Below are 101,104 nucleotides of genomic sequence, written 5' to 3' on the forward strand. Positions count from 1 at the left end.
CCCCGGTGGGGTGTCCCATAGTTTGCCATGTCGACCGAACCCGGCGGCAGGGATTGTTGGAGGATGATACAACCCTCCATCAAACCGCGGGTTATTTGAGGGTTGTGTTCAGCAGGGGTTGAATATTCAAAACGGACTCTGGCACGCGCCCCAGCCCACCTTGCCTTTAAGCTATGGTGCGAACCGGCCCAGGGACAGAATGGCAGCCGCAGAGAATTGCCCCCGGGTTCAAATTGATAGTTCTTTGGTGGAGAACCATAGCAAGGGAAAGTACTTTTAAGTCCTGGGCTTGAGAGCTGTTTACAAGTCCACCATGTAACCCAGAAACCCAACCTGAATCAGGATGGGGCAGGAATAAGTGCCCTTATGTGAGTTTAATCAAACGTACGTCCCTCGTTCAATGAGTTTTACTCCCTAGAAGTGTGTTTAGGATCGCAGTCGTAGAATATCAATTTCTGTAGTGTTGTTCTTTGCTTTAAATACCACTGACTGGAAGCATTAAACAAACCAGTCTTGGGGGGCATTTCTCAGAGGCATCCCCCACACACAAACACATTTTTATTCCCTGCATGCGTGCACGTTGCAAGTGCAAATTTCTGTTATGCACTGAACACTTTTTAAAAATTCTTAAAATTAAAATATCAATACAGTAAGGCATCCAGATTCACATAGGGGGGCCCTAATGAAAGATATATCTGATGGCAGAAGGTCCTACAGGAGGAAACGAAAGGTCTATTTGAACCCCTCCGGGGTGATATCAGAGACTTAGGTTATGTAAGGAGCTACTCTGGCTTTAGAATCAGCTGGGGGGCATCTATGGGGATTGGCTGCAGAAGCTCTCCTGGCCCACATTCTAGTGGTGGGTGGAGCTAAAAATAACAGCATGTTTTAACTTGAAGCTCTTGATGCCAGTCAATAAAGCCTTAGGAAGGGTGTTTTAGAATATGTGTGTACTTGGCAAAAGCAGAGACCATGAAATGATTGGTGGATGGGGGAAAGGGGGCGTGGCCAGTTCTGGGGAAATCCTTGGAAGCAGTGGAGGCTGGTGGTTCCGGTGTCAGTGGGGCGGTGAACCCACTTCAGGTTTCAGTCAGAAGTCTAAAGAAGCTTTGCACTTTGGATAGCTCCTTGAGAGTTCTGATTGAAGTCCGGAGTGGATTTTCTGCCCCACTGTCACCGAGCCACCAGCCTCCACTGCTTGGAGGCTTATTGTGTGTGTGGGGTGGTGGTGGTGGTGTTCCGTCAGTAAGATCAGAAATCGTATGTGAACATCCCTGAAAGACATCTTGTCCCATGTCCACCATTGCCAGTTTTCAATTTTGGGCTAAAGCAGACTTGTTGCTGGGTGATGAGACGTCCAAAAGCCCAGCCAAGGCCCTATAGGGATTGAAATATTCTGGGTGCCGTGTGCGGGGATTCCCCAGGAAATACAGATATGCAATGAAGCGCTGCCATGTTCAAATTTCAAAATCCTCTGTTGTAGGACAGTGAGGTTTTACGTTTTTGTACCTGCAATGGAACCCTTTCTGTTCACAGATGTTCTGTCAAGGAATCCTTCTGTGTCTGGGTGAACTGTATGTATAACGTCATATATACAAGTTGCCTAGAGGCAAGGCGTCTACATCTGGTTGGCTCCCATTTTGAGAGGGGGGCTTCCAAATGTGCCTTCCAGTGGGCCTGGCTGTGGGATTTATCTGTTGGCAGCAACAGGAGGCCATTTTCATAGAATCATAGAATAGCAGAGTTGGAAGGGGCCTACAAGGCCATCGAGTCCAACCCCCTGCTCAATGCAGGAATCCACCCTAAAGCATCCCTGAGAGAGGGTTGTCCAGCTGCCTCTTGAAGGCCTCTAGTGTGGGAGAGCCCACAACCTCCTTAGGTAACTGATTCCATTGTTGTACTGCTCTAATAGTCAGGAAGTTTTTCCTGATGTCCAGCTGGAATCTGGTTTCCTTTAACTTGAGCCCGTTATTCCGTGTCCTGCACTCTGGGATGATCAAGAAGAGATCCTGGCCCTCCTCTGTGGGACAACCTTTTAAGAATAACAGAAGATGTAGCATGTTCCTCCTACATTCTGAGGGCTGTGTTCTTCCAGAAACCTTGCTGTGCAACGTGTGTCAGGGAAAACACAGGAACAAAGAATGTCAATTATGAACAGAGCCTTTGTACCAAAAGAACTCAAAGTGAAAACAAATCTTTCCACAGATGTCACGATACCCCCCCTCGCTCCCCGAGGTATTAATCTTCCCAGCGGGAAACAAAGATGTGGTTCCCACAATGCCCCCAACCTAGCATGGTTCTGGGGCATTGGTGGAAAATGACAACGCTAGAGGTAAAATGAGGGTAAAATGCTAGAGGACATTTTTTTCTGTTTGCAAAACAGTGAAGAGATGCCAAACTTGCATTACACGTCATTTGACCTTGTCTCTATTAAGCGTAATGATGCCCGAGAGGTATCAGCGTTCTGCGAGACCAGCTTCAGCTCTTTCCTGTATAGTGAAGTATTGCTTTGGACAAGTTTTATCTCTATTTAATAATCTACCTCAGAAAGATAAAATGAGAGCTTCAACTCACCCTGAGTCCTAGGTTTAGGGTGGTAATCTAAATCAGTGGTCTTCAACTGGTGGGTCGCAGATGGATCACGGCGAAGATGTTGCCACAATGTTGGGCAGTTGTGAAATTGTGTCCCATGTTGCAGGTTGGGGTTCTGAGGTGAGCCTTGACCATTTGAAGACCACTGACCTAAATAATAATAGACAGGAGATACTACAGGGCTAATTAGCACTTCAAGTTGCTGTCGTTGTTCTTAACTGCTTACTGGAGACAAACAAGGAAATCCTTGACATATCCGTTCTTTTCCCAAGCATGAGAAAGCTGTGTTTCATGAATCTCCTTGGAAAACCGGTTGTAAACTAGTTGCTTTCCACAAATTCTTAGTGCTGGGTGGAAAGGGAAGGATTAGAATTATGAACTAGCCAAGAATTGCTGAAAGACGCTTTTTGGACTACAGACCTAAAACTGGTGTGAGCTGTTTGCTAGGGATGTGCACGGACCCCCCCCCCCGATCCTCTTCGCGCCCGATCCACAAATTGCGGATTGGGCCCGCCCTGATCCGCCTCGGGTCCGCTCCGCTGCGGAGCTCCGGCTCCGCTGCTCCCCCGATCCTCTTCGCCTCCGCCTTAAGGGGAGGCGAAGCCCCCCGATCCGTTTCTGCTTCTCCGGTCTGAGGAGAAGCGGAGCACATCCCTACTGTTTGCATCACTAAAAATCAATGTCTGCTGTAGTGTCTCCCTCGCTAGGCTTTTTAAAGGGAAAGGCACAGTCCTCATGAAGCGGCAGCAAGTGGTTTTGGGATGTTAGTTTCTTAAAAGTATTTTCTAAGGAGCCTTAAACAGCCTCAAACTACACGTAGAGCACTTATGCTAAGTGCTACTATTTATGTAACGCCTCCCCTGCTCCCTTCCTGTAAAACCTTTCCCTGATCGAAATTAAAATAAAACAAAACCATGTTGTCAAATTCTATACAGTTGCGCTTGCTTTTGAGTGGGTTTGCTTTACAAGTTTTCAGTTCAAGGACCGCTCCGAATTCCTAAGCTAAGGAGTGTCCTAAATCAGCATTCAGCAAGGGGATTGTACAGGTACAAGAACTAACTAGAGTCGCTTCAATCTTTTGCCACATTTCCCACAAAGAAAGAGAATTTGGGCGCCAGAAGTGTACAAACTGTAGGCAGAGTGTTATGTATGACCGCTGTACATTCATCTTTTATTTGGTATATACAGTGGTGGCCAAAATTGTGGACGCTTTTTGAAATTTTCATGTTTTGCAACTTTGCAAACTTATAGAAAATGTTCTGTTTCACGAAATTCAAATGTTTATAGATCAACTGAAAGAGAATTTAATGCTGAATTTAATTCAAAAAAAACAGAATGCAAATATCTGCAGTACAAAAAAAAGTTATGCTTACTTTAGTCTAAAAACAAGCAGGTGTGATTGAGTGAAGAAGCGGATTAGAATTGCAAACCCTATTGGCCAATCACACGGCAGTCGCTGTGATACATCATGTTTCAAGTTGGGGCAAGTCAGTTTTGCTATTTGTTCTGTAACTGAAGCGCAATTGGAGATTGTGTGAATATTTGAAGTATTTCTCAAATTTAAAGTGTTCATACATACATCATAAATAGAGCTGATTGGACACCCAGGAAAAGAAGCAGGAGGGTTGTATTACGTGAATCAGGTCTTTCAATTGATATATATATAAACATTTGAATTTCATGAAACAGAACATTTGCTGTAAGCATGCAAAGTTGCAAAACACGAACATTTCAAAAAGTGTCCACAATTTTGGCCACCACTATATACTGTATGAGAAGATAATTCGGCTTGGTCTGCAAGCATAAAAATGAAGGAAAAGCCAAGAGGAAAAGTCGGCTATCACATAGGACAGCCTTCCTCAACCTGGGGCGCTCCAGATGTGTTAGACTACAACTCCCAGAATGCCCCAGCCACTGGCTGGGGCATTCTGGGAGTTGTAGTCTAACACATCTGGAGCGCCCCAGGTTGAGGAAGGCTGACATAGGAAGTGAAGGTGAAAGGAATGCAGACGTTGAAAAAGCTGGATTTCTCTGTGTGTCTACAAGGGTTGAAATAGGTGGCCTGTGAAACTGTAAAACATGAGTCTCTGTGTACTTCTCCGAACAGAAGCACTCTCCATACAGGAAATGGTTCTTTGCCACAATTAACGGCTACCATTTCTTTTAAAAAAGTAAAATGCAGACAGCAAAGAATATAATGCTTAAAAAGGTTTATTAAATGAGCCTGGAAACATCTACTGTATATAATACCGTTTCAGACATCATTACAATTGCCATACAAACTCCCAGCGTACGAAACCCTGCAAACGGTTTTGTCCCTTACAAGTGATTGTCTTTGGAGTTAAGAGTGTGGAAAGAAGCAAAGGAGACGTCACTTAGAAGGGGATGCCCCATACTCTGAGGTTTATTTTCCTTCCAGCCTGCAAGATGTCTGGAAGAAAATAGTTTCTGGAATTATCACTAGCTTATATATTTTTTAAAAAACACACACACAAAGAAGGTAACAGTGCAAATTGAAGGTCAGGGCAGTCCATCAGCGATTCAGCCAAAGAAGCAAGTATTGACTTCAAACCGTACAGTAATGTATGTGTGTTCCTAAAAGCCTTCTGCTTTAAGTCAAGTTTATGCTTTATAGAGTAAAGGTCTGAAACTGTAGTCAGCTGTTGGAGGGGAAGAACTTTTAAGAACGGACCTCCCAAGTTTGCAAATTCCAATCAGCTGCCCCGGGTTTGCTCCTTTGGCTAGTTAGTGGTCTGAGAAAGGATGAAGCCGAAACTTCCATTTCACCATACTGAGGTCTGGATTAATTTGTTGTTTATCAACAACTAGTTACACACATCGAAGACTGGGAGGGGTGGGTGGGTGGAAGGGACCACATGGGCCACTCAAAGTCATTGGGATGTCCCCACCACCACAGAGGGGACACCACTGCCCTAACTGGAACACCTCCCATCTTACATGCCATTGTATTGCTTTTGTCCAGTCCAACTCGCTCTGCAAACCCACGCCTTCCTAAAGGAAGGAGGGGTGCTATCTGATATTTCAGCACTTCCGTAGCGCCAGCTGCTAGTAAGACAAACATCTTGTCCTGCCAATATTTATTTTGACAGTAGCATCTCTCCTGACCATCTGAGCGAAAGCTCTCACTCGTTTTAGGGATGGATCAGGTGAACCTCGGAGGTACTGCACACAAATCAACGCAGTACAATCTGCCTTGCTGGCGGTGGCAGCATACCCGAACCCAATCTTGTTCTCTGGTTTGCTCGGAGTAAGCAGAACGATTCCCCTCCAAAATCGGGAAATGGCTCAAATTTAAATTAGACAGATCCCAAACTCCCATATCTGCTGACCATGTATATCTATTTCCCCTGCAGCAAAGCCAGGAGCTATAAGGAAACGATTTCCCAGTGAAACCTTTCTCTCTGCCATAATAGCAGGAAGGGGAGATTTCTATAGCAGGCTAAGCTGGTAGGTGGAAGGCATGGATTTCTTCCGTGGCTTAGAATTAAGATCACAGCCAGCGAACAACAAGGATCTCGTCTCTGAAGCAACTATTGCAGGGTTTATATTCCAAACAAAAAAGGGCGTCAAAGTTTGGCCACAACTCCAGTCACTTCTTACTTTCTCCGGTTGTGTGGAAGGTTGTCAGAAAGGGCCCAAAGCTAAGAATGAGCTGAGATTTCTCTGCAGAATTTTTTTTAAAAAAGATCAGTCCCAACACGGACCCCTGTGCAGTGTCTGCAATGTAAGAACATTATCATTTCTTCCATCAAAGAGTTATTATTGCTTTAATACATACCTAGGATGCCTCACCAACAGCACCTACCCGCAAAATTGCTCCCAGGGGGAGATTCCTACGTTTCAACAGTTTCCAGGAAGTTAAAAGAGTCGCTATGCTTAATGGGTAACAAATCTTGTTTGGGTGGATAGGAGGGAGTGTTATACAGCCGTAGCGTATTACTGAACCAAGGCAGAGCTGGCCCCCAAGGCCGGCTACAAAACCGGACGGCCCTGTTACAGTGATGTAAAGACTGGCAAAGAGCGAAGGCAAACGCTAACTGTCTTTGCAGGACGCCAATGAACTCCTAAGACAGTGGTGTGTGGGTGGGTGGGTGGGTGTGTCAGGCTTTTCCCATACTCCAGCCGACCGCTTCATCCGGTAGATCGTTTATGGGGAGAAAGAAAAATCTAACACACACACACCCCTAGTTTGTCCTAGACGAACGCTGGAAGTGTCAGCTGTGGCTACTTTGCTTGACAACCTCTTAAATATGGCCCGCGCTGCAAGGCGGGACTTGGGTTATGCCTTAGAGGCCCTCTGGGCTAGTGTGCCAGAGAGGTTCTAGCACAGCAGGGGAGGGGGGGGGTTGGAAAAGGAGAACCAAGACTCTCTTATGCAAAACAGCTCCGGCCGTCCTACCGCCAGGCTACGCTAGGCATCAGATTCAACGCATACACTGCAAAGTTACATAAGAGGAGGTGGGTAATGCAGAGGAGGAAAAGCAGCAGCTGGTGTTAGCTGGGCCTAGATGACGGTCTGAGAGCGCTGCCGGAGGCCTGGAGGAGGTGATGGATGGCCAAGGAGTGGATCATCCTGCTTCCAAAGACGCGGTCTCTCTTCTTTCCTGGAGTGCTCCTCATACCATTCCTGTACAGAAAGACACGGGTGATTATTATTATTATTTATTTATTTATTTATTTATATAGCACCATCAGTGCACATGGTGCTGTACAGAGTAAAACAGTAAATAGCAAGACCCTGCCGCAGAGGCTTACATTCTAATAAAATCATAGTAAAGCAATAAGGAGGGGAAGAGAATGCAAACAGGCACAGGGTAGGGTAAAACTAACAGTATAAAGTCAGAACAAGATCAAGTTTTAAAAGCTTTAGGAAAAAGAAAAGTTTTTAGCTGAGCTTTAAAAGCTGCGGTTGAACTTGTAGTTCTCAAATGTTCTGGAAGAGCGTTCCAGGCGGAAGGGGCAGCGGAAGAAAATGGACGAAGCCGAGCAAGGGAAGTAGAGACCCTTGGGCAGGCGAGAAGCATGGCATCAGAGGAGCGAAGAGCACGAGCGGGGCAATAGTGTGAGATGAGAGAGGAGAGATAGGAAGGAGCTAGACCGTGAAGAGCTTTGTAGGTCAACAGGAGAAGTTTATATTGGATTCTGAAGTGAATTGGAAGCCAATGAAGAGATTTCAGAAGTGGAGTGACATGGTCAGAGCGGCGAGCCAAGAAGACGATCTTAGCAGCAGAGTGGTGAACAGAAACCAACGGACTGATGTGAGAAGAAGGAAGGCCAGAGAGAAGAAGGTTGCGGTAGTCCATCCGAGAAATAACCAATGCATGAACAAGAGTCTTGGCAGAAGAGACACGGGTGATCCTTTCATTTCCTCACAGGCCACCATCAAAGCAACAACAACAACTACTGCAAAGATCCTTCCTCCCATGGAAGGGTAGCGGCAGCACGGACATCTGGTAGCCTTGGAATGGCCTTTCAAAGGAATAGAGCCAGGTGTTGCATCACAGCCGTGTTCCAATGGCACAACAAGCCGGAATGCCAAAGAACATAAGAAACGCTATGCTGGATCAAAGCAAGGGTCCATCTAGTCCAGCACGCTGTTCCCACAGTGGCCAAGCAGCTGCCCACGAGAAACCCACAAGCAGGACATGAGTACAACAGCACCCTCCTACCCATAATTCCCCAGCAACTGAAGTACAGCTTGGAAAAAAGGAGGCTAAGGGGAGACATGATAGAGGTGTACAAAATTGTGCATGGTACGGAGAAGGTGGACAGGGAGACCATTTTTTATCCCTCTCTCAAAATACTAGAACCCAATGGGGTCATCCCATGAAGCGGATTGGTGGGAGATTCAGGGGGTTGGATAAATTCTTGGAGGAGAAGGCAGCCAATGGTTACTAGGCCTGATGCTTCTGTGCTATCTCCAGTATTCAAGGCAGTAAGCCTGTGTGCACCAGTTGCTGGGGAACATGGGCGGGAGGCTGCTGTTGCACCACGTCCTGCTTGTGGGTCCCTGGTCGACCACTGTGTGAACAGTAGGGATGTGCTCCGCTTCTCCTCGAACCGGAGAAGCAGGAGCGGAGCGGGGGGCTTCGCCTACCCTTAAGGCGGAGGCGAAGAGGATTGGGGGGCCGGCGGAATGTTGCGGAGCGGATCGAGGTGAAGGCGGATCCTTCGCCTCGATCAGGAGCTCTGCCAAAAAGGTAAGTGGGGTTTACTTGGCCCTGCTGCGATGGCGGCAAGGCCCGGTAAACCCCCCTCCCTCCTCTCCCTTACCTGCGTCCGTCCGCGGTCCCTCGGCTTCTTCAATTGAGCCCGCGGCTCAACCAGGAAGTCTAGGCTGCACTTGCGGCCCAGACTTCCTGGTTGAGCCACGGGCTCAATTGAAGAAGCCGAGGGACCGCGGACGGACGCAGGTAAGGGAGAGGAGGGAGGGGGCCTTACCTGGCGCCACTCCCCTCCACTGCGGAGCTCCGCGGCGAAGAGGAGCGGACTATGGGCGGAGCGGCGCAGAGCGGAGCGGGCCGATCCGAAATTTTTGGATCGGCCCGCGGGGCGGATTGGGGGGTCCGTGCACACCCCTAGTGAACAGAGTGCTGGACTAGATGGACCCTCGGTCTGCTCCAGCAAGGCACTTTTTATGTTCTTACATAGGCATACTGCCTCTGATACTGGTGGAGGCACATAGCCATCAGGGCTAGTAGCCCTTGATAGCCTCCTCCTCCAGGAATTGATCCAACCCCCTTTAAAAGCCATCCAAATGGGCGGCCATCACTACATCTTGTGGTAGTGAGTTCCATAATTTAACTACATGCTGCGTGAAGAAGTCTTTCCTTTTCATTTTGCTCCTTTGCTCCCGCTGCAAGCTGGAGAGGCTTTTGTCAGCGGTTTGGACATTGTCATGTGTGTCCTGAGATCAGCCAGAGTCATACGTTCTCCTTTGTTCCTGGTCCGCCCATGACAACAAACCAACCACAGACGGAAGGTCCGCAGAATTATTGGGGACTGTTCGCACAACACGGTCACCCGCCCTCCCAGGTTGACACAGCCTACCTGTATCTCTTCCTCGTACATCTTCATACTTAAATCGCTTTTGGTCCTTGATCTCCGCCCCAGGAACAGCATCGATGTTTGCTAAGGCAAGAGAAGACAGACGGTAAGAGGAAGGAAAAAAGTCAACCACCTCTGACTGATGCAAGAGGTGAGGAAGAAGTCATGCCCAGGCTGTTAAGAACGTCAGAACACAAGAAGAGCCCTGAGGCTGGATCGGACCGAGGGTCCATCTAGTCCAGCACTCTGTTCACCCAGTGGCCAACCAGCCATCGGCCAGGGATGAACAAGCAGGACACGGTGCAACAGCACCCTCCCACCCATGTTCCCCATTGAAGATTAAGCACTAATGGACGTTGGCTGCAAAGACAACACACACACACACTGCTACAGTTATCCATGCTCTGATAACCTCTCGTTTGGATTACTGCAATGCATTATACGTGGGGCTGCCTTTGAAAACGGTCCGGAAGCTTCAGCTGGTACAAAACAGGGCAGCACGGTTACTAACAGGGACTGGCCGGCGAGATCACATTACGCCAGTCCTTTTACAACTTCATTGGCTGCCAGTCCAGGTCCGGGCCCGATTCAAAGTGCTGGTATTGACATTTAAAGCCCTAAACGGTTTGGGGCCAGGTTATTTGAAGGAAGGAATGCCTCCTCCCATATGTACCTTCCTGGATCTTAAGATCATCTACAGAGGCCCCACTCCGTGAGCCCCTGCCAAAGGAAGTGAGGCAGGTGGCTACTAGGAGGAGGGCTTTCTCTGCTGTGGCACCCCGGCTGTGGAATGAGCTCCCCAGAGAGGTCCGCCTGGCGCCTACACTGTACTTCTTTCATCACCAGCTGAAGACCTTTTTATTCTCTCAGTATTTTAACACTTAATTTTTAACAAATTTAAATTTTACTGTTTTAACTCTGTATTTTAATTTTATATCAATTTTGCTGCGTGGTTTTTATCCTGGTTGTGCTTTTTATACTGTATTTTGTATTTGTGCTTTTAATCTGTTGGTTGTTTTATTGTGGTTTTAATTCTTGTGAACCGCCCAGAGAGCTTCAGCTATTGGGCGGTATAAAAATGTAATAAATAAATAAATAAATAAATATTTCTTGTGTCAAGCTAGTGCTGAACTAGGGTGGCCATGTGTCTTCCTTTACAGAGAAGAGTCCTCTATTTGAAGAGCTGTGCAGGTCAAGTCTGGATAAATGAACTTTTGTTTTAACCATAAGAACATCAGAAGTGCCCTGATGCTGGATCAGACCAAGGGTCCATCTAGTCCAGCACTCCGTTCACCCAATGGCCAACCAGCCATCGGACAGGGACTAACAAAGCAGGATGTGGTGCAACAGGAGAACACAAGGACCCCGGGACCTGCCTAAGGGCGTTTCAACAGATGGGCTGGCTTTAGTTTTCTGGGCAGCTGCCACTTCTGACTACCAGAACCTGCAGACCAAATGGGTTCATCTCTACGTGATTGCTTTCCTATGCCAGCGTGTACATGGGTGGAAACACTGTACACTGTTATATGTGAACATTATACACCCCTCACATGCACACATTTATCCTGTCCCTAAGCAGCAATCATGGGAAATTGCCGCCAGTCTCGGCTCCCCAGACTGGCGATTTTATCCTTTCCTACGCTGTGCAGGAAAAAGGTGATACGTGAAGCAAGTATCATCCTCAAGGATGAGCCGTCACACAGGGATAACCTTTGACGTTCACAGAAACGGTTCCGCGTATTGTCTTGTAGGGGAATCCAAAAGGGGAAGGGGTGAACAGGAGGGAGAAGGCAGCAGTTACATGGAAAAGTGCGAGCACAAGATGCTACAGCCTCCGTCCCCCGTTCCTCACCCGGTGACGATCCATCTGGGAAACGACCTTGAGCAGCTGGCCGGCAGCCGAAGCACTGCAGTTCCTCCCGTACAGCTCTGCTACGGCCGTAATTTCTTCCTTGGAGACGTCCCTCTCGAATACAATGCCACTGTCTTCTGTAGAGGGGAAAGGCAAGGACGAGGCTTGCTACTGAACAGTGGTAAGGGAAAGAAAGTGCCGAGGGGCTCAGATCCGATACATTTCACACACACATGGAGTTGGGCTCTACAAAGGAGGAGCTAGGTCTGCCTGGCCTACCCAACAGGCAAAAGAAGGATTCATAGAATCATAGAATAGTAGAGTTGGAAGGGGCCTATAAAGCCATCAAGTCCAACCCCCTGCTCCATGCAGGAATCCACCCTAAAGCATCCCTGACAGATGGTTGTCCCGCTGCCTCTTGAAGGCCTCTAGGGTGGGAGAACCCACCACCTCCCTAGGTCATTGTCGCACTGCTCTAACAGGAAGTTTTTTCTGATGTCCAGCCGGAATCTGGCTTCCTGTAACTTGAGCCCATTATTCCGTGTCCTGCACTCTGGGATGATTGAGAAGAGATCCTGGCTCTCCTCTGTGGGACAACCTTTCAAGTCCTTGAAGAGTGCTATCATGTCTCCCTTCAGCCTTCTCTTCTCCAGGCTAAACATGCCAGTTCTTTTAGTCTCTCCTCATACGCCTTTCTTTCCAGACCCCTGATCCTCCTCCTTTCCCTCCTCTGAACATGCTCCAGCAGGACTGGGTTAAGAACATCAGAAGTGCCCTGCTGGATCACACCAAGGGTCCATCTAGAGAGCTTCGGCTGTGGGGCGGTATATAAATGTAATTAAATAAATAAATAAAATAAATCTAGTCCAGTTCTCTGTTCACCCAGTGGCCAACCAGCCATCAGCCAGGGATGAACAAGCAGGACATGGTACAATAGCACACTCCCACCGATGTTCCAAAGCACCTGGTTCACACAGCCTTACTGCCTCTGATACTGGAGGTAGCACATAACCATCAGAGCTAGTAGCCCTTGATAGCCTTCTCCTCCAGGAATTGATCCAACCCATTTTTAAAGCCATCCAAATTGCTGGCCATCACTACATCTTGTGGTAGTGAATTCCATAATTTAACTATGTGCTGTGTGAAGAAGTCCTTCCTTTAAATTGTCCTGAATCTCCCACCCATCAGCTTCATGGGATGACCCCGGGTTCTAGTATATTGAGAGAGGGAGAAAAATGTCTCCCTGTCCACATTCTCCATACCATACATAATTTTGTACACCTCTATCATGTCTCCCTTGAGCCTCCTTTTTCCCAAACAATCCCAGTTGATGTAACCTTCCCTTGTAGGGGAGATGTTCCAGCCCCTTAATCGTTTTAGTTGCTGCTTTCTGCACTTTTTCCAGCTCTATAGTATCCTTTTTTAGGTGTGGTGACCAGAACCGTACACAGTACTCTAAGTGTGGTCGCACCCTAGATTTGTATAAGGGCAGTACGATACTGGCCACATGGGATCAGAAAGACACACTATGCAGCAAGTTGCAAACATGACTCACGGACCTTCCGAATCTCGGTTCTTTCGGGTGTAGTTCATGCGGAACACAAACGCCTCCAATATAAAGGCTACAATTATTGTCATCACCACCTGGGAAGGAAGGAAGAATTTTTATTTTTTTAAAGGGTAAGTGGACATTTATTTATTTATTTTGGTTCTATACCCACCAATAGCCGAAGGTCTTCGGGCAGTACACAAAAATTAAAACCATCAAGTACAACTTGGAAGTCACAATATAAAACCACAATGCAAAAGTACAACCGGAGTAAAACAAAACAGCAATGCAGAGATTTTACAGATTTAAAATCGGATTTAAAACAGCAGAGTTAAAAGACTAGAATGCTAAAATGCTGAGAAAATAAAAAGGTCTTCATCTGGTGTCAAAAGGAGGCGCCAGGTGAACCTCTCTGGGGAGCTCATTCCACAGCCAAGGTGCCACAGCAGAGAAGGCCCTCCTCCTAGTAGCCACCTGCCTTACTTCCTTTGGCAGGGGCTCACGGAGAAAGACCCCTGAAGATTATCTTAGGGTCCAGGCAGGTACATATGAGAGGAAGTGTTCCTTCAGATAACCTGGCCCCAAGCCATTTAGGGCTTTGAATGTTAATACCAGCACTTTGAATTGGGCCCAGACATGGAGTGGCAGCCAGTGCAACTGGAAAAGGACTAGCATAATGTGGATTTATTGGCCAGTCCTCGTTAACAATCTTACTGGCTGGTTTTGGACCAGCTGAAGTTTCCAGACTGTTTTCAAAGGCAGCCCCTCATGTATAACGCATTGCAGTAATCCAAACAAGAGGTTATCAGAGCATGGAGAACTGTAGCTAGGCTATCTCTGTCCAGATAAAGGCGCAGTTGGTATATCAGCCTAAGCTGATAAAAGGTGCTCTTTGCCACTGAGTTCACCTGTGCCTCAAGTGACAGTTCTGGATCCAAGAGCAGCCCCCAAACTGTGAACCCGATCCTTTAGGGGGAGTGCAACCCCATCCAGAACAGGCTGCCCATCACCTCGCCGGACAGACAAATCACCCACTAGCAATCCCTCTGTCTTGTCTGGATTGAATCCCCGTTTCTTGGCCCTCATCCAGTCCACATAGAAAAACAGCTCAGCCTAATAACTGGGTGTCCTCCAGATGTGTTGAACTACAACTCACATCATCCCCAGACAGCATGGCATCTCTGCAAGGCCATGGAAAGGTTAGGAAAGCAGCGGTATTTTAGCACTTTACTCAAACTGACTTTTCGTGGCCAGAGATTGGGTAAAACAAGGGTTTAAGGCATTTGTGGGTTTATGGATTCATTAAAGCTTTCCCCATCCTGGTGTCTCCCAAATGTGCTGGATTACAACTCCCATCATTCCTGGAATTTCAGCCCAGCATATCTGAAGGACAACAGGTTGGGGAATGCTGAATAAGTGTGTTTCCCTTTCGAAGCTCTTAAATATTTCAAATATAAAGAGAGAAAGGGACAGAAGAGCAAACCGAAAATGACGGAATTAGAAGTGTCCGGATGGGCGCAACGGCGGAGTTCATCAAGCTGAGTTGCAGAATGCTTCCGTTCTCTCCTGCCTAAACTCGCACACGCACACAAAGCACTCACGGAACTGCTTTACAAAATATCCAGGTTGGAGACTCCACATACCATCGTCACAATATAGAAAATCATGAAGTACAGGCGGCTCCAGTGAGAGGTCTCTGATGTCACCCCTTCCTGAGAAAGCAAGGAAAAGGGTTGGGGGCATGCAAAATGAATGAACAAACCAACCAAAAAGCTCAAGAAAAAAGACTTCTATAAATGTATTATTTTTGTTGTTGTTGTTATTGTTATTGCATTTCTAGCCTGCTTTTTTTTTCCTTCAAGGCCACAGGGAATACTGGCCACAGGGAAAGAGAAAACCATATATTTTATTTTATTTATTTATGTTTGTTGTTTATTCGTTCAGTCGCTTCCGACTCTTTGTGACTTCATGGACCAGCCCACGCCAGAGCTTTCTGTCGGCCGTCGCCACCCATAGCTCCCCCAAGATCAAGTCCGTCACCTCCAGAATATCATCCCTCCATCTTGCCCTTGGTCAGCCCCTCTTCCTTTTGCCTTCCTCTTTCCCTAGCATCAGCATCTTCTCCAGGGTATCCTGTCTTCTCATGATGTGGCCAAAGTACTTCAGTTTTGCCTTTATTTATTTATATTATGGCATATATATCCCGCATTTTTTCCTCCAAGGAACCCAAGGCAGCATACATAATCCTCCTCCTTTCCATTTTATCCTCACAACAACCCTGTGAGGTAGGTTGGGCTGAGAGTCTGGGACTGGCCCAAAGTCACCCAGTGAGTTTCCATAAAAGAGTCGGGACTAGAACCCGGATCTCCCGACTCCCAGTCCAACACTTTAGCCACTACACCACACGGGCTTGACAAGGGACGATACAGAGTTCAAGGTTAAATCTAGCATCTATTTGCCTGCTTCCAGAACAAGCCCTTCATTCATCCTCATTTTACTCTATGGGGCTGTTCACACAACATGTTAACCCACACTCAGTGACCGGGTGTGGCTTGTTGCTGAACTGTGGCTTATTTATCACAAAAATTAAAAACATTCAAAGTATAAAACAACAGTATAAAACCATCATATAAAATACAATATAAAAGCTCAACCAAATAAAAACAGCAGCAATGCAAAATTACAACTTTAAAACATCAAGTTAAAATTTATTTATAGACTGTTAAAATGCTGGGAGAATAAAAAGGTCTTCACCTGGTGTCTAAAGGCATATAATGTAGGTGCCAAGCGAACCTCCTTAGGGAGCTCATTCCACAGCCGGGGTGCCACAGCAGAGAAGGCCCTCCTCCTGGTAGCCACCTGCCTCACTTCCTTTGGCAGGAGCTCACGGAGAAGGACCTCTGAGGATGCCCTTAGGGTCCAGGCAGGTACATACGGGAGGAGGCGTTCCTTCAGATAGCATGGCCCCAAGCCGTTTAGGGCTTTAAATGTTAATACCAGCACTTTGAATCGGGCCGGGACCTGGACTGGCAGCCAATGAAGTTGTAAAAGGACTGGCGTAATGTGGTCTTATTTCTTAAACTGTGGGTTAGCGTGTTGTCTGAACCCAGGACAATTTCTGCAGGGTGGCTTGTTAACCATGCAGTGTGCATGGTTAAGAAGCCGCCCTGTGGTTCGAACAAGACTTGCCTGCTGCCCACTTTAGTATCTTTTAGGCAACAGGTTAAGACATTTTTATTCTCTAAGGGCATGATCCTACACAATACACACACTTTTGGAAGCCATTTTCCCAACTGGGTACATCTTTATAAAGTTTTTTTTTTTACCAACATGCACATTTTTGATTGCATATTTACCTAATATACACATTTTTGTACCATTTTTTAAAGATTCGAAAGCATGAAACGAATTTCTCCCTAAGACCCTTAAAGCGCAATCCTATACATATTCAAACAGAAAGAAATCCTTCAAATCACAGCATTCCTACAACTACCAGCATGCCCTAGCCAGCCATGGCTTGTTGGAGCATATTGGGAATTGTAGGACCTTTTTCTGTCTAAACATGCATAGAATTGCACCTTTAGGCATTTTGATGGTTCGTACTTTAAAATACCTTTGGGAGATTTGCTATCTTTTTTTTTAAAAAAAACACCCTCGAATTGCTGTTTTAATTGTGCTAATTATTGCACTGCGCTAATGGTGCTGTTTTACCTTTAATTAGTTTTTTGCTACGCATTTTTTATTGTTTTGTTTTAAATTACATTGTGAACTGCCCAGGGATAAATAATATCAAAGCCGGTACAAGAAATACTTGAAATAAATAACGAAATAAATAGAGGAAAGTTGTTTTATCCATCATGTCCTGCTAGCCTTTGGGTTCACTCGGTTCAACCGTTCAAAGTCCACCCTTCGCTAAATGGACCCTTTCTTAACAATATCAGTTAGCGATGTTGCTAAAAAGAGGTGGTTCAACTCAATGAGAAGTATGGCTGATCAGCACTTAATGAAAGCCCGTGTGGTGTAGTGGTTAAAGTGTTGGACTGGGAGTCAGGAGATCCGGGTTCTAGTCCCCACTCGGCCGTGGAAACCCACTGGGTGACTGGTCCGGTCACAGACTCTCAGCCCAACCCACCTCACAGGGTTGTTGTTGTGAGGATAACATGGAGAGGAGGAGGATTATGTACACCACCTTGGGTTCCTTGGAGGAAAAAAACCAATATAAATGCAATAATTAACAAATAAACAAATTTCCAAAACTTTTTATCTATTATTGATTTTTTAAAAAATATTTATTTATTTATTTATTATTGCATTTATATCCCACCTTTTTTTCCTCCAAGGAATCCAAGGCAACGTACATAATCCTCCTCCTCTTCTCCATTTTATCCTCACAACAACAACCCTGTGAGGTAGGTTGGGCTTGTTGGATCCTGGAATGGATCCTGGTTATGTTTTCCATTGATTTGTTAATTGCTGAGGATCTGGAGGAACAGAAGACTCAGCAGAAACTTAAAGGTCAACTCTACACCTGGACATTGAGTGTCATAATTGAATAATTGTTTAACTGATTGTCTTCAATTAAGGGTTGCAGGGAGTTGCATCATTGTACAGGTTGCCTATAAAAGTAAATGTATTTTCAAGTGCATGTATAACTTCTAACTTCCATGTCCCTCATGTGAGCTGTATTGACTGACCATTTGTAAGCATTTGTATCTGTATTGCCATAACTAAATTATATTTATTTGCCAGTAAAAAGGTTTATTTTAACCTATACAAATCTCTGTCTTAATTCACGTCTTTGCTGACTTGGCTGAGAACCGCTGTAAACTCTGCTAGTTTCTGTAAGGGCCCAGACAGAAACTTAACACAAAAGGTTATGTGCCAGAAGCCCAGTCTGTACAATAACTAAACAGCTTATAAAGCCATAACTCAACAGGGCTGAGAGTCTGTGACTGGCTCAGAGTCACCCAGTGGGTTTCCATGGCCGAGTGGGGACTAGAACCTGGATCTCCCGACTCCCAGTCCAGCACTTTAGCCACTACGCCACACGGGCTCTCATCTAATTATATTTTTATCCCATCCTTCCTGCAAGACGTTCAGGGCAGTGGGCACAGCTCTACTGCCCACCCACCATTTAATCCTCACAACAACCCCAGAGAGCTTCATGCTCAAATGCGGATCCGAACCCAAGGGCAGTATCCAACAGCACCATTTTGGAAACTCAAATAGCGCTAGCAGAACCCCTCCAAATCTTTCCGTTGCGCAACGAGTTGCATTACAGGGGTCCTCAACGGGTCATGTAAGCATATCGCACAGCCAGTTGGGTACCACCACGTGCAACCACGCTCCCGCAAACTTAACTTCAGTTGGGCTCTCCTCTCGCGCATAGGTTGGAACCTAGTTTCCTCTAGCACAACGTCATTTACGCTAATGGAATGCTACAGTTGGGTACTGCCGCGTGTCTCCTTGGCTTTATAATCCAACACTCTTACTGCCCTAACCACGTGGGATCTGTTGGCTTTCATCTCCAGATGCTTGGCATACGCTTGGCAATGCCGAGGAACTGAAAGGTACTGAAACAGTGGGCAGTGCGGATGTAGACATCAGGGAGTCACACACATTATTACGGAGGACAACTCTCAGGAGGGACCAACCCAACCCACTCCAGGTGCTACTCACCATGATGATGTACCAGTCATTGACAACTGTCAGCTCAAACAGGGTAACTAGATAAAGAAAAACGGGGGGTGAAGGGGAGGAGAGAGAAAACGTTTTAATTGTCATTGTCAAAAACTTCCTGACTGTTAGAGCAGTACGACAATGGAATCAGTTACCTAGGGAGGTTGTGGGCTCTGCCACACTAAAGGCCTTCAAGTGGCAGCTGGACAACCTTCTGTCAGGGATGCTTTAGGGTGGATTCCTGCATTGAGCAGGGGGTTGGACTCGATGGCCTTGTAGGCCCCTTCCAACTCTGCTATTCTATGATTGTTAAGAAAGTTAAGAGCCATCTTGGATCAGACCAAGGGTCCATCTAATCTGGCGCTCTGTTCACGCAGAGGCCAACCAGCTGCCCACGAGAACCAGCCGAGTGCAATAGGAGGCAGCAGAAAAGGGCACTGCGAGTGTATGCACAGGGCACTGTGCATACGGTGTTGAATCTGTTCCGTCTGTGTTTCACAGATTGGCTTGCCAGAGGAGAATGGTAAACTTAACTCTCTCTCTTTCTCTCTGAATTTAAGACAGCTTTAAAGACTAGCCTTTTCTGGCAGGCCGACCCAGTTGAATGTGAAACCAAGAATTGTTAAGATGCGTTGATGTGTTGTACTAATGTTGTTCCCCGCCTCGATCCAAAGAGAGAGGCGGGTAAGAAATAAATAAATAAATAAATTATTATTATTAGTAGTAGTAGTAGTAGTAGTATCTGACATGTGTTTTCCTTAACCAGGTGACTCCGCTAACCACGTTGTGGTCTGCTTCACTAACCCTGTTCTGTAGCAGGGTTAGTAGTACCAACTTTGACTTAAGGTATCTTATGAGATGCAACTGTGGTTAAAGAGTGGCCTAAATAGCATAAATCGTGCAACTTCCGGCTCTCTTAGCACAAGGGCTGATGGGATACAGGACGGAGCCTTCAGAGGACTCAGGCGCTCATCTAACTGAGTCCTCAGGGTTAACAATGTCGTGAGCGAGCGTACGGCTTGCGATTAGTGCTAACCACAGAGAAGCATGGTTAAGCTAACCACAGGGCCCTCCATGTTTCTGAATGGGCCCAATCTCTATCTCAACCCTAGTTTCTTGCATAGATCCGTGCACCACGTTCCCAACAGGAATGCTTGACCCACAGAGGTCACCCTTACACCCTGGTGCCCCCGCAGCGGTCCCTGCGGGGCTCTTCTTACCGAAACTGTTCAAAACGTTGTCAAAGTTGTTGAGATAGTAGTAGCCTTCTTCCATCACCGTCCGGTTCCCGGCCGTGCGGTTCACCCAGCGATAGGCATCCGCCACTGTGCTGGCGCTGCAAGGAAAAGCAGGAACAAAATGGCTGACTGTCGCTTGAAAAAACAACAATTACCAGCACATTGCGGGATGGTGCAAGGCACCTTGGGAAGCAGGGAAAAGGAAATTGCCCAGGGATTGTTTCCATGTCTCAGAAGCTCGAAGGGTGTCATGCTGTGTCCTGGAGGCCAAAGAGTCAGGTCAAGCCAGTTGCTTCAAAGAGCTGTGTTATCGTCATCAGGAGTTAAAACATTTCCATTCCACCCTTTCTCCAAAGAGCTCGGGGCGGAGTATACGGTTCTTCCCTGCCCTGCCTTTCGCCCCACCACAACCCTGTGAGGTCAGGTAGACTGAGACACTGTGGAATTGTTGTAGATCACAAGCTGAATATGAGCCAACAGTGTGACGTGGCTGCAAAAAAAGCGAATGCTATTTTGGGCTGCATTGATAAAAACATAGCTTCTAATTCATGCAAGGTACTGGTTCCCCTCTATTCAGCCCTGGTTAGGCCTCATCTTGAGTATTGCATCCAGTTCTGGGCTCCACAATTCAAGAAGGACGCAGACAAACTGGAGCGTGTTCAGAGGAGGGCAGCCAGGATGATCAGGGGTCTGGAAACAAAGCCCTATGAAGAGAGACTGAAAGAACTGGGCATGTTTAGCCTGGAGAAGAGAAGATTGAGGGGAGATATGATAGCACTCTTCAAATACTTGAAAGGTCATCACACAGAGGAGGGCCAGGATCTCTTCTCATTCAGCACAGAGTGCAGGACATGGAATAATGGGCTCAAGTTACAGGAAGCCGGATTCCGGGTGGACATCAGGAAAAACTTCTTGACTGTTAGAGCAAGTATGACAATGGAACCAGTTACCTAGGGAGGTTGTGGCCTCTCCCACCCTAGAGGCCAAGAGGCAGCTGGACAACCATCTGTCAGGGATGCTTTAAGGTGGGTTCCTGCATTGAGCAGGGGTTGGACTCGATGGCCTTATAGGCCCCTTCCAACTCTACTATTCTATGATTCTATGAGTAGCCCAAGATCTCCCAGGGAGCTTCATGGCTGAGAGCGGAGATTTGAACTCAGGCCTGTCCTAGACCCAGGGGTGAGTGGGCTGCGGCAGATGGGAGCAGGAAGCCCCACATCTAGAGGGCTACAGTTTGCCCACCTTCGCTCTAACCACTACACCACACTGAATTATTCCTGTGTTCAACTGGCCTGCCGCTCAGACAACACACTAACCCATGGCACAACATGGCACCCTTTATAGCTTCCAGGTAATTTAGGAAATTGTGGTCATGTGACCGGGACGCCCAAAGCGAGGGAAAGGTGGCTTCTTCCCCCTTAACATCCAGATCTACTCCTGGTTACCCCAAGTTTTGTTCATTTCAGTGAGAAGTGTTTATCACTTTCTTCATATCACTTCGTTGCCTTTAAGGAAGATGCTGAAGATGGTGTCGTTCTATTTGGATTCCAACTGTTCGGGACAGGGAAGAGTCATTTTCCCGCTGCTGGTATTGAACAAGTGGGAGTCCGGAATCCTTGGTGATCTACTGCAAGCCACCCAGAGATTCACAAGTGGATCTACACATACCTTCTGCCCAGCCCTGTGCCAGATGGAAGGTCAGTGCCAGATACTTACTTGCAACAGTTTGGGTAGAGTTTTCCCGAGAAGAACTCCATGCCAATGATGGCAAAACAGTAATAGAAGATGAGCAGCGTTAAGCCTAGGCTGGAGAAAAGAAAGCCATGGATCAGCAAAACCAAATCACGGCTTTTGTATTACGAAATTTATGGTACACTATGGGAATTCACTCCATTTCTTGCTAGCACCAGGACACCCCAAGATGTAGCGATGGCCACCAATTTGGGTGGCTCTCAAAGGGGGTTAGACAAATGCCTGGAGTTCAGACAACACGCTAAGCCATGGTTAGGCCGCTAACCCATTTGCAGCAAATGATTAGTGAATGTGTTTAAACCGTGGTTATGCAGCCACCATGGTTAGGAATGGTTCACATGACACGCGAAGCCATAATGTTCAGCTCAAAAGGCTTAAACACCCCGGCTGAGCGTGTCGCCTGAACAGGGTCCAAGTAAAAATGATTGCATTGAGCCTTTGACTGGGTTTAGCTGTTCATCTTGGCTCTTCCTCTGTTTATAGAGCCTGCTGTTGTGTTTTTAACTGCTGCACCCTGTTAATTTTATTCTTCCAATTTGTCTTTGACCACCCTGATCAGCCTCCTACACAAACTGCGATAAAAGCGAGGTGTATTTAAGTAAATAAAAATACATTTGAAAATGGCATCCGCCATTTTCTGAAAGCAATCTGACTTCAAACACACTCAAGAGCAAATAGGGGGACTTTGAAATTTTTAACCTGGCTCAGATCCGGCTCTGGGTTTTGGAGGGGTCTTGAGCACGCCATCCTCAATAAGACACCTTCCCTCAGTGAGTCTACCTGCTATTGCTCCTTAACTTTCTCATCATTGCTACCACTTCCTTGCTTGACAGGCAAAGAGGCAGGAATTTCCCTTCATTCTCAGTACCTGGCCATCCTGGGAAACAGCTCAAACATGGTATCTAAGACATTCCGGTAACGTTTCTTCAACTTAAACAGCCTGCAACAAGAGAGAGAGAAAAACATTTATAGTTCTGCCTCCGTGGCTGGGTCACTTAAGACGCGAACCCACCCAGCAAAGGTTGTTGTTTTAACTGTGGGTTATTGTGTTGTCTGAATGCAGGACATTTTCCACAGGATGGGTTATCACGTTTTCTGAATGCAGTGCGTTTTCCGCATGGTGGCTCGCTAACCATGCACGGGGCCGGTGCTACCATAGAGGCCACTCAGGTGGCTGCCTAGAGTGCCAAGCTAAGAGGGGCGCCGGGCACAGCGCAGCACTCATGCGTGTTGGCTGTGAGCCGGCCGGGCCCGAGGATTCAGCTGGGCCTGGGCGGGCGAGATGGCGCCCCACGCCCGCCCAGCCAAAGCAAAGCCAGGGTGGGGCGGCTCAACGTTCGGACTTCCGGAATGCACCCGGAAGAAAAAGAGAGAGAGAGAGAGAGAGAGAGAGAGAGAGAGAGAGAGAGAGAGAGAGAGAGAGAGAATGAGAATGTCTGGGTGCATGGGGTCTTTGAGTGAATGCATGTGTTCATGCAATGTGTTTGTTTGGAGTGAGTGATGCTGAGTGCGTGTGTGCGCACGTGTGTGAGTTGTGGGGTATGATTTGGAGGTGATATTCCTACTAAATAATGCATTTTAGACCCATAGGCGTTCCTTTCCAATTTGTTTGCTATAATTGGCATGACGTATTTCTTGCACTTTAAAATAAATTTAGCAGTTTCACGTTTTGTGCTTATTTTTTCCAGGAAACATATGTTCTTAAAAATCAAAGTTGGCAAATTTTTTTTTGGGGGGGGGATGTTAGTGAAAGTAGCTCACCTTGCCTAGGGCGCAAAATAGTCTGGCACCAGCCCTGACCGTGCAGTGTGTATTATTAACCCACCCTGAACAACCCAACAATAAGCCATGGGTTCTCAAGATGGCTTGTTTGAGGGGGGAAAACTCACTGTATGGGGTAACAAGCCACCCTGCATCAAAAAATTAAAAAAAAACACAAATCTATTTTAAATTTGTATTTTTGCATTGCTGCTGTTTTTATCTTGGTTGTGTTTTTGTATTGTATTTTATATTATGGTTTTATACTATTGTTTTGTTTTGAATTGTCTTAAATTTGTAAAACGCCCAGAGAGGTTGGGCGGTATAGAAATGCAATAAATAAAATAAATTAATAATAATAATAATAATAATAATAATAATAATCATCATGCTGCATTCAGACAACACAATAACCCATCCTGCTGAAAATACGTTTGAGTTCAGACAACACGATAACCCATGATGGGTTAGCTTGTTGTGTGAACCTGGCCTCTTTGGGTACTCAAGGTGGCTTGTTTGAGGAAAAATAAACCCACACTGCAGGGTTAATAACCCGCACTGAGTTCAGACAACATGTTAACCCATCCTGAGGAAAACATGCTGCGTTAAGAAAACACAATTACCCATGGTGGGTTAGTATGTTGTGTGAACTTGTTTTTATGTTTGTGTGTGAAGTGGCTAAAGTGTTGGACTGGGAGTCGGGAGATCCGGGTTCTAGTCCCCACTCGGCCATGGAAACCCACTGGGTGACTCTGGGCCAGTCACTGACTCTCAGCCCAACCCACCTCACAGGGTTGTTGTTTTGAGGATAAAGTGGAGAGAAGAAGGAGGATTATGTACGCCGCCTTGGGTTCCTTGGAGGAGAAAAGGCGGGATATAAATGCAATAAAATAAATAAATAAATAAATGTTTTTTTAAAATAGTAGTAATAATAATAATAATAATAATAATAATAATAATAATAATGATGATGATGATGATGATGTATTTTTAAGGTTTTAATCTTTGTAAACTGTCCAGAGAGCTTCACCCATTGGGTGGTACAGTATTGTAATAAATGAATGACTTGTAAAAAGCCACAATGGGAAAAAGCACTCAGAGCAGGGAACTAAAGGAGGCGTCCAACTAACTCAACGTAAAAGCAGCAGCCAAGATATCAGCAGAGGTCTTTCCCAACTCTGCAACCTCAGATCCTTTAACTAAGGAGTGAGCCACTGTGGGAGGTCTGGAGGCCATTTTTGCTCTCCCCCCACCACCACCCGATCGCACTCCATGGGTGCCAGAGAAAAAAAATTGGCATCCGTAGTGCTATCAAGCTTGCAAATGAGCTAAAGCCGACTCTTTGGGTGCTCTGTAGTGCGATGGGACCATAGCTCAGTGTAATACAGCACCTGCTTTCCCTGCAGAAGGTCCCAGATTTGAACCCCGGCTTCTCCAGGTAGGGAGAGGAAAGAATCCTGCCGGACGCTGCTGCCAGCCCGTGTCGACAATACTGGCCTAGATGGACCAATGCTCTGACTCAGTATAAGGCAGCTTCCTGGGTTCCTAAAAGGCTGAAATTTAGCCTGCAAAAGAGCTAAATTTAAACTTTTGGCGCTCCATAGCGCTACAGACGTCACTTCCCCTTGAATTCAGTGACGCAGCATGATTTGCAGCCGGGTTGAGGGTGGGCCATGCGTGCTGCCCACCCGCGCTTTAGCTGATTTTTTTATAAAAAGCAATATATGAATATGACTAAGAAATAATAAATAAACTGGAGGTGTCAGGGGTTGGGCCTGGGGCCTTCTTCATGCAATGTAGGGACTGTGTCACAAGTGTTCTCAGCTTTCTCCTACCCTCAGCCTGGCCTCTCCGTCCATGAGCCAAGTCCTTCATCCCACTTCAGGAGGAAGGAATCCATCCGGCTCCCCTTCGCCATTCTCTCTCCGTGTTCGACCGTCGACTCACCTGAGTAACTGCAGGGGCCGCAGAACGACGATGAAGTAGAACGGCTCCATGTCGAAAGCCAGGGCCAGGAGACCCAAGAACGCAAACAGGGTGACCGAAAAATCAAAGCTGGAAAGATCAAAGCCAGAACATAAGAACATAAGAAGAGCCCTGCTGGATCAGTCCAAGGGTCCATCCAGTCCGGCATTCTGTTCACACAGGGGCCCACCAGCTGTCGACCAGGGACCAATAAAGCAGGACATGGTGCAACAGCACCCTCCAACCCATGTTCCCCAGCAACTAGTGCACACAGGCTTACTGCCTCTGATACTGGAGGTAGCACATAGCCATCAGGGCTAGTAGCCAATGATAGCCTCCTCCCGGAACTTATCCAACCCCCTTTTAAAGCCATCCAATTGGTGGCCGTCACTACATCTTGTGGTAGTGAGTTCCATAATTTTACTATTTGCTGTGTGAAGAAGTCCTTCCTTTTTTTTTTGTCCTGGATCTCCCACCAATCAGCTTCATGGGATGACCCCGCTGGGTCCTAGTATTTTGAGAGAGGGAGAAAAATGTCTCCCTACCCACATTCCCCACACTGTGCATCATTTTGTACACCTCTGTGCTGTTTCCCCTTAGCCTCCTTTTTTCCAAGCTAAACAATCCCAGTTGTTGTAACCACAACTGGTGAGGCTTCATCCCCCCTGAGCCCCCTTTGCAATGACACACTTACAGGTTCCAACCAGAGGACAGGTACTCTATAGGCCCCAATCCAGTGATCTTCAGTAGTACCTCAACCCCATAGACTGTAGACACAAGAGGACAGAATGTCAAAAAAGTATTTCAACCTGAAAATCAGATATCGCTTTTGGGATTAAGGGTAGTGTCTAATGTAAAGTAGACCCATTGAAATGAATGGGACGTAGCTTAGTCATGACTAACCTAAGTCCCATTCATTTCAATGGGTCTACTCTAGGTAGGACTAATATTAGATGCTACCCTAAGGCTGCAGTCCTATACACCAGCGGTGGGCCACTGCTGTTTTGACCTACAATTCCCACCATCCCGAAGAGCTGAACCACGGTCTACAAAAGCTTGTGCGATAGTAACTGTTAATATTTCAGGTGCTCCAAAACATGTTCATGGTTTTGCTGCAACAGACGGAGGGAGCAGTCCTGTGGCCACTGGAACCTAGCTAGACAACCATATTGCTTGGGACCGCAATACCTGATGGGATGCCTCTCCCGACATGAACCTACCCGTACACTGCGCTCAACATCTAAGGTCCTCCTCCAAGTGCCTACTCCGAGGGAAGCTTGGAGGATGGCAACAAGGGAGAGGGCCTTTTCAGTGGTGGCCCCCCAATTATGGAATGATCTCCCTGATGAGGCTCGCCTGGCACCAACACTGTTATCTTTCGGCGCCAGATCAAGACTTTTCTCTTCCCCCAGGCATTTAACAGCATTTAACAACGCGAAGTTTGTTTTTTAACGGCCCCCAGAACTGTTGTTTTTAAAATGCATACTGTTGTTTTTATACTGTTGTTTTTATGTTTCTGATGGTTTTTAAATTTTGTATACTTTTTAATGTTTGCTGTTTTTAACTTTTGTGAACCGCCCAGAGAGCTTCGGCTGTGGGGCGGTATATAAATGTAATAAATAAACAATAGAAATGCTTTACGTGCTTCTCTTTGGGCAAATTCATCATCAACAACAGAAAAACCAAACAACTTTGCCCAGGGGGACTCGGATTAGTCCCCCTCAAAATCATAGGCCCATGCCAACTGCCAATTCAGCTTGATAAAATGTGAACGTTAGAGAAGGCAAAACCGAGTCTTACTTGTAAGGAAGACAATGTAACTCCAAGGGACATCCCGGGAGAAGATTCCATCTGAAAAAGCAGAAAGCGCACAATCTCAACAAGGGAATTGTAGCCATGTAGGAGGGAGGGACAGTGGGATTAGGAGGAAGAAGTGAATTCCATACCTCTCAGCATGAAGGTTTCCACCAGGATCCAGAGGCCGTTCACTGCCACCAGAGTATCTAGATAACACAACGAAAACATCAAGGTATCTTTCAGATATAGCACCGAGCAGTCAAAAGGTCACCCAAACGCATGAACTCAGTGAAGACGTTGCTCTTTCAGTACTTCAAACGGGAACCCAGAATGATTGATTTAAATTGCCCCCAACACTAAATAAGGTTGTATCGAATACTGCACTTTTATCATTCCAATATAAAATAGATCGACTTCAATTTCTACTAAAAAGGTTTTTTGCTGACCGTTCCTCTCCAGCTCTGGTCATATTCATTCATTTCGTCGCTGAGGCTATATCCCAAATCCTAGTGCACCATTCATTCATTCATTCATTGTTGGAGGATTAACTCCTTTCCCCCTACGTTTTATTGCCATACGGGTGCTGCCATTAAATAAATTATCATTTCTACATCATCAATTGGAATTGTATCTTTAACAGATCGAAATAAAAATATCAATTAATTTTTAAAAGTATTTTAACCCCGCTCTTGAACTGAAAAGGGCCAGCTGAATAATAATAATAATAATAATAATAATAATAATAATAATAATAATAATAATAATAATAGAAGTGGTGTCTTCAGCCTGGATAGTATATATGCTCCTTTTTCCCCCTTGTGTCAAGCTTACTAGAACAAATGCTAGGAGAATGTAGGGGTAGAAACCTATGCCCACTGAATCCTCTTTGGGTTTATCATCAATGCCAGCATATTACAGTCGCTTTCCCCAACCTGGTGTCCTCCAGACATGTTGGGGAACAACTCCCTTGGAGTCCTGCACATCGGGAGCTCTACAGGCTAAACTGCAATCCAGCAGCAGTCTCCAGCCCCTGTCCCCGTGGACAGCCTCTGTCCCTTCAGGCTTACAATCCAAGAGACACAACACACAAGGAAAAGGGGAGGGGAGGGAAGAGGAAAATAAGCAAAACCAGGCACCCGTTCTTAAAAGATTTACTACTGAAGCCCTTCTTTTACTGACACTGTACCTGATTGTACTACTTTTGGAGAGTTCCTGCCCAACAGGACATATCCAGATTCTGTTGGTCTCAACTTAAGATGGAGACCGCACACACACTATCTAGGCTGAAGACCCATCGTCGTCGTCATCATCATCATCATCATCATCATCATCACATTTATATCCTGTCTTTTTTCCTCTTAAAAGGAACCCAAGCTGGCTTACATGCTCCTCCTTCTCTCCACTTTATCCTCACAACAGCCCTACGAGGTAGGTCAGGCTGAGAGTCACTGACTGGCCCAAAGCCACCCAGTGAACTTCATGGCCAAGAGGGGACTAGAACCCAGATCGCCCGAGTCCCAGTCCAATGCTCTAACCACTACACCACGCTGGCTCTCATATCATCAGGGGGCAAAGAGCCAAGTTCCCTTCTGCGACACACATCACAGGCCCTCGTTCATGGCTAACAATGCGTAGAACCTGGTCCATCGCATTAGCGCTGCAGATAGCACACAAATCAAGTCATGCCCTCTTGTGGATTCCCAAAGACCAGGTCCAGAGCTTTCAATGTCTTGTAGAATGCCCCTTCACGGGCACCAAATGAGCTGAAGGAGGAGAGCAGCTAAACAGGCAGAGTTAAAAGAATGTGACACTTACACATGGTGTACTGGAAGGCTCGGGAATTCACCAGTATGTTAATGCCTGTTGGAAGGAGGAACGTGGAAGAAAAGCAGTGTTAAGAGCTTGACGATCTGAAGGGAGGGCCTTCCTTCCCACTGTTCTGGCAACGTTCCATAAAGGCACAGGGCTTCTTTGGAAAACCAGTCTGTAGCACCGTCTACTTTAGAGCACTTCCGAGCTATTCTCTAGTTTCAAATCAAGTGAGTGTTAAAAAAAAAACTGAACCCTTATTCTTAAGGAGAGGATTAATGCTTGGGGCTGTGACGGCAATGCCTGCAAGTGCATTTTCACACTGGGATGTCACAGAGAAGACTAAATGGCGGCTGAGAACTAGGGATGTCCCATCATTGGGAAATCAATATTTTATTTTATTTTGGTTTCGGCTCGATGGGAGTTCCGCGGCATGTACGGCCGGCTTTACGTCAGTGAGCTGAGCTGCAGGCTCTTCCACGAACTCTGAAGACTTTTTTTCTGCTTGCGGGGGAAGGTTTGCAATGTGTGCAAATTACGGTCGAATTTGCGCACACGGTGTTTGAATTTGCACAAATTATGGGCAAATTGGGCTGCAAATTGGGGGAATTCGGCTGTCGCTTGCACAAACCGCTCGGAGATTTGTACGAATTGCAGAACCTTAAAAGATGCGCAAAATTTCCAGAAAATCTGTGAACTGGCTGGACTAGCTACAGGGTGAGAGTTGGGTGCCACAGTAGAAACCAATAAGAAGTCGGGGGGGGGAGGGAAATTTATTGAAACCACCCCCCAATAGATTTCTCCGACATCCCTACCGGAAACACACATGCAGGAGTACTTTCATCACTGAAATACAAACGGCGTATGACCACAATTAAGAAAGATCGAAGTATGAACTCCGTCTGTTTAAAAAGCTTCACCCTATTTTCAGGTTGGCCCCAGATCTGTTCGTATTCGGGTCTGGCTCAAAACGGGGCTTCAGCCTACTCTTTGCCCGTCCCCCTTCCCCAAGCAAAAAGGACTTACAGCGGCTTTAAAAGTAGATTGGAAAAATGTATGGCGGATAAGGCTACCAACAGCTACTAGTCATGATGGCTATATGCTACCTCTAGGATCAGAGGCAGGATACTGGGGAACATGAATTGGAGGGCTCTATATTCTGCAAAAGCTCACGCCAGAATAAACGTGTTAGCCTTTGAGGTGCCACAAGACTCTTCCTTGTTTCTTCAACATGTGATCTCCCCAAATAAATACTTGTCTTGTATGTGTGAGAATGTGGGGTCACTCTTTGACCTAATCTACAGGATATTGCACTTGAAAGTGTTACGAAAGCGGCATATAAACGGCAGGAGCCACACGACTGCTTTATAGTGGTATTGAAGTGCACTGACCACTGTTGGGGTCCATTGACACAGACCATATTTCATACCACTGTATCCTGCTTGGTAAGGCTCCTGTCTTTTATATACTGCTTTGATACTGCTTTCATAGTGAAATATCCTGCTTGGTGTAGATGAGGCCTTTCACAAAAAGCCAACGCAAAGGCCTCTGATCGCACTCAATCACAGCCCAGAACCCTACCTTTAAAAATAAGGAATGCTGTCCGTGGAAGATCATCAAACCAATGTTCACGGTTTCTTTTCGCCTGGAAACGGAACAGGATACAAAGCAGTGTCAATTTCAGCAGTGTCAATTTCTGCAGTGTCAATTTCAGCAGTGTCAATTTCTGCAGTGTCAATTTCAGCAGTGTCAATTTCTGCAGTGTCAATTTCAGCAGTGTCAATTTCAACGGGAGCAAACATGGCATTTCACAAGATGCCCCTTCCAAGAGACCCTTCTGTTCCCCAATCCCAAGCAATTCTTTAGCTGTGCCCTCATCCACCTCCTTCCAGTCTGCCACCCCACAGACCGCCTACATTTATTTATTTATTGTTACATTTACTTTTTTTCCTCTTGGCATACATAACACTTCTCTTCCTCTCCATTTTATCATCACAACAACACCCCTGTGAGGTAGCTTGGGTTGAGAGGCTGTGCCTGTGAGCTTCCATGGCCGAGTGGGGACTAGAACCTGGATCTCCCGACTCCCAGTCCAACAGTCTAACCGCTACACTACGCTGGCTCTCAAGAGATCATAGCAAACAAGCAAGGAACCATAACGAACAAACACGCAAAACGTACCTTCCAATTTAAGCCAACAACTTCATAGAAACCGTACATATCCTTTAGACTGAAAGAGAAAAGTGTCCTTCGTAAAGAGGTGGGTTTTCCTTTAGGGCATCAGCTCACGCGAAATCACACATTTCACTACATTCTCCAATTCAAAGACAGGCCAGAGCTCTCGGATGAAGCAGGCTTAAGTTCTTGTCAAGGCTTTGCCAATGGCAAGTCCTCCACCCTCACCCCAGAACTGAAAGCTTCTGATGTATAGAGCAAGAGTGGGCAATTTTGGAAGATCTAGCCCCCCCCCCCCCACTTCCCACAGGGGGAGGTGTGACCCATACCCCCCACCCCACCCGCCCATACACCCAGTGCTGAAAAAATAAAATAAAGGTTTTTTTGGGGGGGGGCACAGAATGGCATTCAAATTATTATTATTATTATTATTATTATTATTATTATTATTATTATTATTATTATTATTTACTTTTATATACCACCCCATAGCCAAAGCTCTCTGGGCGGTTTACAAAGGAGCTATGGAACACCGAAAGGCTCAGAGTAAGTGTGTTTGCTATGGAGCTGCCATGTAAAAATGTACCTATATATTATTTTTTTCAATGGGGGAGGGGTGGCAGTGGAGGCTGCATATCGCCCACCCTGGCGTAGAGGCGCAGGGCATCTGAATGCACATTTTGCACGGTTTAAACCCCGGGTGCAAAAGGTGCGTCCCTTGGGCTGCAGGTGCCCTCACACATCCCCACATTCTGGCGGCACCCCCAGAAAAAAAGGGGGGAGAATGCCGTCGGTGCTGACTCTATAGTGCTGGCCACGGAAGCCTAATTCCTAGAGCGTCCCTGAAAGATCCTAGGAAGCCCCTGCAGTTCCCCAGGAAGAAGAAAAAGTTCCTCACCTGACTAAAGGCGTATTGCTTTGATTCAGTGCTTTGAAAGTAAGGTAGCGGTCCCTGGCATTCATCCGAGGTTTATAAAACCGCATCAGGCCATCAAACTGCTTGAAGGGGATTCCGGAGGGTCTCTAGAAACAAGGAACACGTTTCCACCTGCAGTGCCTTACCTTAGTCTAAGCCTGACCTGGCTGGATTGCGGATAACGCTCGGTAAACCCTTTTCACCGTTCGCCACCCATCGAAGTTAGATTAGTGTACTGAGTTGTAGCTGGAGTTCGGAAGGTGCTAAGGAAGACCTGACCGAAGAGAGGCAATCTCCAAGCAACTCTGGAGTTGAAATGACTCTCTGGAGTATGGTGGATGTTGCCAACTCTTAGATGTGGAACGTTCAACTTAAAAACCTTATGGGTATCATAAGAACATCAGAAGAGCCCTGCTGGATCAGACCAAGGATCCATTTAGTCCAGGGTTTTTTAAAAGCAAATTTTCCAACTGCACAAATGCCCTGTCACACACACACACACACACACACGCCCCAGCCAAACACATTACTTCTCTTTCACGACTGGACAGATTATCACCAACACTAGTAGCACCTTAAGCTTAAAGACAGATTGACAGGGCCATACGGATACCCAGGAAGGACGACAGACCAAGAGAAGGACACCACTGGTGGTCACCTGCAGCCCCCAATTGAAACCGCTGCAACAGATCATCAGTGAACTCCAACCCATCATCAGCACAGACACTTCTCTCTCACAAGCCTTGGGAGGCAGGCCGGTCCTGGCCTACAGACAACCTCCCGACCCGAAGCAGATGCTCACCAGCAATAGTACACAGGACAGAGACACAGACAGAGGGACCAGACCATGCATCAAGGGCTCTTTCACCTGCATCCTTATATAATCTGTGTTACATGCCATCCCTGACTTTGAATATTGTTTGTTAAATTCTTAATAAACACATGCACATAACACGTGTCTTATTTTTTTCACCACTTTTTCCAACTGCACTTTTTTTTTTCAAATTGCACATTTTGTGTCCAACTGCACACTAAAAAAAAACAACTGATCTAGTCCAGCACTCTGTTCACACAGTGGCCAACCAGCTGCCTGTGAGAAATAAACAAGCAGGACACGAGTGCAAAAGCACCCTCCTGCCCATCTTCCCCAGCAGCTAGTGTACACAGGCATACTGCCTCTGATACTGGAGGTAACCTATAGCCACCAGGACTAGTAGCCGTTGATAGCCTTCTCCTCCAGAAATTTGTCCAACCCTCTTTTAAAGCCATCCAAATTGGGGGCTATCACTATATCTTGTGGAAGTGAGTTCCACAGTTTAACTACGCACTGTGTGAAGAAGTATGCATCTCTATCCAAAGGGATACAAAATGGCCTGTGATAACCTCCAGGTTGGATTACTGTAACCGATTAGATGTGGGGCTGCCCTTGGAAAATGTTTGGAAGCTTCAACTTGCACAGAATTCGGCAGATAGAAGGCTCACCGGTTCACCTAGAAAGATGGCCACACCTTCCGCATGGACACGTGCCCCGTGCCACATACCTGTTTGCTGACCAGCAGGCGGTAGGCATGCTGTATAGCTGTGCGCTTGTGAAGCAGCAGCGACCTGAACTTCATCTTTTCAATATCGTTGAAAGTATCAAACACAACAGCAAGTAGCTAAACAAAGAAGAGAACAGTCTGGTTAGCATCTTCCACTTAAAAAAAGCAGAGGGAGGTGAGCATCCAAAGCAGGTACACCAAGAAAAGAATCAAAAATCATGGAATAGTAGAGTTGGAAGGGGCCTACAAGGCCATCAAGTCCAACCCCCTGCTCAATGCAGGTATCCACCCTAAAGCATCCCCGACAGAGGGTTGTCCAGCTGCCTCTTGAATGTCTCCAGTGTGAGAGAGCCCACAACCTCCCTAGGTAACTAGTTCCACTGTCGTACTGCTCTAACAGTCAGGATGTTTTTCCTGATGGCCAGCCAGAATTTAGCTTTCTGTGTTCTGCACTGTGGGATTACCAAGACGAGATCCTGGCTCTCCTATGTGTGACAAACTTTCAAGTATTTGAGGAGTGCTATCACAGACCACCTACAATCAAATGAAGGGTCATAGAATCATAGAATAGTAGAGTTGGAAGGGGCCTATAAGGCCATCGAGTTCAACGCCCTGCTCAGTGCAGGAAACCACATCAAAGCATCCCTGACAGATGGTTGTCCAGCTGCCTCTTTAATGCCTCTAGGGTGGGAGAGCCCACCACCTCCCTAGATCATGGGTTCCACTGTCATACTGCTCTAACAGTCAGGAAGTTTTTCCTGATGTCCAGCCGGAATCTGGCTTCCTGTAACTTCAGCCCATTGTTCCGTGTCCTGCATTCTGGGATGATTGAGAAGAGATCCTGGCCCTCCTCTGTGTGACAACCTTTCAAGTACTCAAAGAGTGCTATCATGTCTCCCCTCAGCCTTCTCTTCTCCAGGCTAAACATGCCCAGTTCTTTCAGTCTCAACTCACAGGGCTTTGTTCTCAAGTTCTCAGGATGCAAGAATAAATGTATTAACAAGAAGCCCAAAGCATTCTGGCCTGTCCCTTGTTTCGAGGCCTTCTGGCCTTCTGGCCTTGCTTTGGCTGGTTGTATCTTCCTAAGCCAGATTCAAGGTACTGGTTTTAACCTATAAAGACTTACATGGCTCAGGACCACAATACCTGATGGAATGCTTCTCCAAACCTAAACATACCCAGACACTACGATCAACATCTAGATCCTCCCTCCAAATTCTACCTCCAAGGGAGGCTCAGAGAGTGGAGATAAGAGAGAGGGCCTTTTCAGTGGTGGCCCCTCATTCCAACTCTTGGAATGAGTTCCCCACAGAGGCCTGCCTGGCACCAACCTTGTCATCCTTTCAGTGCCAGGTCAAGACTGCCCTCCACTCCCAGGCATTTGATGGCATTTGATGGGGTCATCTATACGGGTCTAGTATTTTACTGAAACCGTTTTTAGCTGTCTAAACTGTTTTAAATTTTGGATATTTAATTTTTTTATGCTGCACTTTTAATGCTGGATATTATTGCCTTATGAATTGTTGTAAACCACGCAGAGAGCTTCAGCTACTGGGCATAATAGAAATGATTATGATAATCAACATCATCTTATTATTTATTTATTATTTATTTATTACATTTTTATACCGCCCAACAGCCGAAGCTCTCTGGGCGGTTCACAAAAATTAAAACCATCATAAAACAACCAACAGGTTAAAAGCACAAATACAAAATACAGTATAAAAAGCACAACCAGGATAAAACCACGCAGCAAAATTGATATAAGATTAAAATATAGAGTTAAAACAGTAAAATTTAAATTTAAGTTAAAATTAAGTGTTAAAATTAAGTATCATCATACTTAAAACATGCTCAATAGTCAGGAAATTTCTGAATCAGAAAAGACAGCATGACTTGGCAAAGCCTGTGATGTCCGTCTAGAAAAACCGCTATGAGAAAGAATAATAATAATAATAATAATAATAATAATAATAATAATGGGGGTAGAGAAAGCCTGCAGAGTTTCTCACAACAAAAGGATTGTCTCCTGTCTTAGAGAGTTATCGCATTTCCCTACTGTCGTTCCCCCCCCCCTTGACTTCTGTCCCACAATACTTCCTCTTTCCTCACATGGGGAAGGAAGAGGAAGTAAACAATGACCACGTGACCCATTCAGCGGGCATTTTTATCCCGCTGCTTCTCCTGCACACAGCAGGAAATGGTGGCACATTTCACTTCAACCCAAAAGAGTCTTATTTTCTGGATCTTTTCTTGTCGCAGAAAAAAGGCCAGAAGGAGCGGGAGACGGACGGCGGCGTCAGAAGGGCCCACGAACATCCGTAAGAGGCCAGTAACGAACGTTGCTATAAAATGTCTGATAATGCTCTTATTCTACTGGCAGCTTACCACAAGACACTGACCAGCAGCGCAGATGGCCACTCGAATTTGGCCACCGGAATGCAGCACACAAGAAAAGTCATTGAAGACCAGCTCTGAAATCACACCTGTTCTAAAGGGAGTCCTCCGATCCGAGATGTAGCAGGTTCAGAGAAGGGTTGGCTGGCCAGCCTCAGCTGAAATCCTTTCTATTAAACTTGCCCTTTGGCAAGTTTACACTGGTAGCACACTGGTAGAGCTCACGCTTTGCAAGCAAAAGCTCCCAGTTCAATCCGTGGCATTTCCATCTAGGACTGGGAAAGACCCTTGTCTGAACTAGGGATGTCCGGGGCTGGGAAACCCACCCCTTTTCGGGCTTGCCAAATTTCCACGGCGCCCCAACTCGGCTTGCGTTCGCACATTTTCATCCGGAAATCCGGAAACTGTTTCAGGTTGCTGACGTTGTTTTTTTTAAATTTGCGTGAATCGCCATTGCGGCCGTGCGCAATTTGCGGAGAGTGTCACAAGAACGACCGCTACGGGAAGCTCACGTTGGGCATTCCAGCATTCTTCCAAGGTGGCGAGCAGAAAAGCATTGAAATGAGAAGTTGATGGTTGCAGCCGGGTGACTTACCAAATTCATAATGAAGTACAGCTCAATGGAAAGGTACACGATAAAAAAGACGCAGGACCAGGAACTCCGGGAGTAAGAGGGCATCATCACATCTGGGAAGCTATACCCCAAGAGAGAGAGAAACCCAATTTATCAGCACTAGTCACGGTACGCATCTTCTCTGACAAGGTAGATCAATAGCGCGGGAGTTTCGTGGCATAAAACCAAAGCTGTATCTTTCCACGCACTGTAAGAGATCCTTTGAGAACTGGCCCTAATCTTAAGCCTTCATTAGGCCCTAAATAGTCATAGATCAATTTATTCACCGACTGGGTTCGCACAACACGCTGACCCACATTCAGTTGTTGTTGAACTGGGGCTTAGTGTGTCGTCTGAACCCAGGATATTTTCCACGGGGCAGCCTGTTAACCATGCAGAGTGGCTTATTTTAATCAAACAAACCACGTTGAGAATCCATGGTTTGTTGCTGGGTTGTTCAGCCACACTGCATGCCCTACGGATGTTTAGACAGCATGGCTGGCTGAGGAATGCTGGAAGTTGTAGGACTTCTGTCCATCTAAACATACATAGGATTGTGCCCTTAAACATTTCAGAGTCTTGTGTCCTCACACCATCCTTTGGGCCTCCATGTTAGCGACAACTCCAAATACTTTGTGTGATTTTATCTGGACGCCACCCTAAGATCCTAGTGATATAGGGCGGGATACACATGCTTTAATAAATGAATAAAATACATAAATATTTGTGGTCCTCCAGATGCTTTGACCCATGACTGCCACCAGCCCTAAGCGGTATAGCTAAAAGTGAGGGATCATGGGAATTGAAAACCAAAATATCTGTAGGGCCACAATTTGCCCACTCATGCTCTAGACTATTTTAGAAATCTGAGTGCTTCAGTAAGGGCGCAATCCTATCGGGATTCCCTTCAGCCTCCAAACTTGGAGGCTGATGGGCTTCCTATGCAGAGCGGGAAGAGCACAGAGCTGAGCTGATCTTCGCCTCCATGCTCCTCCAACTCTGCCTTTTTGCTAGACTGGCTTTTTTAGCCCGTCTAGCCGGGCCTCTGACCTCGGATCAAGGAATCCAAACTATCCTTTGCCCTACCCCAGAAACTGTCTAGGGGCTACAGGATTGCTCTCCCCGGCGTTCTAAAATCCCTATATCATGTTCTTGTTTAAATTTACACCCTGGCAGGCTCCGAACGCCTTATGCCACTGAGGCTGCAGTCCAAACCATATTTTAGTTACCGTATTTCTTCGATTGTAAGATGCACACTAATTTCAGTACCACCAACAGAAAAAAAAAACTAAGACACACCCACGATTTTTAGAGATGTTTATATGGGAAAAAAAGTGCGTCTTAGAATCGAAGTATTTATATTCATGTGCATATGCCGTTTCCCTACCAAGCAAAAGGGCTCTACAGCAGCACCGAAAACAAAGCCCTGTTCATTAGAGAGTAATCCCCGCTGAGCAGCATGGGATTTACTTTGGAGCAAAGGCGTTTAGGCAGGGCCGGTGCCAGGCTTTTTTGCGCCCTAGGCAAGGTGAGCTGCTTTCACACACACCCCACCGTATCCCCCCCACCCCAGGTAGGCGGAGACAGGTTACCTGTCCCTCGCCTGAAGTCCTCCTGGCTGAAGTCCTCCTGTCCGTTCGCCGCCCCCCCCCCCCAACGTCCTGGCTTGTCTTTGGCTGGGAGCCCCCAGCTGAAACCAAGCCGGGAAGCTGGGGGAGGGCAATCAGACAGCTCCACATTCTGACTTTCGGCACGTGCCGGAAGTCAGAACGTGGAGCCGTTCCTTCCCCCCACCCCGCATCCCGGCTTGGGTTTGGCTGGGAGCCCCCAGCTGAAGCCAAGCTGGGAAGCTGGGGTAGGGCGGTTAGACGGCTCCATGTTCTGACGTCCGGCACGCGCCAGATGTCAGAACGTGGAGCCGCCCATCCCCACCCCCCAGTGTCCCAGGTTGGCTTTGGCTGCTGGGCGGGCGCCAAGCTGAAGCCAAGCCAGGGACGCTGGGGAGCAGGGCGGAAGGCTGGGAGGGCGACTTCCGGGGGCACTTACCTTGGCGCTCTAGGCGGCTGCCTAACTGGCTTCTATGGAAGCGCCAGCCCTGGGTTTAGGATAGGCCTGGCGGTTTAAAAAGTAATATCTAGTGTTTCTCAAGCTCGACAGGGAAGGGGGCATCTTACTTTGCAGTAGTCAGAAGAACGAAGAGATTCACAAGGCTGTTCTCTAAGGTGTTGAAATACTGCAGAAGAAAAACACTGGTGAGAAATGGGGGCTTTTGCCCATTGTCACACACAACTCTCCCCATTGCCCCAGTTCATAAAGATCACATCGCTTTAAACGGCTCGCTTTCTTCCCAGGCACGGATGGCGAGGGGAAGGGCCCTGAAAACTATTGACGAAGGAGGAGGCAAACTCCAGAGCTCAAAGGAAGAAAGAAAACGCGTTTCGGAGAAGACGTCTCCTCCAGGAGCTACAAAACAAGCAATTAAATTAACCATAAGAGTAGTATCATATAGACAACACCCTCATTCTTTTAAACAAAGTTTTCGGGGCTTTTCTACACAATACTACATTTTCCTTAAAAAAAAAACTTTTCTTAAAAAACTTTAAAAGTAAATACCCACTTCTAATATAATATACATTGTTCCCATACTACCCTTATGGTTAAAATTAATTGTTTTTTTATAGCTCCTGAAGAAGGAGACTTTGGGCTCATCTACACCAAGCAGGATATCCCACTATGAAAGCGGTATATCAAAGGCAGGAGCCGCAAGACTGCTTTATAGCGGTATTGAAGTGCACCGACAACTGTTGGGGCCCCTGACACGTACAACATACCGCTTTCATACTGCTTTCAGAGTGGAATATCCTGCTTGGTGTAGATGTGTCATGGGTTGTCAGTGCACTTCAGTACCGCCCTAAAGCAGTCGTGTAGACCCTGCAATGCACTTCAATACCGCCCTAAAGCAGTCGTGTAGACCTTGCAGTGCACTTCAATACCGCCCTAAAGCAGTCGTTTAGACCCTGCAGTGCACTTCAATACCGCCCTAAAGCAGTCGTTTAGACCCTGCAGTGCACTTCAATACCGCCCTAAAGCAGTCGTGTAGACCCTGCAGTGCACTTCAATACCGCCCTAAAGCAGTCGTGTAGACCCTGCAGTGCACTTCAATACCGCCCTAAAGCAGTCGTTTAGACCCTGCAGTGCACTTCAATACCGCCCTAAAGCAGTCGTGTAGACCCTGCAGCGCACTTCAATATCGCGATAAAGCAGTCGTGTAGACCCTGCAGTGCACTTCAATATCGCCCTAAAGCAGTCGTGTAGACCCTGCAGTGCACTTCAATACCGCCCTAAAGCAGTCGTGTAGACCCTGCAGTGCACTTCAATACCACCCTAAAGCAGTCGTGTAGACCCTGCAGTGCACTTCAATACCGCCCTAAAGCACTAGTGTAGACCCTGCAGTGCACTTCAATACCGCCCTAAAGCAGTCGTGTAGACCCTGCAGTGCACTTCAATACCGCCATAAAGCAGTTGTGTGGCTCCTGCCTTTTATATACTGCTTTCATAGTGGAATATCCTGCTTGGTGTAGGTGAGCCCTTCTTCTCCGAAACGCGTAGAGCACAATAAATTTTCTTCCTTCCTTTCAGCACCGGCGTTGGCCTCCTCCTTTATCATTGCTTACTTCCCAGTCTTGCAGATGCCTAGGAAGGCTGCACTTACAACCATACCCACTGGTCAAGGGTTTGGGGGGGTATTTTTTGGAGTTAGACAAACTGCAGGAAAGCCCCCTTGAGATATGCAAAATCAGCAGCTGGGATCTCAGCATCCGTCCCCTGATCAGAAGACCCTGCGGCAGCAAAAGCTGCTGCCACCGCCAGTCCTGTCCAGCCACAGGTGGAAGCAGGAAACCCGGGATTGCAGGAGCCTTGCCCTTGCTCTCCCCCGCCCCCCTTGCTGGGCCAGCCAGCCAAGACTCAGAGGCAGTAGCCACCTGAGAAGCGGCCCAAACAATGCCCCGCAAAGAATCCCCACCGTGGAAGAGTCTGAGAATGTACGGTTTACTTACAGGGTCAGATTTGTTAGGAGAGAACAAATAAAAACCTAAAGAAATGAGGGTGGGGGGAAGAGGGAGAGGAAAAAGAAGAAGAAGCAACAAAATGATAAAAGGGCACAAAGGCAGAGCGTTGCTTTATATCGTTGTACAATTCTATCTGCACGCCGCCCTGAGATCCTAGAGATATAAATGTTTCAATAAATAAATAAATGGTACATACCAAGGATAGCAAAGATGACCATGAAGAAAAGCAGCAGGAGAAGAATGTCAATGAAGGGAGGAAGAGATTGGAAGATCTGTCGCAAGTTTCTGAAAGAAACACTGAATTAGTACTCTGGAGCATGTTCAGAGGAGGGCGACGAGGATGATCAGGAGTCTGGAAACAAAGCCCTATGAAGAGAGACTGAAAGAACTGGGCATTTTTAGCCTGGAGAAGAGAAGACTCAGGGGAGACATGATAGCACTCATTCAAGTACTTGAAAGGTTGTCACACAGAGGAGGGCCAGGATCTCCTCTCCATCATCCCAGAGGGCAGGACACGGAATAACGGGCTCTAGTTAAAGGAAGCCAGATTCCAGTTGGACATCAGGAAAAACTTCATGGCTGTTAGAGCAGTACGACAATGGAACCAGTTACCTAGGGAAGTGGTGGGCTCTCCCACCCTAGAGGCCTTCAAGAGGCAGCTGGACAACCATCTGTCAGGGATGCTTTAGGGTGGATTCTTGCATTGAGCAGGGGGTTGGACTCGATGGCTTTGTAGGCTCCTTCCAACTCTGCTATTCTATGATTCTATGAATTGGGCCTGTTTAGCCTGGAGAAGAGAAGGCTGAGGGGAGACAGGATAGCACTCTTCAAGTACTTGAAAGGTTGTCACACAGAGGAAGGCCAGGATCTCTTCTCGAACATCCCAGAGGGCAGGACACAGACTAATGGACTCAAGTTAAAGGAAGCCAGATTCCGGCTGGACATCAGGAAAAACTTCCTGGCTGTTAGAGCGGTACGACAATGGAACCAGTTACCTAGGGAGGTTGTGGGCTCTCCTACACTAGAGGCCTTCAAGAGGCAGCTGGACAGCCATCTGTCAGGGATGCTTGAAGGTGGATTCCTGCATTGAGCAGGGGGTCGGACTCAATGGCCTTAGAGGACCCTTCCAACTCTACTATTCTATGAACTTTTAACTCTTGTATTTCTCTCCATGCCTTAAGATCAAGTGAGGGGGTGAGGGGAGGTTGTAATAAAGGTGTTGTGGCAAGAAGGGCTAAAGACATCTTGGCAGAGTTGTTTATCTGGCTAGCTCATCACCCTCCTTTAGGACATTAGGGGTGGGATACCTGTTCTCCGCAGGAGGGCTTTTCCACTGCCAGAGTTAACTTAGCTTTTTCCCCCCAGACAGGTAGCTGTGTTAATCTGTTGCAGCAAAAACAACTAAGAGGCTTGCATACCTTAAAAATCTAACACATTTATTCTGGAATAGGATTTTGTGGACACAAAGCATCCGATGTAGAGGACGGCGCTCACAAAACCTTATGCCAGAATCAATGTGTTAGTTGTTGTTGTTTTAAGCCACCTCTAGACTCTGTATTGTTTGTGATCTTTTGCTTTTGCTTTGGAAACAGCGATTTCAGACGGTTTTCCGACTATGCCATTATTTGCGTTTTATGGGTGTTAGCGATCATTTTAAAGGTCTTGATGGGACCTTGGTTTGGGGTCTCTGCTCTTGTTTTTAAATTGAAAGTCACTTTAACAGCACTGTTGAGAAGTTGGGAACCCATTTAAACAAACCGATATTATAATCCCTTCTGTCTATAATTCAACATTAGAAAGAGATTTTTTTTTTTAAAAAAAAGAAAGCCCTAAAGAAAAAAAGAATGGTAAACAGGATTATGTATCAGAATCGTCCATCTTGCCCTATTGTAGGCTGATTCGACTTCCTATCATTCTAGTGAGGAAGCCTCCTTTTCCCAAAATGAGGTAAATACCCCGTAAAGGCTGGCACACCAATGCTACTCCTATTGCTCCATTTGCAATTGATATCGACACACGTTATGACAAGCCATTGGTCTTGCTCCTTCCTATCTCTCCTCTCTCATCTCACACTATCGCCCCGCTCGTGCTCTTCGCTCCTCTGATGCCATGTTTCTCGCCTGCCTAAGGGCCTCTACTTCCCTTGCTCAGCTTCGTCCATTTTCTTCTGCTGCCCCTTACGCCTGGAACGCTCTTCCAGAACATTTGCGAACTACAAGTTCAATCGCAGCTTTTAAAGCTCAACTAAAAACTTTTCTTTTTCCTAAAGCTTTTAAAACCTGATGTTGTGCGGACTTTATACTGTTAGTTTTACCCTACCCTGTGCCTGTTGGCATTCTCTTCCCCTCCTTATTGTTTTACTATGATTTTATTAGATTGTAAGCCTATGCGGCAGGGCCTTGCTATTTACTGTTTTACTCTGTACAGCACCATATACATTTATGGTGCTATATAAATAAATAAATAATAATAATAAAAATAATAATGTCATGGAAGAGTCGGTAAGCTGCCTGCAGCCTGACCCACAACTTCTGCTTTTACACAACCCACAATCAGTTCTTTCAAAGGTTATGGAGTGTGACATCCAAACCTGGACCACTGGGTTGTTTGGGGGCCAAACAACCCAGGAGTTGACCCTACGACAAACCACGGGTTAATTGCTGGGGTTTTTAGTGCCCTTAGTTGCTCTGAGCATTCTCCACCAGCCTCAGCTTCTTCTGAGTTCTAGCTTTCCTGATACTGCCCTACAAGTCTAGGGTACTCATTTGTATTCCCAAGAGACTGTGAGGAACACCCACACCCACTATTCCTCTATGTACTTCAGTTCTCAAATTAGGCCAATCCGCGTGCCAAGTTATCTTACAGAGTAAACATTCGGCCTGCGAGAGAAAACAAACATTAGGTTTAGCACCATTCTGCGCAGAAGAGCAACTGGGACAGAAGATCTGTGGTTGCAAACGTGAAGGCCACACAGAACGTCACGAAGACCAACCTTCGGATGGCTCCACAGTAGCGGCAGTCGACCAGGAAGATACATCGCAAGGCCCTGGTGATCCGGACATGAGACGTCTGGCGCACCAAGACAACTATCGCCTCTACAAACTGTAGTAACAGCACACAGGTCTGCAAGGAAAGATGGCGGAGAACAGGCAGATTAGCACTATCGCTTGGCCTCTTCATAAGAACATCAGAAGAGCCCTGATGATGGATCAGACCAAGGGTCCATCTAGTCCAACTCTGTTCACACAGTGGCCAACTTTTGAGAACTACAAGTTCAACCGCAGCTTTTAAAGCTCAGCTAAAAACTTTTCTTTTTCCTAAAGCTTTTAAAACTTGATTTTGTTCTGACTTTATACTGTTAGTTTTACCCTACCCAGTGCCTGTTTACCCTACCCTGTGCCTGTTTACCCTACCCTGTGCCTGTTTGCTTTCTCTTCCCCTCCTTATTGTTTTATTATGATTTTATTAGAATGTAAGCCTATGCGGCAGGGTCTTGCTATTTACTGTTTTACTCTGTACAGCACCATGTACATTGATGGTGCTACATAAATTAATAATAATAATAATAATAATAATAATAATAATAATAACCAGGAACCCACAAGCAGGACACAGTGCAACAGCACCCTCCCACCCATGTTCCCCAGCAACTGGTATATATATAGGCTTACTGCCTCTGACACTGGAGAACATCAGACCAGCAACACAAAAGCTGTACCAATATTATATCTTAGCTTTTAAAGATGTTTGGGAAAGGGAAAACAATCTTGCGAGGTCAAAAAAACAGGGTTGCCCAAACAGTTGGACATAACAGAATGCAGAGCGCTATCGTGTTTCTCAAAACCTCCTGCCTTCTTGGGAAGCAATAACGAGGCCTGCTAAGTAATCCACAAAGCTTTATTCAAGTAATAAACATCTCTTCCCACCTGAAGAGAGTCTAATCTCTAGGAACTTTCCCCCTAGGCAAAACTATGCAAACTGAGCGAGACAATTGTCCTTTCAAGAAGAGTGGAAAGCCCTTTGCCAAGACGTGTTAACTTCAGAGAGACTAGTTCTGAGGCAGCTTCTGACGGGACGCCAGCCAGGCTGACTTTCTCTCGCCTTCCTTTAGCTCCGCACATTTCGGTCTGCGGCGTACTCTAGGATCGGCCTACCTCTCTGTGCTCTCCCCCTCAGAAGAATATTGGCTTCCCACTGACTGTGTATTGTTTGCCCTTGACAAGATAAGCTCTGGAGAGGGTTCACTCCCAGCTGAGGAAGAGCCCATGAGAGCTTTCTCTCCCACTGGTACAGACTGGCCTGTTTCTGGCACCGACTCCTCTACTTCACAGTCTGATTCTGATTGATCACCTGAAACACCTTCTTCCAACTCAGGGGGAGCAGGGCTAGATATGACACATACATACAATAATGTGATGCTTTTTGGAATTGCGCTATTCATGCACAGAAATTGGTGTTCAACACATTTTCAGCATCCCAGCATTTCTGTGTTAACTTTAGGGGGTGTGAGTGGGGAAATCAAGTTTTTCTTCTGCATGGATGAGAGACTTGAGTTGAAAGTTTATCAGCAATGCCCAGTGACTGCCTTTATTATTTTATGTATTATTTTATGTATTATGTTTCTAATATCACCCATGAGCCAAACCTCTCTGGATGGTTTAGGGAACAAAACTTAAAGCCATAAATTACAACAACATAGGAAATCATAATACAAAAATCTTAAGTTTAAAATAGAATGAAACCAAAATAAAGGGCAAAATAGAGGCCGGGATAAAAGCCAGCAGCAGTGCAAAGATCTTAAAAAAGAAAAGAAAAAAGTCTCCGAATCTTGAAGTTTTATCCCTTGAAGGAGCCCAAGGTATTTTGGACCTGTATAATATATATGGGCCTTCTCAGAGGCTAAACCAAAAGCAGAAAGAGACAAGAACACATAAATACACATTTTAGGTTAAAACGTTTAGAATAAAACAGTGGTTCATGTAAACTGCTGCATATCAGCCGGATTCGTCTTGGAGTCCTATCTTTTCCAGAAATTTCTGCATGCATTTTTAAAAATACTGTGTATTTTAAACAGCGTCTGTTTAATAAACGTTTGTCCAAATTGATACGGCTGTGCACGGACACACACACCCCAAACCACTTTGTGGCCCGATCTGCAACTTTTGGATCGGGCTGATCCGCTTCAGGCCAATCCACCATTCCCCCGCTCCGCTTCACGAAGCGAGATCCAGAGGGGCGGATCGACATTTTGCCCCCCCCCTTTCCTACTTACTTGCCTCTGCGGCGGATGGTGGAGGCAGGTAAGTGGGGAAGGGGGGACAAAATGAGAGCCATATAAGCCCCCCTCCCCCCTTACCTGGCTCCGCTTCCATCGCCACACGGACTGCGGAGGCAGGTAAGTCCCCTCCCCCCCATTTACCTGTTCCGTTGCCAGCTTCAACTGACACCGGGGGCTCAAACCAGAAGACCAGGCCGCGGCCTGGTCTTCCGGTTTGAGCCCACGGCATCAGTTGAAGCCAGCCCCCCCCCCCCCACTTACCTGCGTCCAAAGCTCCGGATCGAGGCGAACCGCTTCGCCTCGATCCGCAGCTCCCCTGACCCGATCCGCCTCTGCCGTTAGCAGAGGCGGATCGGGTCACTCTGCTCAGGATTTGCCTATCCGAGCGGAGCAGAGCACAGCCCTACAAATCGACTAATTGTTGGAAGTGTTTACACAGCTAATGTTTTTTCTCTTCCTATGTTCTGGAAATGTCCAATAGTTGTCGCCTTTCGAGAGGAAATTATCAGACACATAAATTTTGTATTGGAAAGCTCTTTAATATTTTCGGCTGTACACGTCATCTTAAACTACGTTCCAGCTTCTCGGAAAATAACACACAGTCAATGTAAATGGATTTTTCGCGCCCTTTTGACCACCAAAAGAATTATTCTACAACATTGGAAAGATAACACCAAACTCCCTATAATGCAATGGATCGAAGACTTAACAACATTAGCAACATTTGAAAGAGTGGCAGACAGGCGTCATTTGAGAATTGACTTCCACTCAGACATTTGATCTGCCTTTACAGACGTTCATGTGTAATATATGCTCCTTTCCTTTTTGTTCTTTTTCATTTAGAAATTGTCATATTTGAAACAGAGGCTTTTGGAGTATGTAGTTGTACATGTCTAATTTTTATTATTTCATTTTTTTATTTTTTTTTATTTTATGGTTTTTATTTTGGTTAAAAATTCACAATAAAAATTGATTAAAATACTGTGTAAGTAGACACAGGCATTATTGCAGTGCGATTATTGTAATGATTTTTAACTTCAATGTTTTATTCTAAATGTATATTTATGTGTTCCTGTCCGTTTTTGCTTTTGATATATAATACAGGGCCAAAACGTGTAGGGCCACTTAAGAACATCAGAAGAGCCCTGCTGGATCAGACCAAGGGTCCTTCTAGTCCAGCACTCTGTTCACACAGTGGCCAGTCAGCCATCGGCCAGGGATGAACAAACAGGACATGGTGCAACAGCACCCTCCCACCCATGTTCCCCAGCAACTGGTGCACACAGGCTTATTGACTCGAATACTGGAGATAGCACACAACCATCAGGGCTAGTAGCCACTGAGAGCCTTTGCTTCCAGGAATTTATCCAACCCCCTTTTAAAGCCATCTAGATTGGTGGCCATCACCACATCCTGTGGTACTGAGTCCCATAACTTCAAGGAATAAAACTGTTTTAAAACTGTTTAGTCCATTAATATCCTGCTTATTTTCCTCTTGCAAGGAACCCAAAGTGGATTACCTTCCTATCCCACCTTTCTCCCAAGGAACCATATCTATCTATCTATCTATCTTCTCCTCTCCATTTTACCCTCACAACAACCCTATGAGGTAGGTTAGGCTGAAAGTCAGTGACTAGCCCAAAGTCCTCCAGGAAGCTTCATGGCCGAGTGGGGGACTAGACCCCGGATCTTCCAAGTCCTAATCCAATGCTCTAACCACTACACCACACTGGCTATATATTTGCCAACATCCTGGACATTGTCTCTTCATTCCATTGGATTATTTGGATGTTCCCCAGTTCTGTCCGACTCCAAATACTGAAAAACCCGTTAAAACCATTTTTTTTAAAAAAAAAAGGACTAAAAAGCCTACTAAATAAATGAATAACAACAATAATAATAAACTCTTCACCTGGTGCTCAAAAGATCACCACCTAGGCGCCAGGTTAGACGCTCTGAGGAAGGTATGCAGGCACTCTCCACCCCCGTGGTCTACAAATTCAGCAAGCGTTGCTCCCCGGGGGTTGCAAGATGAAGAGACACAGGCTGCATACGATTTCCAACAGTCAACGCTTTAGTGCATGGCTGTTCCCAGCAGAGAGTAACGAAATTTAACAAAATATACGGAACTATGTAAGTCAGCTTAAATGGCATAATTTATGCAGGTTGTGCAGGTTTCTCCCTTTTTTGGCACAGATTTTTGAGTCCTATGCAGCGCAAAGGTATACGTCCTCCTCTACTAGTCTTTTAGGAGTAAACAGGGCATTGTTTCCACCCCGCCTCTGTCAAAGTACTGGTTGGAAGGGACCATGGAAAAACGTGCGCCTGCCTTGGCAAACTTGCTTTGGGAATAATCACAGCCGGAAACAGCAATTGTAGAAACTATCTAGAACTATCTAACAAATTAACACACTTGGGTCAATGAAGTAAACGTAAAGATGCCGCTTTCTCACACTCATGTCAAATGGATTAATTGCACACGTTGACGAAGAGGCTCATAACGGTTGAGAAACCCATGACAGCAAAATGTAACCTTCACATACATAGAATCATAGAATCATAGAATAGCAGAGTTGGAAGGGGCCTACAAGGCCATCGAGTCCAACCCCCTGCTCAATGCAGGAATCCACCCTAAAGCATCCCTGACAGATGGTGGTCCATCTGTACTATCCAAGAAGAGCCTTGCTGGATGAGACCAAGGGTCCATCTAGTCCAGCGGCTGCCCGGCTGCCCACAAGAAACCAACCAGCAGGACGTGAATGTAACAGCACCCTTCCACCCATGTTGCCCAGCAACTAGTGTACATAGGCGTACTGCCTCTGATAACCGAGACAGCATAGAGCCATCAGGGCTAGCAGCCCTTGATAGTCTTCTCCTCCAGGAATTTGCCCAACCCCCTTTCAAGCCATCCAAATTGGTGGCCATCACTACGTCTTGTGGTAGTGAGTTCCATAATTTAACTACGCGCTGTGGGAAGGACGTCCTTTTATCTGTCCTGAATCTCCCACCAATCTGCTTCATGGGATGACCCCATTGGGTTCTAGTATGATGAGAGAGGGAGAAAAATGTCCCCCTGTCCCCATTTCCCATACAATGCATGATTTTCTACACCTCTATCATGTCTCCCCTCACTTGCCTTTTTTGCACTGATGGAAAAATCAAGCAACAGCTCGTACCTGTTGATAGACCTGTGAGAGCAAAATGTAACCTCTTCATGTGCAGTGGCGGTATGCCGCTGAATATCACCTGCTGAGGCTGGGAGGCTTCACTGAAGGTAGAGAGGGCAGTTTCCTCCATGTCCTACACGTGGACTTCCCGAAAAAATCTGACAGGCAACTGTGGAAAACAGGATGCTGGGCGAGATGGTCCCTGCATCCGATCCAGCTGGTGATCTGCTCACATTTCTACCCTTCAAGAAAAGCCTTCCCAGCAATTCACTTCCAAAAATGCCTTCAGCCTACCTCGGCATCCGTTCTACTAAACCATCTACACATTTGCCTCTGCGTACTTGTGGACGGGAAACAATGGATTATCGCCCGTTACGTATGGTACTGTGCTATCCATTTTACTGACCGTTGGGGACTTTATAACAGGCATACAATGACGTTTTCTCCATTGAAGAGGTTTGGGGGGAACCATGCTTAAACAAGACAGCCTGATCTGCAGCAGCTGCCTAGAAGATAAGGTGCGTAAACAGATTTGAACCTTCGGTTTTACCTTGCCGAGATGATCACCTGATATAGAAACGGTGAGATCATCTGGATTGTTAAAATACATCCCCCAACCCAGAACGACACAGCGTTTTGAGGAATTCAGTGGTTACTGAGCGTGCACATTCCTTTTTGGACTTTGGGGGCAGAGGGAGAGTCCTTCAGTTTTCCCCCTAAAGGTTTCTAATACTTCTGCAAGCCTTAGGCCGTTTCTACACCAGCCAGAAAATGCGGGATGATCACGGCCGAGTCCCTGTGCGTCCAAATGACCCACAGGGACTCCCGGGGGCATGGGTGGGGGGAGGGAACGAGCACAGGTTTCCCCAGGGATAAATAATCCCTGGGAAAATCCAATTCTTCCCATGGTCTCGGGATCGTCCCGGGACCGCGGGAGGTGTGGTCACCCGTCCTGACTTCTTCCCTCCTCCCTGCAAGTAGCGGAAAGCAGTAGAGGGAAGGAGATGGGCCAGGAGGAATAGGGGGTGGGGGGGAGAGGGGTCGGGGCTTCCCCCCTTATTTTTCACTGGAGCACGAGTGCACTCTAGCTCCTGTCACTTTCTAAAGAACAGCCACATCCACTCGCACGACGTCCCTCCTCCCAGCCCTGACATCACGCTGGCCATGTGGACACGGGGGACAATCCCGGAAAGAGGTAAGTCTGGGATCACACACACACACCCTCACTCTACACCAGGCTAGTGTAGAAATGGCCTTGAACATGCCAAGACCTCCCTCTTCCTTCTCAGGGGCCCATTTTGGTGACAATCATGTTGGCACTCACCAGTTGAGCTTACTGTGAGAAAGAGTCATTAAATAGCAACAAGATATAAGGATGTCACTGTAGACAGCGTTCAGACAAAGGACCAAACCACGGTTTGGTGTTACATGAACAATCCTTGAAGAACTTCAGACTTATCCACTGCCCTCCCACCAATGCCGCCATGCAATGCAGCTACGGAGTGAAACGCAATCAAAGACTTCTGATCCTTGTTTACAGCAAACCATAATTTAACTCTCTCTCTCTCTCCGAGTTTAAGACAGCTATAAAGACTAGCCTCTTCTGGCAGGCCTACCCAGATGAATTTTACACCAAGAATTTTAAGATGTCTTGATTGTTAGCTTGATAATTTATTTATTATTTTATTTATATCCCACCTTTTTTCCTCCAAGGAACCCAAGGCGGCGTACATAATCCTCCTCCTCTCCATTTTATCCTCACAACAACAACCCTGTGAGGTAGGTTGGGCTGTGACTAGCCCAAAGTCACCCAGTGGGTTTTCATGGCTGAGTGGGGACTAGAACCCGGATCTCCTGACTCCCAGTCCAACACTTTTAGCCACATATTGTATTGTTGTAATAATGTTGTTCCCCGCCTCAATCCAAAGGGAGAGGTGGGTAAGAAATATTACTATTATTATTATTATTATTATTATTATTATTATTATTATTATTATTATTTGCCAGTCCAAACTTGGATGAAATCCCAATTGTGTCTGAATGGGTCTGTTTATCATTAACAGGAAATGATAAAACAATGACGCCAGGGAGAAAAGAATACAAGGTGGCATCTTCGGGCCTTACTAGACCTGGCCGGATAAGCCGGCATGGAGGCGGAGCGCCGGCGCACTAAGTTTAGCGCGCGCCGCCCCGCCTCCTAGACGGCCAACGCGCAGGGACAACGGAAGCCCTGCAGCGTCGGCCATTTTTTTTTTGTTGTTAAAGGGGCCATGTGCGCCCCGAAGACTCCGGACAAGGTACGTGTTTTTTTTTACTTAAGCCCCCCCATCCGCCCTCCCGTGTGTCGCCCTCCGCCCCCTCGCCCTCCCGTGTGTCGCCATCCCGTGTGTCGCCCTCCGCCCCCCTCTCCTGCCGGTCCGGCCTTCCCCCCCACACCTCCCCGGCCCGATGGGCAAAGTGCTCGTAACACTGTGCCCAGTCCGTGGCTTTTCCCAGCTACTCGCGAGCGAGTAGCCGCAAAAAGCCACGGACCTTCCTAGACGTTCCGCAGCCCGGGCCTCAGGCCGGGGCTGCGGAAAAGGCGCACCATAAGCGACTTCGCTTATGGCGCGCTAAGGCAGGCTTCAGTGCACCTTGACCCCGGATTCCCCTGTGCGTCATCTGGATGCACAGCAGGGAAACCGGGTCTCAAAGCGTGCTAAGGCCTCGTCTAGCAAGGCCCTTCTTGAAAATAAACTGCAAAAAGTAAGGTTTCAGTGGTTTGGGGGAGTAGAAAGGCACAACAGCAAAAGGGGATCAGAGATAAGGCTACACCGGAGACTGATAACTAATCACAAGCAGCCTTCTGTTCTAAGGAGTAACCCACAAACATGGGTAGGATTAGAAAGAATGGCAGGTGCAAACAGCGAATTCCGATAAGCCAAGTTTGAAGCCAAGAATACAACGGAAGATGGAAAAAGGCAAAAAGCATCTCTCACCAATGCTGCAACTCCAGAAACTACACAACACATAGTAGTACAGGGCACCGCCCTTAGTGCACCCACTGAACTCAACAGAATTGGGTTCAGAGTAAAGAAAGAATGCTTAAGATTGCTGCTTCTTCATGTTTGAACCTCTGTTGGAGGAGCCCTTCTCTGCATCCCACCAACGCAATACATACGCTATGTTGGGACAAAGGACAGGGCTTTCTCTGTGGTGGCCCCCCGACTGTGGAATGCCCTCCCCTTGGAGGCCCGACTGGCACCAACACTGATTTCATTTCGACGCCAAGTAAAAACATGGCTTTTTAACAAAGCCTTTAATGGTTAAATTCACTAAGACGGCACATTGTTTTAACTTGTTTTAACTGTATTTCTGGGCTCAAAGATTACTGCAGACGCTGACTGCAGCCAGGAAATCAGAAGACGTTTACTTCTTGGGAGGAGAGCAATGACAAATCTTGATAAAATAGTTAAGAGCAGAGACACCACACTGACAACAAAGGTCCGCATAGTTAAAGCAATGGTATTCCCCGTAGTAACCTATGGCTGCGAGAGCTGGACCATAAGGAAAGCTGAGCGAAGGAAGATAGATGCTTTTGAACTGTGGTGTTGGAGGAAAATTCTGAGAGTGCCTTGGACTGCAAGAAGATCCAACCAGTCCATACTCCAGGAAATAAAGCCAGACTGCTCACTTGAGGGAATGGTATTAAAGGCAAAACTGAAGTACTTTGGCCACATAATGAGAAGACAGGATACCCTGGAGAAGAGGCTGATGCTAGGGAAAGTGGAAGGCAAAAGGAAGAGGGGCCGACCAAGGGCAAGATGGATGGATGATATTCTGGAGGTGACAGACTTGACCTTGGGGGAGCTAGGGGTGGCGACAATCGACAGAAAGCTCTGGCGTGGGCTGGTCCATGAAGTCACGAAGAGTCGGAAACGACTGAACGAATAAACAACAAAAACTGCTTTTTAATTATATATTGTTTTAACTTCGTTCACGGTTTAATTTGTTTTTAACTGAGCATATTTATTGTTTTATACTGTATGCTTTTATCTGTACACCGCTCTGAGATCTTAATGATATAGGGCGGGATATAAATGTTTTAAATAAATAAATAATAAAGACCTTCTTAAACAACTGTATACAGCAGCAAAGTTGTGTATAGTGTGTAATTGGAGGTCTCCAAAGCAACCAACAAAAGAGGCTGATAAAGATTTGGGAGACTATATAAACTGACTGGTCAAGTGCAGCAAGCAAGGAATCCTCGCTTTAAGAATGATACCGTGGCACTGTGGTTTCCGTTTATTTCCTGTATTGGAGCTCTTCCAACCAAATACGGTTGCTATATTTCCCCCCTGACTAATAACACATCTACACACAAAACAACATACACTCACACATGGTCCTTTTATACGTTGCATAAACTGTATTTTTGCTGGGGCTGTTCACACAACCCGCTAACCCACACTCCGGGTTATTGTCTTAACCCAGCCACTTTGAGAAGCCGTGGTCTGTCGTTGGGTTGTTCAGGGTGGTTAACGAGCCGTGCTGCATGGTTAACGAGCCACCCTGGCTGCGTTCAGACAACACGATAACCCGCCCTGCAGAAAACGTGCTGCGTTCAGACAACACGGCAAGCCATGGTTCAACAAACAACCCATGGTTCAAAATAACCTGCACTCAACCACTGAGTGTGGGTTAGCATGTTGTGTGAACAGCCTCACTGTTTCATGAAGTACCGAACTCCTACTTAGGCCGTTTTACTGTAGATGTTGCATAAATATATTGGTTATAATTATAATTACTAAATTCTTTTGTTTCCTTCATCATCTTAATTTATTAGTATGTACTTTTTTTTGTTAAAACAAAAGGCAAAAAGGAGAAGAGCGTCTCCTTGTTCAAATCAATGGACCCTCATTGTGACAAAGAAAACTAAAGATAAGAATACGATTGATATAGACTTTTGTATGAGTACATTTGCTGTTGTTAATATTGAGAAATATTTTGAATCAGAATCATTTGCAAGTTTCATGTTAACTATTATTAATGATTCATGCTCACTATTATTAATTTGTTTACATCCTTTATTCTTCTACAGGAACTGATTTTTTTCTGATACGTTGGTCCTTGGCTCTTTGAGAACTTGTACTTCTAGCTGTTACAGATATTTGTTGGTTGTGCATATATCTATTTTTTTAAAAATACATTATTATTATTTATTCAATTCATATCCCACCTCTACACAAAATACCCTAGGTGACATACAAAGTTAAAAACTATTTAAACAAGATTAAACAGTCAATAAAAGGATACAGCATAAAAACGATATGTAACAGCCAGCAACAAGATTCTAAAACAGGAAGGCCTGTCGGAGTCTCTGTCCACCACTCTGCCGCTAAGATCATCTTCTTGGCTCGCCGCTCTGACCATGTCACTCCACTTTTGAAATCTCTTCATTGGCTTCCAATTCACTCCAGAATCCAATATAAACTTCTCCTGTTGACCTTCAAAGCTTTTAACGGCCTAGCTCCTGCCTATCTCTCCTCTCTCATCTCACACTATTGCCCCGCTCGTGCTCTTCGCTCCTCTGATGCCATGCTTCTCGCCTGCCCAAGGACCTCTACTTCCCTTACTCGGCTTCGTCCTTTTTCTTCTGCTGCCCCTTACGCCTGGAACGCTCTTCCAGAACACTTGAGAACTACAAACTCAATCACAGCTTTTAAAACTCAGCTAAAAACTTTTCTGTTCCCTATAGCTTTTAAATATTGAGTTTGTTCTGACTCTATACTGTTTAGCTTCACCCTACCCAGTGCCTGTTTACACTTCCCTGTGCCTGTTTGCATTCTCTTTCCCTCCTTATTGTTTTCTACAACTTTATTAGATTGTAAGCCTATGCGGCAGGGTCTTGCTATTTACTGTGTAATCTGTACAGCACCATGTACATTGATGGTGCTATATAAATAAATAATAATAATAATAATAATAATAATAATAATAATAATAATAATAATATTCTCCATTTGAGTTTTACTTCGTCACATTGAGAGTCCATCGATTCGTCGGGTGCTGCTTCTTTTCATTGGCTTGATTTTGTTAACTCTATTTCTAAATAAAATAAAATGTCATTTAAGAAAGAACGGAAAAAGGAACGCCATGACAGTCTGATTCTTTCGCTGCTACAACAGCAGATCAAGCAAGCAAGAGTGTTACCAGCAGTTCACCTTGACCATGGTCCTTTTATGGCGAATGTAGGTCTGGAAGCCCAACCATCTCATTTTCATAGAGAGCTCAAATACCACGACCGTCAGGGCAAGCAGCTCCAGCGTCGCGTGGATCTGTACATAAGAACATAAGAAGAGCCCTGCTGGATCAGACCAAGGGTCCATCTAGTCCAGCACTCTGTTCACACAGTGGCCAACCAGCCATCGGCCAGGGATGAACAAGCAGGACATGGTGCAACAGCACCCTCCCACCCAGGTTCCCCAGCAACTGGTGCACACAGGCATACTGCCTCGAATACTGGAGATAGCACACAACCATCAGGGCTAGTAGCCCTTGATAGCCTTCTCCTCCAGGAATGGATCCAACCCCCTTTTAAAGCCATCCAGATGGGTGGCCATCACTACGTCTTGTGGTAGTGAGTTCCATAATTTAACTATACGCTGTGTGAAGAAGTCCTTCCTTTATTGATCCTGGGTCTCCCACCAATCGGTTTCATGGGATGACCCATGTAATCGGACACACATGCCGCAGGATTATCAGTTCAACACCAGCTTTTCTCCCTGCCACCAATTCAGTTCATAAAAATGTTGTGCTTAAATAAGAATCCAGGACTCCGTTGAGGCCTGCTCTTTGCTCCCTCACGCACCAGCACTGGAAAACATGTATAATGTAGTACACAACATTTGTCGTATACTACAACATAGGATACTACATAGTACACTACAGTCAGCATCTAAGGCCCTTCTCAAAGTCCCTCCTCCGAGGGAGGCTCAGAAGGCGGCAACAAGGGAGAGGGCCTTCTCTGTGATGGCCCCCCACAATTTTGGAATGATCTCCCTGACGATTGTTATTTTTTTGGCACCAGGTCTCTTTCCTCAGGCACTTGGCAGCATATGATGAGAAAGAATGCGGTTCACTGAGACATCAAAAACATGTTATGAATACTAGTCAATTACGACTGTCTCCATTACTGGTCCTGTTCAGACAACACGCTAAACCATGCTGCTTAACCACAAAATGGTTAATGGAATGCATTTTGTGTTTAAGCAGCATGGTTCCGCGTGGTGTCTGAACAGGGCCAATGTCTATTAGCTTGCAATTTACCCTTTATGACTCAATTGTAGCTTCACCCAGTGAATAATACTGCTTCATAAGTCATAGAATCATAGAATAGTAGAGCTGGAAGGGGCCTATAAGGCCATCATGTCCAACCCCCTGCTGAATGCAGGAATCCACCTTAAAGCAGCCCTGACAGATGGTTGTCCAGCTGCCTCTTGAAGATCAGTCAAACTTTTGCTGGTAATTTGGCCATCTTGGTCAGACCCACGGCAAATAGTGCTTTATACATGGGACTCTTGTAGAGTCCATAATGGCAAGATCTTTAAGTTCTCCCAACCCACAAGGGCACCGTGTCACACGAAGATCACTCCGGCGTCCATGGTTTGAAGATTGGGAGAGCAACTGTATTGATCCGGTATCTCCTCATGTAGACCTATTTCGATGTTCTGCCCCACCCGCTAGGGCCCTCCTCCATCCTCCATCCACCATGACCCCAAGGTACATACATAGATGCCCAGGCGGAGCATGGGTACCGCAGGTGCCTCACAGAGGGAGAGCAGTAGAAGCAACAGGGCTGTGGTCAACTCCATCAGGTAGAAGAGATGGTTGTGTACAAAGAGGTAAGCAGCCAGCGCTTTGGCGTCCTTGGGGTGCGTGAAGAATTTATCATTGTTTTCTCCTTCCTATTTTGGGATTTTAGAACACACACAATACAAAACCAAACATATAGCTATGCTGTAGACAGGTGATCTAATAAAGTACACATGAAATTACGAGCGGTTCCATTACTCCTCCTGTTGAAAAGTAATGAGAGAGTTTACCTTAGGCAGGAGAAAATGAGCCGTTTCCAACGCATCAATAATAATAAAAAAAGAGGCAGGACCAAAATTGGGGCCTGAAGGATCCTTCCACCAAAAGGGATCAAGCAAAAAGTTATTTGCATAGTCCTGCCTCCAGAGCAAAGTGGGAGGAGCAACGCACTCCTGAGTAATTTCCACCATTGGATCCACAGCCAAATTTCTATAAACAACCTCTTAAAATAAGCATCGTTTGAAATTTTGAAGTGGTGAATATCTTCTTTAGCTTATGCAATTATATACTGACTTTGTTTACCCAACATGCTAACTCACACCCGGTGGTTGAGTATGGGCTGTTGTTGAACAGTGGGTTAAGTGTGCTGTCTGAACCCAGGACGTTTTCCGCAGTGTGGCTTATTTTTCTTGAACGAGCCACCTTGAGAAACCATGGTTTGCTGTTGGGTTGTTCAGGGTGATTAACAAGCCACCTTGTGTCCCGGGTTGGGACAACCCGCTAACCCCTCCGTTCAACAAACTAGCCACGGTTCACCAACTCACACTCAACCACTGAGTGTGGGTTAGTGTGTTGTGTGAACAGCCTCATTATTAACATCTCCTAGTTACAAATGAAGCACGACTGAAAAGTTTTCCTTGCAGGAACAAACGGCAGAAGCAGCTAAAGGAAAACAGCAGATTTGCTTAGGACGGCTAGAAGTGAGCACGCATGCCTGGGACTTAACGTGATTTCGTTCCCCAGGTTTTCCCCTATTGTTTTACATCCCCCCTTCTTTTCTCTTCCAGGATTCTTCTATAATGGCAATACAAAGGCCCACCTGGAGGTAGATTGCTGCCTCTTGATAGTTCATTTCCCAATTGTGTCTTCCACAGCTCCGTCGCGGATAGCAGTCCCCCGCAGCCGGGCTGGGCATGTCGGTGACCACTTCATAGCTGCCTCCATCTGCGTTGAAAGGAAAGAGTGAGAGAAAAGTCCCCATTTATTATCATCCCCTTCTACACAAATTAAGCCTTAGGTTGCTTCCAGACGAGAGGCTTTTGCCGGGCATTCGGCCTGCCTTGTTCACGGAATCCTATCAAGGGTCCAGACGTCATCGTCTTCAACTTGTAACCATCCCGTTGCTTCCTCCGCCTTTTTTTGTTTCCACAACAAAAATCCATGAAGAAAAGATGGAAGAGCTCCGGAACGTCCTTTGACTGTCAAAGCACCCAAGGTAGGAATGAGGAAGGACCCAGAAATGAGGAGGAATCCAGAAACGACACAAAGAAATAAATTCAGCTATTTCAGTTGCATTTTGTCCTGATCTCCAGAGAAATATTATCACTTCTTTGGTGTTAAAGCCAAGGCAGGTTTTTCTGGTTTAATGTACAATTTGGGACCAGAAATTAGCAAACACACAAATGTGTTGGCTTTCAGCTTATTTTACGACTGTGAAGTAAGATTTGGGAAATATGCCGGCAGAGCCTGCAGAAGTCTCAAAAACTCAAAAAAGCTACAATGAGGACTTATACAGATTATGTCTACAGCCAAGCTATGTACATCCCACTAGGAATTTGAAGTCAATTACATTAAATGTATTTCTCTGCGTGCTAGATTTGTGGCCAGCTGCCAGGAGCACTTCAAGACCACATGCCAGTTTGGGAACAGCAGCAAAGAGGGTGCTTCCATTTGTCTGGCTCCTGGCATTTCAGAACCATTTGCTAAACTTTATAGAAATCAAATTGAATACAATAGGGCCCAAAATTAAGAAAGAGTGACTACTACTGGTAGTAGTGTTGTTGTAGTAGTTACTGTTACCGTTACTATTCATTGTAAACAGCAGACACGTTAAATGCACTCATATATTTAACATGATGTGTGGTTGGGCCTGAAAATACCTCGCACTGAAAAAACAGGCAACTCGGACGAAAGAGACAAAAACAGAGGCAGTAATCCCATATATACCAGTTGCTGGGGAATATGGGTGAGAGGGTGCTATTGCACCCATGTCCTGCTTTGTTGGTCCCTACTCAACAGCTGGTTGGCCACGGTGTGAACAGAGTGCTGGACTAGTGAGGTACTGGTTCCTCTCTATTCGGCCCTAGTTAGGCCTCATCTAGAGTATTGCGTCCAGTTCTGGGCTCCACAATTCAAGAAGGACGCAGACAAGCTGGAGCGTGTTCAGAGGAGGGCAACCAGGATGATCAGGGGTTTGGAAACAAAGCCCTATGAAGAGAGACTGAAAGAACTGGGCATGTTTAGCCTGGAGAAGAGAAGATTGAGGGGAGACATGATAGCGCTCTTCAAATACCTAAAAGGTTGTCACACAGAGGAGGACCAGGATCTCTTATCGATCCTCCCAGAGTGCAGGACACGGAATAACGGGCTCAAGTTAAAGGAAGCTAGGGTGACCATATGAAAAGGAGGACAAGGCTCCTGTATCTTTAACAGTTGTATTGAAAAGGGAAGTTCAGCAGGTGTCATTTGTATATATGGAGAACCTGGTGAAATTTCCTCTTCATTACACCAGTTAAAGCTGCAGGTGCTATACTAGAGTGACCAGAAGGCAGGGTACCTGCAGCTTTAACTGGTGTGATGAAGAGGAAATTTCACCAGGTTCCCCATATATACAAATGACACCAGCAGAAATTCCCTTTTCTATGCAACTGTTAAAGATACAGGAGCCCTGTCCTCCTTTTCATATGGTCACCCTAAGGAAGCCAGATTCCAGCTGGACATCAGGAAAAACTTCCTGACTGTTAGAGCAGTACAACAATGGAATCAGTTACTTAGGGAGGTTGTGGGCTCTCCCACACTAGAGGCCTTCAAGAGGCAGCTGGACAACCATCTGTCAGGGATGCTTTAGGGTGGATTCCTGCATTGAGCAGGGGGTTGGACTCGATGGCCTTGTAGGCCCCTTCCAACTCTGCTATTCTATGATTCTATGACTAGATGGACCCTTGGTCTGATCCAGCAGGGCTCTTCTGATATTCTTAATGTACTGACTTTATCTCATACTGGATAAGAGTATTGCGTCCAGTTCTGGGCTCCACAATTCAAGAAGGACGCAGACAAGCTGGAGCATGTTCAGAAGAGGGCAACCAGGAGGATCAGGGGTCTGGAAACAAAGCCCTATGAAGAGAGACTGAAAGAACTGGGCATGTTTAGCCTGGAGAAGAGAAGATTGAGGGGAGACATGATAGCACTCTTCAAATACCTAAAAGGTTGTCACACAGAGGAGGACCAGGATCTCTTATCGATCCTCCCAGAGTGCAGGACACGGAATAACGGGCTCAAGTTAAAGGAAGCTAGGGTGACCATATGAAAAGGAGGACAAGGCTCCTGTATCTTTAACAGTTGTATTGAAAAGGGAAGTTCAGCAGGTGTCATTTGTATATATGGAGAACCTGGTGAAATTTCCTCTTCATTACACCAGTTAAAGCTGCAGGTGCTATACTAGAGTGACCAGAAGGCAGGGTACCTGCAGCTTTAACTGGTGTGATGAAGAGGAAATTTCACCAGGTTCCCCATATATACAAATGACACCAGCAGAAATTCCCTTTTCTATGCAACTGTTAAAGATACAGGAGCCCTGTCCTCCTTTTCATATGGTCACCCTAAGGAAGCCAGATTCCAGCTGGACATCAGGAAAAACTTCCTGACTGTTAGAGCAGTACAACAATGGAATCAGTTACTTAGGGAGGTTGTGGGCTCTTCCACACTAGAGGCCTTCAAGAGGCAGCTGGACAACCATCTGTCAGGGATGCTTTAGGGTGGATTCCTGCATTGAGCAGGGGGTTGGACTCGATGGCCTTGTAGGCCCCTTCCAACTCTGCTATTCTATGATTCTATGACTAGATGGACCCTTGGTCTGATCCAGCAGGGCTCTTCTGATATTCTTAATGTACTGACTTTATCTCATACTGGATAAGAGTATTGCGTCCAGTTCTGGGCTCCACAATTCAAGAAGGACGCAGACAAGCTGGAGCATGTTCAGAAGAGGGCAACCAGGAGGATCAGGGGTCTGGAAACAAAGCCCTATGAAGAGAGACTGAAAGAACTGGGCATGTTTAGCCTGGAGAAGAGAAGATTGAGGGGAGACATGATAGCACTCTTCAAATACCTAAAAGGTTGTCACACAGAGGAGGACCAGGATCTCTTATCGATCCTCCCAGAGTGCAGGACACGGAATAACGGGCTCAAGTTAAAGGAAGCTAGGGTGACCATATGAAAAGGAGGACAAGGCTCCTGTATCTTTAACAGTTGTATTGAAAAGGGAAGTTCAGCAGGTGTCATTTGTATATATGGAGAACCTGGTGAAATTTCCTCTTCATTACACCAGTTAAAGCTGCAGGTGCTATACTAGAGTGACCAGAAGGCAGGGTACCTGCAGCTTTAACTGGTGTGATGAAGAGGAAATTTCACCAGGTTCCCCATATATACAAATGACACCAGCAGAAATTCCCTTTTCTATGCAACTGTTAAAGATACAGGAGCCCTGTCCTCCTTTTCATATGGTCACCCTAAGGAAGCCAGATTCCAGCTGGACATCAGGAAAAACTTCCTGACTGTTAGAGCAGTACAACAATGGAATCAGTTACTTAGGGAGGTTGTGGGCTCTCCCACACTAGAGGCCTTCAAGAGGCAGCTGGACAACCATCTGTCAGGGATGCTTTAGGGTGGATTCCTGCATTGAGCAGGGGGTTGGACTCGATGGCCTTGTAGGCCCCTTCCAACTCTGCTATTCTATGATTCTATGACTAGATGGACCCTTGGTCTGATCCAGCAGGGCTCTTCTGATATTCTTAATTCTCCTTCATTCAGGCAGTGGGCCTGTTCAGACGACACTCAAACCATGATTAGGCCGCTAACTCTTTTGCAGCAAATGGTTAGCCACCGTGTTTAAACTGTGGTTATGTAGCCACCACGGTTAGGAATGGTTCACATGACATGCTAAGCTATAATGTTTCTCTCAAAATGCTTAACCACTGTGGCTTTGAGCGTCGTCTGAACAGGGTGAAAGAAGTTAAATGCAAGGTATTTGAAGAGAAGGAAGGTTTATTATTTATTTATTTATTTATTTATTTATTACACTTATATACCGCCCCCATAGCCAGGGCTCTCTGGGAGGTTTACAGAAATTCTGAAATTAAGATAAAAATGAATATACAAAATTTAAAATTCTAAAACACAGAACATATACACATATGTTCTTAGTCATTTCAGAATTGTAGCCACACATTTATTTAGTTAGTTCGCATCTCTAGACAAATGTGTAGCTGCAGCTATATTCTCTCTTATATTCTTAGCAGAGAGGGAATACTTTTTCAGACTGTCACTTTTAGACTGCATCCTTGCGCTTGAAGACTGCATCCTAAAAAATTAATCTCCTCCTCTTCCTAATGCACCACTGAGAGTCCGGACCTCCTTGGTGTCCCCTTTAAAGTCACCTTTTTTAAGGGAACGCCGCAGTCCCGGAGAAACAGCCGTGGGGGGGCGGGGTCTGACCAACAGAAAGTTAAACCCTCTGCAAGAGAGCTTGCAAAGTTTGCAGTACACGGGAAGAAGCGGCAAAGAGGATGTTCCGTCGCACAGATGGTAACGCTGCCTTCACGCCAGCGTGACTGATCCCAAGGGTCCCATCCACGCCAGCTGTCTCGCTTACACAAGGCCCGTGGAATGATAGTTCAGGGACGCCAGCATTTCCATTCGTCGGAGGCTCAAAGCTGTTTTGGCAAGCCTTTAAAATGGGAACACCACCCGTATGCTGTCATAAAGAGAAGAGTTGCTGGAGCCAATGTTTACTAACTTATCATATTCAGCTGGCTAACAGGCCGGATCAACCCGTGCCTTTTGAGATGCAAGGAAATGTTCGGCACGCCGTTCGCAATTGAGATCTCGGCGCTGGAGGTGCAATAAAAGCCAGTCCGCATGACAGAGCCGGAAGACAGGATAGAGAACAAGAAACGTTGGCGGAGGACAGAGACAAATTATCACGCCGCCAGGGATTACATCAGGAATGAATCCCAGCGCAGACGTCTCCAGCCATCTAAGAGTCATTTGTTCAGGAATTCTAGCCACCTCATTGCGCTTTGTTGTCTTCTACGTTTTATTAATGGATCCAGACCTCTGTTTGTTTAGCCTCAACCTCCACAGCTCCCTCAGAGTCCAACCTAGACGCCCACCCAAATCTCACGCACATCTCAGGTCCCAGGCATTCGACAGATACGAATGGGACATTTTGTCCATTGTTTTATCAGGTCACGCCACCTTATTGTACCTGTTTTTAGCTGTCTTAAAAAGTCCTACAACTCCCATCATTCCCGCTCCAGCAAGTATAGTTTGGGAATGCTGGGACATGTAAGACTTCTTTCTGTCTAAACATGCGGAGGCTTGAGTCCTTAATTTGTTTAAAATTTTGTATGTAAAAGATTTTACATTACATCTTTATTATTATCTGGTATTTGTAGGTTTATTTATTTATTTACTCATTACATTTACAGCCCACTTTTTTTTCCTCCAAGGAACCCAAGGCAGCGTACATAATCCTCCTCCTCTCCATTTTATCCTCACAACAACAACCCTGTGAGGTAGGTTGGGCTGAGCGTCTGTGACCAGCCCAAAGTCACCCAGTGGGTTTTCATGGCCGACTGGGAATTAGAATCCGGATCTCCCAATGCTCTAACCACTATACCACACTATCTCTATGATTGTAATTGTTGTGAACTGCCCAGACAGCTTTGGCAATTGGGCACTGTAAAAAGAAAATGAATGAATTCACGTCCGCAGACTAATCTTCAGCAAACTTCTGTTTAGCTGCTGAGTGGGACTTTTAGCTAATCTCCCTTCCACTTGAACCCGGTATAGATGTCTACATTATTCATTTTGCCTTTTGTTTCATTATTTGCTTAACATGTGCAGTAGTGTTTATAATATACTTCCATTCTAGAATTGATCTAGCCAAGAGAAATTACTGTGTATATATTTTTATTCTTGTATTTGCAATAGAATTTCCGTTTCCATGTGTGTGTGTGTGCGCGCGCGCGCGTGCGCACACACTTCATTGACCTGGTTCACATGTTATTGTAGTAAATCTTGGGTTAATTAACCCACGATTCTTCGCAGTGCACACCGGGTGCGTTCTGCAGCCATTTTGGATATTCAACCTGCGATCGGGCTGATCCATGGCTACTATGTGACATCCAAACCCAGACACTATAGATTAATCATGGATTAAACAAGCCATGGTTAACCTACAATTAGTAGCTAGATTAACTGTGGGTTGTTTAACCCACGATTGACATAAAGGGCCTATTCAGACAACTCGCTAAGGCATGGTTAGGCCGCTAAGCCTTTAGCTGCAAATGGTTAGTGAGCGTCTTTAAACCGTGGTTATGTAGCCACCATAGTTAAGAATGGTTCACACAACACTCTAAATCCGGGTTCACATTACACGCTAAGCCATAACATTAAAAAAAAAATAACCACTGAGGCTTAGCAGTTGTCTGACCAGGGTCATAGCATCGAGGTTAAGATGTCACATAGCAACACAGTCAAATATGCAAAATGGCCATGGATGTGTTTTGGCAAATCGTGGCTTAATTTACCCACGATTTGCTGTCACTTGTGGCAAGATGTGGTACTATCAAAGCTCGAATATCCCTTAGAAAGGTGTATTCCTGAATGTGTGAAAGCTTGAACATGTGTCTAGAGAGTATAATCACTGACAATTAATGGGCAGTGGCTCTCCAAGGTCCAGCCAGAAGTCATTCCCATGACCTGCAACTTTATACTTTTATCTGGAGATCCCGGGGATTGAATTTGGGGCATTTGGCATGGAAAGTTTACGCTGTTATCTCCAAGCTATGGACAATTCCCTGACAAAAAGAAGAATCATTATAAAAGCAAACCCAAGCATACAGAGGAATGCATATCTGAAACAAATGAATGAGAGTACTGAGTTGCCAGAATTTGGCAGCCAAGGTAAATAAAAATTCTTCAAACCCGTGCAGAAATCAATGCCAAGGTGGGGGAGGGAAAAAAATTCCTGCCTTCCATATGCTGCTAATTAAAGTGTACCAGAGTCGAGCTTCTACTCTCTCCACCCAATAGTAAAAGGGACAGCCCAGGCCGGTCTATCAAAGAGATCACATTGCCGCCTCCAGCGTGGTGGAGACGGGAGTCTTTGGAACAAAGAGCTCGCATGAGTCTACAGCGTCAGACGCTCCAGAAAACCCGCCGTCCGGCTGGGCAGAACTATGACAGAGAGAAACATTCGAAGACATTTCTGTTCTCTATGCAGAAACCATTATTCATATAGTCCATCAAATGCTGCAACTTTAGGGATTGCAAATTGCAAGTGCATATCCTTCCTTTGGCATAGTTACAAAGACATTATTCCCTCCCAGTATATTCTCTTTCCTCACTGGCAACCTATTATTATTATTATTAATTATTATTATTATTATTTATTGCATTTCTATACCGCCCCATAGCCGAAGCTCTCTGGGCGGTTCACATAAGATAAAACACTTAAAAACAATATGCAAAGATTAAAAACCACAAAAACAAGCAAAATACACATACATTGAAAACCACTATAACTATTTTATTATTACCGTATTTCTTCAATTCTAAGGCGCACTTTTTTCCCCATATAAACATCTCTAAAAACAGGGTGCGTCTTAGAATCGCGGGTGTGTCTTAGGGTATTTTTTTCCTGTTGGTGGTACTGAAATTAGTGCGCGTCTTACAATCGATGGCGTCGCACAATTGAAGAAATACGGTATTACAAATGTAGTCGTAGTAGTAGTAATAGACTGCAAGAGGTTTGTGGGGAAATCTGCAAAATGTTTGTACCTTGCAGACTCTGGATCATTGTAAAAGAAGTTGTTGTTGATCTCCCTGTAGACTTTCACAGAATTCGAACTTTGGTATGATGGATTAATTTCTTGCACTCTGAAATTCGGGGGTATTGTGTGCATATATGGGGCCACAAAATGTAGTTGTCACTCTTTAAATGAAATTTTGAGCATATTCTATTGAGAGATGGGATGCAGATTATATCTTGTAGTTCTGTTTTAAAGATTTAAGAGCCCTCCAGATAGGGTTGCCAACTTTTTTACTAGCTCCTGCTGTGCTTTAACAGCAGCTTGGTCTGCAGACATGGTTTAAATTCTCGTGGAGCAACCCACTCAATATTCTACACCCTCATCTTTGGAAAGACACTCCCTGGTGATTCAGCTCACGAATTGACTTCATAGGTTTATGAAGCGAGATTCTACCGTTCCAAAACCGATGCACGCTACAAAACACAACCACACACAATCGCATCTTTACACATCAGTATAATGCCATGGTTTCACACCTTCATATATCACGTTCGGTTTGATCTACTAGTTCTAAATCAATGACGATTTCTCATGAACTCATCTCTCACACTTGAACATAAAGAAGCAAATTCGCTGGACTCTGCCATCTTGCATAACTTTCACGCTGGTAGAACAGCATCCTATTATTAGCAGTTTCAGAGACGCCAATTACCAACGCCCTTTGGCTTCTTAGGAATCATGGATGCCAACAACACTGAAAAGAACCTTCTACCGCCTTCCTCAAATTTTAAGAAACTACATTGAAAAGCATCCAAGAGAATTGGAGAGGCTCGGAGTGTGGCAACGAGGGACAGGGCCTTTTCGGTGGTGGCCCCCAGACTGTGGAATGATATCCCTGACGAGGCTCGCCTGGCGCCAACGCTGCTATCTTTCCGGCGCCAGGTTAAGACTTTCCTCTTTGCCCAGGCATAGGGCGGCACATCTTAATCACCCACATGTTTAGTTTTTTAACGATTTTTAATGCTTTATGTGTGTATGTTCTGTGTTTTAGAATTTTAAATTTTGTATACTCATTTTTATCTTAATTTCAGAATTTCTGTAAACTGCCCAGAGAGCCCTGGCTATGGGAGCAGTATATAAGTGCAATAAATAAATAAATCCACCTTCTTGCTGAGAGCCCTAGAGTTGATAGTTGTTTTGGTTTTGCTTCTGGTCATTGCACTCATTGGACTCTACTTGTGCAACCATTTTATTCTATACCCCCTGGCCATCACAAGTAGGATATATGGGTTTTGTAGATTGTCAGGTGCCTTTCATTCTGTCATCCAGCCATGGATGAAAATTTCTCCAATTTCCCAAATTTGTGCAAATTCGCAGCTGCGCAAAATTATAGTTGCGCAAAACCACAAATCCCCCCCAAAAGCACATTTTCATGCTGTAGCCTAGAGGGAAAATGCACATTTTCATCTAGTGTGGTTTTTGTTTATTTGAAGTATAACAATGTACATTATGTTTTTAATCAATATTTTATGTATTTTATACTCGTTGTTCCCTGCCTCGATCAGGATGGAGAGGCAGGTAAGAAATATTATTATTATTATTATTATTATTATTATTATTATTATTATTATTCTACAACAAAACTTGCGTAAAATTCAACAAGCAGGGGAAACAGTTTGCAAGTGCGATGAATTTGAGCAAGATGGGAGAAGCCAGTCCACTATGGAATCTGTGGGGCGGAGTCTTACAAATCTGAACTCATTTAATTCCATTGGGGATTTCTCCAACATCCTTATAATCACAAGTAACGGAAGCTCCCGTTGCTGCTAAGAATCGATTTCTTGATGAGAACGCACAATCCTGCTTTATACCAGACCAGATTTTACCAATATTAGAATCATAGAATCATAGAATGGAAGGGGCCTACAAAGCCATCGAGTCCAACCCCCTGTTCAATCCACCCTAAAGCATCCCTGACAGATGGTTGTCCAGCTGCCTCTTGAATGCCTCTAGTGTGGGAGAGCCCACAACCTCCCTAGGTAACTGATTTCATTGTCGTACTGCTCTAACAGTCAGAGTCATTTTTCCTGATGTCCAGCCAGAGTCATGTGAGCCCGTTATTCCATGTCCAGAATCTGGCTTCCTGTCACTTGAACCCGTTATCCGTGTCCTGCACTCTGGGAGGATCGAGAAGAGATCCTGTCCCTCCTCTGTGTGACAACCTTTTAAGTATTTGAAGAGTGCTATCATGTCTCCCCTCAATCTTCTCTTCTCCAGGCCATCTAGCCTGGCAATAGGGTGGCCATAGGGCCATTTCATTCCACTTTTTACCTTGAACCATATCACCTGGTATAGTGCTTTACTACACCACGAGCATTACACCGGAACTACGAAGACCCTTTCAGTTTGAGGACTGAATTCTATTTCAGAGAAACTCTCGTGGCTGCATCCCAGTGGTGGGCGGGACTAAAGGTAGAGCCCAAAAAAGGCACCATACAGGTTAACTCTCTTAATGCCAGTAACGAAACCTTACGAGAAGTATTACAATGTTTTAGAATGGGAAATAAACTGCACCAACACCAGGAAAAGACTAAATGATGGGTGGTCCAGTAAAAGACCATGGCCACCTTGAGGAACCTCAGAGGAAAGGATCGGGGGGGCAGGAGGGCCAAATTTAGCCCCAGGGCCCGAGGTTTTGCACCCTTGCACTGCACAAGTGGGTGTAGATAAAACTCCTGACAATAAAAAAAAATGGAAGATGCATAATGCCAATCAATATCACGCTACTAAGCTTCAGTGACCTTCTATGAACTTCAATTTATGGTTTCTCCAACAACATCTCATTATTTAAATAACTGGCTTTCTTCTACATACCCTTGGAGGTACAAAAATGTTTCCCCAAAATTTCTCAAGCTCTGAACTCTATTTCTGTCCTTTTCTATCCCCGTTTCAGAATAAAATCTCTGCGGGAGTGTTCAGACAAGGGTTTTATCGTGCCACCATTCACAGGATTTAACCGAGGGGGTGTATGGGTGTGGATTCAGGCAACGACATCTTCCATTCATAACGCTCCCATGTTTGCCCACCATTTCTTCCATCTTTTTTCTTAATGCAGAAAATCCATTAAGGAGAAAAAGGTGGAATCGGGAGAAGTAGGAGCCTTCAATCTAAAAGCATCCAGTTCCCATTTAGCTGCCTGCGATGGGATGTTTGACCAGACAGATTGTGGTTTTCATCCAACCGACAAAATTCAATATCAAGTTTTTCTTCAGGCCTTCACCCATAATAGGAACACAAGGAGAGCCATGTTGAATCAGACCAAGAGTCCATCTAGTCCAGGATTCTGTTTATACAGTGGCCAACCAGCTGTCAACAGGAAACCCACAAGCAGGACACAAGTTCAACAGCACCCTCCCACCCATGTTCCCCAGCAACTCAAGTATAAAGGCTTACTGTCTCTGATACTGGAGGTAGCATAGAACCATCAGGACTAACAGCCCTTGATAGCCTTCTCCTCCTGGAAGTAGCCTAACCCCTTTTAACCCCATCCAGATCAGTGACCATCACTACATCTTGTGGTAGCAAATCCCATAGTTCAACTCTGCCCTGGGTGAAGAAGTCCTTCCTTTGATCTGTCCTGAATCTCCCACCATTCAGCTTCAAGGGATGACTCCATTGGGTTCTAGTATTATAGGACAGGAAGAAAATGTCTCCCTATCCACCTTCTCCACACCAGGCATAATTTCGTATGCCTCTATCATGTCTTCCCCTCACTCCTCCCTCCCGAATCGCTCACCAATCAGCTTCTGTCCTGAATCTCCCACCAATCAGATGATGCCATAGGTTTCTAGTGTCATGAGAGAGGGAGAAAAATGTCTCCCTCTCCACTTTCTCTACACCATGCTTTCAGAATGCCATACTTCCGCAATTTCCTTTCCTCTATTTAGTTGGAAATAGGTGGCACCTTTTCCCCTTTCCTGGTTTGCACTGAGGGATGGCAGCGCAGTTTCTACGCCTGCTATCGTTAAACTCTTCTCTTACGGGAACAGGTGGTTATGGGGCTATAAACCGTTTTTAAAGCACTAGGAGACATTCAAAGCACAGCTTTGAAACGACAACGGCTCCGTCTGCGTCTGGTCGTTCTCCGCAGCCGTCTCGGAACGCCCGACGCGCAAAGCGGAACAACCGTTGGAAACAAACGGCGATTAGATTTTCATGGCCTCCCAGGGAACGCAGCCGTTTGGCAAGGTTTTATTATTATTACTATTATTTCTGCTTTTTTGTAGATTTCCGGGGCATTTTATATAAAATACTCTGGAAAAAAACGGGCCCGCTGGGTTCAGTTGTCTTTGGCAGTCTGGCGTCTGCGAGAAACTCCTCTCAAAAGATTCCTCCTGCTGCCACCAGCCCCCCTGCTTCGAAATCTCATTTTGCCCATCCCAGTTCTATAAGCAGCACTGTATAAAACTAAACAGAAACATCTGCGCAGTGGTTAGAGCAACGGCTGATTGCATTTCACCACCACCACCCCTTTCAGCGCCTGAGGGGTTCCAAGCTCAAACTCTCTCAGAGCCGAGCTTATGAGCCAGAACACTCCATTTCTGTGCTTTTTACCGGGGTCAGATGTTGAATTAGTTTGGGAGGCCTTGGTACATGTGTGTGTGTGCGTGACGGATTCGGCTAAAACAAGCTGATAGTCTCAGTGCAAGCTCATCCTAAGGGTACCATTTGGAATTTAGCCATGCTGGTCCCTGGGACCTCTCAGTCTCCAATAATAACAATAATAATTTATTTCTTACCCACCTCTCCGATTGGATCAAGATGGGTAACAACAGCAAGCATAAAATACTGATTAAAAACATAGCATACACTGTTTAAAAACACCCTAAAAGCATACTAAAAGTATCCTAAAATTCCACTGGGTAGGCCTGCCGGAAGAGATCAGTCTTGATAGCGTTCTTGAATGCTAAAAGATTGTCAAGCTGACGAGTCTCCTCCGGCAGGCTATTCACAGTCTGGGAGCAGCAGAAGAGAAGGTCCTCTGGGTAACAGTTGTCAGCCTAGTTTTGGCTGACGGGAGTAAATTCTTCCCAGAAGACCTGAGTGTGCGGGGTGGATTGTACAAGGGAAGGCGATGACACAGGTAACCTGGACCCAAACCATGCAGGGCTTTAAAGGTAATAACCAACACTTTATACTTCACCCGGAAACTAATTGGCAGCCAGCAAAGAGATTTTAAGACTGATGTAATGTGATCACTCCTAGATGTACCAGTGACCAACCTGGCCGCCAAATTTTGAACTAGTTGAAGTTTCCGGACTAGGCACAAAGGTAGCCCTATGTAGAGCGCATTGCAGAAGTTGAGCCTTGAAGTTACCAGCACGTGCACTACCGTCTTTAGGTCTTCTAACTCTAGGAAGGGGCGTTGACATTGATTGGGTTCGGACAACACGATAACCAACGGTGGATTAAATAATCAGCGATGGGTCGAATGGTCAACAGCGACAAGGAATTCCGTGTGGAAACTCCCCCCACGATGGCTTCAGTGTGACAAGCACATCATCAGAGGTCTTTCCCTGGGTTCCCACATCACCATCACAAGCAGACAGCTCCTAGCGTGCTTCCACACAATGCTTTTATTGTGCGACCGCACTGTTTCAATTATGGAATCTTACAGTAGGTCCAGACATCGTCATAAGAACATAGGAAGTGCCCTGCTGGATCAGACCAAGGGTCCATCTAGTCCAGCACTCTGTTCACACAGTGGCCAACCAGCCATCAGCCAGGACATGGTGCAACACAGCACCCTCCCACCCATGTTCCCCAGCAACTAGTGCACACAGGCTTACTGCCTTGAATACTGGAGATAGCACAAAACCATCAGGGCTAGTAGCCCTGGATAGCCTTCTCCTCCAGGAATGGATCCAACCCCCTTTTAAAGCCATCCAAATTGGTGGCCATCACCACATCTTGTGGCAGTGAGTTCCATAATTTAACTATGCGCTGAGTGAAGAAGTCCTTCCTCTTATTTGTCCTGGATTATCCCACCCCCTTTCCAAGCCATCCAAACTAGAGGCCATCACTACATCTTGTGGCTGCGAATTCCATCGTTTAACTCCACGCCGTGTGAAGATCTGTCCTGATCTTCTGAGAATGTTTCTAATGAAATAATTTCTCTCTTCTGCTCCTGTCATCATGTCACACACTTCTTAAGCCCTGAACACAGAGTTTCTCACAACATTATGTTCAGCCGAGCAGCTACTAAAATGACACCATCCAAAAATAACTAGTACGCCTGCACTACTGGGAAATAAAAGAAAGCTCTCTCACTCTGATTGTACCACCACGTGCTGGGGTGAAAATGTACACAAAGGGTGTATGTGTCATTTCAAACAGTGAAGGCTGAAGATCAAGGCACAACTTTGCCAAGACCATCCTAAAGCAAAATTTTTACAAGTGCTTTCTCCCTTAGCCCCAGATATTTAAAGCTGTGCACAGGAATTATTATTATTAGAATCATAAAATAGTAGAGTTGGAAGGGGGCTATAAGGCCATCGAGTCCAACCCCCTGCTCAATGCAGGAATCCACCCTAAAGCATCCCTGACAGATGGCTGTCCAGCTGCCTCTTGAAGGTCTCTAGTGTGGGAGAGCCCACAGCCTCCCTAGGTCATTGGTTCCATTGTCGTACCGCTCTAGCAGTCAGGAAGTTTTTCCTGATGTCCAGCTGGAATCTGGCTTCCTGTAACTTCAGCCCGTTATTCCATGTCCTGCACTCTGGGATGATCAAGAAGAGATCCTGGCCCTTCTCTGTTATTATTAATAGTAGTATTTTGGGGTTGAGGTAGACATTCACAGAAGAATCCTTCGATGCTGGTTCCTCTAACTCAGTGGTTCCCAAAGTGGGCGGTACTACCCCCTTGGGGGCGGTGGGATTGCATAGGGGGGCGTTAAGAGGCAAGGGGGCAGCGGGGGGGGCGTTCGAGGTGGTCTTTTCTGAGAAGCACCTCTCCAGAAGGTCTTAAAACCCAGGGACATTTTTATGGGAGAAGGTAGTTTAGTCCCAAGCCATATAGGGGAAGAATCCACACATGTATTAATACAGTTTAAGAAGAGTCCTTTTAATGGCGAATTGTAATGTTTCAAAAGCACCAAAATGTTAATGAAGAGACATACCCTGCTTGGTGTGCCCCGCCACGCCGGCTGCAAAACAGAGGCGTTCGCTCTCTTTTTCCTCCCTCCCTCGGCAAGCCTGCGGCGGTTGCTTCAGATTTTGAATAAATATTCAATTAATTGTTACTGTTTTGAATTTTATTGTTACTATCTTCCTTAGTGGGTCATTGAAAACCGCTATTCTGAATAATGATTTTTATAGGGTAGGGTAGGGGGCACTGGGCATGAGTTTGTGGAACCAAGGGGGCGGTGACCTGAAAAAGTTTGGGAACCACTGCTCTAACTGAAGTGGTTCTAACCTAGGAAGCAGAAATGCTCCAGCAAGCCAGCCAAGTTGCATTCCACAGGCCATCACATTTAGTGCTGTGCTGAAAATTTCTCCTATGGAAATTTCGACCATTCTCAATCAATGTCATAGAAAAGAAATTGCTTTTGAAATTGCAATAAATAAATAAATAAAATTCAAAGGAGAAGAAATTTCGGAGAAATTCCCATGGCTTCAATGTAGAGTTCTTGTGCTTAGTTTACTTATGAGATGGCTCGGGAGTGTGTGTGAGTGTCCTGTCTTTCAACCTACAGTCACCTCTCTGGTGGCCTGCAGCCACCTTGGCTTCCCGCACTTCCTGCCCCAGGGAAGACATCATGAGGTAATCCCTCCCATGGGCCTTTTCAGATCAGGAAGTGCAGGCAGACTGGGAGGCAGTAAAGCAATAGAGAGATGTGTAATAGAAAGAAAAATATAGGCCGTGCCCTCAGCTACCTCACAGTGATTAGTTAAGGTCAAAAGCCAGTGTGGTGTAGTGGCTAAGGTGTTGGACTGGGAGTTGGGAGATCCGAGTTCTAGTCCCCACTCAGACATGGAAACCCACTGGGTGACTTTGGGCTAGTCACAGACTCTCAGCCCAACTGAGCTTTTAAAGCTCAGCTAAAAACTTTTCTTTTTCCTAAAGCTTTTAAAACTTGATTTTGTTCTGACTTTATACTGTTAGTTTTACCCTACCCAGTGCCTGTTTACCCTACCCTGGGCCTGTTTGCATTCTCTTCCCCTCCTTATTGTTTTATTATGATTTTATTAGAATGTAAGCCTATGCGGCAGGGTCTTGCTATTTACTGTTTTACTCTGTACAGCACCATGTACATTGATGGTGCTATATAAATAATAATAATAATAATAATAATAATAATAATAATAATAACAACCCACCTCACAGGGTTGTTGTTGTGAGGATAACATGGAGAGGAGGAGGATTATGTACGCCACCTTGGGTTCCTTGGAGGAAAAAAGGTGGGATATAAATAAAATAAATAAATAGAAATAAAAACACTACAAAAACACATTCAAAATAAATTATAAGTTGCCCTGAGAATGAGGCAGAAAAATAGAAGCCTGTTTCATGGGGAAAGAAAACTTTCAGGTCCAGAGATTTTTCTTTTCTTACCTCCTAGAAATAAAAGGACACTTTTCAGAATTCTTCGCCATTATTTTTTGTGGTGGCTGCATTCTCTCTCCTGATGGAGAATGAAAAATGGGGACCAGTCTGTTTACACAGTTGATGCTGTTGCCAATAGCATTGGCAGTGAAAACAAAACCCAAAAAACCTTAAGGGGGGGGGGGAGAGAAAGGAGCTGTTCTACAACCCTTGCCAATGGTGAGAAATTGTTGGGAGAATTTCTCCTCTTCCTGGAGAAATTCGGTGAAATTGTCCCCCCCCCCCCAATTTCTCTACCCACAAATAGGGTGGAGAATTTTTAGAGGCCACTTGTACACAGGTCTAGCTGCATTACCCATCAAAAAGTATGCCAACAATACCTTCCGTAGCCTGGGAAGGCTTACAGGTAACCTCCGATTCTAATTAACTTAAAATAAATCGACATCTCTCTAATGCATATAACAGACAACGCAACAGAGCCAAAGCACTCCCATTGATTCTTGCTGTGACGACCTCAGCTCGGCGGAAATCATTTCATTATGCTACATTGTGTGGCGTCTTGCCCACCAGCAAGTGAAACTTGAGGTCCGGAGAAGTCTTAGAGCTTGCAGAAACCCCCTTGCCGAAAGCACAGACCACCCACATGGGAATCCCGACAAGCAGAGCAGATGCTTGCCGGGAGCAGACAGCACAATAGAACGGAAGGGATTCGAATGCCCATTCCCATCAACGTCGCATGACGCAACTCGCTTAGTAGTACTCCAGTCTGTGAAACACACAGGGTACAATCTTCTGCAGGGGGGTGGGGGAGTACTACAACTCCCAGCATACCCCAGCCAGCATAACCAGGATTGTTCAGCTTGGAAAAAAGGTGGGTAAGGGGAGACACGACAGAGGTGTACCAAATGATGCACGGTGTGGAGAAAGTGGATACGGAGACATTTTTCTCCCGCTCTCATAATAATTCTAGAACCCAATGGGGTTCATCTGATTGGTGAAAGATTCAGGAGTGAGCAACTCGTGGGCCGATAGGTATTGAGGCCTACAATTCCCGTGATCCTTGGCCATGCTGTCTAGGGCTGGCTGGGTTGTTGAGCTGGTTCACAAGCCACCCAAAACCCACGGGCTGTTTTATGGTTGCGGGTGGTTTGTCAAGCACCCAACCAACCAATCCACCCTCGCCAGGTTCACACATAACGGCAAGCAATGGTGCATCCCCACCGTGGCTTGAATATTCAAAATGGCGGCCGCCACTGCGACAAGGAATTCCGTGTGGAAACTCCCCCCACGATGGCTTCAGTGTGACAAGCACATCATCAGAGGTCTTTCCCTGGGTTCCCACATCACCATCACAAGCAGACGGCTCCTAGCGTGCTTCCACACGATGCTTTTATTGTGCGACCGTACTGCTTCAATTATGGAATTGAAGTAGGTCCAGACATCATAGGTCCAGACATACGTAGGTCCAGTAAGTCCAGACATCGTCATAAGAACATAGGAAGTGCCCTGCTGGATCAGACCAAGGGTCCATCTAGTCCAGCACTCTGTTCACACAGTGGCCAACCAGCCATCAGCCAGGACATGGTGCAACACAGCACCCTCCCACCCATGTTCCCCAGCAACTAGTGCACACAGGCTTACTGCCTTGAATACTGGAGATAGCACACAACCATCAGGGCTAGTAGCCCTTGATAGCCTTCTCCTCCAGGAATGGATCCAACCCCCTTTTAAAGCCATCCAGATGGGTGGCCATCACCACATCTTGTGGCAGTGAGTTCCATAATTTAACTATGCGCTGTGTGAAGAAGTCCTTCCTCTTATTTGTCCTGGATTTGTCCTCTTCAACGTGTAAGTCTCCCATGCTTTCCCACTGCCTCTTCCATCTTTTTCCTTACCGGGGAAAAATCTATTTAAGACAGAATTGCTGCACAATGCCTTTGGACAATCAGGACTCAGAGCCCTCCATCCGGAAGCAACCCTAATCTGGGAAGTTTTAGAGACCAAGCCAAGCCCATAACACTACAGTTCCATATTACGACTTCACTGTCATTCTGCAGTTTCACCTGTCTTGCGTTGTTGTTTTCAACAGCACTTTCCTCTTTGGATGTTTCTACTCTTGCTTTCAAGGCAGGATAGAATGTTTTAAAATAAACAAATAATAATACAAAATAATTAAAAAAAATAATAACACTTATTCACTCAGACTGTAATTAAGGGTGAATATCCTATGCATGTTTAGACAGGAAAAAATGTCTTACAGCTACCAGAATACCAGGAATTATACCATCCACAGCCTTTATTATTAATCTTTATTGACTAATTGCTTGATGCTGGCTGGGGCATGTGGGGAGTTGTAAGACTTTTTTCCTGTTTAAACACCCCTAAGATTGTGCCTTACATTAATCACGCTCCTTGTATTGCTTTTCTTGCCATTCTTTCTGAAGTTGTGCTTTTCAAAATATTGCCTTTTAAAGGTGATTTTAAGATTGATGCCTGAACCACTTCGGGATATATATTTTTATGACATTAGCAGTATATAAATATTGTGAATAATTAAATACGTGTGTGTGTGGCATCCACAAATCACGCTTGCCACGGAAGGCCCCTGAATTTTTTATTTTATGTATTTATTGCATTTTTAACATCCCGCAATCGCCATTAAAATGAGGGCTGCAATTGCACCCTGAGTTTTAAATTATTTAATTTTAGCCCTAATGGTATTTAATGTTTTATTTGCCAAATTTTCTATGGTAAGGATTTTTTTGACTTTCCTCGAACACTGATTATTTATTGTCTGGTTTGTTTGTTTTTGTTTCATGTTCAGTTAATTGTTTTAAATTGCAATGGCCTATGGCTTAGTGCAAATACATTTTTTTGATATTTGATTGATAAACTGCCCAGAGAGCTTCGGCTATTGGGAGGTATAGAAATGGAATAAATAAATAAATAAATACCACCTTTTTTCCTGCAAGGAACCCATAGAATCATAGAATAGCAGAGTTGGAAGGGGCCTACAAGGCCATCGAGTCCAACCCCCTGCTCAAAGCAGGAATCCACCCTAAAGCATCCCTGACAGAGGGTTGTTCAGCTGCCTCTTGAATGCCTCTAGTAATCCTCCTCCTCTCCATTTTTATCCTCACAACAACAACCCTGTGAGGTAGGCTGGGCTGAGAGTTTGTAACTGGGCTAGGGTGACCATATGAAAAGGAGGACAGAGCTCCTGTATCTTTAACAGTTGTATAGAAAAGGGAATTTCAGCAAGTGTCATTTGAATGCATGTAACACCTGGTGAAATTTTGTCTTCATTATAACAGTTAAAGCTGCAGGAGTCCTGCCCTCTTGACCGATACAAAAGAGAGGAGGGCACCTGCAGCTTTAACTATTGTGATGAAGAGGGAATTTCACCAGATACTGTATGCATACAAATTACACCTGCTGAAAATCCCATTTCTCTACAACTGTTAAAGATACAGGAGCCCTGTCCTCCTTTTCATATGGTCACCTTAGACTGGGCCAGAGTCACCCAGTGGGTTTCCATGGCTGAGTGGGGACTAGAACCCGGATCTCCCAAATCCTAATCCAACACTTTAGCCACTGCACCACACTGGAATACAGGGCAAAAGCAGCAGAATTCCAGGAGGGGCTGGAAAGAGAGGAGTGGGGAGAGGAGGGGAAAGGAAGGGAAGGGAAGGGGAGAGAGAAGTTGAACTTACTTTCACAGGGTTGCCCCTCCAGCTCGGAGCCCTGGCTCCTGCCCTCCTCCAAAGTAAGAATGAGGGGCACATCGTCCTCATCCGGATTTACAGCCATGCTGCTGCTGCTGCCCCCCCACTCTGCTGCTCTGGCCCACGCACCCCTTTTAAATGCAAGTTGTGGTCGTCGACGCTCGGTCAAAGATCAGGCAGCGCTTCCAGACTGGGCAGCTTGCCGGGGAAAAGCTCCCCCATCCTCGCTGGACTCGGCCCCGCATGGAGTCCCAAGCCCGGAGAGGTCTGGAGAGAAGGCAGGGGGCGTTTTTTGGGAGGGGGGCCGCGCGCGCTTCGGTGGCGAGGAAGGCTGTGCGCCCCGCCGGCCGCCACTCCTGCGCCCGAGCTCGCCCAACTCGGGCCGGCGTCTGCCTCTGACCTCAGCAGCCCTTCCGACTTAGGCTGATGATGATCCCAGGAGGAGAGGGAGGCGGGGAAGAGGGAAACCAGCAGGGGAGAGGGAGGGAGGGAGAGGAGAGGAGAGGAGAGCGCGGGGGAAGCCAGCCCCGAGGGGTGGGTCCCCGGCCCGGGACCAGCGCCCGGCTGCCCCCTCCTCCAGCCGGGGGCTTGGAGTCCATCGCTGCTGCAAAGCCCGCTGGTTTGCAAGGGAGGGATGGGCTCCTTGCAAAGACATCTTGCAATTACAGTTGATCTCCCCCCATACCCCACGTATGTATAAGAGGGAGGGGGCCCGTTTGCAGGCACTGGGGGGGATCTTGATTTTGCACACACAGCCCCGATTTCCCCCTCTTTTAAGGTTTCTGAATCTGGCCATTCTCATCAGACCACCTATGATTGCTTGAATTTTCCTCCTATGTTCTGTTCAAGATCTAATGTTAACCCATGTCCCATCCTTGCTCTGATCTTACTCCCTTTTACCCTTGATTTTTATGGATTAAAATGTTTTACTAATGATATGTTTTACATGCCTAGGTTATCTTATTGACCTTTTGCTTGAAATAACTGGACCTTTCTTTTTCTGGGCTATTGACTGTAAATAAAGGATTGATTGATTGATTGATTGAAGGAGTATAAAGGGTGGGGGAGAGTGGGGTGTTCAGCCTTTGCAGTGACTTTGGGATCTTGATTTTGCACCTCCCAACTTCCCCTCCCCTCGACCAGTATTTTATTTTATTTATTGGGTTTATATTACCGCCCCAGAGCCGAAGCACGCTGGGCAGGTTGCAAAGATTAAAAGACTGGACATTAAAAATCAATAGACCATGAAAATCTCTTCCCGCTTATGCATGGGCACACTCCATCCATGGCCATCCTTTACACCCCAAGCAATTATCCTTATCAGGGAGCCAAGTCCCACTCAACTCAGTGGGGCTTCCTTCTGAGTAGACCGGCCTAGGATTGCCCTAAACCCACTTCCCTACAAATTCCACACACACACACACACACCTTTGAACTCAGTGGGACATACCTCTGAGTAGAGGGGCGCAGGATTGTGCTGCGAATAAAAGAAAGTGCCTCTGAGCATGCACAGAGTGCCTTCTGCCCTCACCGCAACAATTGCATCATCTTCACGTGTACACACACACACCAGCCGATTAGGTAACAGGTTAGCTAAACGGAATGATACGCAAGCCTGAACCCCAGCACCTCTCAGTTCTGAATTTAAGCTTCCCTCTTTGTCTGAACACAGCTTGAATGGAGGGGAGGGGGTTGGATTTTTAAAACATATATAGTGGGTCAACCTGGACCCGCGCACAATGACCCTGTTGCCTTCTTGGTGAAGACCAGAGAGGTTTGTGGCAAGGACAGGCAAAGAGAGCAGCAGGGTAGGCATTTACAACACACACACCACTTCGCAAACAGTAACAGTAGGAGCGCTTTTCCTGGAATTCTTTCTGCCGTAAGAAATGTGTCAGTCTTTAAAGTTGAAATCCCATACAAGTTTAGACAGGGAAGAAGGGCCTAGCTGACTGGGGCATGTTGGGAGTCCTAGGCCTTCCCCCCCCCCCCCCGCCCTCGTAAACATGTATCGGAGTGTGCCTTTAATCACCTGAAAGTAAGCTTCACTGTACACAGTGCGCCTTACTTTTGAGTAAGCCAGCATACTTGACATACAGGGCTGAAATTGGTTCCCAGTTCCTCATTTGCACGTAACTTTGAAGCAGGGCTAGGGTGACCATATGAAAAGGAGGACAGGGCTCCTGTATCTTTAACAGTTGTATTGAAAAGGAAATTTAGCAGGTGTCATTTGTATATATGGGGAACCTGGGGAAATTTCCTCTTCATCACAACAGTTAAAGCTGCAGCTGCTCTGCCTTCTTTTAAATCTGGTCACTCTGGTATAGCTCCTGCACCTTTAACTGTTGTGATGAAGGAATTTCATCACGTTCTACATATATAGAAATGACACCTGCTGAAATTCCCTTTTCTATGCAACTGTTAAAGATACAGGAGCTTTGTCCTCCTTTTCATATGGTCACCCTAAGCAGGGCTCAATAATTAAACTTCACAAGGATCAAAAGTTTATGCGCCCATGCACCTCAAACTCAGTTTAGGATGACCCCATACTGTGATCAGGAGACTCCCCTTCAAAATAAACGAGAATTCGCTCCAGTTGAAATGGTAATTTTTGCACAACACTCATTGATGACTCCATAGATGAGAACTGCAAATGAGCCTCAACCCCAGAATTGCAAATGAGCATCAACCCCACAATAAATTTTGGGTCACCATCACCCCAAATGATATACCCACATATCCAGGAGAGTGTCCTCCACGCAATGGCAGAGAACCCCATCCAGCCCAAAGCTTTCTGTATGTGCAGAGCACTGACAAGCATGCTGCACAATGCCAATAATAGCCAAAATACATGGAAAAGAATAAATTGTATTGTGGGGCTCTGGTCCTTACAAGAAGGTCTGGGTCATCCCAAATCCTATACCCACCAATCGCAAAGAGTGTCCGTTGCCTGATGGCATTGAATCCCATTCATGCCAAACGTTCCTGTATCAGCCTGGGACAACTTCAGATGAGGAACTTCAAACAAGGAACTGTGAAGTGGTAACCAACCTCAGCATCCCTTTTTCGGAGCTGGGATTGTTATTTTTGAGTTCTACTGACAGTGCAACCCTCAGCATCGTGATATGGGCATTTTGTGGGACTTTCTTCTTACTGTAAGTGTAGCTGGGATTGCTGCTCTTTTCTTTACATTATTTCCCCCCTCCTACAGTACATTGGGAAATAGAATAGAAAGTGTAGTTTCTTGTTTAAAATAAATAAATAAATACAAATACTTAAAAAGTTTCAGGAGCAGATCAGTTCTAGGCTTGTTTGCTCAGATATAAGTCCCATTGTGCTCAGTAGGCAAAAATAGGCTTGGGCAGATTTGAGTTCAATCTTAAATATGTTTATACAGAAAAGGAAAAAAAGGCCTACATGCTGGCTGAGGGCGTGCTGGGAATTATAGGACCTCTTTCTGTCTTAACATGCATAGGATGGCATTGTAAGTGGGCATAGGATTGCAGCCTGACATTACCATCTTTGTTCAGAAAAGGCCTGCTCATACAATGAGCCGTACAATATTCTCAGGTAAGTGTGTGAAAGACTGAAGCCCTATGTCCCGCTTAGCATAAAGGTAAATTGATTGCCTAAGGAGTAAATCCATTGCAGTGGGAAAGTGGCAAAAGCACAATAAGTCTGCATTTTCCAAAGGGGATCCCTATTCGTCTGTTGCAGTGAAATTAACGAACACTGCAGTTTTACATACTCAGAACTAAGTCCCATTGAGTTCACATAAGTGACTGTGGGTTTGCTGCCTAAATGTTCCATGGCACAAATTTATTATGGCCTTAACTTTCATAGATGCAACAGATTCACCACAGTGGCATCAAAGCCTTTCCCTCAGACTATGGAAAAGAGACTGAATTGCCCCTCTCTCCCTCCCTCCCTCTCTCTCTCTCTCTCACACACACTATTCCCTATAGAACTGTGGGCAGGAACTGTCTTCTTTGCTAATTGATTGAAAGCCTTTTTTGGCTGAGGAGCGGAGTATAAATACGATAAATAAATATAAATAAAATAAATATAATCTGTTATGGTGAAGAATTATAAAGACTTCCAAGCAGCCTATAGAATCCACCCATATCTTGGTAAAGGGAGAAAATATACATATTTGTTAGATGTACTACCCTTTGTCAATAATCAGTTTAAATCCAGTTTGTTTGTTTCTTTCTTTTTCATTTTTCATTTTTTTCTGTTCATTAATTGGTTTTGGAAATGAATGAAATATAATAATAATAATAATAATGATGATGATGATGATGATGATGCATGCTGTCTGCATGGGAGGCATAAGGCAAATAAATAAATATGGAACCTTGGATTGAGGGAGAGCTGCAAGTAAACAATTTAATTTGATGTATTTTTTCTGTGCATTGTCGACTTTCAATATGACTCTGTGAGCAGGACAAGCGTGGCATGAATACTCAGAAGTCCATTGGCCTTTACTTGGGAGTGTTGCATAGGATAGCAGCTGTACACACATGGACACTCTTTGATTTTTTGTCTTTACTTTTTAGGCTGCAGTCCAATACACATTTACCTGGGAGTAAGCCCTATCTCTGAATAGACCTGCACAGGACTGCACTCTTAGGGCACAATCCTATGCATGTTTAGACAGAAAATCCCCTACAACTTCCAGCATCCCCCAACCAGCCAGAATGCTGGGAATTGTAATACTTCCCACAGCCTTGCCTCACCCTACATTTTGACCTTCGTTCTTTATTAATTGATTGATTGGTTGATACTGGCTGGGGAATGCTGGGAGTTGCAGGGCTTTTTTCCCATCTAAACACGTGGAGGATGGATCCCTTAATGTCTGTAACTATTATTTTCCCCATTCAGCATAGGCCGGCGTGTAAGTGGAAACCGGAAGTTTTATTTGTGCTTCTTGACGCTTTTCCTCTATATCTTTATGGCTGCATCAGCAACACCAACAAAAACAACCCGCGAATGCGCATGTGACCTCTTCTCTGATAGGTCTAGAATACCCCTGTCCTTACAGAGCTAAGATAGAGTTAAGGGGGGGAGTATGACTTCCGGTTTCCGCGTGTAAGCGCCACCATCTAGCCGCTCCAGCCCTGCTATTGGACAGGCTTTTGGAACGTGGTTGGTGACGTTAAGAAGGGTGGGCGGGCTGAAAGGGAGCGTTGGAAGCTTTTGATTGGTGACTTTTTCCTCCCATCATGCTTTTCACCCTGCGAAGGAGATAGATTCCTCTTCCTCCCGTACCCATGGTGTCACGGTTGCCAAGCAACAGGAGGACTTGGCCTTGTTTACAAAAGGAAAACGGTGCTGATGAGCCTTTGGAGAAGGGCTTGTTTTTTGGGGGGAGGCTGGGGGTGAGTTTAAGGGTGTAATAGTAACCCTATGAGGAAAGGAGAAGGTATCTGTGGCTTTTTAATTTAGGAAGATGTATTTATTATTTATATATGTACTTAATTGATTTGTAATTTAGGAAGATGTGTTTTTATTTATTTATTTTACATGCTTGTTGACATATTATTTGATTTATTTGTATTTGATTTATTTATATTTATTTTTATTATTATTTTATTATTTATTATTGCATTTTATATCCCGCCTTTTTTCCTCTTAAGGAACCCAAGGCGGCGTACATAATCCTCCTCCTCTCCATTCTATCCTCACAACAACCCTGTGAGGTAGGTCGGGCTGAGAGTCGGTGATTGGCCCAAAGTCACCCAGTGGGTTTCCATGACCAAGTGGGGACTAGAACCCAGATCTCCCGACTCCCAGTCCGACACTTTAGCCACTACACCACATTGGCTGTCAGTATTTATATTATTTATTATTTATTTAGAGTATTTTTATCCCGCACCTCAGCCAAAAGGCTCTCGGAGCGGCTTACAATGTTTCAATAAAGAAGACAGTCCCTACCCTCAGGCTTACATTCTAAAAAAATGTATTTGATTTATATTGATTTGTTTTGTGTGTTTTTCTACCAAAAAACGGCACTCAAGGCGGATTATTTATTACATTTCTATACCCAAAACTCCCTGGGCAATTGACAAAACAAGATCCCTGGGTGATTTGGGGCTAGTCACTGGCTCTCTTTCTCTCTAAGTGTAATCTACCTCGCCTGTAAGAATAAAGGGAGTCAGAGGTCTTGAAAACCTTACAAAAAGGATGGCATAGAAATGAGACATAAATAACAATAGGGGAGGGAAAAGTGCAATCTGTACATGTCTACTCAGAAGTAAATCTCATTGAATTCAGCAGGATTTGCTCCCAAGTAATTGTGTACCAATTCATCTTAAAGGGGCGATCATGACGTATAAAGTAGCGCAGAGAGGAACATTTTTCTCTGCCTCATAATACCTGGACATGGGGCCATGCACAATTTATATTCATTTTATTTATGTGCAGCACAATTCTATGTATGTTTACTCAGAAGTAACTCCCTTTATGTTCATGGAGAATTGCTCCGAGTTAAGCGTGCAATGGGATTGCAGCTGTAACAGACGTACAGCACAGCCCTATCCATCACTCAGAAAGAAGTCCCTCTTTGTTCATGGGTTTTACTCACTGCAAAGCGTGAATTGGATTGCAATCTTATATATTCCACCTTTCCATCCTTTTGGTCTTCCGTTGGTTCAGGATCACAAAAGAAAGCACTTCACATCCCCACCTGGTCATTCTGCAACTTGAATGTTCCTGAACTTATTTTCGCGCCTGCTAGCTTTGCCATTTTTTGTGTGCCGTTAGATTGAAAGCCATTTGGATTATCCTTTCTTGGAAGGGACTTCCAGAGCCTGGGAGCAGCTACCACGAAGGAAATCTCTTTCGTATCCCCGCCAAATGTGCCTCTGATGATGGCAGGACTGATAGAAGGGCTTCTCCAAAGGATCTTAAAACCCTACGCAGGCTTGTAGGGGACAAATGCGGTCTGTCAATTACGATGAGCCATGATGGGTAAATGAAACCTCCCACTATAATAAATAATAACTTCAGAGGCAGGAGGGGGCATTGCCTTTGCCTTGCTTCCTTCTTGGAAGTACTGGAAAGTATTGGTTTGTTTTCTGTACTTTTTATTGGAAAATGACATCATCTGGACCCTCTTGTAAAATTCTGTGAATGTGGCTGGGCAAAGGCGCAATAAAAGCCTTTGCTGGAAACACCCAGTGTTTTCAAATTACCTTGGGTACATGAGGACCATGAGCATTGGGAAGCAGGCTTCACATGCAAACAATTCCTTATTGGAGTTAAGTCTTTAAGCGTACAACCCTATGCATGTTTGGGCCGGGCGGGGCGGGGTGGGGCGGGAACCTGGCCACGGTGACACATGCCTTAGTTACATCCCGATTGGATTACTGTAAGGCGCTCTACGTGGGGCTGCCTTTGAAGAGTGTTCGGAAACTCCAACTGGTTCAAAGAGCTGCAGCCAGATTGTTGACCGGGGCTGGTTACAGGGAGCAGATGACAACTCCCCTGTTAAAACAGCTCCACTGGCTTCCAGTCTGTTTCCGGGCACAATTCAAAGTGCTGGTTATGACCTATAAAGCCCTATATGGCTCGGGTCCAGGTTATTTGAAAGAACGTACTCTCCCTTAGGAGCCTGCCCGTGCTTTGAAATCTGGAGAAGCCCTTCTTTCAGTCCCACCATCTTCACAGGCGCGCTTGGTGGGAACACGGGAGAGGGCCTTCTCGGTGGCTGCTCCGGTGCTCTGGAACTCTCTTCCCGGGGAAGCTAGGCTGGCTCCCTCCTTGATGGGCTTTCGGAAGCAGGCAAAAACCCGTTTGTTCCGACAGGCCTTTGGAGAATAATCTGCCCCTCCATCGATGTTAATGTCTTATAATTTTTGTTGTGTATTTTAAATGTTTATGGTTTTGTTCCCCCCCCCCCCATGTATATTTTAAACTTTGTAAGGCCACCTTGAGGCCCAGCATTGGGCAAAAGGCGGGATACAAATAAATATAATAATAATAATAACAACAACAACTACAACAATAACAACAACAACTTCCAGCATTCCCAGGCCAGCATGGATGGATGGCGAATGTTGGGAGCTGTAGAATTCTTTCTGTCTAAACATGCATAAAACTGGATTCTTGGTCTAATTTTGTGACTTACACTGTTTTTCGTTTGGTTTCGTTTTCAGTTAGCTGATTTGCCCAAAGAAACCGACATATTGGAAGTGTTAACGCATCTAGAAGCCGGGTAGAGAAGACCACGATTGCTTGCGGCCGTGACAACTCACAATTGGGAGCGTATCCAGCTGGAAAGATGGCAACCGAAGTGCTCCATCAGTCCTACGAGTGTATTGACCCGAACCGGGGCAAAAGGCAAGTGTACCGGATGCCCTTGAAGATTCTGGATCCTGGCCGGTCAAAACTGACCACCGTCGAGACGAAGAGGATTATATCCGTCTTGGACGAGACCATCCTTAAAGTGGAGCTTGTCAGTACCTTCTCTCACGTCACGGAAAATCTCGAGGAATTCAGCGCAGTGTTGGGACCAGAACTTACGGGAGCTCTGAAGGAACACCTGCGGCTTTCAAACACTATGGAAGCCACGCTTGCCCGGCTTGAAGGAGAAGGGGTTCTGCAAAACGGCGGAGCCAAAGGAGACCTGTACGGGGCTGAGGATCCAGGAGGCTACCTCACCTTGCACGTACAGGGCTTGAGAAGCTCGGTCCGAAATATCGTGCGCCTCTTTTTTGCCAACCCCATGGCTTGTCAGGCTGTGAGAGAGGTCGCCCACACCAGGCATCCCAATGCCAATTTGTTCATTAAAAGCCTTTCGGAGCTCAGGGGCTTCTTGTTTGAGAAGCTTCTGACGACTCCGTTGGAAGAAAAAGAAAAAAGGCGGTTCATGAAGGAGATCTCCCAGCGGGACAAGAAAAACATGGAGATAATTGCAGCTTTGATGGAGGAGCTGACTGCAGCGATCCAGAATCGAGACGATGAGGTAGGGGGGGAAGCCGGGAGGTGGGGTGGAAGGAATTCAATTGGGGGTCGACCGGTCCAAACACGTCTGATCAAATTTGCAGCCCAATATCGTATCAAATGAAATGCAAGCGCACCTGGACTATTTCTTGCTCAGTCAGTAGGGTAGCAGGCAAGAAAAAGATAGGCTTCACCTTCTGAGCTAGAAGAAGAGTTTACCCCAGAAAGTAAAGATGTGTCTCCCAGCTTCAAGTTTTGGCTTTTCCTTCTACAAGACACCAGGTTGTGTAGATAGCTCCAGATGTGGAGCTGCACTTAGATCAACCAGCCTTCGACGAGGGACTCTGATTTTCACCTGAAAGGTTTAGATCACGGGTGCAAAAACTGCTGCCTGCGGGCCACAACTGGCCCCCCAAGCCCTGTCTACTGCCCCCTTCCCAGGAAACAACCCCATTCTGAACAGAATCTGTGGTTCCTGGCATAGAAACTTCATTCCTAGAGCAGTCCCAGAGCATCCCGGGAAGCCATACTGAAAGGCTCCTGCCTGCTTCCTAGGACACTCTAGGACCCGGGCTTTTATGGCAGCAACCCTATGGGAGTAAGCTCTATGGAGCACAGCAGGCCTTGCTCATGAGTAAATAGGTATAGGATTGCACCAGCGTCAGAGGGAGGCACTGTTGGGCGTCTGCTGAGACCCACAGCTGCGGTGCGGGGGGGGGGGGAACCGCCACCATTTGGAGCCTTTTACACCTCCCTGTTCGTCTGCCCTCTCCAAGCATGCAAGCAATGCCATGAGTGAAGAGATAGAGCAGCAAAAGCAGCCATTTCTCTTATACTTGACCTACAGTGGTAGCCAAAATTGTGGACGCTTTTTGAAATTTTCATGTTTTGCAACTTTGCATGCTTATAGAAAATGTTCTGTTTCACGAAATTCAAATGTTTATATATCAATTGAAAGAGAATTTAATGCTGAATTCAATACAAAAAAAATAGAATGCAAATATCTGCAGTGCAAAACAAGTTATGCTTACTTTAGTCTAAAAACAAACAGGTGTGACTGAGTGAAGAAGCGGATTGGAATTGCAAACCCTACTGGCTAGGGTGACCATATGAAAAGGAGGACTGGGCTCCTGCATCTTTAACAGTTGCATAGAAAAGGGAATTTCAGCAGGTGTCCTTTGTATATATGGAAAACCTGGTGAAATTCCCTCTTCATCACAACAGTTAAAGGTGCAGGAGCTATACTAGAGTGACCAGATTTAAAAGAGGGCAGGGCACCTGCAGCTTTAACTGTTGTGATGAAGAGGAAATTTCACCAGGTTCTCCATATATACAAAGGACACCTGCTGAAATTCCCTTTTCAGTACAACTGTTAAAGATACAGGAGCCCTGTCCTCCTTTTCATATGGTCACCCTACTCCTGGCCAATCACAGTCTTTGTTCTGGGGACCAATCACATGGCAGTAGCTGCGATACATCATGTTTCAAGTTGGGGAAAGTCAGTTCTGCTGTTTGTTCTGTAACTGAAGCGCAATTGGAGATCATGTGAATATTTGAAGTATTTCTCAAATTTAAAAGTGTACGTACGTACTTCATAAATAGAGCCATGGCGCCAAAGAAAAGAGTTGATCGGACACCCCAGGAAAAGAAGCAGGAGGGTTGTATTACGTGAATCCGGTCTTTCAGTTGATATGTAAGCATTTGAATTTCGTGAAACAAAACATTTTCTATAAGCATGCAAAGTTGCAAAACATGAAAAATTCAAAAAGTGTCCACAATTTTGGCCACCGCTGTAGGGCCCAGAAAGGCCAAGCAACTGAGCCTTGGTGAGGTGCCTACTGACAACACTAACACCCCAAACCTGCAGCCAGCACTGGATTGGGAATGTAAAACTCGGGAAACTCTGGGAAACTCTGGGAAAATGTTTCCAGAAGCGTTCCCTACTTCCCAAATCCTTGGATCCACATTGTTTTTTCCAATGACTCTGCCTGCGTTATCTTTGACCGCAACGTCCTACATGTTGACCAGTCCGGTGGTGTTCAGATCTCTAGGATGAACGCTGCGATCAAGGAACTCAAGACCCACTTACACAATCTCGCCAAGTTCTCCGAAAGCCAGATCCAGCGCACCCGGACGGAAGCGGAGAAGCAGCAGAAGGGGGAGGCGCGCGGATCTCAGGCGAAATGCACCAAGCTGCAGCAAGAGCTGCAACTTCTCCGGGCCCAGCTCAGTGCCCTCATTGCTGAGGATCGAGAGTCGGAGCTTAACCTCCGAAAGGTATCTGACGGAGGTGGAGGGTGACTGGAGAAATTCACACAGATAGTTTCTCCGGGGTGGGGGGGGGAAGTATTCACATGTTCGGAACACATTGGGGCATTCTCAAGTACAGGCAAGCCTTAGCTGGCACTTGATCACTCATTGGGTGTGGGTGGGTGTCAGTTTGCGTGGCAAAATAGACTTCCAAGCTTGGCCGGTTGGCTGAAAAAATACGAAATTTCAAGAGTACATAAGGTGGCCCCCCTTGATAAAACAACAGTTGTCCCGGGCAAAGAAACTCTGCCGGTTGCCATCTGTGTAGCTAAAAGTCTGTCCAGTTGGACTCCGGCCACATACTTTTCAACAGACCCAGAATACCTGAACCCTTAAAGCCAGCAGGAGGGACTGCTTGCTAGCTATGATAACCCGTACTTAGGGTAAGATCATAGACCAGTAGGCCAGGCAACCCAGACTTAAAACAGAAAAGACGCTCTCAGGTTTCTGCTGAAAATCTTTCTCCTTTATTTTAGAAGAAATACAAAGTGGAGATGGAAATAGAGAACTGGGTTCAGAAGTACGATATCGAGATGATAGAAAAACAGGTACTGTTGTTATCCCAGACATTGTCTGAGCCTTTTTTCCCCCTGCCACGTCAATTTTTCGCTTGAGAGGTCATTTCACAACCACCTAGCAAAAGCCTCCGAAATGTATGGCATTACCTGGCCGTTTCAAGAATGGAACTTTTCTTTGTTTCAGCAGTACAGCCTTTTCTACTTACGGCAACACATTTTTAGCTGAGGGCTAACAGGGAAACCACGTTCATAGAGTCATAGAATAGCAGAGTTGGAAGGGGCCTACAAGCCCAGCGAGTCCAACCCCCTGCTCAATGCAGGAATCCACCCTAAAGCATCCCTGACAGATGGTTGTCCAGCTGCCTCTTGAAGGCCGCTAGTGTGGGAGAGACCACAACCTCCCTAGGTAACTGATTCCATTGTCGTACTGCTCTAACAGTCAGGACGTTTTTCCTGATGTCCAGCCAGAATCTGGCTTCCTATAACTTGAGCCCATTATTCCATGTCCTGCACTCTGAGATGAACAGATTTCAGTCTGAATAGATTTCAAAATGTGTGAATGCCTCGTTTCTCTACTGAAAATTGTGACCCGCTAGGGAAGCTGTCTCAAGGTACACAAGGAAAAGTTCTGCCAAGGCCTTACATGCTGCTTACGTTGGGCCTGTTCAGACAACACTCCAGGCTCTGGGGGTTAGCGAAACTATGGTTCTCTGGGGTTAGCACTAACCACAAGCTGTGCTGTCGCACACAACTCTTTAAGCCATGGTTTGAGCCACTAACCCAGCTGCTGACGGTCCGACTGTGGTTAGTGAGTGAGCCGGGTTTAGCAATGCGCACCACACAAGACACCTTAAGCCCTACTGCATAACAAAAAAAGCCTTAACTGGCAAGGTTTAAGGTGTCTTCTAAACAGTCCCATTGGGAGAAAGAGCATTAAAGAGCCTGTTTTCCCAGTTCGACTTGCATGGGAGCAGGTCAGTGGCCCTCCCTCCCTTTGCAAAACATGGCCCATTTAAAATGCGTTTCATAGATCAGGGGTGGGCAACTTGCGGCCCTCCAGACGTTTGCGGCCGTCATCATTGGTTGTGCTGGCTAGAGCTGCTGGGAGTTGTCGGGGCCCAGACGGCGCACGCCCTGCACAGGTGATGAGGCCGGGCCGGGCAGCGCTCCACCCTGAAATAACCGGGGCCTTCGCTCTCCCCCGCAGGAGGAGATTGAGGAGATCGACGTGGTCTACACGGTGGAGAAGGCTCAGCTGGCGGAGCTGCGGGAGAAATTTGCGCTGCTGGATCAAGAGTACAGCCAGATCAAGGAGGAGCGGAGGGTGAGGCAGGAGCAGAGGGAGAAGGCCGAGAAGGAGATGGCCATCCTGGTCCGAGCCGCCACGCTCATCCAGGCCTTGTGGAAGGGCTACTTGGTGAGGTCGCTGCTGCGCTCCAAAAGGAAGAAGAAGGGCAAAGGGAAGAAAGGCGGCAGGAAGTGAAGCCTCGATCCATCCCTGCCTCTCTGGACACAGGCCGCTGAGACGGCCCCAGGGAGCTCAGATGAGATATTTAATCCTCCTGAGGGAGGTTTGTTCCTTAATAAAGGCGATCAGCCAAGAGTTGAACAAAAGCTGCTTTTTCGTCTGCGTTTGATTGTTTTGCAGAGGCAAAACTCCAGGATCGGGGTGAGGCGAGGAAGCTTTGTCAGCCCAAGGGCCGCATTGGCTCTAGGCAAACCCATCAGGGGGCCACTTGCCCATAGGGGGTGCAGCCACATGCCCATAGGGGGTGCAGCCACATGCCCATAGGGGGTGGGGCTAGCCCCACTTTTGGCACACACACAATGTGCTTGGCGGAACAATTTGCAAAGACACAATAATGGCAATTTGCGAAGCAGCAATAAACTTTTGGCTCGGCAGGACACACGGAAAGGCACTTACTTGCCCAAGGAGGGAGAGATTTTCTCTCCCCCTCCCCCCCATGGCAGCTCACTGCATTTCCGTGCTGCTCCGGCTGAAAGAGGCAGCAAAGGAAAGCAACAGGAAAGGGAAGTTGGGGAACAGGGGTCAGGACCTTAGGTGGGGAAGCCCTGTGTGTCGTACCCAGCACATGGGCTGGAGGTTCCCTATCCTTATCCTTCAAGTTGTTTCAACTTTTTATTCTCAGGACTGGATAGGCTGAGAGAGAGGGTGGGGTTTGCCCACGGCCATCCAATAATAGCCATCATGTGTGGGGCTCAAATCTGATCCCATGTCTTCCAGGTCCCTGCATCAACGCAAACTCATAATAGTTTCCAGGCGAAGTACAAAGTGTTGGTCATTACCTTTAAAGCCGTACATGGTTTGGGTCCAGGTTACCTGTGGGATCACCTTCTCCCATACAGTCCGCCCCGCACACTCAGGTCCTCTGGGAAGAATTTACTTTGGTCAGCCCAAACTAGGCTGACTCTCTCTCTCTCTCTCTCTCTCTCTCTCTCTCTCTGAGTTTAAGACAGCTATAAAGACTTCCGGCAGGCCTACCCAGATGAATTTTAAACCAAGAATTTGAAGATGTTATTTTGATATTGTATTGGTTTTATATGCTCTTTTAATTAATTTTATATATTTGATTAGAAATAATTAGTGCCGTGGACTGCAAGAAGATCAAACCAGTCCATACTCCAGGAAATAAAGCCAGACTGCTCACTTGAGGGAATGGCATTAAAGGCAAAACTGAAGTACTTTGGCCACATAATGAGAAGACAGGACACCCTGGAGAAGAGGCTGATGCTAGGGAAAGTGGAAGGCAAAAGGAAGAGGGGCCGACCAAGGGCAAGATGGATGGATGATAGTCTGGAGGTGGCAGACTTGACCTTGGGGGAGCTAGGGGTGGCGACAGCCGACAGAAAGCTCTGGCGTGGGCTGGTCCATGAAGTCACGAAGAGTCGGAAGCGACTGAACGAATAAACAACAAAATTATAGTAGTAGTAGTAGTATATTGGTGGTCTTTCATCCCCTACACGCAAGCGGCATACGTGAGAATAGCAATTTTATTTCCAGGGAGGTTTGGGTTTACAGATGCTTGCAGCTCTGGTTATCCTGGCGGATGATGACCCAGAAAGATCTCTTGAACATGACCTGGACAGAGACCCCGTGGAGGCCACTGGGAGGAGTGGATCCTGTGGCATACCTGTCCTTGGTTTGCTTATCCAGGGCTGAAATTGATCAGAACTGCTACACAGCCTTGTAAGGGACTGGGAACGTGGCCTTCTGGAGACACCCCGGCTGGCCGGATCTGAGTAGCTCTCTGGATGTTTCCGAAAAGAGTGTCCTCCTCTGTACTGTGCCCCAAACCTTTCCTTCTCCTGCAAGTTTGGCGTTGCCTGATTAATGGCTCTCAGCGGTGTCTCCTTCGGAGGAAGGGAAAGGACTGACCGGTCTCTCGGAGCAGAAGGCGGAGTCCAAAGCAAAGGGCGGAGCTTAGCCGCATCCCGTTTCGCCATCCAGGGAGCTGCCCATTCTTGCCCCACTGGCTTTGGCCCAAACAGGGTCTCATCGCAATAGGACGGAGTGTGGCTTTTCAGTCTTCGTTGAGAAACAAGGAGGAGGCAGAAGATGAGAAAGATATGATTACTTCAGATCACTCTAAAGACCATGACCTTAAATGATCAATTTAGGCCGCAATCCTATGCATGTTTAGACAGATAAAAGTCCTACAACTCCCAGCATTCCCCAACCAGGGAATGCTGGGAGTTGTAGTACTTTTACCTGTCTAAACATGCATAGGATTGCTGCCTTATTGCTCCATCATGAGGATTTATTTATTTCTATTTTATTTATTGCATTTATATACTGCTCCCTAGCCGAAGCTTTCTGGCCAGTTCACATAAGATAAAACATTTAAAAACAATATACAAAAATTAAAAACCACAAAAACATGCAAAATTCACATGCATTTAAAACCACTATATGAACTTTAGAAATGATGAGCCAAAAAAAAACACAGGCATTACCTATTGCTAAATGCCTGGGAGAAGAGAAAAGTCTTGACCTGGCACCGAAAAAAATGACAATGTCGGCTCTAAGGAGCTCATTCCACAGTTGGGGGGCCACCACAGAGAAGGCCCTCTCTCTTGTTGCCACACTCTAAGCTTCCCTTGGAGTAGGCACCCGGAAGAGGACCTTAGATGTTGACTGTATTGTTTGGGTAGGTTCATGTTGGCAAAGGCGTTTGGGACAGGGGAGTATTTAAACATCACATTGGCCCCGTTCAGAAGACACTTTAAACCACGGTTTTAACCACAGTAAATATAGCAAAAAGCCTTATTCACCATAGTTAAAGCTGTGGTTTAAGGTGTCTTCTGAACGGGGCCATTAAGGTATTGTTGGAACGTGTCCTTGGTGGGTTCAACTCTGATCCCAAAAGCCAACCTGGAGCAACCTTTCTTAAAGACGCTCAGACAAGAACTTGAGCAAATTTAAATTCAATATAAATGCCAAAAGGAAAGGAAACCAAAGTACTGAGCGAAATCCTTCAGTTCCTGGATAATATTGAAGCCTCAGTTAACTTGTCCAAGGCATCTCCTTGACATGCCCCAGTAAGTGTCTTCAGCTCAAAAATATGATCACCTTTTCCTAGCAGGAGGGCCTTTTCTGCTGTGGCACCCTAGCTGTAGAATGAGCTCTTTAGAGAGGTGTGCCTAGTACCTTCCAGCGTCAGGTGAAAACCTTTTTATTGCCCCAGTATTTTAGCAATTTACTATCCCAGCCTTTTAGCTCTGCTGTTTTAAACCTGCATTTTAAGTCTCTACATTATAGCTCGGTTTTATTCTGGTTGTACTTCTGTATTGTGGTTTTCTATTGTGGTTTTAAGCTTTTATAGAAGAAGAAGAAGAAGAAGAAGAAGAAGAAGAAGAAGAAGAAGAAGAAGAAGAGGAGGAGGAGGAGGAGGAGGAGGAGGAGGAGGAGGAGGAGGAGGAAGAGGAAGAGGAAGAGGAAGAGGAAGAGGAAAAGGAAGAGGAAGAGGAAGAGGAAGAAGGAGTTCACAATTTTTGTGAACTGCCCAGAGAGCTCCGGCTATTGGGCAGTATAGAAATGAATGAAAGAAAGAAAGAAAGAAAGAAATTCTTCTTTAAGCTTTCATATTATACTTTACGCTGTACTTACGGTTTCAATTTTTATGAACAGCCCAGAGAGCTTCGGCTATTGGGCGGTATAAAAATGAAATCAATCAATCAATAAAAATTTAAAATCAATAAACAAACAATATATCGGAGCAACGCTTCATTGGAGGACTGCGTCACGTGGCAACCTCACCATTGCTGGCGAGAGGATCTCTTCCAAAACGTCCCATACCTGTATTTATGTCTCTTTCTCGGAGTGCTTGATGGCGGAGAGACTTCCGAGGGACTGGCGTCGGTCTCCCATTGTGGCGTTGCCGGACTCCATAGCAGGGGTCTCTGGGAACGGGCTTTATTATCCACCCACGGGGGATCGAACTCCGTTATCGTGGTCGGCCGCCCAGCTGGGCTGCCAAAAAGTGACTCATCCACGTAGGAGGCCTGGGCTTTGACCCGGCAGCCTTTCCCCCTACGTTGCAACTGGAGGGCCTGGATTCCCAGCTCTGCAGAAGCCTTCATGGATCTGATTGTGCCGAGCAGCGGCAAGAAGGGCCATTCACGCCTGGAGTGCGAAAGACAGACCTGCACAAACAATTGAACGATGAACGCGCAGCCAAATTGACTCAACTGCAGCCATCTTTGCTGCATGGTAACACAAGGCCGCTGTCGTGCTTGACAAATGTAGAAATCTACATCAGCCCTACCGGCCCATGAATGAATAATATTTATTGCATACTGCCTCCAGTATCCGAGGCAGAAAGCCTGTGTGCAACAGTTGCTGGGGAACATGGGTGGGAGGGTGCTGTTGCACCACGTCCTGCTTTGTTAGTCCCTGTCCGATGGCTGGTCGGCCACTGTGTGAACAGAGTGCTGGACTAGATGGACCCTCGGTCTGATCCAGCAGGGCACTTCTGATGTTCTTAGTAGTCCTCAGATCACAGCAGCACAAAACCAAGGCCAGTTTTTAGCTTAATTTTCATGCAATTTTCAAGGATCCCACCTGGGGAGGTAAGGGTTAACACTGTCCTCGCCACATACTCCCCCCCCTGCCAAAAAAACCCCACCATCCCTCCATAGCAATTCATCTTAGTGGATTAAAAACAACAAAAAACCCCTTTTTCACATTGGTTTGGGATGAACTGTAGCAAAAAGAACCGAAGACTTTTTATATGAAATGATTTGGATAAGAAATCAATCAGCCGGATTTTCCTCCTGAGAAATCTCAATAAATCCTAGCCTTCTTTTCTATGTTTGCATCTCGACATGTACATCAGCATCTGCACTTTTTATGAATATTGGTGTCCTCTGGGGAAACCGAATCTTTTGAGTGTGTCGCAACATCCCTGCTTGTGAGTAAACCCCACCCAAGCCAAGCGGAGCTTACTTCCAAATAAATAGGGTGACCATATTTGGGAAACCAAAAATGAGGACACCTAGTGTGTGTGTGGGGAAGCATCTTTCTGAGTCCTGCAGAAAGTACTTTATTCCCCCGCCACCTTAAAGAACCCGATTGGAGTGGAGGAGGGGAAAGGATTTCATTCTGCACCACCACCATCCACTCCAATTGGGGCCTTTTCTATAATGTCAAGGAATGACCCACTTTCCCCTTTAAGACCTCAATTGGAGCTCGGGGTGGGGGAATGATGTGCCTCAAGAAAGCATGTCATTCCCTCCTGCCATGCTAATGGCAGCCTTAAAGGGGAAGGTGTGTCATTCCAGGACATTATTGAAAATTATAGAAAATCCCCCCTGACACCATGGAAAGAACAAAAACCAGGACAAATCCGGGGAAATCCTGACAGTTGGTCACCCTACAAATAAACATGCGTAAGATCAGACTGGATATTGACCAGTCTATCTTTTTTTTTTTATTGTTTGCATCTTGCCTCCCTGGAGACGCAGGCAACACAACCTCATCTGAAGGCAAAATGCGTTTGCAGAAGAAATAGTATTGCATGCATAAAGGCATCCGTGGTGGTAAGCTGCACGCTCCTGATACACTGCAAGGGCACGCCACCACCTACCCCCTGCAAACCGTTCCATCTCCCCCTTCTTACAGAGTTGCAGCCGTTTTGCTCTCCCTCCACCTTGGCTTCCACCTCCTTGCACGTAGGGCACCCAAAGAGAACTGTCCAACCAAAGAGGACCACACCGCCCCCACCTCCGGTTCCTATTTGCCGTGGTCAGAAATGCAAACGCAAGAACCTGCCTGAGGCAAAACCAATACAGACTCACTGATCATCGTTGTAGATCGCAAGCTGAATATGAGCCAGCAGTGTGATGTGGCTGTAAAAAATAATCATAACGCTATTTGGGGCTGCATTAATAGAAGTATAGCTTTCAAATCGTGTGAGATAATAATAATAATAATAATAATAATAATAATAATAATAATAATAATAATAATAATAATAATAATTCTTACCCGCGTCTCCATCCTGATCGAGGCGGGGACAACAGTAAGTATAAAACACATAAAATACTGATTAAAAACATCGTATACATTGTTAAAACTTCCTAAAAAAACCCATCCTAAAAGCTTCCTAAAATTCCACTGGATAGGCCTGCTGCAGAGGGAGGAGAGGAAAATGTGAGCTGAGAGTAATTGGGTGAAGGGGGACAGAATGTGTTCAGTTATGTATTCTTCGGCTTGGTTTCAAAGGCCACTAAGGTTGAGAGAGGGAGGTAGAGGTGGCATCTGTTAATTAAAAAAACAAGAACCCCACAGCCGCCTGTGAGCAGAGGATCCAGGCTCTGCACAAGGAATGCAGGACGCGGAATAACGGGCTCAAGTGACAGGAAGCCAGATTCCAGCTGGACATCAGGAAAAACTTCCTGACTGTTAGAGCAGTACGACAATTATTATTATTATTATTATTATTATTATTTATTTATATAGCACCATCAATGTACATGGTGCTGTACAGAGTAAAACAGTAAATAGCAAGATCCTGCCGCATAGGCTTACAATCTAATAAAATCATAGTAAAACAATAAGGAGGGGAAGAGAAGGCAAACAGGCACAGGGTAGGGTAAGCAGGCACTGGGTAGGGTAAAACTAACAGTAGAAAGTAACAGTAGAAGTCTGCACAACATCAAGTTTTAAAAGCTTTAGGAAAAAGAAAAGTTTTTAGTTGAGCTTTAAAAGCTGCGGTTGAACTTGTAGTTCTCAAATGTTCTGGAAGAGTGTTGAGAACTACAAGTTCAACCACAGCTTTTAAAGCTCAACTAAAAACTTTTCTTTTTCCTAAAGCTTTTAAAACTTGATGTTGTGCAGACTTCTACTGTTACTTTCTACTGTTAGTTTGGAATCAGCTACCTAGGGAGGTTGTGGGCTCTCCCACACTAGAGGCCTTCAAGAGGCAGCTGGACAACCATCTGTCAGGGATGCTTTAGTGTGGATTCCTGCATTGAGCAGGGGGTTGGACTCGATGGCCTTGTAGGCCCCTTCCAACTCTGCTATTCTATGATTCTATGACTATTAAGTTGACGAATCTCCTCCGGCAGGCCATTCGGTACTGGTTGGGCCTCATCTTGACCAAGCCACCCCAAAATTCAGGACCAAGCCGCCCCAAAATTCTTTGCAATACAGCAGGGGGAACTCAAAACAATATATTGTCTCTGTGGGTGGCAGATGACATCAGAGTCCCTGCTAATCAAAAAGTCCCCAGGGCAGCACCCCTGTGAGCCCTGGTTCAACTACACTGCTGGTTATGGACCGCCCTTCAAGGAGAATTCTCTGCGGGTGGGACACAAAACTGATGGCAGTTCATAACCCCCCCCAAAAGAAAGAAACCACTCATCAGATGAAATAGACACAGGTTGATTTGGCAACTCAGAAGCCTGGAAAAGAAACAAACCACCCTACAGATGAAACAAACTGGTTAATGTAACAATTCATGAGCCCCAAAAGGAAACAAACAACTTCACAGTTGAAACAAACCAGTTAATTTAGCAGTTCATAAACCCCAAAAAGAAACAAACAGCCGCTCAGATGAAACAGACAAGCTATTTTGGAAGTTCATAAACTCCAAAAAAAAAAAGACACAACCTCTTAGATGAAACAAACTGGGTAATTTAACAGTTCATAAAAAAACCCCAAACAAACAAACAGCCACTCAGATGAAACAGGCAGGTTAATTTCGAATTGATCTGTTGGATTTCTGCCTGCCAGGGAGGTTTTAAGGACACAGTAGCCTTGCCAGGAAAGAAAAGAAAAGAAAGGAAGACAGTTATTTTCTACATTGCCGGAAACGCGGGAGGGGGGGGGGGGAGAGAGAGAGAGAGAGAAGGTAGAGCATAGCAAGAGTGTTTGATGCAGGCTGGGTTCAAAGCCTGGCTCTGGGTAAAACCCAACATAAGTCCTACGTAGAATAGACCCATTGAAATTAATGGAACTTGAGTAGAATCAGAATAGCAGAGTTGGAAGGGGCCTACAAGGCCATCGAGTCCAACCCCCTGCTCAATGCAGGAATCCACCCTAAAGCATCCCTGACAGATGGTTTTCCATCTGCCTCTTGAAGGCCTCTAGTGTGGGAGAGGCCACAACCTCACCAGGCAACTGATTCCACTGTCGTACTGCTCTAACAGTCAGGAAGTTTTTCCTGATGTCCAGCCGGAATCTGGCTTCCTTTAACTTGAGCCCGTTATTCCGTGTCCTGCACTCTGGGAGGATCGAGAAGAGATCCTGGCCCTCCTCTGTGTGACAACCTTTTAAGTATTTGAAGAGTGCTATCATGTCTCCCCTCAATCTTCTCTTCTCCAGGCTAAACATGACTATCTTAAGTCGTCTTTATTTCAATGGGTTTAACTCAAGTAGGACTTGTCTTGGATTTTGCCCTCTGTCACCAGATTCACTCACTTGGGCCGTCTTGGACTACTTGCTCTCTTAGGGTGTCCTACTTTGCAGGGTTGTTGTGAGGTTCAAATGGGAGGCGGGGCTATGCCCTTCCTTTGAGAAAGGCGGTGATAAAGGTGCACGAAATAATATCCTTTTGAAAACTGACCGCTTCAAAGCCCTGCAAGGAGAAGGCACCTCCGACCCTGACTCTCGACACGCATGCATACGTACTTGCTTCACTCCCCTCTTACCACGCACATGGAGAATTCTAACGACTTGCAATTCAGAACCGGAAGTAAGTCAAAAACGTTGATGAGACTGAGACCCCTTGCGACCGGGGGGGGGAAAACCCGGATTGGGCGAAACCATTCTTGGGATGGGGGGGGGGGTGCTACGTCCCAAGAGGACCTCAGTTTAGAATTGATGGATAGATTGGCTCTACCTGGATGAGTTCCCCTAATTTACGAGGCTCTCTCACTTAGGCTGGAAGTGGGAGCTTTCCATAAAAGTGAAAGGAGACCCCATTCAAAGTTTTAGGGTGGGTGAGATTACCCACCGGCCAATTCCCCAGTCCCACACCATCAAAAACAGCCATAAAGGCTCCTGCTTTTGTTATCTCGAGTTTTAAGAATCTGATTTTTTAAAAAAGGTTTTTAATAAGAACATTTAGGGTGCAATCTTATGCATGTTTAGATACAGAAAAGTCAGCTGGGAGTTGTAAGCACACACACACACACACACCGGCCAAACATGCACAGGATTGCACCTTTAAAAGCGCAACGCTTCTGCATGCAGAGCAATGGAGCAAAAAGACTTCAGAATGCAACTGAAAAGTTAGAGTCGGGCTAGGAGGCGATCAGAGGGGACATTTACAGACATGGACTTAATTTATTGCTAATTGCAAAAACAACAACATAATAATAATTCTATTGCTGCAATCTAAGGGGAGTTTTGTTGGGCGGAGGTTGAAAAGGCAACCC

At 45.9% G+C, this 101,104-nt stretch overlaps 3 protein-coding genes across 5 annotated transcripts; 1 reads left to right on the forward strand and 2 right to left on the reverse strand.

Moving 5' to 3' along the window:
* Positions 1-4,785: 4,785 nt before the first annotated feature.
* TPCN1 (two pore segment channel 1) lies at positions 4,786-78,525 on the reverse strand. Its single transcript, XM_063144354.1, has 27 exons — positions 78,417-78,525; positions 58,110-58,234; positions 56,986-57,162; positions 55,420-55,533; positions 43,764-43,894; positions 40,968-41,056; positions 40,760-40,794; positions 38,876-38,934; positions 36,684-36,783; positions 33,692-33,808; positions 32,133-32,257; positions 31,241-31,289; positions 30,641-30,704; positions 29,066-29,110; positions 27,400-27,456; positions 27,254-27,304; positions 26,148-26,220; positions 25,436-25,543; positions 22,599-22,670; positions 21,695-21,784; positions 19,961-20,076; positions 18,741-18,787; positions 14,705-14,773; positions 13,072-13,156; positions 11,513-11,649; positions 9,664-9,744; positions 4,786-7,240 (listed from the first exon to the last, which is right to left on the reverse strand). Exons 1-27 carry the CDS (start codon positions 78,511-78,513, stop codon positions 7,118-7,120), a joined length of 2,436 nt encoding a protein of 811 aa, XP_063000424.1. The 5' UTR covers positions 78,514-78,525; the 3' UTR covers positions 4,786-7,117.
* A 5,202-nt stretch (positions 78,526-83,727) lies between these two features.
* Positions 83,728-91,816, forward strand: IQCD (IQ motif containing D). 2 transcript variants are annotated; one of them, XM_063143697.1, is made up of 5 exons: positions 83,728-83,853; positions 86,588-87,396; positions 89,418-89,651; positions 90,161-90,232; positions 91,410-91,816. In XM_063143697.1, exons 2-5 carry the CDS (start codon positions 86,713-86,715, stop codon positions 91,683-91,685), a joined length of 1,266 nt encoding a protein of 421 aa, XP_062999767.1. In that variant the 5' UTR covers positions 83,728-83,853; positions 86,588-86,712; the 3' UTR covers positions 91,686-91,816. The 2 variants fall into 2 exon arrangements, with proteins under 2 accessions (XP_062999767.1, XP_062999768.1); XM_063143698.1 differs by lacking the exon at positions 89,418-89,651.
* A 1,286-nt stretch (positions 91,817-93,102) lies between these two features.
* On the reverse strand, positions 93,103-100,360 carry RITA1 (RBPJ interacting and tubulin associated 1). 2 transcript variants are annotated; one of them, XM_063143700.1, is made up of 3 exons: positions 97,342-97,459; positions 95,520-95,866; positions 93,103-93,749 (listed from the first exon to the last, which is right to left on the reverse strand). In XM_063143700.1, exons 2-3 carry the CDS (start codon positions 95,801-95,803, stop codon positions 93,215-93,217), a joined length of 819 nt encoding a protein of 272 aa, XP_062999770.1. In that variant the 5' UTR covers positions 95,804-95,866; positions 97,342-97,459; the 3' UTR covers positions 93,103-93,214. The 2 variants fall into 2 exon arrangements, with proteins under 2 accessions (XP_062999770.1, XP_062999769.1); XM_063143699.1 differs by lacking the exon at positions 97,342-97,459 and adding an exon at positions 100,291-100,360 and having other exon boundaries at positions 93,104-93,749.
* Positions 100,361-101,104: the final 744 nt, after the last annotated feature.

Source organism: Elgaria multicarinata, chromosome 18, assembly GCF_023053635.1.
Source record: "Elgaria multicarinata webbii isolate HBS135686 ecotype San Diego chromosome 18, rElgMul1.1.pri, whole genome shotgun sequence".
Classification (NCBI taxonomy): domain Eukaryota; kingdom Metazoa; phylum Chordata; class Lepidosauria; order Squamata; family Anguidae; genus Elgaria; species Elgaria multicarinata.

Bases quoted from the DNA above. Each gene is read 5' to 3' on its own strand.
- TPCN1 (XM_063144354.1), bottom strand. From the start codon at position 78,513: ATGGCTGTAAATCCGGATGAGGACGATGTGCCCCTCATTCTTACTTTG. The intron at 57,163-58,109 runs GTGGGCCTTTGT...ATCCCAAAATAG, and splicing joins AGGCAGCAATCTACCTCCAG to GAAGGAGAAAACAATGATAA. The intron at 41,057-43,763 runs GTTGGTCTTCGT...TGTTTCTTTCAG, and splicing joins TACTGTGGAGCCATCCGAAG to AAACTTGCGACAGATCTTCC.
- IQCD (XM_063143697.1), top strand. From the start codon at position 86,713: ATGGCAACCGAAGTGCTCCATCAGTCCTACGAGTGTATTGACCCGAAC. The intron at 89,652-90,160 runs GTATCTGACGGA...CCTTTATTTTAG, and splicing joins CGGAGCTTAACCTCCGAAAG to AAGAAATACAAAGTGGAGAT. The intron at 90,233-91,409 runs GTACTGTTGTTA...TCTCCCCCGCAG, and splicing joins TCGAGATGATAGAAAAACAG to GAGGAGATTGAGGAGATCGA.
- RITA1 (XM_063143700.1), bottom strand. From the start codon at position 95,803: ATGAAGGCTTCTGCAGAGCTGGGAATCCAGGCCCTCCAGTTGCAACGT. The intron at 93,750-95,519 runs GTATGGGACGTT...TTCTCAACGAAG, and splicing joins AGAAAGAGACATAAATACAG to ACTGAAAAGCCACACTCCGT.